Source organism: Monodon monoceros, unplaced genomic scaffold (assembly GCF_005190385.1).
Source record: "Monodon monoceros isolate NGI ecotype Baffin Bay Population unplaced genomic scaffold, NGI_Narwhal_1 Super_Scaffold_5, whole genome shotgun sequence".
In the NCBI taxonomy this organism is placed as follows: Eukaryota; Metazoa; Chordata; class Mammalia; order Artiodactyla; family Monodontidae; genus Monodon; species Monodon monoceros.
This window is the reverse complement of record NW_021703782.1, coordinates 43780614-43924792: the sequence shown is the minus strand read 5'-3', so window position 1 is coordinate 43924792 and position 144179 is coordinate 43780614. Positions and strand designations below refer to the sequence as shown.

Here is a 144179-nt window from a genome sequence, read left to right as displayed (position 1 = left end):
TTTGAGAAAATAATTGGGTAAGTACTTTTAAAGATGTATATCTCCTTGGCCTTGGAATTAAAATCCTAGGTCTTAATGTAACAAGGCTTTTTCTATTTCCAGCTTTTTAATAAAAGCAATAAAAATATTTGCAGTTCCCACATGCTTAACTTATGTGTGTACTTGGAGATCTTCCGGGGAAGGCATCACTGTAATGCACTGGGACCTATAGCTACTCCTTGCTCTTTATAGAATTTTGACCACTGGCTCTCTTGGACTCATGCCAGGGAGGTTTAGGTACCAAAGATTCCTCATTAAAACCTAGTTTCACATATCCCCTGACAGGTAGTCTACAGACAGCATTACCATGGGCTACTATAATTACTGTCTCCCTCATTTTCAATCACTCCTCAGCTATAGAAATAGGACATGGTTTCACAGCATTCCCAATATAATGAACTTTAGACAACTAGAAGCTGTCATATTAAAACTGGAAAAGGAAAAAAAAAGTAGTCATATTAGAAACCCTTGGTATTGCTAGTTTTGAAGGGCAGTGCTCTCACAAGGTCCTGGTAAAATAGCATGTGTATGTCAGGCTTTTGCTTTTTCACATAGGCTTTTAATTGTTATACCGTGGAGTACACGGTCTGGCCCACATATACTGAAGGCAGGTCGTAGTGAATCATCTTACACCCAGGTTCTTTGGAGCAACATGATTGTGTGTCTGGAAAAGTTGAGCCATCTATCCCAGTAAAAAACATTTCATGAAACAATTATGTGGAACTGGGAGGAAAAGAATCTGGGAAACTCCCGGGACTCAACAAGCATAAATGTCACTCCTTCATTGTTCCAGGTCAGCAGGCACATCTGGTTATTTGCACGTGTTGGTCACATAGAGGTCCCTGCCTTATGAAGTAAGAGACTAGCTGATATCAATGCTGATTGATGTATTTCCATAGTTCATATATCTGACTCAGGGTTCCCTGAAATAGCCCAGAGAATGGTGGTCTCATCCTAGAAGCCCAGTAGACTCCTTGCTGACACAGAGGAAGTCACTGGATTGCAGCTCATTGATGTGCCAAAGTGGAAAAGGGTTTTTTTAAACCACTTCAGTACAATTTTTGTCCTCTGTGGTTTTTCAGCCTCCTCTAGATTTACCACCGTTTTAGATTTGCTTGCATAGCCTAAGTGATGACTTCAAGGCCAGTCACTTAACCTAATAGAATTAGTTGCAACCACAGAGTATTGTTCTGAGATTAATGGCATAAACACTTCTGCTTTGTCTCTAGGTTGATATGGCAGCATGACATCATTGTCCTTCCTTCATTAGTCCCACCAGGTTCATTGGTTAATTTGATCATTTCCTGTCTCCACAGTTCCTACGGACTATAGCTATTTGCCTGAAAGCAGTTTTATTAGAGCATCCATTGGCTTCTTCATTACAGGAGGAAAAAAAGGCAAGTGAGCACATTTCTTGAACTCTATCATACTGTCTACATGTCAAGTTTGTGCGCCCTCAGCTTGCTTCTGTAGAATTAAACAATACAAATCTGAAGGGGTGAATAATTTCTCCTGCCAGATCATCTTTGCAGTAGAGATGACTAGGAGACCAACTACACTAAGTGGTACATAAGCATACACACTGTGTGTACTGTTGGAACTACCATATGTGATCTTGGGGGACATGTGAATATCTTAATCTTCCTTTTGGCCATTTCGAAAGTATAAGCGCACATTACTTTTCTTGTCAATTTCAAGTGAGTGTGACCTAAAAAGAGAAAACACACATGGGTGCTGTTTGTATTCCAGGATCAGACTTGGAGGTAAGTCTTCTCCCTGAACCTTGTGTGATCACTTTGTGTTGTTGGAATCACTGGCTCTAGTTCTTAATTTTAGTTTCTGTTCTTTTTCTCTGCACCAGTTGTCCCTTTGTGATTCTTTTTTGCTGCCACACACAACCTAAAGACAGAGATTGAGTGCCTTTTGTTTATAACTGGAGTCAAAATAATGCCACATAAATTATTAAATAAATGCTCTTTAATGATACACACCTACCATTTCGTGCTATGAGGAAAAAATGGATCCGAAATGAGCATGTCATGGCTCAGGAACCAGTTTTATGTAATATTCTTTCACTGATGTGTGCTAGTTTCATTCTTCGTTGGGTTGGCTGTGTCAGTCTGGGCAAAATCAGTGCCTGTATTACAACAAGACCATCCCAGTTTTAGGGGAAAAAAAGTTTTTAAACCAATTAAAATGAAGACATCTGGAGACGTCTGAAGTCATTGATTAATGAAGGTCATGGAAGGATAAAATCTCACCATTGGAAGGGACATTAAAAGTCATGTCCATTGTCTAAGTTTCCACTGGGTACAGAAATCCCTGGAGCTTCCAGATTGTAAACTACTTTCATAGGTTGGACATGAATTCCCTTAGTTTCTGCAGTTCTAGAAATTGTGCATAATATTATCCTCAGGTCGCGACTTAGCATAATTTGCTTTTACATATCCTCAGTAAAAATTGGTATAAGGTTATGTCATGGTTGTACAAGATATGTTTATATATGAACATGTCATATATATAATGTGGAGTTAATTGTTTATATTGCCATAAATTAAGTGTTTTTAAAGTACAGAGATGTCTCCATTAGGAGGAAATTGAATTCTTACTAAAGGAACATCTAAAATTTCCATGCCTAGAATAATTCTAGGAACATATATTTTTGCTCTATTTTTTGTTAGTTTGCTCACTGGTATCTTATAAAATTTTTAAATGATGATAGCGTGAGATATTTCCATGAAATATAAAACTCTTAAGACCAAATGAAAGACATACTCTTTTTCTTTTCTAGTGACTAAAATGTCATTTGGCTCCCTAGATTCATATTTCTTAACAGAAATGAATTTTCTCTGAATCTTGTGGAAAATTTTGTTAAATGTAATATTTTTATGATTATGCAGTCATGGTACAACAGGAAGTATTCTGTTCTAAAACTGAAAAATCAGGTGAAATTGACATCAGAAACATTATGTAAAATCTTACTATTAAAGCTATTTTAAGACAAATAAATGAAATATTTTAAAAATGCCATATTACCAGTCACATTTTTGGCATTCTCAGGTTGTGGGAGAGGGCTGCCTTCTTGTCAGGTTTACTGACTAGATTCAGAGGAAAATCCATTCAGCCTTACCCATTACTAATGATGACCCCAGAGGAGTGGAGGCCGTGGGAGGCTGACCTCCGCCTCGGAAGCCCATTTACAAAAACAAAACCAGACCCTGCTCTATGGGTCTAAATGGGATGGCCAAATGCGGAGGTGTGCATGCAAACAAGTGTTTTCTTCTTCAATATGCCCAGCTCATTTGAATTGTAATAACTCCCTTCTGAAGCAGCTTTTGAGTTTAAATGTCTGGGTGTCACTCATCAGAGCCCAGTGGCGCTGCTGATAACTTTGGTGAGCTCTTTAGAGGAAGAAATGGCTTGAGAGGATAAAAATCATGCTTGGCATAGGCAGAAGAGAGAAAACTTTAGGGATAGCATGGCTTCGTTGCCTCTGTATGCCATTTAGTAACTCACAAGAGGAAGAAAAATGTGATGAGTTATCCCTGATTCACACATATGCCAGGTCGAGATTGGATGTCATGATCTCAGTTTTAGCCAATCAGATTTGAGATAGTGAATATATTAATCTGCTTCAAATGTTTAGGGCTTTTCTCATTCTAGATACTCACTTTAGTACTCATACAACAGAACATACCATATGTTCATAGCATCTATTCCTTCATACAGGCCTACATTTTAAAACCATGCCAAACAGATAAAATTCCTTCCAATTTTAAGACTGCAGTTAATAGTTTTGAATATAACTGTTTTTTTGCTATACCCTATAACATTTTCTCTTCTTCCCTAATAGCCCCACCTTCTAGCAGATATAACATTCCTTAACCCTTGTCATCATCATAATCTATTCTATGGACATTTCTTGGCTGTGCTATGCTTAAAATTTGCTTATAATCTAATTCCGCCTATCATGGAATTATTTTTTATCTTAAGGGCCTCTAAATTTTGACTCTTATTTTTGCTTCTTTTCTGTACATTTATTCTTTTTCCTGATTTCTGATCTTTGTTTTTTCTCAACCTCATGGCATATTCAGATTTCATCAAGATTTTACCTACTTTTTAAACAAAACACTTAAAATGTATTAAAAGTACTTAATAAAAATAATCATTTGTTTTTGGTGATAACATTTAGGTATTTCTACCTAATCATTTAGGATTATTTTTCTTATCATTCTCTTGCTGGGGAATGTGACTTTCTAAGCTTTAATTTTTCTATTAGGCTTTAAAGTTTACAATAAGAAGTATTAATTCACAGAAAGTATATTTAAATCCTTGTAAGAAAGTCAGTATGAATGGCATTTCCTTCTCGATATGGATTCATTGGTCAGCGATTTGAGTGTATAAGTGTTGGGCTTGTACATATACTATCGATAGGTAGATTCTCAGTTGATCATTTTTGGATTACTAGCATGAGATATAATTGTTGATGAGTCTAGCCAAGAGAGCAGAATATAGAATAAATGATATGAGAAAGCTGTCCTATTTTTCTGATGAAATTATGGAGTTGGTTACCAGAAGTATGTTACTTTAAAGTATTTTAGTTTGGTAATAGTTTACCTATACAATTCTTTTTAAAAAGTTATTAGAAATGAATACATGTGTATAACACTAAGTTCAAAAATGGTATGAAGAAGAAGAAAGAATCCTCTTAATCTCACCACCTAGAGATAGCCTCAGTAGATATTCCAGTGTATGTCCTCTAGATGTGTGTGTGTTATATTATATTGAATCATAAAATGTATATTATTGTCTTTTTAAAAAATTTAACAAGTTTCCATGTAAATGGACATAATCACCACTCATCCCCTGAAAAGAAGGGTTGAGGAAGCATGAAAAGAATCCTTGCATCACTTTCTAGACAGGTTTTAATATGATATGTTTGGGGAGTATTTAATTTCTATTTTTTGTTGTAAACATCATAAAAATATTTGAAAGGAAAAAAGTCACCAATTATCCCATGACTTTCTAACAGCTATTATCATTTAAAAATTTTACTTTTTAATTTGTTCCTGTTATGCACACACAATGTTTACATATTTACCAGTATACATAAACTTTGTATTTTTTAACTTAATATTATATTGTAAACATTTCCCTGTTTTCCATATATCTCCAGAATTATCATTAAAAATGATTACCATTATCATTAATAATGATAATGACTGACTGTAGAATGTTCTGTCAAGTCGATGAATCATAACTGACCCATTTCCCTATAGATCATTTAAAATGTTTCCATTATAGAGAACATCCTTGTGCATATAGCTTTCCTTAGGATAAACTGTCAGCAATTTATTAGTGGCCAAGAGTCTGAGGATTTGATGACTACAGAGATGGCATGGCCTCACTGCTCTTCAAAAGGACTGTAGCAGATTTCAGTACCTTGGCCCTGTCTGAGTATCATGGTACAGCAGCATATCATAGAGGTTACAAGCGTGGGAGCCAGACTGCCTGGGTTCATACCCCACTTATACTGCCTGCTGGCTATGTCACTTCAGGCAAGCTACTTAAGTCTGTAATCCTCAATTGCTTCTGTAAAGTGGAGAAAATAATTGAATCTTCTTTCTAGAGTTTTTTGTAAGGATTATGAGTTTATGAGCCATCCTCAGGCTGACGAGCTCGTTGTGAAGACAGAATATAAAACATGGACCTTCAATCACAGTGAATGCAGCTCTGGGTGCCGGGATAGTCAAAGGTGTTGGCAAGGAGAGGAAAGGAAGGCACACTGGCACAACTTCCGATCAGGCAAGAACAGCAATGGAAGTGAAGGCACTTGAGGAAGCTCAGGTTGGGAATTCTCTGTGTCTTTCTGCCTGTGTCCTTTTTTTGCATCCCTGGTGGTGACTCTCTGGTGTCTGCCACAGGCAGGGGAAACCTTCAGTTCAGGAGGCAAGAAGTCAGAAGTCAAGGCGTTGGTAGGGTGGGTTCTTTCTGGGGGCTCTGAACGAGAATCTGTTCCACACTGTTCTCACAGCTTCACTTTATGTAACAGTGCTTAGGAAACAAATAAAGAATAAACCCTTTCTAGTTATCATATTACAAAGCAAACCATCAGATAGATAAAACAAATGACTACAATAAAAGCCAAGCAGGTTAAAATGATACTTTAAGACTACTTTAATTTGCATTCATTGTCAGAAGGAATGAACATTTTTGTATGTATTTACTATTTGAGATGTCGTTTCTTTTTTTTTTTTATTAAATGTTAGATGTGCTTTAAAATTTATTTTACTTTTTATTTTAAAATAATTTAAAACTTACCAAAAAGTGAAAACAGCCAGATCATTTCTATATTCCTTTCACCCAGAGACCCTCTTCAAGTTTCCCTGACAGCCCAAAAGCCAACAAGAATTTAATCCAGAATGTCACACTTGTCATCTCTTTGGTCCCCTTCAGTCTGGAACATTGCCTCGGTTGTTCTGTCTTTCATGACTTTAACATGTTTTAGGATTGGAAGCCAGTTGTTTTACAGAGCACTTTTCTGTTTGGGTTTGCCTGGTGTTCCTCACATGAGAGGTCAGTCACCTTTGGCAAGAACGTTACAGCCATGGAGGCCTGCTCTGCTCACTGCATCCCTTCGGGTGGTACACGATGTCTGTCTTCCTCCACCAAAGTGATGCTAACTTTGATCACTTGGATAAGGTGATCTCTTCCAGGTGTCTCCTCATTAAAGTTCCTCCTTTCCTTTTATCATCAAGAAATAGTTTATGTGGAGATATTTTGAGACTTTATGAATATCCCATTTTCATCCTACTTTCACCCATTAGTTTGGGTACCCATTAATGTTTTCTTGACTGAGTTATTACTCTGATGATTGCCAATAGGTGATTCTTAAAATTCCATTATCCCATTTACACTTTTTGGTAGGCTTTCTTCTGAAAGGAAAAGCTGCCTCCTTCCCTCCCTCCCTCTTCCATCCTTCCTTCTTTCCTTGCTTCCTTTCTTTTTCTTTCTTCCTTTCTTTCTTTCTTTCAATATGGACTGCTGAACTCCTATTATTCAATTATTTATTATTCATTTATTCATTATTTTGATCCTCAAATTGTTCCAGACTAGATCAGTAAGAGCCTCTTTAAGTTGACTCTTGTGTCCTTTTGAGATAACCTTATCATTCTTTGAGTACCTCCTTTTCTTTGTGGCACACAAAGATGTTCTAGGTTCATCTTGTGTTATCCTCAGCCTTGTAATAGCCAGGTAACTCAAGTTTCTTCTCGTGGAGAAAGATATTTAGAAGCCAAGATCTTGGGTACAAATTACTGCATTGCTACTGTGCTAATCACTGCTCCTAGGCCCTTTCAGTGGACAGTTAGGAAATTCTCTCTTTCTCTCCTTTCCCTCCCTCCCTCCCTCCCTCCCTCCCTCCCTCCCTCTCCTCTTTCTCTTTCACATATTGTCTATATTTATTCTTATATCTAGCAATATATATTGAAAAACTTGAGTTCACACCAATATCTCCAATTCAACATCACAGGCTTCCTTCTGCATTTCCTTCTTCTCATTTGTAACTTTCTTCTCTGACTTTAAGAAACCTGACTCCCGTTATTCTCAATGCATTTGCCACAGTCCTGCTAAAGCTGCCTTCCTCTCTCCCAGGTCCTGATTTCCACTGAGCAGCCACCCTGCTTGGCAGCCTTCCTGGTGCTAAGGGGCTCAGGGGTGTTTTTGTTTCTGATAACACTGGATGATATTGAAGTACTTGGTCCTAAGAAAGAACATCCTACCAACTCTTAGTATCTGACTGACATATTGGAATCATCAACTGTTTTCAACAGCTGTCTTGATTATAGAGTGGTTTCTGGCAAGGAGCTAAGCATCTGTTAATCTCTCAAAATATGTCATGCTGTCATTATGTCTACCTGTGTTTTCTAAGGACTTTGTCTAGAAAAATTCGACTCATCCTTTCCATCTTGTTTTAAACATCCTTTCGTCAGTGGAGGATAAGACAGGATTCCCTGATGTTCCCAGATTACTGTAGATTTCTTATGTGATACTTTATGTTTTTCATAGTACTTTACATATGTGAAATTATTTGCTTAATTATTTGTGATTCTTTGTTTAAAGTCTGTCTTTCCCATTAGACTGTAATTTCCTCAAAGGCAGGAAGAACATGTGGGTTTTATCCTAAATGCTTAGTACAGAGTACTTGGCATGTAATAGTTTTCAAGTATTTGTTGATCTACCACTTTAAACATATATATATATGTGTGTGTGTAATCATATAATATATATATTATATATGTGTATATACATATATTGCTTCTAAACAACGCTAATGATGGAGAAGGTAAAGACATATCCACACCGTACAAGCGACATGCTGGTGATGGGGAACAGACACACCAGTGGCTGTTAGCCTACTTTTTACCAGACTTTTCCTATAGGAATTACACATGTGCATTGTGGCATTGAGATCTGATCCTTTTTGTAGCCAGAGTATGTGTGATAATGGGTCCTGTTGTAATGCATTATGTTCGGATATGCCATTTATATCAGGGTTCTTTGAGGCTGTCAACTGGATGAGGGATTTAAAGCAACTTTGTACCGGATTTTAAGACATCTGGATCCTTTTAACAAGTACTGTTAGGTCTTCTCAGTTCCAAATCCATTGCCTATAAAGCATTCCAGTATTTCTTTTTGTCTAAGGCACTTGGGTGAAAGATAGAGCACTGTAATAAGGGAACTGATCATTCCCATAGCCTAGATTTGGATTCTTGTGTCCAGTGCTAAAGATCTCTGGGGAGGGAACCATGTGACTCTGTTCTCCCATTTTGGGACTCCCTCTCTCTCCATACCTCCCCGCAAACGCTTAGAACTACCAGGTATTTTCTCCATTCCTAACAGCTGCTATAATTTCTTTCATTCCAGTTAGTTTCAGAATTAGTTCCCTGCAAATATAGTGGAAAATTTTGTGTGATTCTAGCTATGCTAGTCCATACTGATTCTCTGCTTTTTTAAAAAGTGGGAAATGTATTGCATTATAGCACTTACTTGATTTTTGCCCCTGTGCTCCATTTTACAAGTTCTCCTTGTTTCTGACACTTGTTTGTATATTAATTAGGTCAGTTCTAAAGAGTATGGAAGCAACATGTAAAGTGTTTAGATAGTAAAGTGCAGTTACTGGTGAAAGTTCTGTTGTCCTGTCAAGAGAGAGCTTGTTGTCTAAGCAATAAAAGATCTAGAAAATGGCCATATTTTACGTTGGGTCCTGGTATTAGAGGACAGGTTGAATGTCTTTTCTGATTCTCTAGATCCTCTGGAAACTGCAAGTTTTCTGTAGTGAATTCTATAGAAGGACCTGGAATATAATTTTATATAGTTTTAAAAACGATCTGAGAAAAAAATTTAACAGAAATCTGCTTATGAATTAAAGATTTACAATATAGAATTGAATTTATGTCCTTAATAGGAGTGAAGAGTAATTTTTTTTTTTTTTTTAGAATAATAAGCTTTTCCTACCTGGTAATGGCATTTCTAGAATATAGAACATTATTTTTATAAATTTATTTATTTTATTTATTTATTTTTGGCTGTGTTGGGTCTTCACTGCAGTGTGAGGGCTTCTCATTGTAGGAGCTTCTCTTGTTGCGGAGCCCGAGCTCTAGGCACACAGGCTTCAGTAGTTGTGGCTCATGAGCTCTAGAGCGCAGGCTCAGTAGTTGTGGTGCACAGGCTTAGTTGCTCCGTTGCATGTGGGATCGTCCCGGACCAGGGTTCGAACCCGCGTCCCCTGCATTGGCAGGCGGATTCTTAACCACCGCACCACCAGGGAAGGCCAGTGAAGAGTAATTCTATGTCCAGATATTTACTATACTATCTGCCAGTTCATTAGGCTATTTTTATGAATCGTGAGCCAAAAGGCCCCCCAAGAGCAGCTTAAATTTTGTTGTCGTTGTTTTGTGAAATCAAAGACTCCAATTTGCAGCCAACTTTGTGTGTGGACAGCTGCCACATGTGGATAATCAGTATAGAGTTATGTGAATACCCAACCAGTTAATTCCTATCATAGCATTTTTATTTTTATCACACCTGATTTTTCCTTGTCTGTTTGTCCTGTCACTAGAGTACAAGCTCCTTGAGCATGGTGACCTCTTCTGCCTGTTCAACACTGTCTCCACTGTCTGGTAGCTAATAGATACTCAGTTGAATAAATGAATGTGTTTAAGAATATATTTACTTTTTTGGTCAGAGATTCTTCTACTTGTAATAGCAATGGTTAACTCCCTGATAATATTTCCTATAATCCTAGTACTACATCACAAGGTGGAATAGAAATAAAGCTTCAGTTACTGGTAACACAGCATAGAAGAGTGGCAGGTGTGTTGAGCTTTTAACATTTTCAAAAAGCAAAAAAGTGTTGGTTGGAGGGGAGAGAAACAGCACTGGAAGGCACACAACTAGTTTTATTATACTTTCCCAAGTTGGCAGAGGCAAAGGTACAGAGGTAGGTTTGTTGGTGGCTACCTAAGAAAATATGCTGATTCTGAGATAGCTGTAGAAACACCAGAGAAAGGCCTGCATTAGAAGTATGGGTTTACTAGTCATCAACACATAAGTAGTCTGTGAAATTATGAGTAAATGAGCTTAGGCAGTGATAGCAATTATGTTAGGGTGCTTTTTATTACAGAAAACAATGACTCGCTTCAAGTGACTCAGTATTTACTGCAAGGATTCATAGGTTTCCCAGAAATCTAAGGACAGAAACTATTCTCAACCCTCAGAGTATCAGGAGCAGAAAGATACCAGGCATCAAGACTTTATCTTGCTTTCTGTCTACCTGCCCAGGGCTGCACTGTATCGATCTCTTCCATGGATTCTGTTTTTCTCATCAAAGACTGCTTCATCCCTTTCTCTTCTTCTTGTGCTTGTGTGTGTGAGTGTGTGTGTGTCTGTGTGTGTGTGGTAAAATACACATAACATAAAATTTATCATTTTAACCATTTTAAAGTGTACAATTCAGTGGCGTTTAGTACATTCACAATATTAGGCCACTGTCTAGTTCCAGAACATTTTCATCACCCCAAACGGAAACCTTGTACTCCCTGAGCAGTTGCTTCCATTCCCCCATTTCCCCCAGCCCCTAACAGCCAAAATCTGCTTTCTGTCTCTGTGGATTTGCCTATTCTGCATATTTCATTTAAATGGCATCATATGCCATATGGCCTTTTGTGATGGGCTTGTTTCGCTTAGCATAATGTTGTCAGCGTTCATCCATGTTGTGGCAAGTATCAATATTTAGTTCCTTTTTTATGACTGAATAAGATTCCAGTGCATGGATATGCATTTTATTTATCCATTCGTCAGTTCATGGGCATTTGGGTTGTTTCTACCTTTTGGCCATTATGAGTGGTGCTGCTATGGAGATTTGTGTACAAGTTTTTGTTTGAATACCAGTTTTCAGTTCTTTTGGGTATGTATCTAGGGGTGGAATTGCTCGGTCATATAGTAATTCCATATAATTTTTTGAGGAACTGCCAAACTGTTTTTCCACAGTGGCTGCACCATTTTATATTCCCACTAGCCATGTATGAGGGTTCCAATTCCTCCACATCCTTGCCAACATTTGTTCTTTCTCCATTATTATTATTATCATCATCCTATTGAATGTGAAGTGATCACTTGGTTTTGATTTGTGTTTCCCTAATGACTAATGAGGTTAAGCGTCTTCAACTATTTGTTGGTATATCTTCTTCAGAGAATTATCTGTTCAAGTCCTTTGATCATTTTAAAAATTAGATTGTCTTTTTGTTGTCGAACTGTAAGAATTATTTGTGTATTCTGGATACTGGACCCTTATCATATATACAATTTGCAAATATTTTATTGCATTCTCTAGGTTGTCTTATCAATTTGTTGATAATATCCTTGGACACACAAGTTTTTAACACTGACAAAGTCCAATTCATCTTTTTTCCTTTTGTTGCTCATATTTTTGGTCATACCTAAGAATCCATTGCCAAATCAAAGGTCATGAAGACTTACCTCTATGTTTTCTTCTAAGAGTTTTACAGTTTAATTCTTATATTGTCATTGACCCATTTTAAGTTAAGTTTTGTATGTGGTGTTAGGTAGGGATCCAGCTTCATTATTTACACCTGGATACCTAGTTGTCCCAGCACCATTTGTTGAAGAGACCCTTCTTTCTCCTACTGAGTGGTCTTAGGACCCTTGTCAAAAATCAATTGGCCATAAATGTTTGGGTTTATTTCTGGCCTCCCAATTCTATTCCATTTGTTATATGTCTATCCTTATATTTGCCAGTACCACACTGTTTTGATTATTGTAGCTCTGTAGTAAGTTTTGAAATTGGTATGTGTGAGTCCTTTAAATTTTCCTTTTTCAAGATTGTTTTGACTATTTGGGCCCCCTTGCAATTTCATATAAATTTGAGAATCAACTTTTCCATTTCTTCAAAAAAGGTTGTTGAAATTTTGATAGATATTGTGTTGAATCTGTAGATAGCTTTGAGTAGTATCATCTTAACAATATTAAATATTCCAATCCATGAACTCAAGATGTCTTTCCATTTATTTAGATTTTCTTTTACTTCCTTCAGCAATGTTTTGTACTTGCAGTGTGTGTGTCTTTTACCCTGGTTAAATTTATTTCCTGATATTTTATTCTTTTGGGTACTATTGCATGTGGAATTGTTTCTTAATTTCCTTTTCAGATTATTCATTGCTGGGATATGGAAACACAACTAATTTTTGCTTGTTGATCTTATACCCTGTAACTTTACTAACTTCTCTTTTTCTGTGTATAGGATCATGTCATCTGCAAATAGAGATAGCTTTACTTTTTCCTTTCCAATCTGGATGCCTTTTATTTCTTTTTCTTGCCTAATGGCTCTGGCTAGAACATCCAATACAAAGTGGTGACAGTGAGCATCCTTGTCTTGTTCCTGATTGTAGAGAAAAAGATTACAGTCTTGCACCATTGAATATGATTTTCACTGTGGGTTTTTTCACAAGTGCGCTTTATCATATTAAGATAATTCCATTCTATTCCTAATTTTCTGAGTATTTTTTTGTCATGAAAGAATGTTGGATTTTATCAAAAGCTCTCTGTGTCAGTTGAGATGATCATATGTTTTTCCTCCCTTCATTATGTTAATGTGGTATATATTGCATTGATTGATTTTCTTATGTTGTATAAAACTTTTATTCCTGGGATAAATCCTGCGTGGTCATCATGTATAGTCCTTTTGATATGCCCTTGGATTCAGTTTACTAGTGTTTTGTTGAGAATTTACACATCTATATACGAAACAAGGAGTGGTTTGTAGTTTTCTTTTATTGTGTTGTCTTCATCTAGCTTTAGTATCAGGCTAATGCTGGTCCCATAGAATGAGCTAAGAAGTATTCCCTCCTCTTCTGTTTTTTGGAAGAAACTGAGAAGGATTGGTGTTAGTTCTTCTTTAAGTGTTTGGTAGAATTCACCAGGAAAACCGTCTGGTTCTGAACTTTTCTTTGTTGGGAGGTCTTTGATTACTGATTCAGTCTCTTTACTTGTTATAGGTCTGTTCATATTTTCTATTTGTTCCTGAGTCGGTTTTGGTAATTTGTGTGTTTTTAGGAATTTGTCCATTTCATCTAGATTATCCAATTTGTTACATACAACTTTTTCATAGTTTTCTCTTATAATCCTTTTTATTTCTGTAAGGTTGATAGAAATGTCATCACTTTCATTTCTAATCTTAGTTACTTGCATCTTCCTTCCCAATCAGTATATCTGTTATTTAATTTTCTTGTCTTATTGTGTAAGCTAGGTCTTCCAATATAATATTGAAATGCCATGGTGAGAAGAAACATCCTTGCCTTGTTCCTAATCCTAGTTTTTCATCAATAAGTATGATGTTAGCTGTTTTTTAAAACAGATATGCTTTATCTAGTTGATGAAGGTTATTTTTTTATAGATATGCTTTATCCAGTTGATGAAGTTCCCCTCTATTTCTAGTTTACTGAGAGTTTTTATCATGAATGGGTGCTGGATTTTGTCAAATGCTTTTTCTGCATTTATTGATATATATTCATATGATTTTTCTTCTTTAGTCTACTGATGTGATAGATTACATTAATTGATTTTCAAATGTTGAACCAGCCTTGCATACCTGGGATAAGTTCTACTTGGTTGTGGTGTATAATTCTTTTTATACATTGTTGGATTTAATTTGCTAATATTTTCTTAAAGATTTTTGCATCTATGTTCATAAGAAATATCTGTAGTTTTCTTATGTCTTAGTCTGGTTTTGCTATTAGGGTAATGCCATCCTCATGGAATGAGTTAGGTAGTATTCCCTCTGCTTTTATCTTCTGAAAGAGATTAAAGAGAATTGGTATAATTTCTTCTTTAAATGTTTGGTAGAGTTCACCAGTGAACCCATCTGGGCCTGTTGCTTTCTCTTTTGGAAGGTTATTAATTATTGATTCAGTTTTTAAATAGATGTAGTTCTGTTCAGATTGTCTGTATCTTCTTATATGAATTTTGGCAGATTGTGTCTTTCAAAGAATTGGTTCATTTCATCTAGGTTATCAAATTTGTGGGCATAGATCTGTCCACACAGAGCCTCCAGCATTGCATCAATTGTAGTTCAGATTTTCTTACCCCAGCACTGTTCCTGCAGCATCCACTCATGAGTCTCTGCTCTGATAAGCCATGACTCCCTGTATTCATCTGTCTGTCTCTCTAGTCTTGGAGGCAGCAGTTTGCCCTGTGTTCTTCCCTTTCTTAAGGATCCAAGAAGAGTTGTTGATTCTTCAGTCTGTTCAGCTTTTTACTTTTATACCAGAGTGGTAACTTCCAAGCTCCTTACATGCAGAACTGGAAACCAAAAGTCTCTCCTTTTTTTAAAACTGTTTTTAAATTATAAAAAACATATAACATAAAATTTACCATCATAACCATTTTTAAGTATACATTTATATAGTGTTAAGTATATTCACATCATTGTTAAACTAACCTCCAGAACTTTTTCATCTTGCAAAACTGAAACTTTGTACCCACTAAGCAATAATACCTACCCTTTTTCCCTTCCCTGACCCATGGTAACCACGATTCTACTTTCTATATCTATTAATTTGACTATTTTAGATGCCAGGTATAAGTGGAATCATATAGTATTTGTCTTTTTGTGACTGATTTATCTCACTTAGCATAGTGTCCTCAAGGTTGAGGACATGTAGCATATAACAGGATTTCTTTTCTTTTTAAAGTTGAATACTGTTCCATTCTGTGTATATATCACATTTTGTTTATCCATTTTTCCATCAATGGACATTTGGGTTGCTCTTGACTATTGTGAATAGTACTGCTACGGAGGAGCTGAACCAAGATGGCAGAGTAGAAGGACGTGCTCTCACTCCCTCTTGTGAGAACACCAGAATCACAACTAGCTGCTGGACAATCATTGACAGGAAGACACTGGAACTCACCAGAAAAGATACCCCACATCCAAAGACAAAGGAGAAGCCACAATGAGACAGTAGGAGGGGCTCAGTCACAGCAAAATCAAATCCCATAACTAATGGGTGGGTGACTTACAGACTGGCGAACACTTATACCACAGAAATCCACCCACTGGAGTGAAGGTTATGAGCCCCACGTCAGGCTTCCCAACGTGGGTGTCCGGCAATGGGAGGAGGAATTCCTAGAGAATCAGGCTTTGAAGTCTAGTGGGATTTGTTTGCAGGACTTCAACAAGACTGGGGGAAACAGAGACTCCACTCTTGGAGGGCACACACAAACTAGTGTGTGCATCGGGACCCAGGCGAAGGAGCAGTGAACCCAGGGGAGACTGAACCAGACCTCCCTGCTAGTGTTGGAGAGTCTCCTGCAGAGGCGGGGTGGAGGTGGGGGCTGTGGCTCACTGCGGGGACAAGAACAGTGGCAGCAGAAGTTCTGGGAAGTCCATGTCATCTAGATTATCCAGTTTGTCACTCCTTGGTGTGAACCCTCCCAGAGTCTGCCATTAGTTCCACCAAAGAGCCCAGGTAGGCTCCAGTGTTGGGTTGCCTCAGGCCAAACAACCAACAGGGAGGGAACCCAGCCCCGCCCATCAGCAGTCAAGCGGATTAAAGTTTTACCGAGCTGTGCCCACCAGAGCAACACCCAGCTCAACCCACCACCAGTCTCTCCCATCAGGAAACCTACACAAGCCTCTTAGATAGCCTCATCCACCAGAGGGCAGACAGCAGAAGCAAGAAGAACTACAGTCCTGCAGCCTGTGGAACAAAAAACACATTCACAGAAAGATAGACAAGATGAAAAGGCAGAGGGCTATGTACCAGATGAAGGAACAAGATAAAACCCCGAAAAACAACTAAATGAAGTGGAGATAGGCAACCTTCCAGAAAAAGAATTCAGAATAATGATAGTGAAGATGATCCAGGACCCCGGAAAAACAATGGAGGCAAAGATCGAGAAGATGCAAGAAATGTTTAACAAAGACCTAGAAAAATTAAAGAACAAGCAAACAGAGATGAACAATACAATAACGGAAATGAAAACTACACTAGAAGGAATCAATAGAGTAACTGAGGCAGAAGAATGGATGAGTGACTTGGAAGGCAGAATGGTGGAATTCACTGCTGCAGAACAGAATAAAGAAAAAAGAATGAAAAGAAACGAAGACAGCCTAAGAGACCTCAGGGACAACATTAAATGCAACAACATTCACATTATAGGGGTCCCAGAAGGAGAAGAGAGAGAGAAAGAACCTGAGAAAATATTTGAAGAAATTATAGTCGAAAACTTCCCTAACATGGGAAAGGAAATAGCCACCGAAATCCAGGAAGCCCAGAGAGTCCCGTACAGGATAAACCCAAGGAGAAACATGCCGAGATACATAGTAATCAAATTGGCAAAAATTAAAGACAAAGTAAAATTATTGAAAGCAGCAAGGGAAAAACAACAAATAACATACAAGGGAACTCCAATAAGATTAACAGCTGATTTCTCAGCAGAAACTCTACAAGCCAGAAGGGAGTGGCATGATATACTTACAGTGATGAAAGGGAAGAACCTACAACCAAGATTACTCTACCCTGCAAAGATCTCATTCAGATTCGATGGAGAAATCAAAAGTTTTACAGACAAGCAAAAGCTAAGAGAATTCAGCACCACCAAACCAGCTCTACAACAAATGCTAAAGGAACTTCTCTAAGTGGAAAACAGAAGAGAAAAAAAGGGCCTACAAAAACAAACCCAAAACAATTAAGAAAATGGTCATAGGAACATGCATATCGATAATTACTTTAAACGTGAACAGCTTAAATGCTCCAACCAAAAGACACAGGCTATGCTGTCTACAAGAGACCCACTTCAGACCTAGGGACACATACAGACTGAAAGTGAGGGGATGGAAAAAGATATTCCATGCAAATGGAAATCAAAAGAAAGCTGGAGTAGCAATACTCATTTCAGATAAAATAGACTTTAAAGTAAAGAATGTTACAGGAAGCAAGGAAAGACACTACATAATGATCAAGGGATCAATCCAAGAAGAAGATATAACAATTATAAATATATATGCACCCAACATAGGACCACCTCAATACATAGTGCAACTGCTAACAACTGTAAAAGAGGAAATCGACAGTAACACAATAATAGTGGGGTACTTTAACACGTCACTTACACCAATGGACACATCATCCAAAATGAAAATAAATAAGGAAACAGAAGCTTTAAATGACACAATAGACGATGGATTTAATTGATATTTATAGGCCATTCCATCCAAAACAGCAGATTACAGTTTCTTCTCAAGTTTGCATGGAACATTCTCCAGGATAGATCACATCTTGGGTCACAAATCAAGCCTCAGTAAATTTAAGAAAATAGAAATCATATCAAACATCTTTTCTGACCACAATGCTATGAGATTAGAAATGAATTACAGGGGAAAAACACAAACACGTGGACGCTAAACACTTTGTTACTAAATAACCAAGAGATCACTGAAGAAATCAAAGAGGAAATAAAAAAATACCGAGAGACAAATGACAGTGAACACATGACAATCCAAAACCTGTGGGATGCAGCAAAAGCAGTTCTAAGAGGGAAGTTTATAGCTATAGAAGCCTACCTCAGGAAACAAGAAAATTCTCAAATAAATCATCTAACCTTACACCTAAAGGAACTAGAGAAAGAAGAACAAACAAAACCCAAAGTTAGCAGAAGGAAAGAAATCATAAAAATCAGATCAGAAATAAATAGAAATAAAGAAAACAATAGCAAAGAACAATAAAACTAAAAGCTGGTTCTTTGAGAAGATAAACAAAATTGATAAACCATTAGCCAGACTCATCAAGAAAAAGAGGGAGAGGACTCAAATAAAAAAATTAGAAATGAAAAAGGAGAAGTTACAACAGACACCGCAGAAATACAAAGCATCCTAAGAGACTACTACAAGCAACTCTATGCCAATAAAATGGACAACCTGGAAGAAATGGACAAATTCTAAGAAAGGTATAACCTGCCAAGACTGAACCAGGAAGAAATAGAGAATATGAACAGACCAATTACAGGTAATGAAATTGAAACTGTGATTAAAAATCTTCCAACAAGCAAAAGTCCAGGACCCGATGGCTTCACAGGTGAATTCTATCAAACATTTAGAGAAGAGCTAACACCCTTCCTTCTCAAACTCTTCCAAAAAATTGCAGAGGAAGGAACACTCCCAAACTCATTCTGTGAGGCCACCATCACCCCGATACCAAAACCAGACAAAGATACTACAAAAAAAGAAAATTACAGACCAATATCACTGATGAATATAGATGCAAAAATACTCAACAAAATACTAGGAAACACAATGCAGCAGCACATTAAAAGGATCATACACCATGATCAAGTGGGATTTATCCCAGGGATGCAAGGATTCTTCAATATACGCAAATCAATCAATGTGATACACCATATTAACAAATGGAAGAATAAAAACCATATGATCATCTCAATAGATGCAGAAAAACTTCTGACAAAATTCAAAACCCATTTATGATAAAAACTCTCCAGAAAGTGGGCATAGAGGGAACCTACCTCAACATAATAAGGGCCATATATGACAAACCCACAGCAAACATCATTCTTAATGGTGAAAAACTGAAAGCATTTCCTCTAAGATCAGGAACAAGACAAGGATGTCCACTCTCACTGCTATAATTCAACATAGTTTTGGAAGTCCTAGCCTTGGCAATCAGAGAAGAAAAAGAAATAAAAGGAACACAGATTGGAAAAGAAGAAGTAAAACTGTCACTGTTTGCAGATGACATGATACTATACATAGAGAATCCTAAAGATGCCACCAGAAAACTACTAGAGCTAATCAGTGAATTTGGTAAAGTTGCAGGATACAAAATTAATGCACAGAAATCTCTGGCATTCCTATACACTAATGATGAAAAATCTGAAAGAGAAATTAAGGAAACACTCCCATTTACCACTGCAACAAAAAGAATAAAATACCTAGGAATAATCCTACCTAGGGAGACAAAAGACCTGTATGCAGAAAACTATGACACTGATGAAAGAAATTAAAGATGGTACCAACAGATGGAGAGATATACCATGTTCTTGGACGGGAAGAGTCAATATTGTGAAAACAACTATACTACCCAAAGCAATCTACAGATTCAATGCAATCCCTATCAAATTACCAGTGGCATTTTTTACGGAACTATAACAAAAAATCTTAAAATTTTTATGGAGACACAAAAGGCCCCGAATAGTCAAAGCAGTCTTGAGGGAAAAAAATGGAGCTGGAGGAATCAGACTCCCTGACTTCAGACTATCCTACAAAGCTACAGTAATCAAGACAATGTGGTACTGGCACAGAAACAGAAACATAGATTAATGGAACAGGATAGAAAGCCCAGAGGTAAACCCACGTACCTATGGTCAACTAATCTATGATAAAGGAGGCAAGGATATACAATGGAGAAAAGACAGTCTCTTCAATAAGTGGTGCTGGGAAAACTGGACAGCTACATGTAAAAGAATGAAATTAGAACACTCGCTAACACCATACACAAAATAAACTCAAAATGGATTCGAGACCTAAATGTAAGACCGGACACTATAAAACTCTTAGAGGAAAACATAGGAAGAACACTCTTTGACATAAATCACAGCAAGATCTTTTTTGTTTCACCTCCTAGAGTAATGGAAATAAAAACAAAAATAAACAAATGGGACCTAATGGAACTTAAAAGCTTCTGTACAGCAAAGGAAACCATAAACAAGACCAAAAGACAACCCTCAGAATGGGAGAAAATATTTGCAAACAAATCAATGGACAAAGGATTAATCTCCAAAATATATAAACAGCTCATGCTGCTCAATATTAAAAGAACAAACAACCCAGTCCAAAAAAGGGCAGAAGACCTAAATAGCCATTTCTCCAAAGAAGACATACAGATGGCCAAGAAGCACATGAAAAGCTGCTCAACATCTCTCATTATTAGAGAAATGCAAATCAAAACTACAATGAGGTATCACCTCACACCAGTTAGAATGGGCTTCATCAGAAAATCTACAAACAACAAATGCTGGAGAGGGTGTGGAGAAAAGGGAACCCTCTTACACCGTTGGTGGGAATGGAAACTGATAGCAGCCACTATGGAGAACAGTATGGAGGTTCCTTAAAAAACTAAAAATAGAATTACCATATGGCCCAGGAATCCCACTACTGGGCATATACCCAGAGAAAACCACAATTCAAAAAGACACATGCACCCCAATGTTCACTGCAGCACTGTTTACAATAGCCAGGTCATGGAAGCAACCTAAATGCCGATCGACAGATGAATGGATAAAGAAGTTGTGGTACATATATACAATGGAATATTACTCAGCCGTAAAAAGGAACAAAATTGGGTCATTTGTTGAGACATGGATGGATCTAGAGACTGTCATACGGAGTGAAGTAAGTCAGAAAGAGAAAAACAAATATCATATATTAACGCATATATGTGGAAATTAGAAAAATGGTACAGATGAACCAGTTTGCAGGGCAGAAATTGAAACATAGATGTAGAGAACAAATGTATGGACACCAAGGGGGGAAAGTGGTTGGGGGGTGGGGGGATGAATTAGGCGATTGGGATTGACATGTATACACTGATGTGTATTAAACTGATGACTAATAATAACCTGCTGTATATAAAAAAAAAGGTACTAATAGGGAAGGACTCTAAGACACATCAATAAGTGAGAAAAATAAGGTGTAGTAGAACGGAGAGTTATAATATGCTTTATTTGCCTAAAAAATAATGATTTTTCTGCTTTTTGAACTATGTGAATAAATTATTATATAATTTTGAAAACGAAACAAAAAAAGTAACTGTTTTGCTGTCAAAAAATAAAATAGTACTGCTACAAACTTGGGCATGCAAATATCTCATCGAAACTCTACTTTCAGTTCTTTTGGAAGTGGGATTGCTAGGTCATAAGGTAGGTCTATTTTTAATTTTTTGAGGAGCCATCATACTGTTTTCCATAACAGTTCTATTTTATAATCCCACCAGAAGTTCACAAGGGTTCCAATTTCTCTACATCCTCACCAACACATTTTTTTTTAAAATAGTAGCCATCCTAATGGCCATGAGGTGGTGTCTCATTGTGGTTTTGATTTGCATTTCTCTGATGATTAGTAATGTTGAACATCTTTTCATATCTTTGTTGCCATTTGTGTACCATCTTTGGGAAAATGTCTTCAGACTCTTTGCCCATTTTTATATGTTTCTCCTTTTCCCTTTCCCTATGCTTCTCCTTTCTTGACTGTTTGACCTTTTATTGACTCTGCTTCTGGTTCTGCTTCTCCCTGTTTTTCAACTTCTACTAATTGTTCTACTTTTCTTGCTGACTCTGCATGTGCTTCTCCTTTTTCCTATGCTCCTCCTTTTTGTAGCTGTTTTTCCTTTTGCTGACTCTGACCTCCCTCTGCTTCTCCCTTTTTCAGAGTCTGCTGATTCTGTTACTTTTTCTGCCTCTGCTTCTCCTTTCTGTGGCTGTTTTTCGTTTTGCAGACCCTGCCCCCGCTCCTGCTTCCCCACTTTTCAGGGTCTGCAGATTCTGCTGCTTTTTCTGCCTCTGCTTCTCCTCTTCCTGTGCTTCTCCTTTCTATAGCTGTTTTTCCTTTTGCTGACTCTCCACTTACTTCTCCTTCCCTGTTTTCAGCATCTGCTGATACTTCTACTTTTCTACTGCTTTTTCTGACTCTGCTTCTCCTTTCTCCTGTGCTTCTCCTTTTTCCATGCTTCTTATTTCTGCAGCTCTTTTTTCTTTTGCTGACTCTGCCCCTACTTCTGCTTCTGCACTTTTCAGGGTCTCCAGGTCAGCTGCTTTTTCTGCTTCTGCTTCTCCTTTTTTCCTGTGCTTCTCCTTTTTCCTGTGCTTCTCCTTCTCCCGTGCTTTTCCTTTCTGCAGCTGTTTTTCCTTTTGCTGACTCTGCCCCCATCTCTGCTTTCCCCTGTTTCGGTGTCTGCTGCTGCTGCTTTATCTGCTGATTCCACCCCTGCTTTTCCTTTTCCTGCTGATGCTTTTCCTTTTGCTGATTCTGCTTCTCTTTCTGCTAATGCTGATTTCCCTTCTGCTGCTTATGTTGATCCTGCTGCTGCAGTTACTTCTCCTTCTTGGTCTGCTACTTTTTCATACATCATTTCTGACCTCCTTGTAACTTCACTTCTATATGGCCCTCAATGGCTACTCCAACCCTGGCTTCACCTTATGGCTGCACTTAGAACTGCTAGAGTGTCTCATTTTTTTCAATTTCAAATTACCTCCCACCTGAAAAATAAAAAATAAAAAGAAAAGAACATGGTGCTATGTCACAGATAGCTGGTTAACCTATGGATTAGCTGTTATATCCGGTGCTCACCTGTGGAGCAGTCAGCCATGGCACAGGCTGAGGAGAAGAAGAAGCAGGGATCACATGGGACAGAATGTACCATTTAGAGCCACAGGGACTGAAGGTAAACAATTCTCCTGAGAAGGAGATGGACCTGAGTGGTAGTGATTGTCTCCTTTTCTAGAAGTGGATTAAGGAGTGAGTGAGCAATAAGGCAATAATGTAGAGTAAGTTACTCTTTGTAGGAAGCTCGATGAAAAGACATGAGAGAACATGGAAGAGAGTTAAGTAGCAATGTGGAATACTCCTATCCAGGCAGGAGGGAAAGACTGGAGACAAATAAGAGAGAGAAGAACAGAGGGAGCAAAGTTTCTAGCAAGTGAGAATTGAAAGGTTGAACACAATTGAAGCTGTGATACCAAATCCTTTGAAACTAGTAGAAAGGAGGGAAAGTTGGCATGTTCCGGTTTCATGATGCTGTTGAAGTATTTTATTATTTTTTCCCTTTCTGTTGCAGGTCCTGAATCTGTGCCTCCTTCCCTTCTCAAAGTTGTGATGAAACCCATAGCAACTGTTGGAGAAAGCTACCAGTATCCTCCTGTGAACTGGGCTGCACTCCTCTCTCCACTTATGAGGCTAAACTTTGGTAAATATCATGTTTTTAGGTCTTCAGGCTCTGCTTTTAGGATGTGACCTGAATAGAAAATTGTGTGTCACAATTGGTAGTGACTGGATGGATGTCTGGGTACTTGAGGTTTGTCTTCTTGGATGGGACAGCTGGGTTACTTTCATTGAGTCACTTTCTAAATAGCTGAGGGGGAGGGGAAGGAGGTTTGAAGACACAGACCAGATGCAGTCATCAAAACAATACTCGACTGAGATGGTGCATGTCGCTGGGCGTGTGGTGCAGGTCCCAGAAAGCCTGGTTTGATGGTTATCAGGCTGCATTTTCAGAACTCCAGGTTTCAAGGAAATGCCCTGTGGGATGCTGTATTAGTTTGCTATTACTGCTGTAACAAATTACCACAGACTTAGTGGCTTGAAACAACACAAATTTATTATCTTATAGTTCTGTAGGTCAGAAGTCCAACATGGTTCTCACTGGGCTAAGATCAAGATATCAGCAGAACAGCATTCCTTCCTAGTTGCCCAGGGGAGTGATGTGGCCTGAATGTTTGTGTTCCCTGAAAATTCATATGTTGAGAACCTAAACCTCAATGTGATGGTATTAGAGGGTGGGGCCTTTGAGGGTGATTAGGTAATGAGGGTGGAGCCCTCATGAATGGGATTAGTGCCCTTATAAAAGAGGCCCCACAGAGCTCCCCAGTCCCTTCCACAATGTGAGGACACAGCAAGAAATCAGCAGTCTGCAACCTAGAAAAGGGCTTTCACCGGAACCCAACCATGTTGGCACCCTGGTCTTGGACTTCCAGCCATCGGAACTGTGAGAAATAAATTCCTGTTGTTTATAAACTACCCAGTCTGTAGTGTTTTGTTATAACAGTCCAAACAGACTAAGACAGGGAGAATCCATTCCCCTTCCTTTTCCAGCTTCTAGAGGATGCCCATACTCCTTGGCTTGTGGCCTCCTTTCTCCATCTTCAAAGCAAACAACAGAGGGCTGAAGACCTCTCATGCTGTCATCTTTCTGGTTCTCTGAAGACAGGAAAGGTTTTCCATATTTAAGGATTCATGTGGTTAATGGGTCTATTTCAGTAATCGAGGATAATCTCCTTATCTCAAGGTCTTTAACCTTAATCACATCTGCAAAGTTCCTCTGCCATACAAGAGAACATATTCACAAGTTCCGGGGATTAGATATAGGCATCTTTGGGGGCCATTATTCTGTTTACCACAGGTACTTTGTGGTGAGAGGCAAAGGGAATGCACATCTCAGTTTGTCCACAGCAACCTCTAGTATGGAGTTAGAGTATTAGCATAGGCAAATTTAGATGCATGTATTTGGCCCCCCACCTCCAAAAAAAAAAAAAAGAGGGAGAACAACTTTAACAGTGCTATAAATTGTATATGTGTGTGTATTTGCCATGAGTGCTCTTTTACAGTAGGTGCTTACTTACATATGATATACAAAAAGATTTGTATACTATACTTTATGTACAGTTTAAGGGATAATCAAAGATTATTTTGACTGAACACAATTTTCATTTGAATGCTTTCATTTGAACCTAATCCTATATAAGATATGATCTCACCATACTGTGCTTCCAGATCTCACCATACTATGTTTCCAGAAAAATATGTTCCCCTGCCCCTCCCCTGCTTTTGTGTGCTATATTGAAGATGTTGGTGTTTTAGTAAAAATCCTTAGTAAAAAGAAGAAAAGGTCTGGTTGGGAAGATGCATCTGCCGACTGGGATCAGGCTTAAAAAGACTGGGTCACTAGAGAACGTGGATACATCTCTAAGTCCTTCCAGATTTGTCTATGTGCTAAATGTAAGATGGAGAGGAGAGAAAAACAGAAACAAGAGATTTTTAGCTAGAATTTTCTCAAATTTTTAATAGTATTTGAGTGTTTAGGTTTGTCTGGACATCACAAGAGAACTCTCCTGAGCTATTTCAAGATCCTTGCCAGTTCCAAAACTCAGGCCTCTGATACAATGGGTACATTCTTTTGCTTCGTAACTAAAAACGTCTCTTGAAATACCTTATGGTTTGCTGAAGTTCCATTACCTTTAGACATCACACACAAGTTCTTTTACATTTAGATGTCTGATTTGAGACATTGAAGACTGAAAATGAGTTAAGAGAAGCAGCTATATTAGAGATATTTTTTTCCTTTCTTCTCTTTCAGGTGAAGAGATTCAGCAACTGTGTCTTGAAATTATGGTGACCCAGGCTCAGTCATCCCAGAATGTCGCTGCACTGTTGGGAATATGGGTGATGCCACCACTGATCCATGGTCTGAGTGTATGTAGTAATTAAGGATGTTGAGCAACAGGAGGATATGGTTCTTTTGGGGGAGATCAACATTCATTTGTGTTGAGCTCTCAAAGTCAAGAGTGGACAAATGGGATTTCACAGTGAGGACTTGACAATAGCTGGACAGCAAATTGGAAAATTGTGGGACACAGAACTCTGCCATAGCCATCACCATTCATGCTTTCAGCTACCATTTATTACAAGAAGAAGGGACAGTGATGATCAGAGATATTAAAATTCCTTTCTCAAGACCATACAGGTAGAAAGTTGTACAGTTATTGGAACCTGAGTTTGTTTATATGATATGCAGTCGTTTCAGCAGGTATTAAAAGAAAGGCAAATCCACACACACTGGATAAATGATCCCTCCCTTTCACAGAAAGGCAGCAATTAAGGCGAGCCTTGAAGGCTTGGTAGGATTTCATTAGGCATCAAGTTAGAGACACAAGGGAATGTAAGTGGGAAGGTGTATGTGGAGAGAGTAGAACATCTCTGCCAATGGTGTTCAGCTTGAGTAAAGTGCTGAGGGAGAAGTGATCTAGCCTGGTATTTATGATAGAGGGGGCCAGCACCTTCCAGGGCACCTTCCTACCTTCTAAGGGTAGGTAGGAAGAATAAGGTGAGATTATTTAAAGATGTGAGATTATTTAAAGATGTATAATTTTGGGTACATTTCAAGGTAGGACCCCCCCCCAAAAAAACCACATTCCGTGATTCCTTAGAGGTTTACCAATTAATTACAAGCTAAATGATCTCCTCTTCGTTATTCTTCTATTCTAGGAAGCTTTAATTCTTTGAGGATAGTGCAAAACCCTCTTATTATTTCCTCAGTCTTTTGGCTTTAGTCTCTACTCTGTACGTCTTTTTTTTTTAAGCTTTCCTACATCTCCTGATTCTTTTTAATTGAAGGTCAGTGTTACTGAGGTCTGCGTCCTTTCCATCAGCTGTTATTACCTGTCTGCTCCAAACAGCTCCCATTTAGCTACCACTTAATGAGCACTGGTTATGTACCTGCTACTGGTAAGCACTCAGTGAGTACTTTCAGACATCAGATTTAATCTCTCTTCAACCCTGACAGGCCAATTTTTTTTTTTTTTACAGCTCTATTGAGTTATAATTTATATTCCATAAAATATGGCTATTTTAAGTGTATAATTTGATGAGTCTTAGTACATTTATATATTTTCATCCATCACCAATAATATTTCCATCACTCCAAAAAGTTCCATCGTGCCTACTTATAGTTAATCCCCACTCCCAATCTCAGACTCAGGCTACTACTGTTCTTTTTGTCTCTATAATTTTGCCTTCTTTAAAGAACTTTCATATAAATTTAAATTTCATATAAACTTTAGAAATTCTTTAGAATGGAATTGTACAGTATTATATCTTTTGTGTCTGGTTTATTTCACTTTTGAGAAGTAGATTTTATTCCCATTTTATAGGTTGATGAACTGAAGCAAATAGAGGTTAAGCAAAGTTTACATAGCAAATAAATGGAAGAGTCCGGCTGACTCAAAAGCCTGTGTCTTGAACACTGTTCTGTTAATGCTTCCTTCCTTTTGAATCATCTATAATTCTAACAGCCTGTTTTTTTGATCTCAGACATTTTTCTAGGTTTTAGTTATCCTTCCATTTCTCTTTTAGATCTGTCCTATTTCTTTTTTTTTGCATTTGTCCTTGATTGGGAACCTTTCTTATTATCTTTGTTAATTAACAAATTAAGTTTGTAAATTCATTTTTTAAATTATATACCTGCTCATTTAAAAAATGATCTGAAATGGCATGTTTTTTAACATGAAATCTTCTGTAACTCATGAAGCTACATTGATCTTTTTTTGAAATATACTGGTTTTTGTCAGATTTTATTTTTTAAAGCACTTCTTTTAGACTTGCTGCTCCTTTAGTATCATACTTAATGTTTCTAAGAATTTTTGAAGCCTGCTTTCTCAAAGTCTGTGGCTCACAGCTATCATTAACTATGCCCCTTCTTAGCACTCCTGAACTCTTAAGATGCTATGGTCAGTTCCACACGCTTGGCTGGTTCTTCTTTGCTCAGAAATGGCCCCAGAATGCCAGTTCCCCTCATTATTTCTTTATTCTTCCTCAGAAGAAGAAATGAATAATAATAGATATTCTGTTTAGTCGATTTCCAGCAGTTGAGCCTTCATCTTCAGGAGCTTTTCTTGCCAGAGAATGTGACCTTTTAAGACTGAATAGCAACTGTCATGTTCTTTTAGAAGTAGCATTTTATTCCCCTTGCTGAAGAGATCCAAGGTTTAAGCTGAGTAGTTCACAGATGGATTGGCAGATACCGTATATCCACACGAGTCACCCTGGATCAGAAGTCACCGCAGCCGCTAAAATTCCATGCATCGGTGGTCCATTAGACCATGAAGCTGTGGGGAAATGAGGGTCTAGGAAACAACCTGAACTTTTTATGTTTCACCTGAACCTTTTATCTTTCAAACACAGTGATGACCTAGAGGTTTTGAGCATTACAAACCCAGACTTGCCTGTTTACATCTGACCTCTTCTGTTTTGCTTTCAGCTGAATATCAAGAAATACCTCCTGCTATCTGTGCCTTCGTGGATAAAACACGTCTCTGATGAACAGATCGTGGGTTTTGTTGAAAGCTTGATGGTGACAGTTTTTAAAGCAGCTTCCCCACTCTCCAAACCTGAGTTATGCCCGAGTGCCTTACAGGGTCTGAGCCAGGCCATGAAACAGCCCAGCCCTGCCTACCACCTCTGGAGTCTGCTCAGCAAAGCTACTGGGAAAATTTTTGACCTTCTGCCAAATAAGATTCGGGTGAGGAACAAAAATATTTACATTCCTGACAATTTATGTTTGGGATTTTTTAAAGCCTTTTGGCAAAGCAGGGAGGTATATGTTTTAAGAATGTGGTGGGAAGGCTAGCAAGAAATAACCACATTCTTCACTAAGAATGTTTGCTTCCAAGATCTAAATTGAGGTTGAATATTTAGAACCAAAGTTTTGAGCACGCTCAGAAGCAGGTTAACCAGTGCGGCACCAGGAAGTTTGCTCTTAGGCCTTTTAGCAAATGCCCGTAGAAGATGAGCACGTTCAGAAATCCTTACACTTGGACTTCCCTGGTGGCACAGTGGTTAAGAATCCGCCTGCCAATGTAGGGAACATGGGTTCGAACCCTGGTCCAGGAAGCTCCCACATGCCATGGAGCAACTAAGCCCTTATGCCACAACCACTGAGCCTGCACTCTGGAGCCCATGAGCCACAACTACTGAAGCCCACACGCCTAGAGCCCGTGCTCCGCAACAAGAGAAGCCACTGCAACGAAGAGTAGCCCCTGCTCGCTGCAACTAGAGAAAGCCCTGGCACAGCAAGAAAGACCCAACGGAGGCATAAATAAATAAATTTTAAAAATAAAAAAAAAGAAACCCTTATACTTTACACCTGGGGAGTCCTTGGGCGTATTGTCTGACCCACTATTTACATCAAGTGACTTAATACTAGCCTTGCCTCTCCCCCAACAGACTTCTGAAATGTAGTTGTACAAAGAAGTTAAAAATCCATTCGGAATGATGGGTTCTGATAAGAAGAAAATAGTACAGTCAAACAAAATACACGCAATAACAGGAAAGATGTTTTTTATTTTTTTATTTATTTTATTTTATTTTTGTGGTACGTGAGCCTCTCACTGTTGTGGCCTCTCCTGTTGCGGAGCACAGGCTCCAGACGCGCAGGCTCAGCAGCCATGGCTCACGGGCCCTCTTCCCGGACCGGGGCACGAACCCGTGTCCCCTGCATCGGCAGGCGGACTCTCCACCACTGCATCACGAGGGAAGCCCGAAAGGTGTTTTTTAAATGATAAAAATCGGTCACAGGTTTTAGCTTGGTTAAAATTAAAATCTCAGCAGCTGCTGTTCGTGGAGATATAAGCAAATCTAATGATTTTGTCAGAACATTGAGAGCATACGTGTTATTTTACACTGTATTTTGACATGCTTTGGATTTTTCTTTACCAGAGAAATGATCTAGAGCTGTATATCAGTGTAGCAAGATGCCTCTCGGAAATGACAGACGATGAAGCCAATCGGGTTGCCCAGATTACTGAGGTAATAACATATCTATGTGTTTTTTTATTATTGAGGTGGAAATTACACTTGAGATGATTATAGTATCCTTTTGGCTGAAGCTAGCTTTGCTTCATATTTGTTTGTTACTGGCTAATTTCAGGAAACCATCTCTTTCACTGTGGGGTCTCATGTCCAGCCTAGTATGATTGGATACGTAGTAGTATATAAATGGATAGATGAATGAATAACTTTTTAACCTAATTAATCCCACTTTGTCAAGAACATTTTAGTGTTACTGATGAGCAAAAATAAGTACAGGACATCTTCAATACAAAATCCACAAGAATGGAAATATTCTGACCAAAGAACCTTCTGGTGCATGGTAGGCACATTTATTTTTCTTCACCTGATACTTATCCTTTTAAAATCAAGAAAGGTGGCTGATTGAAAAACAAACAAACACTATTATCACTGACAAGTACCTCTCAGACCCATACCGAATCAAAGGATGAATAAGCGAAAAGCAGCATAAGAGTAAAGTTGCCAGATTTAGAATATAATACAAGATACCTTGTTAAATTTGAATTGCAGATAAAAAATGAATAATTTTTTAAAGTACATCCCAATGGGACCTACTTATTCAAATGGCATCCCTGCATACCAGGTAATACCAAAGGTCTAGAGGACTGGGAGCCCTCACATCATGGGTGGTCATCTTATCATTTATTTCACTATATGGCAGATTGGCCTGTTAAGTTGAATCCTTGAATCCTCTGCATTGTACAGCTGTGATGCTCAAACTGTGGCCGACGGACCCGCAACATCAGCCTGGCAAGTGATGAGAAATGAAAATTCTGGAGTCTCACTCCAGACCTACTCGATCAGAAACCCTGGAGGGAGGCCTAGTGGTGTGTGTTTTAACAGTCCCTCCCGGTGATTGTGGTTCATCCTAAGGTTTGAGAAGCACTGTTAGAATATTTGGAATATCGGCCTTTTGGAGATAAGTTTGTTTTAGGCAAGGATAAGCGGTATAAGGAAATGCTTGAGAGAGTGGACTCTGGAGCCTCACTGCCCTGGTATGAAAGCCAGTCTCTCATTTACTAGCAACGTGACATTGGTGAAGTGTCATAACCTCTCTCTGCCTTGGTTTCCTGATCTATAAAAAGGAGATAATAGCGCCTACCTCTTAGGGTTGTTTTGAGAGTTAAATGGCTTAATCCATGTTAAGTCGTTGGGCAAGTGCCTGACCCAAGGCAAGTACTCAGTAATAACTTATTATCATAATTATTACGTTCATGTAATTTATTACAACTTGTTATATTCATGTTACATTGTTCGAAGTAATTAATATAATGTACTTTGGGGTACCTAGAGCTAAAAGTTGCTGTTATTCACTTGGGTTTCTAAAGTGCCATTCAGAAGATTGTCACTAGAACATTCTAAATCCTGTTCTGGTGTCCCCAAAAGAGTTAATGTGTTCCGCTGAGCCCTTGTTTTCTATTCATTTCTAGAAAGAACACAGGTAAGAAGAAGGTACAGGTGAAGAGCTCAGACTCCTTGGGTTTCAGCTCTTACTCTCTGTGGCAGTAAGCAAGTTGCCTAACTTCTGTGCTTCAGTCTCCTCATCTGTAAAGGAGGGATGATAATAGTAATCTATTGCTCAGTGTTAGAATTAAATGCGTAATTCAGTGGTCCTCAAACTTTTTGGTCTCGTGACTACGTTAGTGTCTTAAAAACTATTGAGGACTCCAAAGAGCTTTTATTTATGTGGATTATATCTGTCAATATTTACCATGTTAGAAATTAAAACTAGAAAAATTTTAAAATATTTACTTAAAAGTAATAATAATAAACCCATTGCATCTTAACATATGTAAGAAAAAACTATTTTCCAAAAAACAAATTAGAAAGTGGCATTGCTTTACATTTTTGTAAGTCTCTTTATTGTCTGGCTTAATAGAAGACAGCTGGATTCTCACAGCTGCTGCTTCATTCAATCTGTTGTGATGTTGTTTGGATGAAGTATGTGAAGAAAATCCAGCCTCACACAGATACGTAGGTGGAATGGGGAAGAGTGTGTTAACAGTCTTTTCTGATAATTGGGGATGTCTTTCTTTGATACCGTACCAAAGCTCAGCAAGTGTTGGTTTCTTATAGGTTAGTTGAAATGTGGAATCTGAAACCGTATCAGTGAACTTCACATACTCTGTTACATTAAAATCCATTGGTCCATTGCACTCTGGGTCTTTTACCAATGCATGATTTTGTAAGATATTATTGCAAGATTTGTAAGATATATTGGTCATTTGGAAAATACTGAGTCACTAAATTTTGAAAATCTTCCAAATGTTGGTACATTTCATTATAAAATATCAAAACATCACATTTGTCAGTATCACCAGCAACTTCATCAGAAAAGTCTTTTACGTATCTGCTACTAAAGTCATAGTTGCAGATACAGATTTTCCAAAAATCGAATTTTCACTTAAAAGCTCACATTTTATCATTGGCAATAAATACTGTCAAGTATTTCCCTTGAAGTGACAGTCTTGCTTCCTTCACTTTTAAAAAATAATCAAATACTCAGTTTTCATAACCGTAGTTTGTCCATCAATTATTCTTTTCAACTAAATGGCGTTCCATGAGTAGAGTGGCTATTTCAGCTCACAACTCACTCTCACAACTTTCTCCTTGAGATGACCATCACACTTGGGGATGCAGCACAAGTCTTTTATGCATACTTCCCATTTGGTCATACAGAATATTACAAAGATGTACTCAAGGGCAGAGGTTTAACAAAACTAGTAATTTTTATTGTTTAAAGGATATTTTAAATGAAACTAGCTTTTTAAAAAATTGCAAGTGTCAGTGAAAAATACAATGAACATTACTACAGTTTGGGGTCTTATTATGAATATAGTTTGACCTCACAGACCCTCTAAAAGGGTCTTGGGGTGCCCCATAGGTCTGTGTACCACCCTTTGTGAAGTGCCAAATTAACACAGGTTAAGTGCTTAGAATGGTGCCTGGCACATAATAAGTACTGTATTTGTTAGTTATCATTATTATTATTTGTGTATCTTTACTAAATATCCTCACCAATTAACCCCTGAAATCATTTATGGTTTTTATGAGAAAACAGGAGGTGACATTACAACCATCTGTCTGTAGGTACATTTTAATATAGCACGCAGGCAGGTAGGTCACACAGCGCAGGAAATGAACAGTTTTAGCATTTGGAATGGTAATCAACTTCAAACTCACCCTTTCTCTTTTGCCCTTGCCCCGAGGTCCTATAACAATTTCAGTTAATTTAATAGTAACTGAACAATTTGCTTTTTTGCAGAACAGCCTAGAAAAGGCTGCCTTTGTCAGACTATACTTGGTCTCTCAAGGACGATTCCCCTTGATGGGCTTGACTGATGTGCTCAGTGTTGCTATTCGGCACCATGAAAAAGACACACTGGCCTGGATGATACTGCACAGCTTATACCAGGCACGGATTGTGAGCCACGCCAACACCGGTAAGGCCAGCTGGAGGCGAACATCAGGAACAGAAAGATGTACCTACGATCTTTTAGGTTGTAACTGTTTCCTCAACTTAACTAGTTTAGTGCTTCTTGACACAGGCGAGGCCTTGTTACCCCCAATGAGTAGCACCTTGGATAGAAACCAGCAATTACAGCTCACAACACCAACTCTTTGGAGGTGGGAATGAATTCTACTGGTGACTTTTATCTTGTCTTTGGCCCTCCAGGCCCTCAGAGACATAAACAAGTTTATCAGGTTGATTCTGCCTGCTTCCTTTCTCAAGCAGATGGATGCTGATTGATTCTCCCTGATGTTTTCATGAAAACGGCTTTTGGGTGGTCATTTTACAAAGAGAAAAAGAAAGCAGCAACAACAAATTAGTTATTCTATAGAAGAACTTCTCAGGAGTGAGAAGAATAAAATCTGGACACCCTTACTACATCCTCAAGCCAGAAGCTGCAGGCATGAAGCTCTGCTAATGAATGGTGCAACTTTTAGACCATTTTAGACTTTATACTTTAATAATCATCTAAAGAGGGAGCTCCCTCATTTCTCCTCCATGCCTTTGGTCATATGCTTGTAATTTCTCAAGTCTACATTCAGGTCCTGAAGGCATCTGGCTTCAGCAGATCAAACGTGGCTGGGAAGCCCTTGTGACCCATCATCCCCATCTGTTGTATCTTGAAGGCTTTGAGAGAAAACTGACAAATACAATTGTAATACTGTTTACAAGACTGTGTAGGAAATTTTGATTCATCCTCCTCTTTGGCAACTGAGAGAGTTGTCTCATGTCCACAGTAGCACCAGCCCAGTGAAAAGTGAACCTGTGATGAGAAATGAGATTTTTTACTCTAACTCGAAAGTGTATTTATCAGGCAGAAAACTAGCAGGTACTCCCTATTAAGCATGAAGATACATGAAGGAAACAAATGTGATATTTGCCTTTGGTCCTAACTAGCTGGCGTTCAAATTTAGTTACCATTTTCCTCTCATGCACTAAATTTTAAGATGTTTCCAAGTAGTCTCTGCTGTGCTGAAAATCCTCATTTTTTTAAAGGAAAAATTAATATTTATGTTGATGTTTGTTCTCCAGTTAGCCTGTAGTAGCTGGGTTTTGTTTTTTGTTTGTTTTTAATGTCTTTAGGATAGGTATTCTCTATGATTTTTGCATAAATTGGGAATATTTAAGCAAGGGAGGACTATAAAAACAACTAGTTATCAAGGATTTAACACTACTAACTAGTTGGCATGCCCAGTTTCTCCTAGTGTGTTTCATGTTGAGCAACTCCAACAAATGCATTTTACCACTTTATCAGATTTGAATAAATTAGCTTTTAGAAATAAAGACCAAAATATGGTCATCTGATGTGAATAGTATCAAAAACTCTCTCATGGGTGAGCACAAGTCTCAGGTACCATAAACGGACTTGAAACTGTCACACAGAGTCCTCGGCGGGTGTTCTGCTTTAGTTATGACGGTAATCGCTGATCTGTTGTACATTGCAAAGGAAAACCGTGGTCTGGTAAGAAATATCCTTTTGTTCCAGGCGTGTTGAAGAGAATGGAGTGGCTCTTGGAACTGATGGGTTATATCAGAAGTGTTGCTTACCAGTCAGCATCTGTTCAGAACGTGGCTCTTAATGAGGTAAAATGTAGAGGAGTCATTTGTGGCTTCCTTAAAATATAGAGGATATTTACTCTCCCAAAAGAGGAACATGTTGCTGCTTGAAGCTTTCTTTCCTTCCTTCCTTTTATTTTTGGGAAACAAGGATGACAATTATCTGACGTCACAAGGAAACAGATGTTCTTACCAGGCTTTAGGAGATGCCCATGGCTGCCCTTTGAAAAATATTTTCAACAGAACACGTTCCTTGACAGGCAGTACACAAAAGATTCTAGCTGGAGGGGGAAACTGGGATCCTGTGTACTTGTGCTGGACCCCACAAAGACTGGGGTACAGGGCTCTGGCCTCCGCACTGGCCCAGAGCACGGCTTCAAACATCTGGTTTGGAGGGGTTCCTGAAGTGTATGCAAGTAATCTGTGTTTGTGCCAATACTTAACATGCATATATTGGAGGGAAATTTTCACCCCACCTGCAAAATGACCTATGACCCAAAAAAGGTTAACCACCACTAGTACTGGGTGAGTAAAACAAAAAAAGATTAAAAAATGAAGGACAGCACTTTCCTACTCTCCTCATTTTCTTGACTCAGCTGCCCGCATTTTTTTTTAGTATTTTTTCCATAGCCATGTTTCATGGGTCTCCTGTTTGCTGTGTGAGCAAAATATGCATAACCTGGGATGTTGTTTGATATTCTGCCCAGCTCTTCTGCAGAGTTGTGTGTCTTTTTGAAATTTTCATTAGTGAGATTAGGCATTTTAAGAGATTGAGGGGTACTTTAAAAAAATTTTTTTTTGAGTTAGCATAATATTTCCTCTCTTTATTCTGATTTCCAGTTTGTGTTAACCTTCTCTGCTTTCTTACAAAATCTTTTGAAACTTAGAAAATACAGATAAACAGAAAGAAGAATAATTTAAATCGCAGTAGTAGAGTAACTCAGAGGTAGCCCTTGTTACCACCATTTCTGCAAGTGTCTAGATTAGACTATAAAATCTAAATGCATGGATTCTACACAGATTTTTTTTAATGCATGTGGAGAGTCATTTGTTGTTTCTGTTTAAATACAGAATACACTATACATATTTTTGAAAATCAGTTTTGGCCACATAATAATAAACCTAAATATCCCTGTCTGTATCTCTCTTAATTAATTTTTAAATCTCTTTGAAAATACCAAAACAGAGGAGTGTTTGGATCTCAGTATGATTAGGTGTTAAATAAATTATGTTTCTCTTGAAATGTTAGAACGCTAATAATGAAACTATTGGGCCTTCTGTCCTCACAAAAGAGGATCCTTCAAACTTTCTGAAACCCCAAAATGTCTCTTCATTAAGCATGGAAATAGTTTGCTATTCGGTCCAGTCTCTCTTCTGGGGTAGGGGTGGGGCAGGCAGAAGGTTTGAGTGAAGGGGAAGATAACATCGCCTCATGATGGGGGGGCTGTGTATGTGAACATGTGTTACTTTGCACTGTTAAAGCATGTGACCTGACCTTGTTCCTATTTCTACTGTAGGCTTTGGATTTCTTGTTGCTGATATTTGCAGCAGCAGTGGTTGCATGGGCAGACCACGCTGCCCCTCTGCTCCTTGGCCTCAGTGCCAGTTGGTTGCCATGGCATCAAGAAAATGGTCCAGCTGGGCCAGCATCAAGGTTCCTTGGCAGGAGTCCCTTGCACAGGGTCACTGTGCAGGAGGCTGTCACTCTCCTTCCCAGTAGCATGCCTCTTTTGCTGCAGAAAGAGCCATGGAAGGAACAGACCCAGAAGGTGAGGTTGGCAGCTACCTGCTTGTCAGGGCAGGCGGCCATTTTCTCTTCAGCAGTTTCTGCTGTAGAATTGAGGTGGGAGTTAAGTGAAACCTGAGTCACACTACAGGCTTTCCTAGTCAGCCTCGAATCTCAGCCAGATGCAAAGCCTCAGCGATTGAGGCTAGCCCAGGCTCAGGGTAACTGCTGACTAAAAACAACAGTGACAACAGCAACAACTTGCTTACAGTTAGGGATGAAGTGGAAAGAAAAGCTTATACTTGCCTTCATTTATTGAAGACACATGTGTTCTTGATCCTGGGGATAAAAGGATGAATAAGTCTCTGAGAGCTCAGAATTTCAGAGTGAGGACAGACAAGAAAGCAAGTTCAAGGTTGCAGTATGGTATGATAAGGATACAGTGGTGATGAGCAAGGGAGGGGGGTGATCAGCAATGTCTGGGGAGGGGTCCAGGAAATCCTCCAGGGAGATGCGAATCTGGAGTATCCATCTTTTACCATATTTAAGGTTCCCCACAGCTCATTCCATGCGATAGGTGTGTTCCAGGTGCTTCTGGCCTGTGCGATACCGTGGGGAAATTTGTAAAGGCCTAATGTCATCACCTTTGCCCTCAGGAAAACCCAAAATATAGGAAGTACCTTTTGGTTTTTAATACTGAGTTTCCCCAGGCTACTAGCTATCGTGAAGAGCTAATACGGTACATCCTTTCTCATTATGTGGCTCTGACCTGTCTTGAATTGTTGACTGAAAGATATTTTTGAATCCCATTTAATCAAAACTGGATTTTTACGAGGTTGAAAGCTTAAAGCCAACTTTGTGTGGCTTAATCTTAAAATCTGAACATTAATCTTTAAAAATATTTCTGAGCTGTGGACCCACAGTTTAGCCATGAACTTCACTGAGCATCTCAATTAAAATGCCTTTGTTTTCTTAAACCTGATAAGCATTAGTATTATTATCCCAAATTTTGTGTTTTCTTTTTCATTTTAAATGAAAATAAATTTAAATGTGGTATCCTATCCCCTTATTTCTGGCCTGGGACACCCTGTTCATTTTGGACTACAGTATAGACATCCTGCATCTATTATGTATTTGTAGTACCTGATTTATTTACTTACCAGTAGGATATGATAAAACAAAACTGAGGAAAAGAAAATAAAGAAAAAAGTTTTAATTAAAGTAGGGAATTAGGAATATTTTCTTTTTTTAGTCCAAAGTTAAAAATCCTAGTACCTACAACTAGTGTATGTGTTTTTCAGTGAGTCGAGATTGGCAACATTCAGTCAATGAAATTATCCGCTATCTAATTCAAAAACAATTTTGGCTGCACCTGGGAGTTCAGTCAAACTCATGAGTACTATGAGTTTCTACCTCATCTGCAGGATTTATTTGCAGCTAATACGCTTGGGTCTACCTAGTAAATTGTTTTATGCCTTTTCTCTTGCATTTCAACTTTGCTTCATATCCATTTGGGCACAAATTGTTCTTAGCCACAGAAACATATTTTACATATGATGTGTTTCCCCATTTACCACCCCACCTAGGAGCCTAGGCCTGATACACACGGAACCAGGTGGCAGGCAGCATGATGTGAAGGAGGAGTGTGAGGCTTTGAAGCCAGGTGCACATGGGTTCAGATCTTGACTGTGCCATTCATTGGGAGTGGACTTGGGCAAGGTTCTTAGCCTCTCTGGGGCCTCTCAGAGTGATGAGACGGAACGTTCATGGCACACAGGAGGCCCTCTGGGCCCATGCCTATCCCACTCTTAAAAGCTACAGCAAGTCCCAGGGTAATCAGCAAAGGAAGGAGGTTTGACTTTGCTGGGTCATTTAACTAAATGAGAGCCATTTCCAACTTTCCCATCTCTTGTGCCTGGTCCTGTCTCCGCTCCACTCTCCCAGCCCAGGCAGGTATTGTCCAGGGACTACTGCCCTGATACTCATATGTGCAGGCCCAAGGGTTTGAATGATGTCTTACTGATAGATTGTTTTCACTGATAACCATTCTTCATTTTCACTCTAGTTCATTGACTGGCTATTCAGCATCATGGAAAGCCCTAAAGAACGCCTCTCAGCAAAGTCCAGGGATCTTTTAAAAGGTATCACTTCCGTGCTTTATGCCCATCCAGTGTTGTCTGTGCTGCAGAACAGCATCCTAGCGTATGTCGGCTCCTGAAAGGGCTTGTCTTGGTTCAGTTTAGAGAAGTAATATGAAGCTGTCACCAGTGTGGCATTCTTGAATTAGAAAGTGGTTAAAAAAGTTGCATTGCCTTTACATTTGTTATTTAAATGTTTTATTATAAAATATGACTTAAAATTTAGAAAATTCAGAAAAGTAAAAACAAGCAAAGAAGAATCCAGAATCCCACTGCTCAATGACAATTTTGATTGTTTTTCCTAAGTTTTTGCTCCCTCTGTGTATGAGTATTAACGTTTTTATAATCATAGCCAATTGAAAAATGTACATACACACTTTGAATACTGCCTTTTGTACTTTAAAATTATTTTAAAAGCATTTTTTTTTTTTTTTTTTTTTGCGATACGCGGGCCTCTCACTGTTGTGGCCTCTCCCGTTGCGGAGCACAGGCTCCGCACACGCAGGCTCAGCGGTCATGGCTCACGGGCCCAGCTGCTCCGCAGCATGTGGGATCTTCCCGGACCAGGGCACGAACCTGTCCCTGCATCGGCAGGCGGACTCTCAACCACTGCGCCACCAGGGAAGCCCTTAAAAGCATTTTAACCCATTCTTACACTGGCTTCATAAGTATTTTTAATGGCTGCATAGTATTTTGCCAAGGGAATTGGACATTTCCCATGCTTCCAGGCATTTAGATGATTTTCATGTTTTTATACATCTCTATTGACTGTTAAACTATGACTATGGGATCCACAAATATAGATGATCTTTCTGTGAAAATTATGTAGATGTTTTTACTCAAATCTGAAAAGTCTTCTGGGCATTGGCTCTGTGGTCCAAGACAGCTTGTACTGTCATCCACATCTTGAGACTTGGGGGTCTGGATCCTACCAGCGGCTGCTGTTGATGCCCCTGACATGCTGTAAGCTACTGCACTGAAAAGTCTCACCTTGGGAAAGTTGCCTGCTGGCTTACTCTTGTGATAATTGACCATATTTTGCTTTAAGTATGGTATAATCTATTGATTGCCTAACAAGCGAGAATTATCTAATGTGTTGGTTCTTGTCCTTCTCCCTACCTCCAAAGTAGGTGGGAGGGCCTGTGTAGGACGGTGATTCTGATCAACCACAGAACTTCACTGAGGATCAGGGCAGTGGTCTGACATATTTTCACTTGACCATTCCCTAGAGACTTGCTGCTAGAATTTCCTCCATTTATTTTCCTTGAGGAGTTTGGACTAATTTTTAATGGCCATGGGTCTATAATTCCATTGGTTGTTCCCAACATATACTGTCTTAGGTCATGAAGATACTAATTGATACTGATGAGGAAAATAGTTATTTGGGTCAAAGAAGTACATGTTCACTTGATCGTGTATTCAAGGGCTTACTAGAGTCACACACAATTATTATGTAGCTCTAGCTTACCCTCATTCCCTCACACTATTATATATTTTTTAAATCTCAATATATTTACATTAGTATTCTAAAATAAGATATGTAATTATTTACCTAGAGGGGTTACATGTAACTTCCCTACTTTAAATTGATCTCTGAGGGACCCATGACAGCTAAGGTGTGTGTTCAAATATAGTTTAGTACAGTCATACTTGCTCCATTGAGCCCATGAACCTAACTTCATTACAGAGTCAGGTTTTTTGTCTTTACCTTTTTTTTAAAAAAATAATTTATTTTTGGCTGCATTGGGTCTTCGTTGCTGTGCGCGGGTTTTCTTTACTTGCGGCGAGCGGGGGCTACTCTTTGTTGAGCTGTGCAGGCTTCTCACTGCGGTGGCTTTTCTTGTTGCGGAGGCACGGGAGCTCTAGGTGCGCGGGCTCAGGAGTTGTGGCGCACGGGCTTAGTTGCTCCGCGGCATGTGGAATCTTCCCGGACCAGGGCTTGAAGCCGTGTCCCCTGCATTGGCAGTGGGATTCTTAACCACTTCGCCACCAGGGAAGCCCTGTTTACCTTTCAATTAAACTTTTTTAGTGGAAAAGTGATATTCATGTAGAAAAGTGCACAAGTAGATTTTTACAAAGGGAACATACCTATGTAATCAGCACCCAGATGAAGAAAAAGAGCATTGTCAGCATCCCAGAAGTCAGTTTTTGTTTTAATTATGCAGAATTTCCCACTAACTGGTTTCAAAGTAACTTAAAAAAAAAAAAAAAACCTTTCCTCAACCTTTATTAATCATTTTCTTCCATTAAAATTCTAAGGCTTGATAGGAATTCTTAAAGATTAGCTAAGTGAGAACAAGCCAAGTTCTATTGACACCTTTTTAATCTAAATGACTTTTTCAAATGCAACTCCACCAAATGCAACAGTGCACTTTATTTTTTGTCCCCTTAGCCACCCTGCTGTCCTTGAGAGTTCTCCCAGAGTTTACGAAGAAAGCTGTATGGACCAGAGCGTATGGTTGGTAAACAGTTTTGCAGTAGCCAGCAGCATTCTCAGCTGGATGAGGAAAACCATACAGACAGAAGGAATTTTTCAGAATTCGTGTCTGGGCTTACTGAGACGATGCAGAGAGCTGAAGGTCATGAAAGGGTGGCCACACAACCGACAGCTTGAACCGTGCACGCCAGGACAGGGGCCACTGCTTCAGTACCCAGGCCATTTGAGACTGAAACAAGAACTTGGATTTTCTTTTATTTGGCTAGAGTTCAATGTAAAGATTTTTTGTGAAAATCTAATTATATCATCTCCTCCCCACTAAATTCTAGTAAAATAATCCTGTGAATTTTGTGCATGTGACTTTTGTTTTAAGGCATGGGGAAGGTTTTGCTAGCAAAACCAAACTGTAGTGGTGACAGTGGAATCTGATCTGTTTCCCAGGAAGTCTCCAGAGGATATTCATTGACTCAGTAAGTTAGACATGTTTTCTTATTCTTATTGCTAAAACACTCTCTTGGAACTGCTATACGCATTTAAATAATAAGCATAGTGTTAAACATTGCTAAATCAGACTTGTAAGTGGTGGCTATAATTTTTTTATGCTTGAGTCTCTTGAATGCAAGTGAAAGTTACCCAATTCAAAATAAGGAGGGGAAGGTGTTTTTGCTCATAGGTATGGTGGAAGCAACATGGGGTGGACTCTGATTCAGCTTGAGTCATGTTGAGTCCTTGGGTGGGGTGGGGAGGGTTCTACGTGACCAGGCCGGGGTCACATGTCCGTCCACCTGAACTGGGTTCCCCCAGAAGAAAGGTGATAGGATGCTAGGCAAGCAAAAAATGGCAAATATCTCCTCCAAACATCGATCTTTTTTTTATAAGTACAAACCTCTGTCTTAATCAGGGTGACTGGTGGCCTAATGCCAAGTAAATGAAGGAATGTGACAGCATCCTCAAGGGTTGCATTTTACTCAGGGGCTTAGAATCAGCCAGGAATTTAATTTGCTCTGATTGCTAATTATTGTTCCTTCATGCAGCCATTAATCAGGGCTGTCCTTAGCCAATCATACAAACATACTGATGTATACGTATATGGGATTACTGGGGAGAAAATGTGTGCCACTGGAATAATATACCTTCGTGCTTATCATGCCACAGCAGTGTCATGGAACTTTTAGTATTCCTGTGTGGCATGTACAATACCTTCATGTTGTCACCAAGCATACCTACCACTTAAGTTAAAAATAGCTCTACTAATTTTATTTTCCAAATATGTGGATTTATGATTCCAGGTTCCAAATATTTGTGGTTTACTGTGTAATTCACACTGTTTCCAGGTCACAGCTCTTTCTTTTGCTGAACTCCGTAGGGTGCTGAGATGCTTACAGAAAAGGAGGAAAGGAAGGCGAGCTCTCAGGTAGTACTTAACTACATCACCAAGTATTTCATCTCTATTACTTCTTTAGAGGCTGAGCTGGAGGGAAATGAGTTTGGAGGAAGCAGAAGTGTAGAAAATTTACGTGAGAAGCCAGCTTCTGTCTCCTTCCCACCCACCGTGGCTTTCTCATACTACCTGCCAATGAGATGTTGACATTCTTCTAACACTTATTCCACTAGTTGTCAGACTATATAAGTAACTAGAGTTTCACTTGTATTATCTTATTTAACCCTTGCAACAATACTGTGAAGAGGCATTATTTTCTATTTTTAAATGAAGAAAACACATCTAATAAGTGGCAGAGCTACTACACCTGGAACCAAGGTCCTAGAACCCCAGGTCCAATGCTCTTCCTACTGCATCAGGCTCATCAGCACCCACTTTCAGATGAAAACTCCTACCAAGTATTAAGCCTCATTCATGCTTAATATAGATTGCTGGAATCAGATAAAAGAAACACCCCTGCCTCATATTAATAAGCCTCTGGAATTGGGAAGTTGGGAGTTACAATGTAAAGGAGCAGGTCTTCATGGGTTGAAGGACATTACATTCCCGGGCCAACTAGCAGATGTGGATGGCAGTAAAGAATAGGGAAGAGGAAATGGGCACTGAAGAACTACTCTCACATTTCCCCCCAAATCAGTGGGCAGACCTGCTGATGCTCAAGGAGAGGGATAAAGAATCAGCCCAGCCTTCCAGACCCAGACTGCCTTTTTCAGTTTGGCCCAGTTCTTCTCAGTCAGACTTTGTCATTGCTCCTGCCTTGACAAGAAAACAGAATAGTACAAAAGGGAGGAAATAAGATCTACCTGTATCCTCTCTTCCCTAGCTCCCTCTTTTTGTTTTCAGCAGTCTTGTGTTTAAGCGTCATAGGATTTTCCTATTCATTCCTATTCATTTGGACTCCATAAAGAGTCCAAAATGTCAAAATCTAAATTTGAAGCTGTAAAGGTTCTAAACTCTATAATTATTCTAAGATGTAGGTCACTGGCATAATAAGACCCTTTCTCCTGGTTACCTGAGCTCCAGTAAGAATTAAGATATTCCCTTGGGATATTTCAGTTTGTTCTCCAGAAACCAGAAGTCTATGCTTTTTTGAGACCAGACGTTCCAAACTATATACAAAAGGAAAAGTTTCCTTATAAGTCATCTTCTGTTAGTTTTTGAAATCACAAGTTGCCAAGACAAATAGCATGCTAGGGTATACTAACAAATCAATGTGTGGGATTAAGGCTATGTTGTGTGTCTCAGATGTGTCCAAACACTGTGACTCTTCACCTGAAGAGTATACGTTTGGAACAGATGTTGAGATCCATGCAAGTGCCTAAAATCTTTGTGCTTTATTTGTAATGTAATGGCTCCATGGTAACCAAGAGGCAGTTAATCACCTTTTTTTTTTTTGAACTTAATTGGCACAAGTTAACTTCTCCAAAATGATTTTAACCAAAGATGATATTATAATAATATAAGGAGTAAAACTTTAAGGACTTAACTACTGTCTTGAAACATCTCAGTCACTTTGAAAGTAAGCAGTAGTTTTAGATTTTTGGTAAACATTTTAGCAAATTGCTGTTTTAGAAGAGAAATCTGACCATGTGGTTAAGAGGATGGGGCCTTCATTAAGGCCAGAGTTGTAAGCTGGGTCTTTAGGTCTCTGACCTCAACCAGCCTATTCATAGCTGCAGGCATTTCAAATGGAACCAGAGGACAGAATGTGGCTGGGACAGTTCACATCCTTCACCACTCTTATGGAAAGATACCTCACAGCAGCATCATCACGTATAAATGTATATCATCACTGCTCTGGTGCTGGATATATGCTTTTATATTTTCTGGAAGGAAACACTTTATTCTAATCCTAGTAACTTTAAAGTCTCATCTATTTAATGTATGGCACATAAAATATTTATGAAGTTGTGAAATAATGTCCAGCCAAACTATTAGAAATGGAACTGAATAAAAATGACATTGATGACTCCCTGACTTTGGTTTTATTTTTTGTATGAAAGAAATAACCTACCTAACAAAGTAGTTGTGAGAGTTTAAAGAATAAAGAAATATGCTGTATAAATTCTAAAATGTAAAAGAAATGCTTTCACTTTTGTATGTTTCACTAACAATAAATAGTAGCTATAATGCTTGAAACAGGCCTGACAACATGTATGTCAGGACTTGGGAAGATAATGGAAATTTCTTAAGTAAAAAATTATTACCTACATTCTAGAAGCAAGTAGCACATTAAGGAAAGCTATTTATGTAAGTTTTTTTAAAAAAACGTATATATGTGTCTTCTGAACATGAAGCACCCTTTGAGATAAATCCAAAGTAACTGAAACATCACCTAGTTAATCTGATATATTTCTTAAAGTATAGTTTTTTTTTTCTGGATGTAGTAGTAGTAATCCATAAAGTCACAGTTGCACAACGACTCTGAGTGTCTACTATGTACCACCATACAAGGTTCTGGGGTACAAAGTAAACAAGACATGACATTCTTGCCCTTGTGGAGCTTACATTCAGAAAATATAAATCAGTAAACCATCATGTAATAAAGAAAAGCATTCCTACTTCTGTATGGCCCTTTATAATTTACAGACGTTTACTTTACCATATTTCATTTGCTCTTCACAACAGCCTTGGGCAGTTAAGTAAACTGGGACTCAGAGAGTCATTCAGTTAGGAAATACTGGGGCTGGAGTTGAAATCAAAGCCAGCATTCTTGAGAGGACTGCACAGGATGGGGGAGTAGAAAGGCCCTGAGCTCTCCTCCTCTCACAGGCACACCAAAATTACAACTATGTGCAGAACACCCATTGATGAAAAAGACCAGAACCTACCAAAAAAGATCTTTTACAACTAAATGTATCAAGAAGGAACCATAATGAGATGAGTAGGGGTAGCAGAATTGTGATATAGCCAAATCTCATAACCCCAGGTGGATGATCCACAAACAGGAGAATAATAACAATTGCAGAGTTTCTCCCAAAGGAGTGAGCTCCCTAGCCCAGGAGTCCTGCACCGGGAAGACAAGCCCCCAGAGCATTTGGCTTCGAAGGTCAGCAGGGCTTACTTTCAGGAGTCCCAGAGGGCTGAGGGAAATAAAGACTTTACCCTTTAGGGGCTCACACAAAATCTGACACCCTCCTCGACCCAGGGCGGAGGCAGTAATTTGAGAGGAGCCTGGGTCAGACCTACCTACTAATCTTGGAGAGCCTTGCAGAAAGGCAGTAGGCAACTGCAGCTCACCCTGGGGACATAGACACTGTAGGAAACCATTTGTGGGAACTCCTTCTACCATGTGGACACTGGTGCTGACAGGCACCACTGTGGAATCCTCCCTCCAGCTTATTAGCCCCAGGACCCACCCCACCCTTGCCCAATAGTCTGTACACACCAGTGCTGAGACACCTCAGGCCAAGTAACTAACGAAAACATGATGGTCCAAAACCTGTTGGATGCATCAAAAGTAGTTCTAACAGGGAAGTCTACAAAAATACAATCTTACCTTACACCTAAAGCAACTAGAGAAAGGACAAACAAAACCCAAACTTAGTAGAAGGAAAGAAATCATAGAGATCAGAGTAGAAATAAATGAATTAGACATGAAGAAAACAATGGAAAAGATCAATGAAAATAAAAGCTGGTTCTTTGAGATGATCAACAAAATTGAAAAACCTTTAGCCAGACTCATCAAGAAAAAAAGGGAGAGGACACAAATCAATAAAATTAGAAACGAAAAAGAAGTAAAAACTGACACCACAGAAATACAAAGGATCATAAGATACTACTACAAACAACTATATGACAATAAAATGGACAACCTTGGCCTTCCCTGATGGCGCAGTGGTTGAGAGTCCGCCTGCCGATGCAGGGTACACAGGTTCGTGCCCCGGTCCGGGAAGATCCCACATGCCGCGGAGCGGCTGGGCCCGTGAGCCATGGCCGCTGAGCCTGCGCGTCCGGAGCCTGTGCTCCACAACGGGAGAGGCCACAACAATGAGAGGCCAGCATATCGCAAAACAAAAAGAACAACCTAGAAGTAATGGACAAATTCTTAGAAAGATACAACATTCCAAGACTGAACCAGGAAGAAGTAGAAAATATGAACAGACCAATCACAAGCACTGAAATTGAATCTGTGATTGAAAATCTTCCAAAAAACAAAAGCCCAGGACCAGGTGGCTTCACAGGCGAATTCTATCAAACATTTAGAGAAGAGCTAACACCTATCCTTCTCTAACTCTTCCAAAATATAGCAGAGGGAGGAAGACTCCCAAACTCATTCTACGAGGCCACCATCACCCTGATACCAAAACCAGACAAGGATGTCACAAAGAAAGAAAACTACAGGCCAATATCACTGATGAACATAGATGCAAAAATCCTCAACAAAATACTAGCAAACAGAATCCAACAGCACATTAAAAGGATCATACACCATGATCCAGTGGGGTTTATTCCAGGAATGCAAGGATTCTTCAATATATACAAATCAATCAATGTGATACACCAACATTAACAAACTGAAGAATAAACACCATATGATCATCTCAATAGATGCAGAAAAACTTCTGACAAAATTCAACACCCATTTATGATAAAAACTCTCCAGAAACTGGGGATAGAGGGAACCTACCTCAACATAATAAAGGCCATATATGACAAACCCACAGCAAACATCGTTCTCAATGGTGAAAAACAAAAAGCATTTCCTCTAAGATCAGGAACAAGGGTGTCCACTCTTGCCACTATTATTCAACATAGTATTGGACATCCTAGCCATGGTACTCAGAGAAGAAAAAGAAATAAAAGGAATACAAATTGGAAAAGAAGAAGTAAATCTGTCACTGTTTGCAGATGATATAATACTAAACACAGAAAATCCTACAGATGCCAGCAGAAAACAACTACTACAGCTAATCAGTGAGTTTGGTAAAGTTGCTGGATACAAAATTAATGTACAGAAATCTCTTGCATTCCTATACACTAACAATGAAAGATCAGAAAGAGAAATTAAGGAAACAATCCTATTTCCCATTGCAACAAAAACAATAAAATACCTAGCAATAAACCTACCTAAGGAGGCAAAAGACCTGTATGCAGAAAACTTTAAGATACTGATGAAAGAAATCAAAGACGACACAGACAGATGGAGAGATATACCATGTTCTTGGATTGGAAGAATCAACATTGTGAAAATGACTATACTACCAAAGCAATCTACAGACTCAATGCAATCCCTATTAAATTACCAATGGCATATTTCACAGAACTGGAACAAAAAATTTTTTAATTTGTATGGAAACACAAAAGACCCCGAATAGCCAAACAATCTTTTTTTTTTTTTTTTTTTGCGGTACGCAGGCCTCTCACTGTTGTGGCCTCTCACGTTGCGGACCACAGGCTCCGGATGCTCAGGCTCAGCGGCAATGGCTCACGGGCCCAGGCGCTCAGCGGCACATCGGACCTTCCCAGACTGGGGCACGAATCCGCGTCCCCTGCATCGGCAAGTGGACTCAACCACTGCACCAGCAGGTAAGCCCCCAAACAATCTTGAGAACGAAAAACAGAGCTGGAGGAATCAGGCTCCCTGACTTCAGACTATACTACAAATCTACAGTAATCAAGAGAGTATGGTACTGGCACAAAAATAGAAATATAGATCAATGGAACAAGACAGAAAGCCCAGGAAGATGGTGGAAGAGTAACACGCAGAGATCACCTCCCTCCCCACAGATACATCAGAAATACATCTACACGTGGAACAACTCCTACGGAACACCTACTGAACGCTGGCAGAAGACCTCAGACCTCCCAAAAGGCAAGAAACCCCACGTACCTGGATAGGGAAAAAAAAAAAAGAATAAACAGACAAAAGAAAAGGGATGGGACCTGCACCAGTGGGAGGGAGCTGTGAAGGAGGAAAGGTTTCCACACACTAGGAGCCCCTTCGCAGGCGGAGACTGCGGGTGGTGGAGGGGGTAAGCTTTGGAGCCGCAGAGGAGAGCACAGCAACAGGGGTGCGGAGGGCAAAGCGGAGAGATTCCCGCACAGAGGAACGGAGCCGACCGGCACTCACTAGCCCAAGAGGCTTGTCCGCTCACCCGCTAGGGCGGGCGGGGCTGCGAGCTGAGGCTCGGGCTTCGGTAGGAGCGCAGGGAGAGGGCTGGTGGCATGAACACAGCCGGAGCGCAGGGAGAGGACTGTCGGCATGAACACAGCCTGAAGGGGTTAGTGCACCACGCATAGCCGGGAGGGAGGGAGTCCGGGGAAAAGTCTGGACCTGCCGAAGAGGCAAGAGACTTTTTCTTCCCTCTTTTGTTGCCTGGTGTGCGAGGAGAGGGGATTAAGAGCGCTGCTTAAAGGAGCTCCAGAGATGGGCGCGAGCCACAGCTAACAGCGTGGACCCACTTCAGACCTAGAGACACATACAGACTAAAAGTGAGGGGATGGAAAAAGACATTCCATGCAAATGGAAACCAAAAGAAAGCTGGAGTAGCAATTCTCATATCAGACAAAATAGACTTTAAAATAAAGATTATTAGAAGAGACAAAGAAGGACACTACATAATGATCAAGGGATCAATCCAAGAAGAAGATATAACAATTGTAAATATTTATGCACCCAATATAGGAGCACCTCAATACATAAGGCAAATACTAACAGCCATAAAAGGGGAAATCAACAGTAACACATTCATAGTAGTGGACTTTAACACCCCACTTTCACCAATGGACAGATCATCCGAAATGAAAATAAATAAGGAAATACAAGCTTTAAATGATACATTAAACAAAATGGACTTAATTGATATATAATTATAGGACATTCCATCCAAAAACAACAGAATACACATTTTTCTCAAGTGCTCATGGAACATTCTCCAGAATAGATATCTTGGGTCACAAATCAAGCCTTGGTAAATTTAAGAAAATTGAAATTGTATCAAGTATCTTTTCCGACCACAATGCTAGGAGACTAGGTATCAATTACAGGAAAAGATCTGTAAAAAACACAAACACATGGAGGCTAAACAATACACTACTTAATAAGGAAGTGATCACTGAAGAAATCAAAGAGGAAATTAAAAAATACCTAGAAACAAATGACAATGGAGACACGACGACCCAAAACCTATGGGATGCAGCAAAAGCAGTTCTAAGAGGGAAGTTTATAACGATACAATCCTACCTTAAGAAACAGGAAACATCTCGAATAAACAACCTAACCTTGCACCTAAAGCAATTAGAGAAAGAAGAACAAACAAAACCCCAAAGTTAGCAGAAGGAAAGAAATCATAAAGATCAGATCAGAAATAAATGAAAAAGAAATGAAGGAAACGATAGCAAAGATCAATAAGACTAAAAGCTGGTTCTTTTGAGAAGATAAACAAAATTGATAAACCATTATCCAGACTCATCAAGAAAAAAAGGGAGAAGACTCAAATCAATAGAATTAGAAATGAAAAAGGAGAAGTAACAACTGACACTGCAGAAATACAAAAGATCATGAGAGATTACTACAAGCAACTCTATGACAATAAAATGGACAACCTGGAAGAAATGGACAAATTCTTAGAAATGCACAACCTGCCAAGACTGAATCAGGAAGAAATAGAAAATATGAACAGACCAATCACAAGCACTGAAATTGAAACTGTGATTAAAAATCATCCAACAAACAAAAGCCCAGGACCAGGTGGCTTCACAGGCGAATTCTATCAAACATTTAGAGAAGAGCTAACACCTACCCTTCTCTAACTCTTCCAAAATATAGCAGAGGGAGGAACACTCCCAAACGCTTTCTACGAGGCCACCATCACCCTGATACCAAAACCAGACAAGGATCTCACAAACAAAGAAAACTACAGGCCAATATCACTGATGAACATAGATGCAAAAATCCTCAACAAAATACTAGCAAACAGAATCCAACAGCACATTAAAAGGATCATACACCATGATCCAGTGGAGTTTATTCCAGGATTCTTCAATATACGCAAATCAATCAATGTGATACACCATATTAACAAATGGAAGAATAAAAACCATATGATCATCTCAATAGATGCACAGAAAGCTTTCGACAAAATTCAACACCCATTTATGATAAAAACCCTGCAGAAAGTAGGCATAGAGGGAACTTTCCTCAACATAATAAAGGCCATATATGACAAACCCACAGCCAACATCATCCTCAATGGTGAAAAACTGAAAACATTTCCACTAAGATCAGGAACAAGACAAGGTTGTCCACTCTCACCACTCTTATTCAACATAGTTTTGGGAGTTTTAGCCACAGCAATCAGAGAAGAAAAGGAAATAAAAGGAATCCAAATCGGAAGAGAAGAAGTAAAGCTGCAACTGTCTGCAGATTACATGATACTATACACAGAGAATCCTAAAGATGCTACCAGAAAACTATTAGAGCTAATCAATGAATTTGGTAAAGTAGCAGGATACAAAATTAAGGCACAGAGATCTCTGGCATTCCTATACACTAATGATGAAAAATCTGAAAGTGAAATCAAGAAAACACTCCCATTTACCATTGCAACAAAAAGAATAAAATACCTAGCAATAAACCTACCTAAGGAGGCAAAAGACCTGTATGCAGAAAACTTTAAGATACTGATGAAAGAAATCAAAGGCGACACAGACAGATGGAGAGATATACCATGTTCTTGGATTGGAAGAATCAACATCGTGAAAATGACTATACTACCAAAGCAATCTACAGATTCAATGCAATCCCTATCAAATTACCAATGGCATATTTCACAGAACTGGAACAAAAAATTTTTAAATTTGTATGGAAACACAAAAGACCCCGAATAGCCAAACAATCTTTTTTTTTTTTTTTTTTCTTCAGTACGCGGGCTTCTCACCATTGTGGCCTCTCCCGTTGCGGAGCACAGGCTCCAGCCCTGCAGGCTCAGCGGCCATGGCTCATGGGCCCAGCTGCTCAGCAGCACGTGGGACCTTCCCGGACCGGGGCACCATCCCGTGTCCCCTGCATCGGCAGGTGGACTCTCAACCACTGCGCCACCAGGGAAGCCCCCAAACAATCTTGAGAACGAAAAACAGAGCTGGAGGAATCAGGCTCCCTGACTTCAGACTATACTACAAATCTACAGTAATCAAGACAGTATGGTACTGGCACAAAAATAGAAATATAGATCAATGGAACAAGATAGAAAGCCCAGGAAGATGGAGGAAGAGTAACACGCAGAGATCACCTCCCTCCCCACAGATACATCAGAAATACATCTACACGTGGAACAACTCCTACGGAACAGCTACTGAACGCTGGCAGAAGACCTCAGACCTCCCAAAAGGCAAGAATCTCCCCACGTACCTGGGTAGGGCAAAAGAAAAAAGAATAAACAGAGAAAATAATAAGGACAGGACCTGCACCAGTGGGAGGGAGCTGTGAAGGAGGAAAGGTTTCCACACTCTAGGAGCCCCTTCACGGGCAGAGACTGCGGGTGGTGGAGGAGGGAAGCTTTGGAGCCGCAGAGGAGAGCACAGCAACAGGGGTGCGGAGGGCAAAGCAGAGAGATTCCCGCACAGAGGATCGGAGCCGACCGGCAGTCACTAGCCCGAGAGGCTTGTCCGATCACCTTCTGGGGCAGGCGAGGCTGGGAGCTGAGGCTCGGGCTTTGGTCGCAGTGCAGGGAGAGGACTGGTGGCATGAACACAGCCTGAAGGGGTTAGTGCACCACGCATAGCCGGGAGGGAGTCCGGGGAAAAGTCTGGACCTGCCAAAGAGGCAAGAGACGTTTTCTTCCCTCTTCTGGGAAGAAAGTACCACTGGCATTTTTCCCAGAAAACTACCACTGACATTTTTCACAGAACTAGAACAAAAATTTTCACAATTTGTATGGAAACACAAAAGACCCAGAATAGCCAAAGCAATCTTGAGAACGAAAAACGGAGCTGGAAGAATCGGGTTCCCTGCCTTCAGACTATACTACAAAGCTACAGTAATCAAGATAGTATGGTACTGGCACAAAAACAGAAAGATAGATCAATGGAACAGGAACAGAAAGCCCAGAGATAAACCCACGCACATATGGTCACCTTATCTTTGATAAAGGAGGCAGGAATGTACAGTGGAAAAAGGACAGCCTCTTCAATAAGTGGTGCTGGGAAAACTGGACAGGTAGGTGTAAAAGTATGAGATTAGATTACTCCCTAACACCATACACAAAAATAAGCTCAAAATGGATTAAAGACCTAAATGTAAGGCCAGAAACTATCAAACTCTTAGAGGAAAACACAGGCAGAACACTCTATGACATACTTCACAGCAAGATTCTTTTTGACCCACCTCCTAGAGAAATGGAAATAAAAACAAAAATAAACAAATGGGACCTAATGAACCTTCAAAGGTTTTGCACAGCAAAGGAAACCATAAACAAGACCAAAGGACAACCCTCAGAATGGGAGAAAACATTTGCAAATGAAGCAACTGACAAAGGATTAATGTCCAAAATTTTTAAGTAGCTCATGCAGCTAAATAACAAAAAAACAAACAACCCAATCCAAAAATGGGCAGAAGACCTAAATAGACATTTCTCCAAGAAGTTATACAGACTGCCAAGAAACATATGAAAGAATGCTCAACATCATTAATCATTAGGGAAATGAAAATCAAAACTACAATGAGATATCACCTCACACCAGTCAGAATGGCCATCATCAAAAAATCTAGGAACAATCAATGCTAGAGTGGGTGTGGAGAAAAGGGAACACTCCTGCACTGCTGGTGGAAATGTGAATTGGTACAACCACAATGGAGAACAGTATGGAGGTTACTTAAAAAACTACAAATAGAACCACCATATGACCCAGCAATCCCACTACTGGGCATATACCCTGAGAAAACCATAATTCAAAAAGAGTCATGTACCAAAATGTTCATTGCAGCTCTATTTACAATAGCCCGGAGATGGAAACAACCTAAGTGTCCATCATGGGATGAATGGATAAAGAAGATGTGGAACATATATACAATGGAATATTATTCAGCCATAAAAGGAAACGAAATTGAGCTATTTGTAATGAGGTGGATAGACCTAGAGTCTGTCATACAGAGTGAAGTAATTCTGAAAAAGAAAGTGAAATACCGTATGCTAACACATATATATGGAATTTAAGAAAAAAATGTCATGAAGAACCTAGGAGTAAGACAGGAATAAAGACACAGACCTACTAGAGAATGGACTTGAGGATATGGGAAGGGGGAAGGGTAAGCTGTGACAAAGCAGGAGAAAGGCATGGACATATATACACTGCCAAACGTAAGGTAGATAGCTAGTGGGAAGCAGCCGCATAGCACAGGGAGATCAGCTCGGTGCTTTGTGACCACCTGGAGGGGTGGGATAGGGAGGGTGGGAGGGAGGGAGGTGCAATAGGGAAGAGATATGGGAACATATGTATATGTATAACTGATTCACTTTGTTATAAAGCAGAAACTAACACACCATTGTAAAGGAATTATACTCCAATAAAGATGTTAAAAAAAAAAAAAACGAGAAAGACAAATATATGATATCATTTATATGTGGAATGTAATTTTAAAAAATGATTCAAATGAACTTATTTACAAAACAGAAACAGACTTTCAGATATAAAAAAAAAACTTATGGTTACCAAAGCAGAAACGTGAAGGGGGAGGGATAAATCAGGAGCTTGGGATTAACATACACACACTACTATATATATAAGACAGACAACCAACAAGGACCCACTGTCTAGCGCAGGAAACTCTACTCAATATTCTGTGATAACCTATATGAGAAAAGAATCTGAAAAGTAATGAATATATGTATACATATAACTTAATCACTCTGCTGTTCACCTGAAACTAACCCAACATTGTAACAAACTATAATCCAATAAACTTTTTAAAAAAGACACACTGTAACTAAAATGGCAAAAATTAAAGGTAAAAAGAGAATATTAAAAGAAGCAAGGGAAAAGGAACACACTACATACAAGGGAACCCCCATAACACTATCAGCTGATTTTTCCACATAAACTCTGTAGGCCAGAGGGTATTGGCACAATATATTTTAAAGTGATGAAAGGAAAAACCAAGAATACTCTACCAAGCAAAGCTTTCATTCATATTTGATGGAGAGATCAACAGTTTCACAGACAGGCAAAAGCTAAAAGAGTTCAGCACCACCAAACCACCTTTACAAGAAATGTTAAAGGAACTTCTCTAAGTAAAAAAGAAAAGGACACAACAAGAAACATGAAAACCACGAAAGGAAAAAGCTCACTGGTAAAGGCAAACATATAGTAAAGGTAGGAAATCATCCATGCAAAAAGCTAGTAGGAAAGTTAAAAGACAAAAGTAGTAAAATCATCTATATCTACAATAAGCAGTTAAGAGATATACAAAACAATTATATGTAAAATATGATATCAAAAAGAGTAATTTTGAGGGGAGGAGTACAAATCCAGGATTGTTAAAATGCATTTGAAATTAAGAGATCAGCAACTTACAACAATCACATGTATATATAGATTGCTATATATAAACCTCACGTTAGCCATAAACCAAAAATTGATAATAGATACACATACAAAAAAGGAATCTATACATAACACTGAAGATAATCATCCAATCACAAGAGAACAAAAGAAGAAAGGAATAAAAAAAAGACCTACAAAAACAACCCCAAAACAATTAAAAAATTGGCAATGAGAACATACATATCAATAATTATTTTAAATGTAAATGGACTAAATGTTCCAATCAAAAGACATGAAGTAGATGAATGGATACAAAAACAAGACCCGAATATATGCTATCTACAAGAGACTCACTTCAGATCTGAAAGTGAGGGGATGGAAAAAAGGCATTCCATGCAAGTGGAAATCAAAAGAAAGCTGGGGTAGCAATATTTATATCAGAAAAAAAATAGACTTTAAAATAAGGACTGTTAAAAGAGAGAAAGAAACACATTACACAACGATGAAGGGCTCAATCCAAGAAGAAGATATAACAACTGTAAATACATATGCACCCAACATAGGAGCACCTAAACATAAAACAAGTATTAACAGATATAATGGGAAAAATCGCCAGTAACACAGTAATAGTTGGGGACTTTAAAACGCTACTTAGGGCTTCCCTGGTGGTGCAGTGGTTGAGAATCTGCCTGCCAATGCAGGGGACACAGGTTCGAGCCCTGGTCTGGGAAGATCCCACATGCTGCAGAGCAACTAGGCCCATGAGCCACAACTACTGAGCCTGCGCGCCTGGAGCCTGTGCTCCGCAACGAGAGGCTGCGATAGTGAGAGGCCCGCACACCGCGATTAAGAGTGGCCCCCGCTTGCCGCAAGTAGAGAAAGCCCTTGCACAGAAACGAAGACCCAACACAGCCAAAAATTAATTAATTACTTAAAAAAAAAAACGCTACTGACATCAATGGACAGATTATCCAGCTAGAAAATCAATAAGGAAACACTGGCCTCAAATGACACATTAGATCAGATAGACTTAATCAATATACAGAGAGAGCATTCCATCCAAAAGCAGCAGAATACCTATTCTTTTCAAGTGCACATGGAACATTTTCCAGGATAGATCACATGCTAGGCCACAAGTCTCAGTAAACTTAAGAAAACTGAAATCATATCAAGCTTCTTTTCTGACCACAACACCCACACACAATGTGACTAGAAATTACAAGAAAAAAAAACTGCAAAAAACACAAACACGTGGAAGCTAAACAATATGCTGCTAAACAACTAATGGATCACAGAAGAAATCAAAGAGGAAATAAAAAAATATCAGGACACAAATGAAAACAAAAACACAACAATCCAAAATCTACGGGACACGGCAAAAGCAATTCTAAGAGGGAAGTTTATAGCAATACAAGCTTACCTCAGGAAACAAGAAAAATCTCAAATTAACAACATAACCTTACATCTAAAAGAGCTAGACAAAGAAGGACAAACAAAACTCAAAGGTAGTAGAAGGAAAGAAATCATAAAGATCAGAGCAAAAATAGAGACTAAAAAAACAATTGAAAAGATCAATGAAACTAAGAGCCAGTTCTTTGAAAAGATAAACAAAATTGATAAACCTTTAGCCAGACTCATCAAGAAAAAAAGAGGGTGCAAATCAATAAAATCAGAAATGAAAAAGGAGAAGTTACAACCAACACCACAGAAATACAAAAAATCATAAAAAAGTACTATGAAAAACTACATGCCAGTAAAATGGACAATCTGGAAGAAATGAAAAAAATCCTAGAAACATACAATCTCCTGCACTAAAAAGAAATAGAAAACAGGAACAGACCAATTACCAGTAATGGAACTGAATCAGTAATTTAAAAAGCTCCCAGCAAACGAAATGTCCAGGGCCAGGGAGCTTCACAGGTAAATTCTACCAAACATTTAGAGAAGAGTTAACAACCATCCTCCTCAAACTATTCCAAAAAATAGCAGAGGAAGGAATGCTTTTGAACTTATTCTATGAAGCCAGCAACAGCCTGACACCAAAACCAGATAAACACATCATAAAAAAAGGAAATTACAAGGTCAATATCACTGCAAAAATCCTCAACAAAATATTAGCAAACCCAATCCAGCAAAAGGATCATACACCATGACCAAGTGGGATTTAACCCAGGGATGCAAGGATTTTTCAATGACTGCAAATCAATCAATGTGACACACGACATTAACAAATTGAAGAATAAAAACCACATGATCATCTCAGTAGATGAAGAAAACGCATTTTAAAAATCCAGCATCTATTTATGATAAAAACTCTCCAGAAAGTTGGCACAAGGAGAACATATGTCAACATAATAAAGGCCATATACAACAAACCCACAGCTAACATCATACTCAACAGTGAAAAGCAGAAAGCATTTCCTCTAAGATCAGGAACAAGTCAAGGATGCCCACTCTCACTTTTACTCAACATAGTATTGGCAATTTAGCCACAGCAATCATACAAGAAAAAGAAATAAAAGGAATCCAACTTGGAAAAGAAGCAAAACTCACTATTTGCAGGCGACATGATGCTATACACAGAAAATCCTAAAGACACCATCAAAAAACTACTAGAGCTCATCAATGAATATGGTAAAGTTACAGGATACAAAATTAATATACAGAAATTGGTTGCTTTTCTCTACACTAACAATGAACTATCAGAAAGAGAAATTAAGGAAACAATCCCATTTATAATCCTATCAAAAGGAATAAAATACCTAGGAATAAATCTCCCTAAGGAAGTATCATAAAAGACCTTGGAAAACTATAAGACACTGATGAAGAGATTGAAGATGACACAAACAGATGGAAAGATATATTGTGTTCATGTTTTGGAAAAATTAATATTGTTAAAACGACCATACTACCACCCAAGGAAATCTACAGTTCAGTGCAATCCCTATCAAAATATCCATGACATTTTTCACAGAAATAGAACAAATAATTTTTAAATTTGTACGGAAACACAAAAGGCCCCAAATTGCCAAAACAGTCTTGATAAAGAAGAACAGGACTGGAGGAATCTCACACCCTAACTTCAGACTATAGTACAAAGCTACAGAAATCAAAACAGTATGGCATTGGCACAAAAACAGACACACAGATCAATGGAACAGAATACAGAGCCCAGAAAAAAATTAATGCACTTACGGTCAATTAATCTGTGACAAGGAAGGCAAGCATACACAATGAAGAAAAGACAGTCTGCTCAATAAGTGGTGCTGGGAAAACTGGACAGCAACATGTAAAACAATGAGATTAGAACATTTCCTCACACTATTACAAAAATGAGCTCACAATTCATTAAAGACCTAAACATAAGATTGGAAACCATAAACTCCTAGAAGAAAACATAGGCAGAACACTCTTTGAGATAAATTGTAGCAATTTTTTTTGGATCTGTCTCCTAAAGCAAAGAAAACAAAAGCAAAAATAAGTAAATGGGACATAATTAAACTTAAAAGCTTCTGCACAGCAAAGGAAACCACTGATAAAACGAAAAGACAACTGACGGAATGGGAGAAAATATTCGAAAATTATATGACCGAAAAGGGGTTAATATCCAAAATATATAAACAGCTTATACAACTCAACATCAAAAAAAAATATGATTAAAAATGGGCAGAAAACTTAAATAGACATTTTTCCAAAGAAGACATACATAGGGGCAACGGGTACATGAAAAGATGCTCGATATCATTAGTCATCAGGGAAATGCAAATTAAAACCACAATGAGATATCACTTCACATCTGTCAGAATGGCTATCATCAAAAAGAATACAAATAACAAATATTGGCAAGGATGTGGAGAAAAGGAACACCCTCATGCACTCTTTGTGAGAATGTAAATTGGTGCAGTCACTGTAGAAAACAGTATATCTAAAAATAGAACTGTCATATGACCCAGCAATTCCACTCTTGGGTATTTATCCCCCAAAAAACGAAAACACTAATTCAAAAAGATTCATGCATCCCAATGTTCAAAGCAGCATTATTTATGATTGCCAAAATATGGAAGCAACCTAAGTATCCAACAACAGATGAATGGATAAAGAAGATGCAGTATATATACATATATATACATCTACATACACACACACACACACACACAAAATGGAATTCTATACAGAGATAAGAAACAATGAAGAAACATTGAAAGAAACAATGAAATTTTGCCATTTGCAACAACATGGATGGACCTGGAGGGTTTTAGACTAAGTGAAATAAGTCAGAGGGACTTCCCTGGTGGTCCAGTGGTAAAGAATCTGCCTTCCAAAGCAGGGGACCCAGGTTTGATCCCCAGTTGGGGAACTAAGATCCCACATGCCACGGGGCAACTAAGCCCATGCACCACAACTACTGAGCTTGCGTGCTTCAATGAGAGAGCCCATGTGCCACAAAAACTACAGAGCCCCCGTGCCCTGGAGCATGTGCACCACAACTAAAGAGAAGCCCGCACACCACAATGAAGACCAACACAGCCAAAATAAATTAAATAAATATTTTTAAAAAATAAGTCAGAGAAAGAAATACTATATAATATCACTTATATATATAAAATCTAAAAAATAAAATAGTGAATATAACAAAAAAGAAACAGACTCACAGATAAACAAACTAGTGGTTACCAGTGGGGAGAGGGGAAGGGGGAGGGGCAAGATGGGGTAGGGAATTAAGAGGTACAAATTACTATGTATAAAATAAGTAAGCTATAAGGATATATTGTACAACACAGGCAATATAGTCAGTGTTTTATAACTGTAAGTGGAATACAACCTTTAAAAACTGTGAATCACTATATTGTTTACCTGATAGTGTACATTAACTGTACTTCAATAACAATAACAACGACAATAACAAAAGCGTGCTCTTACCTCCAAAACACATTATGTATCACAGGACCCAATGGTTCAGCTGAATACCACAAAGTAAGTACACAATGGATGCCTACATTTATCTGATGAATTAAAGCATATTTTTACTAGTTGATTTTCATATAGAATTGACTGGAACCTTTTTTAAGATGAGATTTAAAATTCCAGCTACACTTAGCAAAGATAGACTAATTTGTTAATTCCTATTTAGTAGGTTTAAAACTATATAAATATAAGAAAAAATGAATGCCATTATCTCAGTTCTACAAACAGAGAACTATATTGTATGGTGGCTTTTATATAAATAGTTCTTATTGGCAGTTTTCTGTCCAAAGCTGAAATACTTTATACTCAAAAGCAGTGGTTGTCAAACTGTAGTGAAAATGAGGCTCATTTGAGGAGCCTGTCAAAATGCAGGCTCCTGAGCTAATTACCAAAGCTTCTGAGTCAATAGATCTTTAGTGGAGCCCAGGAATCTGGATTCTAAATAGGCACTCTTGTTAATTCTGTGACTGTTGCTCCCTGGAATTACTTAGAAAAACTGCCCTGGAGAAAAGTGCCATATCAAAATTAGCTTATCACTTAGACCCAGAAGAAGAAAGTAAAAATTATCTGAACAAAGGAACACATGATGTTTTCAAAGCAAAAAATAAACCAATGAGAGGAAGTTGTTAGGGAAAGGGGAGATAGCTTTTAATTTTAAGTCACTTTAATACTTCAGCACAATAAAATAAAATGTGACTGTGTTTTCTCTGTACATAAATTTAAATAAATGTAAGATTCTTTCTCTGGAGAAACAGATATTATCTCCTTCAACTTTTGAAAGAAATGCAGATTCTTGTAAGTGATAATCTGCTCAAGATAGGCAGATGTAGTTGAAAAACAAACGAAAAAAGTTAACTTATCTTAGGGAGCTCAGTGAGACATGGTACACTTTTTGACAACAAACTTGTATATAAGAAGCCTGGTAAAGGTTCTATAATGTTGCTCTGTGCCTGACACACTGCAGGCACAAAATAAGTTTCTTCATAGGCATGTGTATACAGCCGACTAGGAACCAACTCATTCTACTAAGGTTAACCTTTTAATTAAATGAAAATCTAAGACGAAGATAAGAATGTTTCCCGAAAAGCATACTGGAGTAAAATAAAACACATCTATACCGAACAGATGTGTTTTGAAGTGCTAGTTATTGGTTTTCATTCAAGTACCTTCTTAAAGGAAAATCTCATTGACTCTGATGATATTACTTGTATGTTCTACTTGTATTTTTAGGTAGACTTTTGCTGAGTGATGAAATAAATTCTCCAAAGCAGTTTTGATTCAGTTCAGTTTTACTCTTTCTTTTTTCTCAGCACCAGAAGCACTGCTGATGTAATCAGTATTCCTTAGCTAGTGTAACTTGGAACTTCAGGCAATGCAACTTGGCATTTGAAACTCCAGAGACAGATAATTTAAAAAGTTATGTCTCATGCTTTCCAAATATCTAATGGTTCCTATTTCATCTATATTAATTAGATTTCAGAAAGTAAGCCTTTGATGACACTGAACAAAATGAAATGAAGAATTGGTGGACATGGTTAAAAAAGATAGCCAAAGACATCAGCTTTGCAATCTGGGTAACACCCGATTAACTAGATGTTTACTGTCTCAGCTTCTTAATCTGGAGAACACGAACTTGAGGAAGAAAAGGAATTGCATTCTTATTTTCACCAATCTCTATCAGAATGTATTTCTTTCAATAATGAATACAGTCAACCAGCCACAGTAATAATAACAATTGGGACTCTGACACCAAACGAAATCACAGATTTTTTAATGTTACAATTGTTGCACATATCTCAAATTATTGTGAATCATCATCTCTACTCCAAAATTACCATAATTATAAATTTACTGTTTATTTTGGTTTTCTACCTCGAGAAGCAGGAAGATTCTTAAGGTAACCTGGTTTAAAAAGTAAAGTTATTACTTAGTAATGAAATTTTAATTTCTTATAATGACCCCCATAAAGTTTAGTTTTTCTACTTCTTTCTCTTCATTTTAGTGAGATATATTTCATGTGTAATCGTATATTTCAGCAATGTAGGCAGCCATCTTTATTGGAAGGAAGCTAGACTAAGTCATCTAAAGTTTGCAAAGGGGTTCTGTTCTCTTTACTCTTTCTGTTCTCATTTTTTTAAAATTTAGGCATGAAATAAGCAACATTAAAAGTGAAATAGAGAAGGGGGACCAAGATGGTGGAGTAAGAGGATGTGGAGCTTACCTCCCTCCACTAAAACACATCAAAAATACCTCTATATGTAGAACAATTCTCATGCAAAACTAACTGGAAACTGGCAGAAAAACTCCTATACAATCAAGGCTGCAAGAAAGATACTTACATAATTGGGTAGAATGGGAAGAAAAACATTGGTTTGAGACCTGTGCCCCTGGGAGGGGACTAAGAGGAAAATGGAGATTACACAGGCAGACACTCACCTTTGGGAGTAAGATGGAAGAGCCACAACTGGGCATCCCAATCCTGGGGTCCTACATGGAGGATACAAGCCCACTTGGCTGCTTGGAGAAATGCTAGGACAGATAGAAAAGCTGGAGAAGCCTAGATTCCACTCGTGAGGAGTGCACAGGGGCTGGCTTGCCAACAGACAGAGCTAAGAGAGGTCTGCCTTAGTAGTTGCTATCTCACCACACTCCCCAGTCCAAGCTGAGTGGGGAGTGTGGTGAGGTAGCACCCACTCCATGACACAACTTGGCACTGGATCTAGGGCAGCCAGTTCCTGGGAAAAGACTCAACCTAGGGATGCAGAAGTGAAGTGGGGGGCATGGGATGAGGTCCAGGTGGTGCAGCAGCAGCCATTGTTGGTGCTGACTCAAACAGCACCCCAGAAGCCCAGACTTCTGACAGAAGTGCAGCTGCTAGAATTCCTGTGACCAAGACACCATGATTCCCAGTCCAGCTGAGCAAATGCTCTGACACTGCCCACACCATGCCACAACATAGCACTAGATCTGGGACTACCACAAGAGGGGAAAAGATGCAACCTTGGGCTGTGTCTGAGCAGAGCCAGAGACACATACACAGGTAGTGCATTGTACCTCTGTATGCACATAAGCCCAACTTATTTCAGCACTCCCCTCCTTTGGGGCAAAGGCCCCAGTGGAGGGAGAAGGAAAAACACAACATTTAAAGAGAACAGAACCAGCTCAGGCCCAACCCTTAGGGCTTCTGCTGTAGCAACTTGGGAGCAGAGCCTGCCCGTGACAGGCCAATGAGCAGAGAGGAAGTCCTGTCTCACACCCTGCACAGACTCTAGTTCCTTCAACACCAGCCACACATCCTACCAAGCTGATAGTGACAAGCACACCCTGAGGAAAGATGTGACTGGTGTCCACACCAAAGACACTGGGCACACACAGTCTATTTAGGGACACTCCCACATAAAAATGCCCCTTCGAGACCATAATATATAAATGTTCCACCAAAATTCATAGAGACAGAGATAGCTAAGTGAAATGGAAGAGGAACTACACTCAATTGAAAAAGCCCTGAAAAAATAATGAAACAGAGATAATCAGTCTACCACAATGAGTTGAAAACATTGGTAATAAAAATGATAACTGAATTAGGAAAGAGAATTGATCTAAGCACAGATCATTTTAACAAGGAACTAGAAACTATACAGAAGACCCAATCAAAAATAAATAATTCAATTACCTATTTTTGATAAAGCACTCTAGAAGCACTGAATCTCAGACTAAATGACACAAGAACACATAAGTGACCTGGAAGATAGAGTAATGGAAATCACCCAGTCAGAACAGCAGACAGAAAGACAAATGAAAAAAAACCAAAGCAACACACAAGATCTTTGGGATAACATAAAAAGTGCCAACATTCACATTACAGAGGTTCCAGAAAGAGAAGAGAGAGAGAAGGGGATCAAAAACATATTTAAAGAAATTATTGCTGAAAACTTCCCAAACCTAAAGAAGGAAACAGACATCCTTGTACAGGAATCACAAAGGGTCCCAAACAAGAAGAACCCCAACAGACTCACACCAAGGCATAATTAAAATGGCAAAAGTTAAAGGGAGAATTCTAAAGGCAGCAAGAGAAAAACAGAGTCATATACAAGGGAACCCCAATAAGGCTATCAGCTGATTTCTCTGCAGAAACTCTGTAGGCCAGAAGGGAGTGGCATGATACATTCAAAGCCCTGAAAGGGGAAAAACCTGCAACCTAGGATTCTCTACCCAGCAAGATTATCATTTAGAATAGGAGAGATGAAGAACTTCTCAGACAAGCAGAAATTAAAAGAATTCAGCAATACTAAACCCACCTTAAATGAAATATGAGGGGTCTACTCTAAATGGAAAAGAAGAAAGAATATATAGGAAAAGGAAAATCCCAATAAGAAAGGCAAATATATAATAAGGACTGAAGATCACTTAAATAAGTCAGTATGTAGATTAAAAACTAAAAATTTGTAAAGGCAATTATAACTACAATAAACAGTAAAGGGATAAGCATGAAGATGTAAAATATGGCTTCAAAAACACAAAATGAGGGAGAGGGGAGTATAATATGTAGATCTTTTAGAATGTGTTTGAACTTAAGTGACTATCAGTTTAAAGTAAGAAGATATAATTATGAGTCAACATAAATGAACCCAAAGTACCCACAAATCAAAAACCTACCAAAGATACACAAAAACCAAACAGAAAGGAACTTAAGCACACTACAAAAGAAAATTATCAAACCACAATGGGAGAAACAAAAGGAAATGAACAGAGAAGAACTACAAAAACAACTGGAAAAAAGTAATAAAATGTCCATAAGTAGATACCTATCAATAATTACTTTAAATGTCAATGGACTAAATGCTCTGATCAAAATACCCAGGGTGGCTGAATGAATAAAAAGTAAGACCTTTCTATATGCTGCCTACAAGAGACTCACTTCAGGGTGAAAGACACACACAAACTCAAAGTGAGGGAATGAAAAAAGATATTTCATGCAAACAGAAATGACAAGAAAGCAGGGGGAACAATACTCATACCAGACAAAATAGACTTTAAAACAAAGCTATAACAAAAGACGAAGAAGGGCATTATATAATGATAAAGGGATCAATACAGAAAGAGGATATTACATTCACTGACATATATGTACCCAATACAAGAGCACCTAAATATATAAAGTAAATACTAACAGACATAAAGGGAGAAATTAACAGTAGTAGGAGATTTTAATACCTCACTGACATCAATAAACAGATCATCCAGACAGAAAATCAATAAGGCAACAGAGGTCTTAAATGACACAATAGACTGTTGCACTTAACTGATATCTACAGGACATTACATCTGAAGAAAGTAGAACACATATTCTTTTCAAGTGCACATGGAACAGTCCCCAGGATGGATCACATACTACATCACAAAACAAGCTTTAACAAATTTGAGAGGATAAAAATTATATCAAGCATTTTTTCTAACCACAACAGTATGAAACTAAAAATTAACTACAGAAAGAAAAATGAGAAAAGAACAAAGATGTGGAGACTAAACAACATGCTACTAAAAAACCAATGAGTCAACAATGAAATCAAAGAGGAAATCAGAAAATACTTTGAGACAAACATAAATGAAAACACAACTTTACAAAATCTATGGGATGCAGCAAAAGCAGATCTCAGAGGGAAGTTCATAACAATACAGGCCTTCCTCGAGAACTAAGGAAAATCTCAAATAAACAACCTAACCTGCCACCTAAAAGAATTAGAAAAAGAAGAACAAAGCCTAAAGTCAACAGAAGGAAGGAAATAATAAAGATCAGAGAGGAAATAAATAAAATAGAAGTTAAAAAAAATAGAAAAGATCAATTAAACCAAGAGCTGGTTTTGTGAAAAGATAAACAAAATTAATAAACCTTTAAGCCAGGCTCACCAAGAAGAAAAGACGGAGGACCCAATAAACAAAATAAAAAATGAAAGAGGAGAAATAACAGCCCATATCACAGACATACAAAAAAAATCATAAGAGAATACTATGAACAGTTATATGCCAACAAATTGGACAACCTAGGAGAAATGGACAAATTTCTAAAAACATACAGCTTGCCAAGACTGAGGCAAGGATAAACAGACAATCTGACAGACCTATCACTAGAAGTGAAATCGGATATGTAGTAAAAAAAACCTCCCAGCAAACAAAGTACAGGACCAGACTGCTTCCCAGGGGAATTTTACCAAACACATAAAGAAGAACTAATACTGCTCTTTCTCAAACTATTCCAAAAAATTGAAGAGGAGGGAACACTCTCAAATTCATTCTATGAGTCCATCATTACCTTGATATCAAAACCAAGGACACTACAAAAAGAAAGAGAGAAAATTATAGGCCAATATATTTGATGAATATAGATGCAAAAATCCTCAACAAAGCAGCATTAGCAAATCAAACCCAAAAACACCTAGAAAGAATCATATACCATGATCAAGGTGGATTTTTCCAGGGTCACAAGGATGTTTCAACATACGCAAATCAATGTGACACACCATATTAAAAAAAAGAAAGATAAAAATCACATGATCATCTCAATAGACATAGAAAAAGCATTTGACAAAATTCAACAACCATTCACAATACACACTCTCACCAAAGTGGGTACAGAGGAAACATATCTCAGCATAGTAAAGGTTATTTACAAGAAACCCACAGCCATTGTAATACTCAATGGTGAAAAGCTGAAAGTATTCCTTTTAAACTCAGGAACAAGAAAAGGATGCCCACTCTCATTGCTTCTATTTAACATAGTATTGGAATTCCTAGCCACAGCAATCAGACAAGAAAAAGAAATAAAAAGCATCCAAGTTGTAAAGAAAGAAGTAAAACTGTCACTGTTTATAGATGACATGATACTATATACATAGAAAACCCTTAAGTCTCCACCAAAAAACTGTTAGAATAAGTGAATTCAGTAAAGTTGCAGGATACAAGATTAATTTACAAAAATCTGTTGCTTTTCTATACACCAATAATGAACCATGAGAAAGAGAGCAAAAAGAAAAATCATGTTTAAAATCGCATCAAAAAGAAAAACACCTAGGAATAAATTTAACCAAGGAGGTGAAAGACCTATACTCTGAAAACTATAAAATACTGATGAACGAAAATGAAGATGATACAAAGAAATACAAAGATATCCTGTACTCTCACATTAGAAGAATTAATATTGTTAAAATGGCCATACTACCCAAAGCAATCTACAGATTTAATGTAATCCCTATCAAAATACCCATAACATTTTTCACGCAACTAGAACAAATAATCCTAAAATTAATATGGAACGACAAAAGACCCCAAATTGCCAAAGCAATATTGAGGAAAAAAACAAAGCCGGAGGTATCACCCCACAGGACTTCGGACTATACTACAAAGCTCCAATAATCAAAACATCATGGGGGACGAGGGGAAGATGGTGGAAGAGTAAGACGCAGAGATCACCTTCCCCCCCACAGATACACCGGAAATACATCTACACTTGGAACTCCTACAGAACACCTACTGAACGCTGGAAGAAGACCTCAGACCTCCCAAAAGGCAAGAAAGTCCCCACGTACCTGGGTAGGGCAAAAGAAAGAAGAATAAACAGAGACAAAAGGGTAGGGACAGGACCTGCACCAGTGGGAGGGAGCTGTGAAGGAGGAAAGGTTTCCACACACTAGAAAGCCCCTTCGCAGGCAGAGACTGCAGGTGGCGGAGAGGGAAAGCTTCGGAGCCGTGGAGGAGAGCACAGCAACAGGGGTGCGGAAGGCAAAGCGGAGAGATTGCCGCACAGAGGATTGGTGCCAACCGGCACTCACCAGCCCGAGAGGCTTCTCTGCTCACCCTTCGGGGTGGGCAGGTCTGGGAGCTGAGGCTCGGGCTTCAGTCAGAGCACAGGGAGAGGACTGGGGTTGGCGGCGTGAACACAGCCTGCAGGGGGTTAGTGCACTACGGCTAGCCGGAAGGGAGTCCGGAGAAAAGTCTGGACCTGCCAAAGAGGCAAGAGACTTTTTCTTCCCTCTTTGTTTCCTGGTGTGCAAGGAGAGGGGATTAAGAGTGCTGCTTAAAGGAGCTCCAGAGACGGGCACAAGCTGCGGCTAAAAGTGCGGACCTCAGAGATGGGCACAGGACGCTAAGGCTGCTGCTGCAGCCACCAAGAAGCCTGTGTGCGAGCACAGGTCACTCTCCACACCTCCCTTCCGGGGAGCCTGTGCATCCTGCCACTGCCAGGGTCCCGGGATCCAGGGACAACTTCCCCGGGAGAACGCACGGCGCGCCTCAGGCTGGTGTAACGTCATGCTGGCCTCTGCCGCCGCAGGCTCACCCCGCACTCCGTACCTCTCCCTCCCCCGGCCTGAGTGAGCCAGAGTCCCCGAAGAAGCTCCTCCTTTAACCCCATCCTGTCTGAGCGAATAACAGACACCCTACAGCGACCTACATGCACAGGTGGGGCCAAATCCAAAGCTGAGCCCCAGGAGCTGTGAGAACAAAGAAGAGAAAGGGAAATCTCTCCCAGCAGCCTCAGAAGCAGCGGATTAAAGCTCCACAATCAACTTGATGTACCCTGCATCTGGGGAATACATGAATAGACAACGAGTCATCCCAAATTGAGGAGGTGGACTTTGAGAGCAAGATTTATGATTTTTTCCCCTTTTCCTCTTTTTGTGAGTGTGTATGTGTATGCTTCTGTGTGAGATTCTGTCTGTATAGCTTTGCTTCCACCATTTGTCCTAGGGTTCTATCCGTCCGTTTTTTTGTTTTTGTTTTTTTGGGTTTTTTTGTTTGGTTGTTTTTTCTTTAAAAAATTTTTTTTTCCTAATTCTTTTTTATTTTAATAACTTTTTTAATTTTATCTTCATTTTATCTTGTTACTTTTTCTTTCTTTCTTTCTTTCTGTCTTTCCTTCCCTCCGTCCTTCCTTCCTTCCTCCCTCCCTCCCTCTCTCCTTTCTTTCTCTTTCTCTCTCTTTTTCTTTCTTTCTTTCTTTCTACTTTTTCTCCCTTTTATTCTAAGCCATGTGGATGAAAGGCTCTTGCTGCTGCAGCCAGGTGTCAGTGCTGTGCCTCTGACGTGGGAGAGCCAACTTCAGGACACTGGTTCACAAGAGACCTCCCAGCTCCACATAATATCAAACGGCGAAAATCTCCCAGAGGTCTCCATCTCAACACCAGTACCCAGCTTCACTCAACGACCAGCAAGCTACAGTGCTGGACACCCTATGCCAAACAACTAGCAAGCCAGGAACACAACTCCACCCATTAGCAGAGAGGCTGCCTAAAATCATAATAAGTCCACAGACACCCTAAAACACACCACCAGACGTGGACCTGCCCACCAGAAAGACAATATCCAGCCTCATCCATTAGAAGACAAGCACTAGTCCCCTCCACCAGGAAGCGTACACAACCCACTGAACCAACTTTAGCCACTGGGGACAGACACCAAAAACAACAGGAACTGCGAACCTGGAGCCTGCAAAAAGGAGACCCCAAACACAGTAAGATAAGCAAAATGAGAAGACAGAAAAACACACAGCAGATGAAGGAGCAAGATAAAAACCCACCAGACATAACAAATGAAGAGAAAATAGGCAGTCTACCTGAAAAAGAATTCAGAATAATGATAGTAAAGATGATCCAAAATCTTGGAAATAGAATACAGAAAATGCAAGAAACATTTAACAAGGACATACAAGAACTAAAGATGAAACAAGTAATGATGAACAACACAATAAATGAAATTAAAAATACTCTAGATGGGATCAATAGCAGAATAACTGAGGCGGAAGAACAGATAAATGACCTGGAAGATAAAATAGTGGAAATAACTACTGCAGAGCAGAATAAAGAAAAAAGAATGAAAAGAACTGAGGACAGTCTCAGAGACCTCTGGGACAACATTAAACGCACCAACATTCGAATTATAAGGGTTCCAGAAGAAGAAGAGAAAACAAAGGGACTGAGAAAATATTTGAAGAGATTATAGTTGAAAACTTCCCTCATACGGGAAAGGAAATAGTTAATCAAGTCCAGGAAGCACAGAGAGTCCCATACAGGATAAATCCGAGGAGAAATACACCAAGACACATACTAATCAAACTCTCAAAAACTAAATACAAAGAAAACATATTAAAAGCACCAAGGGAAAAACAACAAATAACACTCAAGGGAATCCCCATAAGGTTAACAGCTGATCTTTCAGCAGAAACTCTGCAAGCCAGAAGGGACTGGCAGGACATATTTAAAGTGATGAAGGAGAAAAACCTGCAACCAAGATTACTCTACCCAGCAAGGACCTCATTCAGATTTGATGGAGAAATTAAAACCTTTACAGACAAGCAAAAGCTGACAGAGCTCAGCACCACCAAACCAGCTTTACAACAAATGCTAAAGGAACTTCTCAAGGCAAACAACACAAGACAAGGAAAAGACCTACAATAACGAACCCAAAACAATTAAGAAAATTGGAATAGGAACATACATATTGATAATTACCTTAAATGTAAATGGACTAAATGCTCCCACCAAAAGACACAGATTGGCTGAATGGATACAAAAACAAGACCCATATATATGCTGTCTACAAGAGACCCACTTCAGACCTAGAAACACATACAGACTGAAAGTGAGGGGATGGAAAAAGATATTTCATGCAAATGGAAACCAAAAGAAAGCTGGAGTAGCAATTCTCGTATCAGACAAAATAGACTTTAAAATAAAGAATATTAGAAGAGACAAAGAAGGACACTACATAATGATCAAGGGATCAATCCAAGAAGATATAACAATTGTAAATATTTATGCACCCAACACAGGAGCACCTCAATACATAAGGCAAATACTAACAGCCATAAAGGGGAAATCGACAGTAACACATTCATAGTAGGGGACTTTAACACCCCACTTTCACCAATGGACAGATCATCCAAAATGAAAATAAATAAGGAAACACAAGCTTTAAATGATACATTAAACAAGATGGACTTCATGGATATTTATAGGACATTCCATCCAAAAACAACAGAATACACATTTTTCTCAAGTGCTCATGGAACATTCTCCAGGATAGATCATATCATGGGTCACAAATCAAGCCTTGGTAAATTTAAGAAAACTGAAAGTGTATCAAGTATCTTTTCTGACCAAAATGCTATGAGACTAGATATCAATTACAGGAAAAAATCTGAAAAAATACAAACACATAGAGGCTAAACAATACACTACTTAATAACGAAGTGATCACTGAAGAAATCAAAGAGGAAATCAAAAAATACCTAGAAAGAAATGACAATGGAGACACGACGACCCAAAATCTATGGGATGCAGCAAAAGCAGTTCTAAGAGGGAAGTTTATAACGATACAATCCTACCTTAAGAAACAGGAAACATCTCGAATAAACAACCTAACCTTGCACCTAAAGCAATTAGAGAAAAGAAGAACAAAAAACCCCCAAAGTTAGCAGAAGGAAAGAAATCATAAAGATCAGATCAGAAATAAATGAAAAAGAAATGAAGGAAATGATAGCAAAGATCAATACAACTAAAAGCTGGTTCTTTTGAGAAGATAAACAAAATTGATAAACCATTATCCAGACTCATCAAGAAAAAAAGGGAGAAGACTCAAATCAATAGAATTAGAAATGAAAAAGGAGAAGTAACAACTGACACTGCAGAAATACAGAAGATCATGAGAGATTACTACAAGCAACTCTATGACAATAAAATGGACAACCTGGAAGAAATGGACAAATTCTTAGAAATGCACAACCTGCCAAGACTGAATCAGGAAGAAATAGAAAATATGAACAGACCAATCACAAGCACTGAAACTGAAACTGTGATTAAAAATCATCCAACAAACAAAAGCCCAGGACCAGGTGGCTTCACAGGCGAATTCTATCAAACATTTAGAGAAGAGCTAACACCTACCCTTCTCTAACTCTTCCAAAATATAGCAGAGGGAGGAACACTCCCAAACGCTTTCTACAAGCCCATCATCACCCTGATACCAAAACCAGACAAGGATCTCACAAAGAAAGAAAACTACAGGCCAATATCACTGATGAACATAGATGCAAAAATCCTCAACAAAATACTAGCAAACAGAATCCAACAGCACATTAAAAGGATCATACACCATGATCCAGTGGGGTTTATCCCAGGAATGCAAGGATTCTGCAATATACGCAAATCAATGGACCTGATATACCATATTAACAAATTGAAGGAGAAAAACCATATGATCATCTGAATAGATGCACAGAAAGCTTTCAACAAAAATCAACTCCCATTTATGATAAAAACCCTGCAAAATGTAGGCATAGAGGGAAATTTCCTCAACATAATAAAGGGCATATATGACAAAGCCACAGCCAACATCGTCCTCAATGGTGAAAAACTGAAAGCATTTCCACTAAGATCAGGAACAAGACAAGGTTGCCCACTCTCACCACTCTTATTCAACATAGTTTTGGAAGTTTTAGCCACAGCAATCAGAGAAGAAAAGGAAATAAAAGGAATCCAAATCAGAAGAGAAGAAGTAAAGCTGTCACTGTTTGCAGATTACATGATACTATACATAGAGAATCCAAAAGATGCTACCAGAAAACTACTAGAGCTAATCAATGAATTTGGTAAAGTAGCAGGATACAAAATTAATGCACAGAAATCTCTGGCATTCCTAGGCACTAATGATGAAAAATCTGAAAGTGAAATCAAGAAAACACTCCCATTTAGCACTGCAACAAAAAGAATAAAATATCTAGGAATAAACCTACCTAAGGAGACAAAAGACCTGTATGCAGAAAATTATAAGACACTGATGAAAGAAATTAAAGATGATACAAATAGATGGAGAGATATACCATTTTCGTGGATTGGAAGAATCAACATTGTGAAAATGACTCTACTACCCAAAGCAATCTACAGATTCAATGCAATCCCTATAAAACTACCACTGGCATTTTTCACAGAACTAGAACAAAAAATTTCACAATTTGTATGGAAACACAAAAGACCAAGAATAGCCAAAGCAATCTTGAGAACGAAAAATGGAGCTGGAGGATTCAGGCTCCCTGACTTCAGAGTATACTACAAAGCTACAGTAATCAAGACAGTATGGTACTGGCACAAAAACAGAAATAGAGATCAATGGAACAGGATAGAAAGCCCAGAGATAAACCGATGCATATATGGTCACCGTATCTTTGATAAAGGAGGCAGGAATGTACAGTGGAGAAAGGACAGCCTCTTCAATAAGTGGTGCTGGGATAACTGGACAGGTAGGTGTAAAAGTATAAGATTAGATCACTCCCTAACACCATACACAAAAATAAGCTCAAAATGGGATTACAGACCTAAATGTAAGGCCAGAAACTATCAAACTCTTAGAGGAAAACATAGGCAGAACACTCTATGACATAAATCACAGCAAGATCCTTTTTGACCCACCTCCTAGAGAAAGGGAAATAAAAACAAAAATAAACAAATGGGACCTAATGAAACTTAAAAGCTTTTGCACAGAAACGGAAATCATAAACAGGACCAAAAGACAACCCTCAGAATGGGAGAAAATATTTGCAAATGAAGCAACTGACAAAGGATTAATCTCCAAAATGTGTAAGTATGCTCAACATCATTAATCATTAATGCTCAACATCATTAATCATTAGAGAAATGCAAATCAAAACTACAATGAGATATCATCTTACACCAGTCAGAATGGCCATCATCAAAAACTCTAGAAACAATAAATGCTGGAGAGGGTGTGGAGAAAAGGGAACACTCTTGCACTGCTGATGGGAATGTGAATTGGTACAGCCACTATGGAGAACAGTATGGAGGTTCCTTAAAAAACTACAAATAGAACTACCATATGACCCAGCAATCCCACTACTGGACATATACCCTGAGAAAACCATAATTCAAAAAGAGTCATGTACCAAAATGTTCATTGCAGCTCTATTTACAATAGCCCGGAGATGGAAACAACCTAAGTGTCCATCATGGGATGAATGGATAAAGAAAATGTGGCACATATATACAATGGAATATTACTCAGCCATAAAAGGAAACGAAATTAAGCTATTTGTAATGAGGTGGTTGGACCTAGAGTCTGTCATACAGACTGAATTAAGTCAGAAAGAGAAAGATAAATACCGTATGCTAACACATATATATGGAATTTAAGAAGAAAAAAATGTCATGAAGAACACAGGGGTAAGACAGGGATAGACAGAGACCTACTAGAGAATGAACTTAAGGATATGGGGAGGGGGAAGGGTAACCTGTGACAGAGCAGGAGAGAGGCATGGACATACATATAGTACCAAACGTAAAATAGATAGCTAGTGGAAAGCAGCCGCATAGCACAGGGAGATCAGCTCGGTGCTTTGTGACCACCTAGAGGGGTGGGATACGGAGGGTGGGGGGGAGGGAGACGCAAGAGGGAAGAGATATGGGAACATATGTATATGTATAACTGATTCACTTTGTTATAAAGCAGAAACTAACACACCATTGTAAAGCAATTATACTCCAATAAAGATGTAAAAAAAAAAATTCATGGTACTGGCACAAAAAAGACACATAGATCAATGGACAGAACAGAGAGCCCAGATATAAACCTATGCAGTTATGGTCAATTAATCTATGACAAAGGAGGCAAGAATATACAGTGGAGAAAAGACACTCTTTAATAAGTGGTGCTGGAGAAAATGGACAGCTACATGTAAAACAATGAGATTAGAACATTTCCTCACACCATTACAAAAATAAGCTCAAAATGGATTAAAGACCTAAACGTAAGACTGGAAACCATAAAACTCCTAGAAGAAAACATAGGCGGAACACTCTTTGACATAAATCATAGCAATATTTTTTGCTTTCTCCTAAAGCAAAGAAAAAAGCAAAAATAAACAAATGGGACCTAATTAAACTTAAAGGCTTTTGCACAGGAAAGGAAACCATCAACAAAATGAAAAGACAACCTACTCAATGGGAGGAAATATTTGCAAATGATGTGACTGACAAGGGGTCAATATCCAAAATATACAAACAGCTCATACAACTCAACATCCCAAAAAACAATCCAATCAAAAAATTGGCAGGACTTGAATAGAGGTTTTTCTAAGAAGACATACAGATGACTAACAGGCACACGAAAAGATGCTCAACATCACTACTTATTAGAGAAATGCAAATCAAAACCGCAATGAGACATCACCTCACACCAGTCAGAATGGTCATCATCAAAAAGTCTACAAATAACAAATGTTGGCGAGGATGTGGAGAAAAGGGAACCCCTCGAACACTATTGGTAGGAATGCAAATTGGTGCAGCCACTATAGAAAAGAGTATGGAGGTTCCTTAGAAAAATTAAAAATAGAACTACCACATGACCCAGCAATTCCACTCTTGTGTATACATCCAGAAAAAACGAAAACACTAAATCGAAAAGATACATGCACCCCAATGTTCATAGCAGGCAGCACTATTTACAATAGCCAAGGCATGGAAGCAACCCAAATGCCCACCAACAGATGATTAAGAAGATGCACTATACATATAAAATGGACTATTACTTAACCATAAAAGAATGAAATTCTACCACTTACAGCAACGTGTATGGACCTGGAGAATATTACACTTACTGAAGTAAGTCAGACAGAGAAAGACAAACACTATGATATCACTTATATGTGGAATCTAACAAATGATACAAATGAATATATATGCAAAACAGAAATAGACTCACAGGCATAGGAAACAAACTTGTGGTTACCAGAGAGGAGAGGCATGGAAGAAGGGACAAATTAAGGGTATGGGATTAACAGATACAAACTACTATATATAAAATAGTTAAGCAACAAGGATATACTCTATAGCACAGGGAATTATACCCATTATCTTATAACAACCTATAATGGCGTATAATCTTCAAAAATACTGAATCACTATGCTGTACACTTGAACTAACATAATATTGTAAGTCAACTATACTTCAATAAAAACAAAAGCAAAATAAAATGTACAGCTTCTTAAAAGGATAATTTTAATACTTATTTTAAAGTTCCAAATATATTAACTTTATAAAGATATCAACTATCTTTATTAATACTCAATTGTTTCTTTTCATATGTTTTATTTAGTGGAAATAAGATTACCCATCTTTTATAATTACATTTCCATTACCTGGTTCTTATTGTCACAAAATATTTAGTACCCTTTTTATATACTTACTGGATAATGAGATTCTATAATTCTCTCAAGAAAAGTGAATGATATACTGAAGGTACAGAAATTATTCTATTAGTCAATTATTCACATATATTTTAGAACTCCAGAGGAAGGAGCATTTTTCAAAAGTAGAAGTGATGACTTATATATGATTTATAGCAATTAGCAATAATAATTCAGTAATAATCTGAAGCATCACTGGTTCTCAATTTTCTTGCCTTATTTAAATTATTTACTATATTTTTGTACCTTTTATCTCCTTTAAGGTATGTATATGGCTTGATTAGATTTTTTTAAAAAGGAATATGGGGCATTATTTGTGAAAACGAAGGTCTATTCTGTTTTCCTCAGGGCTCTCTTTTAAACCATCAAAGTCCAAATAACTTGTGTAGTATTAACAAATACTCTTTCAGGGTTTGGAAAAATGTTTAAATTTCTAAGTGTGTCTAATGTTTAAGGTGGGTCTGGGGAGAGGGACATCTGTCTATAAAATAGGTTATTCTAGAAAAATACAGAACATATTACACATCACTCCCCTCCCACAGATCAGCTGCTACTTGGGAACTCAGAAGTGAAAAGAAATATATGTAAATAGATGTAATTTAGGTTAACAACTTTGGTTTCTTAGCTTAACAGAATCTACTCCAGTTAAAATCCTATTTCTCATTAACCTTACAGGAAAATAATCAGGCTTCACACAATATAAACTTAACTTGTGTAAAATTCACAGCTTTGGTGAAACAGGTCATGAAGAGTATTCATACTAAGAACAACATGTGAGAAACACAGACTGCTGTATATGTCAAGAGTTTTGGGGAGAAGAGCAATTATTGCATGTCATGGATTTTTATGAAATACTAGGTATTCTTCCACCTGTGTTGTGTTTACTGCAGCTGAATCCACAGCCTCTCCTTTCTTATGTCACATCAGAGTGCCATGCTTCACATTTTCTTCTTTTTAATGAGAAAGACTCTGAGGATGTCTCTTCTTTCTGAGTAAAGATGACTATAGGTAAAATACATACCTGATGTGGAGAAAGAAATGGCAAAAATTAAGACTGATTAACCATCTCTGTGGAAAGAACCATGGTTTTGAAATACAGAGTGCTGCCTGGAGTCCAGGGAGAAGGCACTTGCAAAGGAAACTCAAAGAAGGAATACTTAAAGAGTGTCCAGATTTTCTGCAGAAGGAGAAGTAAAGCAAACTCCTCCACCTTACTGTTCTGTTTATTGCAAGGAAGGAACTTTTCTTTAGCTCTCTCCATTTCCCCTAAAATTTTACATTTGTCTTCTCTTTTATGTGTTGTTCTTACATACCTGATAGTTGTTATCTTCTAGAGGTAATAATTACCTTAAGGACTTGTGAAGGACTTGTGAAGGTTAGAGCTGGAGAAACTAAAATTTAACAACAGAAGTCTGTTTCCCAATTTTCTGGACAAATTAATTAATTGATTAGATTTTCTCAACTGTAAGTTTTTGTCCTATATATTTTTCTTGAGCCTTTAGCACCTACTCCCACCTGCCTGCTAGGAAATGCTAGCACATAAGGGCAAACAAACAGGAAACAAAACAGATATAAATGGGAAATCCAGAAATAGCCAAGTTCACTTAGTTTGACATCTAGATTTTCTTTGTAGATGCTTGTGTTTGTCGTGAAAACTTTTATATTTCATACACAAAGCAGTTACATTTTCTGCTAGTAAAACTGTTTTTGTTCATACACTGCAAACAGTGATATATTTGATCTCATGATGACCTGCAAAAAGCATTATAACTTCTAAATATTTTACTAACAAGGTCTAGTTCGTCATGTCAGCCTTCTTTTTCCATCTCTCCCATGTTTACAGACCTTTCTACTAAGGTAGATGGCAGCACAAACCAAAAAGCACAGAAAGAATGCAAAAACAAAACAAAACAGAAAAGCCACTTACCTATAAAGAGCATCATGAGATACATTTTCAGCACATATGGGAAATAGATGGATAAGTCAAAGGGCAGCTTTGTGGAGTAAGTGCCAAATGATTCAAAATAAGGCAGTGACTGATAGATGGCAAATGCTGTTTAAAGAAAAAAGGAATCATGAAGGTTTCCCTCCTTAACTTGCTACAGAGATGTGTATATATGTATGCATAGTTGAAGGATATTCTGAATTTGATAATGACCATTTTGTGATAATTGCTGAATCCTTTTGCCAAAGCTATAATTTGATATAGAAATCCGCTGATCAGATTGGCAAGGCCATTACAGCAGTGTGATTTGTTGAATTTTGTCCATTTTTTACTTTATTATGCCTACACAAAAATAGTTTACAGTGTTTCTTTTTTTACTGAGGTATAGTTGATGTACAATATAAGCTTCCAGTGTATAACAGAGTGATTCACAATTTTTAAAGGCTATACTCCATTTATAGTTAATATAAAATATCGGCTATATTCCCTGTGCTGTATAATATATCCTTGCAGCTTATTTATTTTATACATAGTAGTTCGTACCAAAAATTTTATCTCAAAATACCTGTCCTCTTAGCCACAAGTAGGGGTTAGAGACGAATGAATATGGAAAATGCTTCATATATTCTCCTCTTGGAGTTTCATAACACGCATTGGTATAGCAGAGATTCTATCAAGTTCTGCAATAAAGAAACTGGTTTCACCCATTTCCTCAGCTTAACTGGTCTTGGAATAGCTCTTTCTTCCTCCCCATCCCAGCAGTACTTAATAAAAATTCTGAGGAATCATGTGAGAAATGCTGGCCTAAATTATTTTGAGGGAGGAGGCTCATGTCAAATAAAAAGAGATGGACATTCTATGAAATTGTGTCCCATGTATAGACTTTGTATAACATTTCATGGAATAAAATGATAATGTACTATGGTTATATAAGATGTTCTCATCAGGGTAAGCTGAGCGAAGGTACATGGAAACAATGCACTGTTTTTGCAACTTATTGTGAGTCTAAAATTATTATTTTTTAATTTCTTTTTTTTAAAAAGACAGAGGAAAACTCAGGCACCCACAGCTGTTAGAACCAGACAGTGGAATCAGCACAGAGTCTGCAACTGACACTAAAGCATGCCATCTAAGATTTCCATGGGCAGCACCTAAGTCTCTGGCATTTTATTAGTATAGTTGATTTGATTATGAATATGAACTTGGTTTTTGTCTTATATTATCAGATGGGAAACTATAGTTATTAAAAGATATTAGAATTATCAAAAGTCAAGCAGGTTTTCTTAACTACATGTTTTTATACTTTGGGACATTTGAAATATATAGAAATATATAAAGATAAAATTACTACGCTCTACCACCCAGAATTAATCATTATTGATATTTTGTTATATGTGCTTTCAAAATTTTTCTGGATAGACTTTGTTTTTTAATTGCAAGAAGAAGTTTATGAAACTAATTTTAATAAAAGAATATGCATTTTATGGCAACTATATATAAACATGGCTTTCCTAAGAAAGGAGAATGCTTACAATTATGGAATAAAAAGAAAAGTTTCCTATATATTTATTCATCCCTATTTTTAGGAAAATATTAGTCATATTTCTACTTTATTCCTTTATATATTCTTTATAGTATTTTTCATATTATCTAACAAATGAATGTACTTAATAAATAAATGTTTCAATGAGTGATGGATTTTGTTCTCAAATAAATGGCCAATCCATTTTTTATGGTTTTCAAGAAGATTATTCCCTAGATTCTTTTGGCATAGTCTATTTGGAAACAAAACAGATTTTTAAATTATGTCTAACGTGATTTACTATAATATAAGCTCCTTTTCTCTGCTCACTGGTAGATAGACAACGTGTGGTTATATCATATATACTTTATAATTATTGCCAACATCACCATCATTTTATGTTAAATATTTCTGTATGTTTTCCCTTAGTTACTTAACATGTGCTCTCTTAATTTCTTTATGCCTTCGGTTTTCAAAAACTTTTATCATGTCTGTTTCAGAGTTCCCTACCAGTCTGCTAAATCCATTACAGAGGGAAGCATATATTCCCCAAATATCCTCAAGCTCTTTGCAAATTGATGCTTTTAATTATTTGATTTTAAGCTTTAGGTTTACATTTAGGCTAAGTAATTAGCCTACTTCACATTGTATTTAATAATTCATTGTTTATTGAGCATGTATATTGGGTGCATAAGACAAAGGAAGAAAGACAAAGACGACCCCAGATCCCCATGGAGCTTAGAGGCTAGACAAGGAAATAGACATTAATCAAAGAATCACACAAATGTCTAATTACAACTAAGATAGGTCTTACAAAAGAGATTCATTGGGGGAATTAATGTTGATGAGGAAATTGAGAAACGCTTCCCTGAGAAACCAATGACTCGTCTAAAGGTAGAGTTAACTGTCACTGGCAGAGAGTAGGCAGCATGGTAGACGGTAAGTGGGAAGGCTAGTCCAGCCAAGGGGGAACTGAATTTCTATGCATTACAAATAATCACTGAGTCACTAAATGTTAAATCCCCTTTGGATGAGTAAACAGACTTAGAGAGGTTAAATGATTTACCCAAACTCAGCAAGTTAATGAAGTTAAAGGCCCTCAGATGTCCTCATTCCTCATCCAATATTTTGTCTACTGTGCAGAGCTGTTTTCCCCTTAACTTGACATTTTAATGTTTTGCTTCTTTGCATCAAGGGAAGCATGCCAGGAAAGATAACACCTAGTCAGCTGAACAGTAGCAAAAATGGTAACTTAATCATCAAAAAGTTTTGTGAATCATCATAATAGGATTGCTTTTGCCAGTAAGCAATACAGAAAAGTCACTCTTTTCTTACCTTCAGCGAGAACACACAAAGGATAAATTGGCATCCATAGTGTTTGACTGAGCCATGTCAAGACAGCATAGGATATTCCAATGACTGATAACATGCTGTAAGTGTACCTGAAAGGAGACAAGTTTGCTCATAAACATCATTTGCTGCTGATGTCTGGGAAATAGGAGAATACCTTACTGTGTAATTGAATACACAGATAAAACTGGAGAGTACGCAAATTTCTTACTTTATTTCCTGTAATGTAAGCAGGAGAAGAGGTAAATAATGAAGAGAGAGGAACCGTGTCAGTCTGGCTTGTCTTATGGGGTGGATCACGGATAATTATAGAGGGAAGAGAGAAAAATGTAAATCTTATCCCCCAGCAAATTACAGTTACAAGTTTCCTCAAATAGTGACTTCAATTTCACTCAGAAGCCAAGCCCATTTTATGCACAGGCTAAGTTTTTAAGACAGACAGACTTGTAAATATCTAGGTAATGAATTTTAAAAATAAAAAAAATATGTGCCATCTTGTGTGAATAATTAAAGAACTGGCCTTAGGAGCTTGTTTTGGGTATAGGAGTTGGTTTTAAACCTGCCTTTATGATGTAATAGATGAAGTAGTCAAAATCTTTTCATTTCTCAAGCTTAAGCATACATCAGCATCACTCAGAGGGCTTGCTAAAGCACAAATTGTTAGGCCCTATCTCCAGAGTGTCTGATTCAGTGGACCTGAGAATCTGTATTACAAACAAGTTCCAGGTGACGCTGATGCCACTGGTCCAGGGACCATACTTAGAACTACTGGAATAGGCAATGCATACATATGGCAAAACAAAATTCAAAACCTTGAAAACATGAATGCAGAAAAGTAAATCTTTCTCTCATTCCAGGACCCTAATTCCACTCCTCAGAGGCAATGACCAATGCCAATTTCTCATATATTCTTTCCAAAATATTTTTGCATATACTTACCTATGTGTATATATACTATATATAATATACATCAGCAGTGCAAGCACTCACCAAACATAGCATGTTATCAAACTTTTTGTTCTTTACCAATATAAGGGAAAAATGGTATCTCACTGCTTTGATTTTTTTCTATTACAAGAGTAGGTAAAAATCTTTTCATATGTTTAAAAATCACTTCTGATGAAGTCCAATGTATCTCGTTTTGTTGTTGCTTGTGTTTTTGGTATTAAATCTAAAAATCCATTGTCAAACCCAAGATCAAAAACATTTACCCCTATGTTTTCTTCTAAGAGTTTTATAGTTCTATCTCTTCCATTTAGATTTTCGAACCATTGAGTTAATTTTTGTATGGTGCAAAGTAAAGGACCAAATTCATTCCTTTGCATGTGGATATCCAGCTGTCCCAGCACCATTTGACCAAAAGACTATTTTTCCCCATTGAACGACCTTGGCATCCTGTCGAAAATCAATTGACCATAAATTTGAGAGTTCATCTCTGGACCATCAATTCTATTCCACAATACATCCTTATGTCCGTTATCACACTCTTGATGTGTGCAACTTTGGTTGCTTTGTAGTAAGTTCTGAAATTGGGAAGTGTGAATCTTCCAACTATGTTCTTTTTTGAGATTGTTTTGGCTACTCTGGGTTCCTTGGGTCTCCATATGAGTTTTAGGATCGGCTTCTCAACTCCTGCAAAGAAGCCAGCTGGGATTCTGATAGGGATTGCATTGAATCTGTAGATCAACTTGAGGAGTGTTCCATCTTAAAAACATTGTCTTCAACCCATAAACACAGAATATCTTTCCACTTATTTAGATTTTCTTTAATTTCTCTGCACAGTATTTTATAGTTTTTAGTGTACAAGTTCTGCCCATCTTTTGTTAAATTTATGTCTAAGTACTTTATTTTTTGATGTTTTGTTTTCTTAATTTTATTTTAGGATAGGCCATTGCAAATGTGTAGAATACAATTAATTTTTGTACAGCTGACCCTTGAACAACACAGGTTTGAACTAAGTGGGTCCACTTATATGCAGATTTTTTTCAATAGTAAATACTACAGTACTACACTATCTGGGGTTGGCTGAATCCAGATGCAGAACCTAAGATACAGAGGAACCCTGTATACAAGGGGCCAACTATAAGTTATATGTGGATTTTCAACTCCGCGGAGGGTCAGCACCCCAACCCTTATGTTGTTCAAGGGTCAACTGTATATTAATTTTGTATTCTACAACTTTGCTGAACTAGCTTATTCTAATACTTTTCAGTGAATTCCTCATGATTTTTTATATACAAGATGTCATCTGCCAGTAGAGATAATTTTACTCCTTCCTTTCCAATGTGGATGCTTTTACATCATTTTCTTGCCTAACTGCCATGCCTAGAACTTCCAGTACAATGTTGAATAGAAGAGGCAAGAGTAGACATTGTTGTCTTATTCCTATCTTTGGAAGAAAGATCAGTCTTTCATCATTAACCATTATGTTACTGTGGAGTTTTCACAGATGCTTTTATCAGGTTGAGGAAGTTGCTTTTCAAAAAGTCATTCTATGGTAAATTGGGAAGATAATTCTGCCCCCATTTTACAGAGAAAAAAAATGAGTTTTAAAAAGGTTCAGTACTTAGGAATTTCACTCCTAAGTTAAGAGAAATGAAAACATATGTGCACACAAAAGCTTGTACATGGATGTTCACAGCAGCATTCCTGACCAAAAAGTAGAAACAACCCAAATGTCCATCAACTGATAAATGAATAAAAATTGGTATATCAATATAATGGAATATTATTCAGCCATAAAAAGAAAATACTGATACCTGTTAAAACATGGATGAACCTTGAAAACGTTATGCTAAGTGAAAGAACCCAGTCACAAAAGGCGCATATTATATGATTCCATTTATATGAAATGTCCAGAACAGGCAAATCCATACAGACAGTATGGTAGTGGTTGCCAGGACTGGAAGGAAAAGGGAATTGGGTGCGACTGCTAATGGATTTGGGGCTTCTTTTGGGGGTGATGAAAATGTTCTCAAATTAGATAGTGGTGATGTCTTTACACATGTCTTTGAATACACTAAAATCGACAAATTTTATACTTTAAAAGGGTAAATATCAAGGTCCATGAATTATCACATTGCTGTTATTTTTAAGGTTGTGTGATTTGCCCAAGATCACATAGCAGTGGAGGTGAGGTTCATACTGAGATCTTCCACTTCTATGTCCAAAATTCTTTCCATCACATCACGATACCACTCTCAATGCCAAAACCACTTTGTTCTCTAATGGGTCTACTGAGCTTATCTGAGACTGAATCGACACTGAAAGAGTTGGGCATACCAGAGAATGAAACATCAGAAGGCCACAGTCCCAAATGAGGCTCCATGTCTCATAAACAAAAAGTCATGGGCTACAAAACTCCCTGAAGTTTGCCCCAAGTCCACAAATCTTTCAGTTAAAAGTGAGAAATAACTAAGTTATATATAACAAAGAATTACAGTCACTTTAATTCAACAAAATATTTCATTACATTCATTCTACTTAGAATATCTTAACTCAGCCAAGTTATTGACAATATAATAAAGAATTTATATAACCTCAGCTAAAATGCTAGGTTCTTTTGTTACCCATCCACATCCAGATCTTTCAAGCAGGAGGGATGGTTCTCATTTGTGAGAGCTTGAAGTAGCAGTTAGAAGCCTCTCCAAAGTGAGCCACTGAGCAAAGGGCTCAGCAATTTTACACCATTGCTGGTAGAGATAACGCACAAAGTTTTAGAATTAGAAGGAAACATAACACCATCTGGAGCAAGGGTTCTTAACCTGAGGTCCAAGGATTCCCAGTGAGTCCATGAAAGAACTTCAGTTATTTGAACCCGCTGGAATTGTATACAAATGTTTGTGAAGGTGTGTTTTTTCCCCAGAGAGATAAGGCCCTATATTTATAATATTCTTGAATTCCAAGAAACCAACTTTTTAAATTGTGACTATGATAGAATAAAAGTCTTGCTTTGCTTATTAAAGTAACACATACCAGAGCAATTGCAAAGAACGCCTTTCATTAGCAACAGCTGCGAGGTTTATTCCAAATTGGTGTATGCCAAGTCTTCTGCTGGGAACCTGATGCAATGATTTGCTCTTGATACCATGGTAGGTTTCCATTATCTTTGATATGCCCATTATGGAAAGCACTAAAAATACATTTCCATATCAAGATAAAATAATATGAAAAGGGGTTATGTATTTCTCTCTCATTCAGAGTAACCAAATGTAAGCAGCTATTACTGGCTTCACTGTAGAAAGCAATTTGGCTTTAAGAGATTATTTTGCCTCCTTACCTAACCATATCCAATACATTCCAAAAGATGAATAAAACACACACCACATATTTCTCTTGGACTTCCTCTTGACTGGTGATCACCACAAAGAGGATGATTATTCTCTCAGTGAGCTAACAAAGAAAGAGAAAAGTCAAGAATTAGGATCATCTGTTAAGCGGGTAGGTAATTTTCTAATTTTAAAAACCAGAGTTCCTCTTAAAAGTATGCTTTAAGGGCTTCCCTGGTGGCGCAGTGGTTGAGCGTCCACCTGCTGATGCAAGGGACACAGGTTCGTGCCCCGGTCCGGGAAGGTCCCACATGCCGCGGAGCGGTTAGGCTCGTGAGCCGTGGCCGCTGAGCCTGCGCGTCCGGAGCCTGTGCTCCGCAACGGGAGACGCCACAACAGTGAGAGGCCCGTGTACCGCCAAAAAAAGAAAAAAAAAATAGTATGCTTTAGGGGCTTCCCTGGTGGCACAGTGGTTGAGAGTCCGCATGCCGATGCAGGGGACACGGGTTCATGCCCCAGTCCGGGAAGATCCCACATGCCGCGGAGCGGCTAGGCCCGTGAACCATGGCCGCTGAGCCTGCGCGTCCAGAGCCTGTGCTCCGCAACGGGAGAGGCCACAACAGTGAGAGGCCCGCGTACAAAAAAAAAAAAAGTATGCTTTAACTATAAATATATATACTACACAGTTAACATGATCTCTGAGGGAGCAGGGTTACAGATGAATTTCATTTCCTCCTTTTTGTTTTTCTGCATTCTCCAAATTATATGTAATGAATAAAAAGATAACATATTTCATCGGAATCAGGGCATGTCCCTTCTTGTGATACATGCACACATGGTTTTTACTCACTTTGACAAGCTTTTATTGAGTGTCCACTATGTATCAGATGCTAAGACTACATATATAATGAAAGCATGGTCCTTGCTACACAGGGTAGCAATGGCAGGAGAATGTGGGGCAGTAACTGTAACACAGTGTGAATAATGCTGTCATTTAAAGGGCTATATATGGGAGCACAGGGGAGGGAGATACCTGTCTGAGAAAAAGATGCGGAAAAGATTTATGGAGGCAGGCAACATTTCAGTTGGATCTTGAGGAATGGACAGGGGTTTGTCAGGTAGACTGGATAGGAGAATGGGCATCCTAGGCCAAGGGAGCAGCCTGAGCAAAGAGGCAGAGGTGTGAAAACACACGGTGTGCTGGGGAGTAAGGAGAACCCCTGGGGGCTAGAGAGGAGGTGCACAGAAGGGAATCCTAGGAGATAAAATTGAAAATGTGTTGGGGGCTGGGATGTGAAGAGTTTTGAATGACAGGCTGAGAAATTTCCATTTCATCCAACAGGGAAGCCCCTGTAGTTTTGGGGGTTTGCTTTGTTTTTAGGTTTTTTTGGTGGGGGTGGGTGGGAGGTGGGAGAAAGGGAGAAAGGGGATGCGAAATAATATAATCCTAACCCACATAAGCTAGTGGAAAATGAAAAGAATTCAACAAATTCATATTTTTCCAAGTCAGTAAGCATCTATAAATCATTAAGAATGCACACATTTATGGCTCAGCTCGTTACTGACCTCAAAATATACATTCCTCTTTCCAATCTAAATATAATGTGCCTTCTTATGCCATATTAATATACTTTGTACACTCTGCGTTTTTTGTTTGTTTTTAATAGAACATTTTACTTTCCTCACAATGGTCGAAGGAAAATATCCATGAGATTGAGGGAGCATATTAGTGATAAAGGAAAGATGAGGGCTGCTTTGTATTTTTCAATAGCTGTCTATATTTAAAGCGGATCAAGGACTAAAGACTGGGATAATCTATGACTTAGAATCATAGGTTGTTAGTCCTGGAAAATCACCTAGTGCAGAGAAATCCAGGATTTGCCAACATTGGGCCACATGATCAGAAATCCACATGTAGAAGCTGTATCAGCATGTTTATAACCACATTGGTGAGTCAAGAGGGCCCTTGCTTGGCTAAGGAAATTAGATATGATTCAAACCTTAGTCAATCAATGGAAGCTACCTACATGGCTGTTTTTCTTTTGTCAGTCTTTCTTTACAATGCCCTAGTTTCTTGATTTAACCATATTTATATAACGAATTAGACTTAACTGCAATGATAATTACCGAATGATCCAAGCTTGCTGCTATGACACCCGGCAGCCTTCGGATACAAGATCTTAGCAACAAACAAGTATTTAGGCACTGCCTAATCCTACATTTGATCGGTGCCTGCTAATTAGGAAAATTATCTAATTTTTGACAAAAATCTCAGGAGATACACACATGAATGCATATACACATATTTCTAATTACATGGCTGACTACTGAAAGAGAGAACATAAGCTACCTTTTGATAAGATGGCTCTCTAAGGGCCCTGCTAGATACTTGCCCAACCCCACCTTTTTACAAATAAGGAAACTGGGAACCAGAGAAATTAAGTGACTTGCCCATACTAGTGGCAGACCTGGAAACATATATATCCCAAGTCTCCTGGTTTCCAGAGTTGCAGGCAATCCCTGGTTTCAGGCTGCCCCTCAACTAATGAGTAGGGAGGGAAAACTCTCCTAAAAGAGAGAGACTGGAGCTGCACGAAGAAACTCACTCTGTTTAAAATCATCACGTGAGGGACTGTGGCATGTTAGTGATGGTAACCTGACTGCAGAGAAATGAGCAATCAGCATGCCCCCCAAAACACAACCACATACATACAGGAAGGTATGTAAAGGTCCTCCTCCCATACGATGTCAGTCTAATTAATAAATTATCTGATGGTTATTTAAATCTAACTTGACCATTCAATGGTAATACAATGGGAGAATTTAGGGGGCAATATTCTTAAATTGGTAAAAAGCCAATATTTATTAGTTACTTTGTGCCACGTTCCAAACACACGCCATCTCATTTAGTCTCCATAACGACCCTAAGAAGTGCTATTGTTATTATCTGCCTTTTACAAAGGACACTGCATTTTACAAAGTGAAAGTGACTTGCCTATAGATATGGAATCAAAGTCTAGACAATGTCATTCTAAATTCCTTGTTCTGAAACACTAAGACATTTTCGCCTTTGTTATTTTATAGGCTACACCCTCGCATAATGTCTATGTTATAGTCTATTCTAAAAAAAAAAAAAAAGGCTCTCCTGAAAAGTTAAACCTTAAAACAAGAACTTACTTGATTTTCTAAATCAACACCAAAATAATTTTCAAGAATAGACTTTTAAAATTTATTACTTTTCTTTACATATAATAGTTTGACCAGTTATTTAGAGCTTTACACTTGGGAAAACTTAGCACTTTGTCATTTTAAACAAATCCTATGAGAACATGACAATTACTAATGAATGGTCTTGTAATGTTTAGTGCAACTCAAACAGGCAGAATAAAAGCACAGTAAAAACACCGTAACTTAGGCCAAATTAAACATAGTGTTAATGTGGTTAACTCAAAAATTTGGTAACTACAAAATAAAAATATTTTTCATTTTTATGTTCTATTTGGGAATCCTGAACTCCAGATTAAGCAAAGACTAAAACTGTTACTTTATAAATGGCATCTAGCAAATTAGTTATAAACTACTGAAGGAGTAAAAAATCATACTTCAACTATAGAGAGAATTTCTACAATCTTAAAAATAAATTAGTTTTAGCCTCAAAGACTATTATATTACTAAAAGGATATCCCAAACTATTTTAAATCCTGTAAACTTTTGTTGAGAAGTTCAGAAACATACCCTTAAATGTTCAAATCACCACATTCTTCTGTAAGACAAAAGCATCTAAATACTATTTATATATTTTTACTTATTCATCAATCGATAGATATTTATTGAGTGCACTATTCTGAATCCCGAGGGGTATAACACCATGAACAAGACCAAGTCCCAACCCTCATGGTATTTATGTCCTAGTTTGTGAGATAGACACTGTAAACAAATGTAGCATAATAGTTGAGCATTCAGGAAAACTAGCCCAAATCCATATTTTTGCTCCACCATTTACAATTTATGTGAACGTGGATAAGTTATTTAACTTTTGTGTTAAGTAATTATACTGGAGATAAAAATAAGCATAATTTAATGTAGTGATTAGTATATTTACAGGAAAATACATTTTTCTATATAATAAGACTATCAGTGAATAAAAAAGTTAATCTCAGCATCTTTAAAATTATACTGTGAATATAGATTTATAACTATCACACTAAAGAACTCCACTGATCAAATGCGAAAAATACCAGAAAAATCGAAAATCTTACGTACAGAGTGAATTGTACGTAATAATTCATTATGTACAGAGTGAATCATTCTCAGGAAGCATCAAAGTTTTGGGAATCTCATAGCACAACACTATCCGCAGTAGTTTTATCTCTAACAATAGAAACCTGTTCCCAACTCAAAACTGGAGAGAAAATCTATACGACTTTATGGAAAAAAAATAATTAAATCTAGCAATGCAAAGAAGCACCTGTGTCACGGATTAAAAGAAATTAGGGTGAAACTTTGCTGTTTTCCTAAAAGGGTTTATTTTAAGACACTCTCCTTGAGTATATCCTTCATAATTGTTATGAATCTGGAACTGTGAAATCTTTGGAATGATTTTTGACAAGCAGACCCCTGCTTGTCCTTATCAGAAATAGGATGTGATATCAGTAAAAACAAAAATTGTTCTGGCAATTTGGGCTCACAAATGGAAGTCTGTAGGCACGATAATTTGGGGGTAATAACTCCCAGTGTTTTGATTTATAGATTTAAAAAATTGTGTAAAATGAAGACATGTGCAGCGATGTTTATTGGGATGCAAAGGTAAGGAGGCAGAATTTAGCCGTTATAATTCAGTTATGTATGAAGTCTTTGCATTTCTCAAAAGGTAAAGGAGTAAAGTGGATAACTCTGAGGGTTTCCTAAAGGCACATCAGCCTAATGTCATAATACAAAGGTTAGTTTTGTGGATATTTTCCCCTCTCCCTGAGTTGAAACATCCTAAAGCTATATCAATAAAAACCTCTTTCTCGGGCTTCTGCACAAGCGAAGTCAGAAGAAAGCCCTTCAAAATCAATATTTCAGGGTTGGTAGTACTTCTGCTCCATAAAAGCAAGTTGTTTTGATTAAATATACTAAAATAGTTTCCCAATTCAACTTTTTTTTAAAAATCAAGCTAATAAAATACGCAAGCTCATTTGGGAGCAAGGCGTTAGAGAGGAGAGATGCCGAGTTTTCACTTATCACTTTTAATTATAGTTATATTCTACTTTTGGACCTTTTTTACTTTCCCATTGTATAAAATTAAAAATACCAAAAGTTTACTTTATTTCCTGATATAATTTTAACTGGCATGTAATTGTTTCCAAAAATGGATGTATATAAACAACTATTTATGTTATCGTTTTGCCCTTTTCCTCTAAGTTGTACCTTTAAAAAATACATAAACTATACATCTCTGTGTTAACTTATAGTCTTATTGTCAATGGGTTCCCCCCACTTTCTTTTACCAATTGTAATATTAGAAAATCAAGTGGCTCTTCCCTGTCAAAATAAAGATGTGTATAAAACATTTAAAGGGCTTCCCTGGTGGCGCAGTGGTTGAGAGTCCGCCTGCCGATGCAGGGGACGTGGGTTCGTGCCCCGGTCCGCGAAGATCCCACATCCCACATGCCGCGGAGCGGCTGGGCCCGTGAGCCATGGCCACTGAGCCTGCGCGTCTGGAGCCTGTGCTCCGCAACGGGAGAGGCCACAACAGTGAGAGGCCCGCGTACCGCAAAAAAAAAAAAAACCATTTAAAAACGTACAGAAGAAAACACAGCAAACATACCCTCCTAAACACACACCACCGTCATTTCATACATGTGATTCTAATTGCTCAACTAGCTAAGAGTTCCTACCGCTTTGGGGAATTACTTATCTTGATATTTTGGAAGACCAGTTCCCAAAAAGAGAATTCCGTTGTGACTTAGCAATCTCACAAAGGTAATGTCAAAATAACACCACAAATGAGTGGACATGTTTTTCAACCTACTTGAAAGCAGCTAGATACCATGCATTTTTCCAGATACTACATGCAATCAGCTATGATTACTGTATGAGTAGCTTAGCCACATTCTTAACTAGTTTCTTCACTTAAAAGTGGGGAAACAGGAAAACCAAGAATAATTACACAACTTTAGACTTTTGTTTGGTTATTTTAAAGTTAGGGGCCTCAGAGTCATCTCATAATGAGGGAATTCTTCTAATTATCTGCAGAACTCTAATAAAAGAAGGGGGCAGAAAATGAAACTTTGGACCCGATACTGTGTTCTTGAAGCTTTTTACAATACTATGTCCATTCTGAAAACCATAGAAAAGATAGTAAATGAATAAAAGAAACAGAGGACAGGTAAAATCTCAAAGAGATAAAAAGAGGAAGCCAAACATCACAACAAAAATTAACAATAATCAGCCCAGAATGAGAATGTTTACTGTCTTCGCTACTATGATGACCCCTGATTGCTCCTGACAACAGAAACTTAAAAATCATTTGAGCCCCATCAACAGTAGACTTTGCCACCTCACCTTTAAATAAAAAGTGTCAGTATATACTTGCCATTATTTCTTAATTACCAAACCAGGATATATTCTGATTACAGTGATCATACTTCCATAAGCCACTACAGTTTCAATTAATAGTGATTAAAATCACACTTAAATATTCTGGAATTTCTAGGACTGCAAGAAATCAGGTTTCTAAGTTGTATAATACTTTCTATTTTTGGATAAGTCTACATACTTTTGGAAAGCATAAAATATATGCATATTTTCTAGACATATTCAAGATGCTCTTCTTTCTTACAAATTTAACTGTCCTGTTTCTCACTTGCATTTCCTTCTTTGGAAATAACTAAAATAACACTGCTCTTAACTTTGAAACTGCTGTTTTACCATAAAATTAATATTATCCAATTTAGCCTAATAAAGTACAAAATCCAAAAAAGTATGCCAAAAGAAAACATGACTTAGATTCAGATAAATTTGATCATACTCCAAGCAAAATAATTCCATATGACAGAATACAACTTTCATTTAACCTGGGTTGTTACTTCTGTTCTCTAAAATTAGCATTAGACGATGCTATATGCATCTTAGTTAACAAATAATAAATACCAATAAATCTTTTCCTAAATAATATGCTTCTTCTGGGACATATGTGTACCCCTTTTTATTTTGTAAGGAAATACATTTAAGGCATTTCCATCTAGGTTTTGGCTAGCTGACTACTCTGTTACTAGTTTGTACTCTAAATATTGCCCCAATTTTTATTTTACATTTGATATGTCAACACTGAAAATGTCTTCATCCTAATGAATACTATTTCTCTACTTTTACTGAATAAACAAAAATCTCCCATGAACTTGCAATGCTGAGTTCTTGATAGGCTCAAGTTTATACTCCGATTTCCATCTTTTAAACTTTCATGGTATTTTAAGCAAATTTTAATACAAGGATCTATGCCACTCCTTCAATCAACAAAATTTAAGGTGTATGTTTCTGTTATAAGCACTTTGCTAGGTGCTGGCAATACAATCAGATTCTGATATTTCAAATATTTTTACAATGCAAATTGGTCACATTTTGTTATCCATCTTTCCAATTTATTTTGCAAACAGTTAATATTATACTCATGTAAATACCTTTTCTGTAAATTTTAAACATATGCTCATATAGTCACTTAACCTTTATCTCTCCTTACGGAAAATACCACTTTTTTGTTTTTCTTGCCTTAATTCAGCAATGATTTAGTATACTAAATATCTACCAGTGACTTTCCCACCTTCCTTCAACCTGCCTTTAAAAGGAACAATGGTCATCTAGGGCTAGATACAAATGATACCTAAAATAACAGCAATAGCAACCAGGTATTGTATTTTTTTTTTCTTTTTTAACATCTTTATTGGAGTATAATTGCTTTACAATGGTGTGTTAGTTTCTGCTTTATAACAAAGTAAATCAGTTATACATATACTTATGTCCCCATATCTCTTCCCTCTTGTGTCTCCCTCTCTCCCACCCTCCCTATCCCACCCCTCTAGGTGGTCACAAAGCACCAGCTGATCTCCCTGTGCTATGCGGCTGCTTCCCACTAGCTATCGATTTTACGTTTGGTAGTGCATATATGTCCATGCCACTCTCTCACTTTGTCCCAGCTTACCCTTCCCCCTCCCCATAACCTCAAGTCCATAAAGTCTACGTCTTTATTCCCATCTTGCCCCTACGTTCTTCATTACCTTTTTTTTTTTTTAGATTCCATATATATGTGTTAGCATACAGTATTTGTTTTTCTCTCTCTGACTTACTTCACACTGTACGACAGACTCTAGGTCTATCCACCTCACTACAAACAACTCAATTTTGTTTCTTTTTGTGGCTGAGTAATATTCCATTGTATATATGTGCCACATCTTCTTTATTCATTCATCTGTTGATGGACACTTAGGTTGCTTCCATGTCCTGGCTATTGTAAATAGAGCTGCAATGAACATTTTGGTACATGACTCTTTTTGAATTATGGTATTCTCAGGGTATATGCCCAGTAGGGGGATTGCTGGGTCATACGGTAGCTCTATTTTTAGTTTTTTAAGGAACCTCTATACTGTTCTCCATGGTGGCTGTACCAATTTACACTCCCACCAACAGTGCAAGAGGGTTCCCTTTTCTCCACATCCTTTCCAGCATTTATTGTTTGTAGATTTTTTTTATTTGTTTGTTTGTAGATTTTTTTGATGATGGCCATTCTGACTGGTGTGAGGTGATACCTTATTGTAGTTTTGATTTGCATTTCTCTAATGATTAATGATGTTGAGCATTCTTTCATGTGTTTGTTGTCAATCTGTATATCTCCTTTGGAGAAATGTCTATTTAGGTCTTCTACCCATTTTTGGATTGGCTTGTTATTTTAATATTGAGCTGCATGAGCTGCTTGTAAATTTTGGAGATTAATCCTTTGTCAGTTGCTTCATTTGCAACTATTTTCTCCCATTCTAAGGGTTGTCTTTTCATCTTGTTTATGGTTTCCTTTGCTGTGCAAAAGCTTTTAAGTTTCATTAGGTCCCATGTGTTTATTTTTATTTCCATTTCTCTAAGAGGTGGGTCAAAAAGGATCTTGCTGTGATCTACGTCACAGAGTGTTCTGCCTATGTTTTCCTCTAAGAGTTTGACAGTGTCTGGCCTTACATTTATGTCTTTAATCCATTTTGAGTTTATCTTTGTGTATGGTGTTAGGGAGTGTTCTAATTTCATTCTTTTACATGTAGCTGTCCAGTTTTCCCAGGACCACTTATTGAAGAGGCTGTCTTTTCTCCACTGTATATTCTTGCCTCCTTTATCAAAGATAAGGTGACCATATGTGCATGTGTTTATCTCTGGGCTTTCTATCCTGTTCCATTGATCTATATTTCTGTTTTTTAAGTGTGCAGTGTTTTAGGATGAGGTAATTCTCCTTGTTAGTGATGTGGGTTGCAAATTAGCAAAGGTTGGCTTTTTCACTGCCATAAAGTCAACAGAGGCTATAAATAGAACAAAGTTAAGTATGCGACAAATTCTATAATACAAATAATGCTATTAAAACCTACCTGCAGAAACCTAGGCAGAAGATGGTCTGATTCAATGCCAACATATATGTGCAGCAACTCCAAGAGGGAAATAGATTGGCAAAGTCGCATGACAAGTCCAATTGCATAAAAAGTGTCAACCATTGAATCTGTGTCCAGTGAATTAAAAAGACAGACATGGTAAGTAAAACATAGATCACAACCCAAATCTATAAAGCACTTTGAAATACAGCTGAGACTCCTTACTTCCTTTTTCTTAGTACATGTGAGAAATTTCCTAAATAGATTACTAAATTACAAAGACTATGTAACCAAAGAAAGCACTTTATATCATTGTACATTTTAATTGCTCCTCTTCCAGAAAGGATTTAAAACTTGAAAAAGAAGGCTCCATGGCCAACGCTAAAGCATTTATTCCCCATTTATGAGATTCTAAAGCAATCCCAGCATAAAAGTAAACAGATAGACTCTAGACTACACCAGTGAAAACAGGCTGGAAGTGAGTTTATTAAAGAAGCTGTGGTGCCCACACCTTGTCCATTGACAAGAAAATGACAGAGATGAGAAAATACTATTTCAGAGAAGCTTTATGGAAATGAGATTAATGATGCCATGATATCAAATAACATCTTATGTGTATCTAGCATTTATGGCTCATACATATGTAGTTAGTGCTTTCTGGATTTCTGTGAGTTTTAAACACTGGAACTTGGGCCCACTGCAGAGGGCCCAAAACAAATACTGCATTTGGAGAGAGCTGAAATGGGAGGCAAACAAATGTTCATCTAAATAGGATAAATGTGTTGGTTTAAATTTTAAATTGAAATCCTGCCATGTTAAGAATCTTCTAGGGAAGTCTTTGTTGTTTTCACTCCCTAGTGATCATTCACATGATAATAATTTATCAACCACAAAGGGTGTCTCTTCTCAGCAGCTCTATGAGATAGACATTATTATCATCCCCATTTCACAGATGATTCCTGAGGCATAGACAGTCCATGCTCTTATCCATGGCCCTGCACTTGCTCTAAGAGAATTATCAGTCACACGGCTCCTTGAAGGAAGAAAGTAGCAGACGTTACTAGTCCAGGTGCTTGAGTGCTGTTGAGCTACTTAATTTATACATTGATTCAGGAACTGTACTGAACCCCACATAGTTCTTTTCAGCCTGCCTTCCATATGAATGGGTTGTGTTTCTTTAATAATACGTAGCTTTTATAATTATAACAGCAGGATAACAATTAAGAAATAAGTACACTGCTGACTAAGGCACTTTTCCTACTGGAAAGGCCAGGCAGCATAAGAAAGAGTTCATGCCTTGTTACTCATGTTGTGAATGACCTATAATATGCCCTCAAAGCCACAGCTAACTTCCAAGGTCTAGAAGTTATGTTTTTTCCTAAAAATATAAGGGAAGTTTTCCTAAGCCCTGTGTTTTCCTCTGCTTGAGGACTCCCAACACTCATAGTTGAAATTCAAGCCTCAGGCTGTATCTTTGGAGGTTCTTAACAAAGGCAAGAATTTATCTGTAGATTTGCAGTAATGAAAAAGCAACATTTATGGTGCCACAGAAGTAGATTAATTTTCTGAGGATACAGAAGTCTGAATTGATGAGCACAGCATGACTTTTCCCAGATATGTCCTAGATGTTTGTTTTTAGCTGAAACCAGCAGTTGCTCAAATTGTCAAGTCATGCAACAGTTGTAAACTGTGATGACACTTACCCGTGTGAGGATGGAACGTGAAAAGAATGTTATTTTGACAGTCAGAATGTTAAATGACAGTGATTCATTTCTTGGAAAACTGAAATGCATTTAAAATCTTTACTTTTTAGGAAAGTGGAGGAAACTTATGACTTAAACCATTAATGCTAACTCCCATATAGGTGATGAGTCATCTACAAAGTGTGTCATTTTATTATGGACACACTGCCCTTTAAAGGGATCAAATAGAAGCCTGGGGAATATAAAGTTTGTCTTTCATTTGTTAGTAGTTTGCAGTTATCTGAAACCTGGGGAATAAAAAACAGGAGAAGAATTGGTTAATTCCTGATTTCTCTGCAAAAAATGTTTTACTGGAATTTATGGATTTCCACAACACACACCAAATCTGCTAAGGTTTGGTGCAGAACCAAAAAGGAAGAGTGAAATGGCACCACCCCAATGCCATGTCTATGTTTTCAGGGCAAATGCCTACTCAGGGGGAAGCCACATACCTTTCCCTCATCTTACCTCCCCGCCTCCTCCAAAAAGGTTTTGGTTTTTGCAGTAAGAACAAAGTATGCTTACTGAAAAATATGGTCACTACACTTTAGAGAAGTGAAGGCTATTAGGTGCAGTTCATAGAAGTTAAAAAATTATTATAACCAGGACTAGGTGAAAACGAGGATTGAAAGTTAAAAATCCAAAACTGTTTTGGGCTTTTACCTTTTCCAAATGAAAAGAATCTGACTGTCATATTTGTGAATATCCATGAGTGGCCACAGAACTGGATTAAGTAGTAGATGAAAAGATAGGCATTCTTCCTATACCTACAATAAATACAGGAAAATACTTCATTTAAACATATTAAACACTTCCTTTATAATCACCCTTTCAGCATTATACTCATCTTTTCACTAACTTACTGGCCAATCTGAGCAAGCAAGAGACAACCATTCCATATCAGAGTCTTTTACTTGGTTACCCCTCTAAACCCCATCAGATTTTGAAAGCACACACTATCTGTTAAAGTAACCATCCTGAGTTTGTTTAAAGACAAATATGGTTCTATTTCAAAATCCACTTTCATCTTTGATAAACCTCTAACCTTGCTGCTCCCCAAGGAATAAAAGTAAGCATTGCAAAGTAGGCTTTGAATATTTTTGAAAAGAAAATATGGATGGAGAGGGGCTGATGTGGTCGATACGTGTCCCTGCTAAGTGCAGAACTTGAACTTGATAACTAGTTTATAGTTACAAGAGGGGAGTAGCAATGGTGGCATTCCCAGGTGGTGGATAATTCAATCATGGGACACACCTGACTTCTGAATGCATTATGTGATTGGGGACAGTGTCTCACCACTGCCTATTATATTTTGCAAGAGCAGATAGATAGCTTCCTTCACCAGACACACAGAGAAAGCAGTTTAGTCACTTGGGCCAGATATGGGGAGTCAAGTTGGCTTTTAAAATGGGTTGCTGGGGAGATGACTAAGAGAAGACTGACAGATACACGTTTGAGGGAGTTAGAGAAAGCACCGTTTGAAGCGTTGCCTCTGGTTCGGAAAAGCGGTGGGAGTGGCCCTGCCCAGGGTAGACAAGATTTTTCTCCTAGTTGGAGATGTGAAACCTCTGGGAAATAAGGCAAATACGTTGGGAAGCAGATACAGTGTAGCTTGATGATTTTACTTGGGCACCCCTACAGATGACTCAAGTACTACTAAATGAGTGGGGAAGAGGAATTCCTCCCTCAAACCTACAGCAGAATCACATGGTGCGTGGGTTAAACTTACACATCCCAGGCTCTACCCTCGTACCACTGGATCAGTTTTTCTGGAACTGGGCCCTGAAATCTACACGTGTGATTGGTGTTTCTGCAGCAAGTAGAGAAAGTCAAGGGAAGGGCTCCAGGTCGGCGGAGGGGGAAGAAAGAAAAAGACGGCAAGAGAGAGCACAAAAGGAAGGGTGGACACGCAGCCTGTCCTTCCATTTCCTCAGCTATAAAATGGGGGAAATAACAGTTACTCTTAGGGTTGTCGAGACAACTGAATTAGCTAATACCTGTCCAGAGCCCCACGGAGTGTGGGGCCTAAGTTTGCTCGGGCGCTGGTCGGTGCTCCCCCAGCTCATCAGTATCGACACCACCCACCGCCCCGTTCCCCACCCTCACCCCCGGCGGCCCCTCCTCCCCTACCCCCTCCTCTCCCTGCTCTGCCGAGCGTCCTACCTGGGCTGCAGCCAGGCGGGCAGCTCCACGGGCCCCATGGGCCGCCGTCTCCAGGCCCTCCACGCCGACCGTGAAGGAACACCCGCCAGGAGCGCCGGAGGGGAGGCCGGGCGGCCGGGCGCGGAAGGGCGGGGCCTCTCCTCACGCAGCAATTTACCAAAAAAAAAAAAAAAGTTCCTGAAGTTCCTGCGGCGGCGGGAGCCAGCTGCACCACCACTGGCACGCCGAGGCGCGGCAGGTGCCGAGGCTGGGCCGACCTGGCGGGGGCCCTAACACACCCCAGTCCCAAGTAAGGTGCACCACGCTCCTTACCCGGCTTCCTAATCTTTGTGTTGAGACTCCGTTGCCGCCTCGTAGAAATTAACGGACCCTAACCCCTGACCCCGGAAGCGCGCAGTCAAGCCATCCCAAAGCCTGCTGGGATGCATGAGCCCCAGGTGCCGCCTCTCATTACCCTCACCTGTGAGAGCGGTTAGGCTAGGACGATTGTGAGCAGGCCTTCCCTGACACTTTTTCAGCCAAGAGGCCTGATTCCTCAGTATCAGACATCCTTGCCCTCTCATTTCTCCTGGGTCCTCACTGATGCTTGCAAATCCTTTTATTCACGTTGTGTTCATCTCCCTATCCTTTGCCCAGCCCTCAGAAACCTCCTGATCACTCAGGCCTATGGCATCACTCTCTCCTTCATGCTCTGGTGACCCACTTGCTACTTTGCTGATAAGATCCAGACCATCTTCCAGCTTCTCTGCATTCTAAGGGAAATATCCCCAAATAAATTTAAAACAAAACAAACAAAAAGCCAAGAAAGCACTTGCAAGTAAGCAAGACCATATACCCGATTTGGGGAGTTGGAAGGTAGTATCCCCATTTTAGCTAAAGGGAGTTGAACCTTTAAAAAATATGTTAAGGCGCTTGCCACAGGTCACATGACTGATAAATGGCAGTATTAGAACCTCAAGGTTTTTTGTTTTTGTTTTTCCATTAGGCTAGCTATAGTTACCTTCCTCCGAGTCCATTCTGACCTGGTACCTCATCTCTCCATTTCTCTGCACCTTCCCTCACCCCCTGCCCTGGGTCGGAAGTTCATCCCTCTCCTGCATTCACCAGTCCCTTCTCAAAGTCATTCCATCAGTTATTACCCACACCTTCTTCTTGCATCTCCATCCTGTCCTTTCCACTGGCTTTCACCACAGTTCAGGAACATCTTCAAATCTCTCCCACCCTAGAATTACACATTTTATTCTTTCTGCTTCTGTCTGGACGTAGTTTTCTCTCTCCTTTTTCTCATAACTCCCTGCCCACTCTCATAATCAGACGCTTCTTTATTTCTTACCATCTTCCTGGTCCATAACACCTTACTATTTAACTTTCCTTCCCAACACTCTCCAGAATCTGTTCTCTCAGGGAGGCTGCCCTGATTTCTTCCCTGAGTCCCCATTCTGCACCCACTGTGTAGATGACCCCACACAGTTCTTGCTCTTGGGGAGAATTTGATGTAAAGAGGAAACTGATTTACAAGCAAACACTGGTGGCTAAGCAGTCATCAATGTCATCAGTGCCCAGGCCAAGCAGCGAGAGAGGAATAAGGTCCTGGATGGACTGGAATGGGGCGAGAGGAGAAGGCAGAAAGCAACCCTTTATCATAAAACACAGACCCTGCATCTACATCCTCCCCCCTCCTCCCCTTCCACAAGTCTACTGCATTTACCACCTTCACCTCTCTTCCCTGTGCCTCTGCAACTCTGAATGTTAGACTTTTCTCACCTTCTGTCCTTTCCCTCTCTCTAGACGCCTCCTCTTCTCCAGCTCTATTTCCTCTCAGGTCTGCCCTAGGCCATCTTTTCCCTTTGCCTCCATGTTATTCCTCAGCACAGACATCTCCCCACACGGCTTTATCTCCACGCAGATAATGGCTAACTCTATTATCTTCAGCCTCTGTTGTTTTTTTTTTAATGAACACTAGTTCTGGCCTTTCAGCGCCTTCTGGATATTTCTGCATGAAAATCCCATTGTAACTTCCAATTGAATCTATTTAAAATAAGCATACTGTCTTTCTTCCCATATCATTATCTAATTTCCTACAGGGAGACCACGGTTTTCCTAGTCATTCGGGTTTAAAATTTAGGAGTCATCATTAAGTCTCCCCATCCAATCTAATTCTATTGATAGAATTATTCTGTTGAGATCACTAGCATTCTACTTCTGTTCCTTATACCCAGAACCCGGGTAAAGGAGACCCAAAAAGAGCTCCTTTTTACTTGCCAAAGAACAAACTACAAACAAACAAAAAACCTTTCAAATCAAGAAGTTAGGGAATTCTACCTTGTTTTCCAAGGAATCAGTGCAGAGGAGCTTATGAGAGAACATTTTGAGTAGGAAGTGCATTTCTCCCTTTTCCTTGGCAGGGCCTTAGGGCAGGTCCTCTTCAGGTCCTGCCAGCATTACCAAGGCAGACTTCACCAGCCTCCCTGCCTCCTGTCTCTCCTCCTTCTACCCAGACTACCATACATCAGTTGAAGCCTGCTGGAAGTATTTCTTAAAACACAGTCCTGATCCAGCCATTTTTTTCTGGTCGAAATTCTTTGTGGTTCTCTGTTGCCTGTTACAGTCATATCTCATCTTGCCTCTAAGCCGGTCATACACTGACATCTCATACCACCCTATCCCCCACCAATTACAGCAACTCACCATTCCATGACCACACCAGGCATTTTCTGATCATCATGTGTACCTATGTGAAACTTTTCTCCTCCTTTGAATTTCTCTTCTACTTCTTCCCCTTCATCCCAATATTTACCTGTCAAAGTTCTACTCATTCTTTAGAGGCCTTCCCAGAGCTTCTTCTGGGACCTGCACTGGTCTAATGGATGTCTATGATGGCACTTACCTTAAGATATTTTTACTGGGGTTCCTGCCTACTCAACTAAATTGTGAATTCCCAGAGGGCTCTACCTCTTACTTACAGTAAGAATTTGACATACTTTAACTTCTATGAACAAAGTCTCTTTTGCCAAAACTACATGATTCTTGGGAGGATTGAATAGGAAAATGTATAGATGAAAATGTGTAAAAGTACCTAGTACGTTGCTTGGCATGATAGGTATCCAAAAATGTCAATTGTCTACTTGTACAGGAGAAGTCAGAGCTCGGGATAGTTCAAGTAACTCAAAGTTAACATGTTCTTGCCTTTAGAAGGAACTTTAACACTATTTGAATATGTCAGTGTTGTTTTCCTTGGGAAAATGTTTAAATTTGTTTTCATCCCTATGAGCACCATTTGGGAAACTAAAGCCTTGAAATACATTTCATGGCAGTAGCAGATTAGCTCAAGAATTTTTTAAACCATACATAAAATGTAATAAGCTACACTATTTCACAATGATCTTCAGAGAAATTAAATCCAGTGGTTGAATATCCTGAGTTTGGACATTTAACCATCCATCTATCCATCACCCTGTTCCTGCATTTTTTTCCCTCCCATTCCTTGGCAATTCCATTTTTGAATGTCAATACTTCATGTGATATTCACTGAGAGCAGAGATGCTGGAAAAGTGCCCCATTGCCCCCTTCTTCTTCCATTACCTACAAAGCGCACTGTAAGGATACAGTTATACTCTGATAACTTTCAATTCTAGATTTCCTTTTTATTTCAACCACCTGGAATTTTCAGGGATCACACTCCCAATGCCAATCCCATAGCACAGTTTGGAAATTTCACAAGCTGCTAGATCCATACATAACCCTAGAGATTATGTTGTCCAATCTTCTTGTTTCAAAGGCACCAAAACTCTAGTTAAAGCTAGGCTGAGATCTCTTTCCACAGCATTGTGCAAAATTTCAGCTGTATTTGCCCAGTTATCTTATCTCACTTGGGCATTAATCATAAATAGTCATCTATTGTAATCTTTGCCTGGACACGCTCTCAGCCTCTATTACCACTCTTTTTCAGCTGATCCAAAGCATTGCTTTTACTTCTCTGCTAGAACTTTAACTATTCATCCTTTAAATGTCTTCCCCCTTTGCGACTCCATTTAGAAGACCAAACCCTGGACTTCTTGGTCATCATTATCCCCCAATCTATCCTCTGTCTTATTCCAAGACAAATGTGTTCAAGTGTGTAATTGGTTCATTCAGCCATGCAGGCGCCGTTATAAAATCTCTTAGTTCACGTGATTATATTATTGATTATAAGCTATATGTGTTTTACAGTGCTTTCTATGAGTTATCTCACTTAATCTTCAGAGCAACCATATGAGGTGGGTGGGAACTGTTCATTTTTTTTTTTAAAGGAAGGAGATAGGGGATATATGTATACATTTAATGCAGATTAAAACCACAATGAGATAACATTACACACGTATGAGAATGGGCAAAATTAAAAAGACCCACAGTATCAAGGCTGAGAGGGAACTCAATCCATCCCTTTGCAGGCTTCCTACAACCAGCCCAAATCTCCTAAGGCAAAAGGATGCCTCTAGCAGGCTTGGAGGAAAGTAACATACAAAGAAATGCAAAAGAGAAAGTCACATTAGTACAATTCCAAACTGTTATTCTTGTTATATACAGTTAAGGTTTTATTTAAATTCACATATAATTTTCATTTCTATTTATTCTTGTTACATGCCATTGTCTATGATGACTGAAAACTGCTTTTCTTAGAATAATTCACTTTACAAACTACTTAGAGGAGTCACCAACAGAAAAACAACTTAATATGGTAATTTTTGAGATCAGATTTAGTTTTATAATGATGGAAACATTATTTGGGTCACAAATATAAATACTTTCAAGATCATTTTTATATTGATCTCTTTAGATAAAATTATTTTTGTTTCCATTATATCCAAATCACTTTAAAGGCAGGGTTGCTTTTTGATAGTCTAAGGTAAGAGATTTTAAAAATGAATTAGGCTTTAAAAATTTAAGACTTTTTGACTGTATGATATGTACACAGAGTCAAGAAACAAAATGGCAACATCTTTTGTAATCATTTTTTGGATTAAGAAATTATAAATCAAAAGAGATAAAGTCAAAATAAACAATCTAAACACTTATTAATTCATCTAAAAATTATTGAATTTTACTGGATGTTTAAATAGATAAACATAGCTCATACTGTGCATTTATGTAGCTTAATAATGGTAGGAAATGCTGATCCCAAAAGAAAACTGACCAGAAAGATTCCTTCCTTGAAAAATGAGTTTCAGAAAAACAAAGGTCTTGCTTCTCAGATTATTTTATTCCATATTGCCTTCTCAATGTTGGCTATTCTGTTAGTTGAGGGGGATTAGATAAGAAGATCATAGAGATCTCCATGATCTGGTTCTGATATTCTATAAACTCATAATTTATTCTGTATCTCAAATACATATTTTCTATAAATGCTCTCCATAGAAAAGCCATCAGCTATAAGTGATGTCAATGTTCGTACTTCTTTATTCATGCATTGGTTTGATACTTTCATTTTGCTGTTTGTGTATACTTTCCACAGAATTAGTGTTTGTTTATCAAAATATATTGTGCTTGACCTTGTGCTGTGTGAGCTCTTATTGGCTGTTTGGGAGACTGGATGAATTTAAAGACAAAAAGACACATTCTCCGTCCTCAAGGTGTTTCTAAACCTCAAGGTATTTTAAAAAAAAATTTTAATTGAAATATAGTTGATTTACAATGCTGTGTTAACTTCTGCTGTACAGCAAAGTGACTCAGATATACACATTCTTTTTTATATTCTTTTCCATTATGGTTTATCCCAACATATTGAATATAGTTCCCTGTGCTATACAATAGGACTTTGTTGTTTATCCATGTTACATGTAATAGTTTGCATCTGCTAATGCCAAACTCCCTCAAGGTGTTTTTAAATGGCTGGGGTTTTTTTGTTGTTGTTTCTTTTTTTTTTAACTATGCTCAGAAACAGAAAGAAACAGTTTCAGGGAGCAAGGAATTTTCAGTCAGAAGACCCGGGTTCAAGTCTAGATTTCACTTCTGTGTGATGTTGGACAAGTAATAATGCCTTTCTGAGTCTCAGTTCATTTATTTATTTATTTTTAATAAATTATTTATCTTTGGCTGCGTTGGGTCTTCGTTGCTGCACGCGGGCTTTCTCTAGTTGCGGCGAGCGGGGGCTACTCTTCGTTGCCGTGCGCAAGCCTCTCACTGCGGTGGCTTCTGTTGTTGCGGAGCACGAGCTCTAGGTGCACGGGCTTCAGTAGTTGTGGCACGTGGGCTCAGTAGTTGTGGCTTGCCGGCTCTAGAGCGCAGGCTCAGTAATTGTGGCACATGGGCTTAGTTGCTCTGCGGCATGTGGTATCTTCCTGGACCAGGCTCAAACCCATGTCCCCTGCATTGGCAGGCGAACTCCCAACCACTGTGCCCCTCCTTTATTTTTTAAAATGAAGATAATACAATTACAGACCCTAGCCTGCTTCCCCTATGAGGCTCAAATGTGATAACTGTCAAGCTTCAAACTCAAACGCAGACGAGGTCAAGGTCCCAAAAGCCCAGTGACAACCTGCTCCAGCAGTTAGAGGTGGAGCCCTGGATGTTGCCTGTCAAATAGGGCAGAAGCCTGGGGAAGAAGGAACAAGGGGACAGAGGAGGGAGGGTTGTGGTGGTTGGAGAGGGGTCAAACTACGGGAGACAAAGGAATTAAAAGGAATTATCATCCTAAATGAAATTCAAGAGTTAGATCTCCAGCAAGATCAAGAGTTAGATCTCCAGCAAGAAAATGTTCAGCATATGTTCTGGATTGGGAAGGAGTCATAGAAGAGGAGATAATAAGTGGATCAGTGGGGTGGGGGGGAGGATTGAGGGGAGGAGCAGAGGTCAACTCAGAAGTACAGAGTTCTGTTGTGAGTCAGGTCAAAAAGCCGAGCTAAACCCAGATATGAAGGCTTGGTTCTCTAAATGAGGACTGTCTAGACAGAAGCAGGGTGCTGTCGTAGGTCAGATGTACTTGCGTTTGCCTGTTGTTCAGACAGAAGTCTGATTTCCCTGTGTCTGGTTGAGGGTATTGGGAGTAGGTGGAGATTGTAGGGTGTAGATAGTAGGGAGATAGTAGGGTGTAGAAGTAGGGAGAAGACAAGATGGCTAAATTGCACCATTAGTACACTAGATACTGATGTCAAGGGAAGATAAAGGAAAGTTACCCTACTTAATATTGTTGTTGAAGGCTAACCCTGCATTGAGATTTAGTCTTTTAATTTATAAGGTTTATGAGTCTGATATAACCACATTTAAATGGCCATCCTTAGAGTTTGTAATGATTTCTTATCTGCTATTAGAAATAATCTTTACCGCATAGATAACTTTTAAGACCATTGTAGAGATGGTTAATTGTTTTATATTGCTGGTATAAAAGTCTTATTCCATATGGCTGGAGATCGCATGAGTGATATCTATCAGATTACCTGTGAGATAGGGTGAATCTGGTCTTGTGCTGGATCCCAGCCCCCAAGAAGGAGCATCCTCTCAGACTAGTCTGAGGGGCAAGAGTGGCACTGAATAGACGACAAGTAGAATGCAGTCAAGCAAGAACAGAAAAAACTACTTTACTTGTGCCCAAATCAGAGAATAGCCGGGTAAGGGAGCCACCAGGAGACAGAAATTTAGAACAAAATTTGGACTGATCTTGATTAATCCTAACTGATGATTTTGTTAGCTCAGGCTTGCCTTTACAGGGCTGGGTGATCTCCTCCCACATTTCCAAAAGTCCAGATATGAGCCTTAATTTTTAAAAAATTATAAATCCTTTCTCTATTAAAAAAAATAGAATTATAATTTCATTCACAATAGTAACAAAACTAAAGATACCTAGAAATAAAGAAGAAACATACAGATTCTTTAAGAAGGAAGTTATAAAATCTTATTGTCGAATATTAAAAAATGAAACAAATGGAAACATGCTCTTGAATGGAGTCCTTAATGTCCTCCAAATTTAAATTTTCTCCAATTAATCTATGAATGGAAGGAAATTACAATTAGAATCATAAGAAAAAATTTTTACTGAATAAAGTAATCTTAAAGTCCTTACAGAGAAAGAAATTTCTAAGACTAGCCAAAAAATTAATTAAAAGAGGAATAGTGAGGAGGATATGCATTACTAGGCAATAAAGTACAAGACATTGTATTGATATAGGAACAAACTGAACAATAGAAGACAATCAAGATCCCAGGAATGGATTTCAACATATATAGGAATTTAATGTTTGACAAACTGAAATTTCAATTCCGTGAGAAAAGGCTCACTTAGTTAATAAATGGCTGGTACACCTGTTTAATCCATCTGGAGGAAAATGTTGGAATGCTATCACACACCACATACAAAAGTAAATTCCCAGTGGATTAAAGAATTAAGTGTATAGAAAAAGTCGGTAAAAACAACTTATAAAATTTAGATGATTATTTGGACACCCTGGGTGTTAGGAAGAGCTGTTCACCAAAACAGGATTATAGAAAAGTGTTTTTGTATGGCAAAAGATATCAAAACAGTGCCAAAAGATTAAAATTATATTTGTATTACTGGGATGAACCTAACACTTAGTCATGATATATCATCCTTTTTATATGCTAGTGGATTTGTCTGCTAATATTTTGTTAAGCTTGAAGTCTGCTTTGATATTAATATAGTTACTCCAGATTTCTTATGATATGTGTCTGCATGGTGCATCTTTTTCCATCCTTTTACTTTTAGCCTATCTTTTTCTTTATATATGAAGTGTAAAAAATAAAAAATTAAAAAATTAAAAAAAATAAAGTATATCTTTTGTAGACAGTATATCATTGGGTCTTACTTTTATATCCAGTCTATAATCTCTGCCTTTTAATGAAAGTATTTAGTTTACACTTAATGCAGTTATTGCTGTGGTTGGGTTAATATCTCCCATCTTGCTATTTGTTTTCTAATTGCTTTTTCAATCTTTTTTCCTCCTTGCCTGGCATTTTTGGAATTATCAAGTACTTTGGGGAATTTCATTTCATGTCCTATATTGGCTTTTCAGCTATAGTTTTGTTTTATATTTTAGTGGTTGCTCTAGGAATTATCATATACATCCTTAACTTATTATAATCTACATTGAGTTAATATTATACCACATCACATATATTATAAAAAAAATTAAAGCAGAATTCTTCCATTTTTCCTTTCCATTAGTTCTGCTATTTCTGTATTCTGCCATATATTTTACTACTACATATACTATAAATCCCACAATAAATTTTCATTTTTTAGAAAGTTAATTATCTTTTAAATAAATTTTAAATAAGGAGGAAAGACCTTTACCTTTACTACATATTTACCATTTTCTGCAATTCTTCATTCCCTCACATAGATTCCTATTTTCTATCTATCATTTCTCTTTATGCTTAAGAACTTCTTTTAGTATTTCTTCTAATACAGGGCTTACAGCAATGAATTATCTGTTTCTGTCTCTATTTCACCTTATTTTGAATGATATTTTTACTCTATATAAAATTCTATGTTTCCACATTTCCTCCTTTTAATTTCTTTTACTGTTAGTATTTTTTGCTCTAATACAATTAGATTGCATCTAATTTTTGTGGACCTTGTGACCCAGGGCAGGTGTGATATAAGAAGAACTTGAGCCTAAACATGTATATATATTTTTATTACTTCATTTCTTAGGTATAAAATAATTTCAGACTGTCTTGCCATTGTGGTGCCCTTGGTGTAAAGGTCTGTTCATATTTAACAGACACTAACGTGTGTATGAAGAAAGGTTTGGGAGTTTTATTCTAATTCTGATGAGGTGTAGAGCTCAAAGCAAATTATTTACTCACGTGAAGCCATTTTGCTTCATTTGTAAAATGAAGTAAATAAACTGACTTATGTTTATAAGAACTGTGACCAAAATAAGACCAGATAATGATATTCATAATTATAATAATTACAATGATAGCTAAATACATCGAGGGCTGACTATTGCTAGTCTCTATTCTAAACACCTTATGTGATTTAACTGATTTGCTCCTCCAGCAAAGCTACGATGATGTAATATTAATTATTTCCATTTTACAGATGAGAAAACTAGAATACAGATAATTTTAGTAAATTATCCAGGATTTTAACACTGCCAGTAAGCAGTGAAGCTAAGATTTGAACTCAGGTGATTGAAAACTGCCTTTACACACATAACTGGTCTTCAAATGCTGAATTTAAAATTTTGCTTCAAAATCTTGGGAGGCAGAATTTACTAAACAAACAGTACATTGGCTGGTCTTTACACGAATCTAAAATCTGTCCTGGGTTCCAGAGGAGATGTTTTCCCCTCCAACTTAATTTAATTACATCTGAAGCTATTTCGACATCCATCCATCACCATCATATTTATCCAGACAGCTGTCACATTAAAGCAGTTGAATCTATCACCCTCAACTCATGGCAACTAATAGACCCTCCCTCTCCCTTGACTGTGCCTTTTGCTCCAGCTGTTGCCTTATCTGCCTCCTTCTATTTGCAGCCAAGCTGGCATGCTTTTCAGACCCTTTCTGCCTGGGTTTTCTCCTTCACTTGACGTTGTTAACCACTTCCTGCTTCTTTAAACCGTCTGTGGCCACTGCTGTCCTCTACTTCTGTCCTGTCTCTTTCTCCCTCTTTGGATCTTCGTTTCACGCTTTACATCTACGATAACCTATATAGTGATTGTTTGTATGTCTGCCTCCCCATCACACTTTGAGCTTTCTGAACATGGGAATCCATGCCTTCGCCACCCACCACCCCCATCCCACCATCTCAACCTGGCAGGACACCAAGTGAGGAGTAGCTACTCAGGAAATGGTGTTTAATGTTATTTGAAACAGCTACCATTGAGAATGTTGGCAGGTAATCCCATAACGACTCCTTGGGGATGGTAAAGAATCCTATTCCAGGAAAATCAAGGGAAGTTTTTCTCCACGTCTGGGAGATTGTGCATGTTTAAAGACCCAGGGGAAGAATGCTATGGAGCACAAGTGTTTAAACTTATTTAAGAAATGGAGACGGGAAACTCCCTGGAGCAGCATTGTAGGAAGGACTCCAGGGAATGCACAGGAGAGGGAAGCGACCTCACATTCTCAGCTCTACTCTTCCTGAACTAAAGTTCCCTCTATCTCAGAGAACAAATGTGATAAAAAATTTCCTTTAACGTCAGAAACATTTTAATAGGAACATTATTAGCTCTTTAAAAAACATACTGTGTTGAAGATCTTTGGTGATTAGGCTTTAACATTTTTGGCTTTGGAGATTTGAGAGCTACATCAAAATGGGATTATTTCACCTTCAAGATGTGTGTGACCTCAGTAAGGTGCAAACTTGAATTGGACCCACCTGCTGGGAGGCTAGAGTGCAGACAGAGCTGTGTGAGTTTAGCTCCCAAGGTGCATCAGCCTCAAAGGGGGCTTACCGTATTGTATGGACCTGCCATTTGTGTGTAGCTGGGAACAGATATACGATACTGGTGTTTGAGTTTTGCTGAAGGTCTTAAGGATACAGTCCTCACAAATGTCACAGTATATTTTATTTTATTTTATTTTTTATTTTTTTAAAAGTTATTTATTTTATTTATTTATTTTTGGCTGTGTTGGGTCTTCGTTGCTGCGTGTGGGCTTTCTCTAGTTGCAGTGAGCAGGGGCTACTCTTTGTTGAGGTGTGTGGGCTTCTCATTGTGGTGGCTTCTCTTGTTGTACAGCACGGCCTCTAGGTGCACGGGCTTCAGTAGTTGCAGCACACAGGCTCAGTAGATGTGGCTCACGGGCTCTAGAGCACAGGCTCAGTAGTTGTGGTGCACGGACTTAGTTGCTCCACAGCATGTGGGATCTTCCCAGACCAGGGAGAGTATATTTTAAAAGAAGATAATGTTGATGGGTAATGAACTGAACAGAAAAATCTTTAAAATGATAACTAAACTATAATGATGTATTGTCAAAATTTGTTAAATATCTTTTTTAAAATCATAGTAATATAAAATGGATAACCAACAAGGACCTCCTATATAGCACAGGGAACTAGATATTGATAAGATTACTCAATTTCTTATAATAATCTGTAAGGGAAAAGAATCTGAAAAGAATAGATATATACATGTATAACTGAATCACTTTGCTGTACACCTGAAATTAACACGACATTGTAAATCAACTATACTTCAACAAACACAAAACAAAACAAAAAAACAAACAAAAACTCATAGAAATACAAAGATCAGGTTGCAGTTAGTACTCAAGAGAACTTTTTGGTAAGGAACTCATCCCTTGAAGCTCTAGTTTCCTCATCTGTAAAGTTCTAACTTCACAGCACTGAGGTGGGAATAAATTAGATTTTGTTTGGTGTGTATTTGTGCATATAAACATAAACACTTAGCCCAGTGCCTGGCCCAATATTATAGATGAAATTCAACAAATTATTTATTAAAATATATACTTTACAAGTATGATACACCCACTTTGGTGACAAAATATTTCTGCGGCTAATCAATAGGAATTGACATGTTAACTCTTTCCTCATCTAACAGGTATTATCTTATCCTGACAGAAGTTATGGTGAGATAAACATCATCCTTCTTAAAATAAACTGGTCACTTGTTTTTTAAATGTTTTAGTTGATTAGGTTTTGTTATGCTTTTAAAAATCTAAGTGGCAAATAATGCAAAAATAGTTTCTTAAATTGGCTTGAAATGTAATTTTAATAGGATATTTCAGGTTCACATTGTATTTAATTTTTCACCAAGCATTTTTATATACTGTATATAAATCCATATGTGGAATATATTCTCTACTAAATTCACTGGCAAATAAACAAAAGCTTTCTGAGCCTTTAAAAAGTGCCAAGAGAGGGCTTCCCTGGTGGCGCAGTGGTTGAGAGTCCGCCTGCCGATGCAGGGGACACAGGCTCGTGCCCCGGTCCGGGAAGATCTCACATGCCACGAAGCGGCTGGGCCCGTGATCCATGGCCACTGAGCTTGCTCGTTTGGAGCCTGTGCTCCGCAACGGGAGAGGGAAAAAAAAAGTGCCAAGAGAGGCCACACAGCCGCCGCTGGAGCCCCCGGAGGCGGCAGCCGTGGAGGCCACGGCCGAGCCCTATGCTTCCGAGAAACTGGCGGAGGAGGCCACAGCCGAGTCAGGTCGGGTGACCGGTGGCAAAGAGCAGGGCACCGGCAAAGGGGAGGAAGATGAGCCAGAGGATCAGAGTGGAGACGAGACGCCAGGATCCGGGGCGCCGGGTGACAAGGCCGCAGAGGAACAGGTTCAAAGTCTCCACCACCCCCGGAAGAAGAGGCAAAAGATGAGGAAGGGGATCAGATTCTTGTGAACCTGGACACGTATACCTCGGATCTCCATTTTCAGGTGAGCAAAGACCGCTATGGAGGGCAGCCGCTTTTCTCAGAGAAGTTCCACACCCTTTGGTCTGGGGCAAGAAGTACTTATGGAGTGACAAAGGGGAAAGTCTGCTTTGAGGCCAAGGTAACCCAGAATCTCCCAATGAAAGAAGGCTGAACAGAGGTTTCTCTCCTTCGAGTTGGATGGTCTGTTGGTTTTTCCCATCCAGAGCTTGGTGAGGATGGATTCTCTTATGGTTTCAGTGGACGAGGACTCGAGGCAGAGAATGGGCAGTTTGAGGAATTTGGCCAGACTTTTGGGGAGAATGATGTCATTGGCTGCTTTGCCAATTTTGAGGTTGAAGAAGCAGAACTTTCCTTTTCCAAGAATGGAGAAGACCTTGGTGTGGCATTCTGTATCAACAAGGAATCCGTGGCTGACCAGGCCCTCCTACCCCATGTCCTCTGCAAAAATTGTGTTGTAGAATTATATTTTGGTCAGAAGGAGGAACCTTTCTTCCCACCGCCAGAAGAGTTTGTGTTCATCCATGCCGTGCCTGTGGAGGAGCGCGTGCTCACTGCAGTCCCTCCCAAGACCATAGAGGAGTGTGAGGTGATTCTGATGGTGGGACTGCCTGGATCTGGAAAGACCCAGTGGGCACTGAAATATGTAAAAGAAAACCCTGAGAAAAGATACAATGTCCTGGGAGCTGAGACTGTGCTCAATCAAATAAGGATGAAGGGGCTTGAGGAGCCACAGATGGACCCCAAAAGCTGAGACCTTTTAGTTCAGCAAGCCTCCCAGTGCCCTAGTAAGCTGGTCCAGATTGCTTCCCGGATAAAGAGGAACTTCATTCTTTTTTTTTTTTTTTTTTTTTCCGGTACACGGGCCTCTCACTGTTGTGGCCTCTCCCTTTGTGGAGCACAGGCTCTGGATGCGCAGGCTCAGCGGCCATGGCTCATGGGCCCAGCCGCTCCGCGGCATATGGGATCTTCCCGGACCGGAGCACGAACCCGCGTCCCCTGCAACGGCAGGCGGACTCTCAACCACTGCGCCACCAGGGAAGCCCGGAACTTCGTTCTTGATCAGTGTAACGTGTACAACTCTGGCCAATGGCGGAAGCTATTGCTGTTCAAGACTTTCTCTCAGAAAGTGTGGTGGTCGTCCCTAATGAGGAGGACTGGAAGAAGAGGCTGGAGCTGAGGAAGGAAGTGGAGGGAGATGATGTGCCTGAGTCTATAATGCTGGAGATGAAAGGTGGGCTAAACTCTACAAGTTAGGGGTCCTGTCCTTGGTCCATGCACGCCTCACTAGAGCCTCTTAGCACCTGGAGGATTTTCCACATGTAAAGTGTAAATCTGTGGAATAAATTAATGGGTGTGATCACTTGAAGATTAATGAATGAGCAGAGTGAATGGTTAAAAAAAAAAAAAGTGCCAAGAGATGTTTCTGAGGACACATACAGCTTTTTTTTTTTTTTTTTTTTCTTTGCGGTACGCGGGCCTCTCACCCTTGTGGCCTCTCCTGTTGCGGAGCACAGGCTCCAGACGCGCAGGCTCAGCGGCCATGGCTCATGGGCCCAGCCGCTCCGCGCCTGTGGCATCTTCCCGGACCGGGGCACGAACCCGTGTCCCCTGCATCGGCAGGCGGACTCTCAACCACTGCGCCACCAGGGAAGCCCACACATACAGCTTTTGATGTATACACAGGAGAGATGTGAACTCTTAATTTAGCAACAGAACTTTTGAAAGGTGGAAGCGCTAAGAGATCACAAAACCAAAAGACTACTCCCAGGGGTACCATTTCTGAGGAGTGAACTTTTCTGAGAAGCTCTTTTTCTCTTCACTCAACAGGGTCAGTAAGATGCATCGGCTCTCTTAGCGTAGTGAGAGAGATGAACAAAGAGAAATCTGATTGTGGGAATAGGGGAGACCACAGACTGTGGGAAAAGTTCACAATTGAAGGGAGGCCACCACTGGCCATGAGATGATCTGAGTCAGTGTGTGGTCACTGAGGCGTGAGAACCAAGGTGACTGTATTCCTTTCCAAGGGCCGTAACAAAGTACCACAGCCTAGGTGACTTAAAACAACAGAAATGTTTTGTCTCACAGTTCTGGGGGCTAGAAATCCAGAATCGAAGTGTTGGCAGGACCACGTTCTATCTGAAGACTGTAGAGAAGTCTCCTTCCTTGCCCCTTTCTAACTTCTGGTGGCTGCTGGCAATCCTTGCCTTGTAGGTACATCGCTCCACTCTCTGCATCCACCTTCACATGGCCTGCTTCTCTGTGTGTCTGTGTCCAAATCCCTGAATAAACTGTGATATTGATAATGTGGCCCCAAGCCTCACATAGACTTGAAGACAACACTGAATGAATACACATCAGTGATGCATTATTTATCATTGCTGGGCTTAGGTGGAGAGCAGGAAGTCTAAGAAGGGGGAGAACTTTCTGTACCTGTCAGTGTGTCAGGTCTGGTAGGAGTGCATCTCAGGAATTCCTGCCCCACCTTTCTCCCTTTCCCTCACTTCTCCTTATCTGCCATCATCTTTATCCCAATGCTTTCCTTGGTTCTCCTTCTCCTGTGAAATCACGTGTAATGTCCAGAATAGATGGAAGGCATGCTCAGGATTGGGATGATGGCTAGGGTGAAAGGTGTGTTCCTGTCCCAGCTTAAGTTTAGGACTTATTGAGAACAGAAATTGCCAATTTTGTCATCATGGTCACAATCTTCTTTTATCAGCTGATAGCCCTACTATCAGCTTCCTTCTGCATTGTGAGGTTATCATAAAGATTGTTTAAGATAACTATTTTCTCTGTCAAATGAAGCAGTTGGAAGATTACCCTTTGAAGAAAGTTATAAAAATACTAAATTTGGGGAGACCTTAAAGATGGTGGAGGAGTAAGGCGTGGAGATCACCTTCCTCCCCACAAATACATCAGAAATACATCTACATGTGGAACAACTCCTACAGAACACCTATTCCTAAAGAACTCTGGCAGAAGACCTCAGACTTCCCAAAAGGCAAGAAACTCCCCACGTACCTGGGTAGGGCAAAAGAAAAAGCAGAGGCAAAACAATAGGGACAGGACCTGCACCTCTGGGAGGGAGCTGTGAAGGAGGAAAGGTTTCCACACACTAGGAAGCCCCTTCACTGGCGGACACAGGGGGTGGCGGAGGGGGGAAGCTTCGGAGCCGTGGAGGAGAGCACAGCAACAGGGGTGCAGAGGGCAAAGCGGAGAGACTCCCGCACAGAGGAGCCGTGCCGACCAGCACTGACCAGCCCGAGAGACTTGTCGGCTCACCCGCCGGGTCGGGCGGGTACTGGGAGTTGAGGCTCGGACTTCGGTCGGATCCCAGGGAAAGGACTGGAGTTGGCTGCGTCAACACAGGCTGAAGGGGCTAGTGCGCCACAGCTAGCCGGGACGGTGTCCGGGAAAAAGTATGGACCTGCCTAAGAGGCAAGAGACCATTGTTTTGGGGTGCCCGAGGAGAAGGGATTCAGAGCACCGCCTAAATGAGCTCCAGAGACGGGCGCGAGCCATGGCTATCAGCACAGACCCCAGAGACGGGCATGAGACGCTAAGGCTGCTACTGCAGCCACCAAGAAGCCTGTGTGCAAGCACAGGTCACTATCCACACCTCCCCTCCCGGGAGCCTGTGCAGCCCGCCACTGCCAGGGTCCCGTGATCCAGGGACAACTTCCCCGGGCAGAACGCATGGCGCGCCTCAGGCTGGTGCCACATCATGCCAGCCTCTGCCGCTGCAGGCTTGCCCTGCATTCTGTACCCCTCCCTCCCCCTGGCCTGAGTGAGCCAGAACCCCCGAATCAGCTGCTCCTTTAAACCCGTCCTGTCTGGGTAAAGAACAGACTCCCTCAGGTGACCTACACATAGAGGCGGGGCCAAATCCAAAGCTGAACCCTGGGAGCTGTGCAAACAAAGAAGAGAAAAGGAAATTTCTCCCAGCAGCCTCAGGAGCAGTGGATTAAGTCCCCACAATCAACTTGATGTACCCTGAATCTGTGGAATACCTGAATAGACAACAAATCATTCCAAAATCGAGGCAGTGGACTTTGTGTGATTTTGTCTGTATAGCTTTTCTTTTACCATTTGTCCTAGGGTTCTGTCTGTCCTTTTTTTTTTTTTTCTTAGTATAGTTTTTAGCACTTCTTATCATTGGTGGATTTGTCTTTTGCTTTGGTTGCTCTCTTCTTTCTTTCTTTCTTTTCTTTTCTTTTTACTTTTTATTTTTAATACTTTTAAAAAATTTTTAATAACTTTCTTTCTTTCTTCCTTTCTTCTTTTCTCTCTTTTCTTCTGAGCCATGTAGTTGACAGGGTCTTGGTGCTCTGGCCGGGTGTCAGGCCTGTGCCTCTGAGGTGGGAGAGCCGAGTTCAGGACATTGGTCCACCAGAGACCTCCCAGCTCCACATAATATCAAACAGCGAAAGCTCTCCCAGAGATCTCAATCTCAATGCTAAGACCCAGCTCCTCTCAACGACCAGCAAGCCACAGTGCTGTACACCCTATGCCAAACAACTAACAAGACAGGAACACAACCCCACCAATCAGCAGAGAGGCTGCCTAAAATCATAATAAGGTCACAGACACCAAAAACACACTGCCAGACGTGGCCCTGCCCACCAGAAAGACAAGATCAGTCTCATCCACCATAAAACGAGCACCAGTCCCCTCCACCAGGAAGCCTACACAACCCACTGAACCAACCTTAGCCACTGGGGGCAGTCACCAAAAACAATGGGAACTATGAACATGCAGGCTATGAAAAGGAGACCCCAAACACAGTAAGTTAAGCAAAATGAGAAGACAGAGAAACACACGGCAGATGAAGGAACAAGGTAAAAACCCACCAGACTAAACAAATGAAGAGGAAATAGGCAGTCAACCTGAAAAAGAATTCAGAGTAATGATAGTAAAGATGATACAAAATCTTGGAAATAGAATGGAGAAAATACAAGAAACGTTTAACAAGGACCTAGAAGAACAAAAGAGCAAACAAACAATGATGAACAACACAATAAATGAAATTTAAAAGTCTCTAGAAAGAATAAATAGCAGAATAACTGAGGCAGAAGAACAGATAAGTGACCTGGAAGATAAAATAGTGGAAATAACTAACATAGAGCCGAATAAAGAAAAAAGAATGAAAAGAATTGAGGACAGTCTCAGAGACCTCTGGGACAACATTAAACACACCAACATTCGAATTACACGGGTCCCAGAAGAAGAAGAGAAACAGAAAGGGATGAGAAAATATTTGAAGAGATTATAGTTGAAAACTTCCCTAATATGGGAAAGAAAACACTCAGGCAAGTCCAGGAACCACAGAGAGTCCCATACAGGATAAATCCAAGGAGAAACACACCAAGACACATATTAATCAAACCATCAAAAATTAAAAACAAAGAAAATATATTAAAAGCAGCAAGGGAAAAACAACAAATAACGTACAAGGGAATCCCCATAAGGTTAACAGCCTATCTTTCAGCAGAAAATTGGCAAGCCAGAAGGGAGTGGCAGGACATATTTAAAGTGGTGAAAGGGAAAAATCTACAACAAAGATTACTCTACCCAGCAGGGATCTCATTCAGGTTTGATGGAGAAATTAAAACCTTTACAGACAAGCAAAAGCTAAAAGAATTTAGCACCACCAAACCAGCTTTACAACAAATGCTAAAGGAACTTCTCTAGGCAGGAAACACAAGAGAAGGAAAAGACCTACAATAACAAACCAAAAATGATTAAGAAAATGGTAATAGTAACACACATATCGATAACTACCTTAAATGTAAATGGATTAAATGCTCCAACCAAAATACATAGAGTGGCTGAATGGATACAAAAACAAGACCCATATATATGCTGTCTACAAGAGACCCACTCCAGACCTAAGGACACATACAGACTGAAAGTGAGGGGATGGAAAAAGATATACCATGCAAATGGAAATCAAAAGAAAGCTGGAGTAGTAATTCTCATATCAGACAAAATAGACTTTAAAATAAAGACTATTACAAGAGACAAAGAAGAACACTAGATAATGATCAAGGGATCAATCCAAGAAGAAGATATAACAACTGGAAATATTTATGCACCCAACATAGGAGCACCTCAATACATAAGGCAAATATTAACAGCCAGAAAAGGGGAAATCGACAGTAACACAATCATAGTAGGGGAGTTTTACACCTCACTTTCACCAATGGACAGATCATCCAAAATGAAAATAAATAGGGAAATACAAGCTTTAAATGATACATTAAACAAGATGGACTTAATTGATATTTATAGGACATTCCATCCAAAAACAACAGAATACACATTTTTCTCAAGTGCTCATGGAACATTCTCCAGGATAGATCATATCATGGGTCACAAATCAAGCCTTGGTAAATTTAAGCAAATTGAAATTGTATTAAGTATCATTTCCGACCACAACACCATGAGACTAGATATCAATTACAGGAAAAAAATCTGTAAAAACTACAAACACATGGAGGCTAAACAATACACTACTAAACAACCAAGAGATCACTGAAGAAATCAAAGGGGAAATCAAAAAATACATACAAACAGATGACAATGAAAACATGATGACCCAAAACATATGGGATGCAGCAAAAGCAGTTCAAAAGGGAAGTTTATAGCAATACAATCCTACCTCAGGAAACAAGAAACAGCTCAAATAAACAACCTAACCTTACACCTAAAACAATTAGAGAAAGAAGAACAAACAAAACCCAAAGTTAGTAGAAAGAAAGAAATCATAAAGATCAGATCAGAAATAAATGAAAAAGAAATGAAGGAAACAATAGCAAAGATCAATACAACTAAAAGCTGGTTCTTTGAGAAGATAAACAAAATTGATAAACCATTAGCCAGAGTCATCAAGAAAAAAAGGGAGAAGATTCAAATCAATAGAATTAGAAATGAAAAAGGAGAAGTAACAACTGACACTGCAGAAATAGAAAGGATCATGAGAGATTACTACAAGCAACTCTACGTCAATAAAATGGACAACCGGGAAGAAATGGACAAATTCTTAGAAAAGCACAAACTTCCGAGACTGAACCAGGAAGAAATAGAAAATATGAACAGACCAATCACAAGCACTGAAATTGAAACTGTGATTAAAAATCTTCCAACAAGCAAAAGCTCAGGACCAGGTGGCTTCACAGGCGACTTCTATCAAACATTTAGAGAAGAGTTAACACCTATCCTTCTCAAAGTCTTCCAAAATATAGCAGAGGGAGGAACACTCCCAAACTCATTCTATGAGGTCACCTTCACACTGATACCAAACAAAGACGTCACAAAGAAAGAAAACTACAGGCCAATATCACTGAGGAACATAGATTCAAAAATCCTCAACAAAATACTAGCAAACAGAATCCAGCAGCAAATTAAAAGGATCATACACCATGATCAAGTGGGGTTTATCCCAGAAATGCAAGGATTCTTCAATATATGCAAATCAATCAATGTGATACACCATATTAACAAATTGAAGAATAAAAAGCACATGAGATCATCTCAGTAAGGGCAGAAAAAGCTTTCGACAAAATTCAACACCCATTTATAATAAAAACCCTCCAGAAAGTAGGCATAGAGGGAACTTACCTCAACATAATAAAGGCCATAGATGACAAACCCACAGCCAACATCATCCTCAATGGTGAAAACCCGAAACCATTTCCTCTAAGATCAGGAACAAGACAAGAATGTCCACTCTCACCACTATTATTCAGCATAGTTTTGGAAGTGCTAACCATGGGAAACAGAGAAGAAAAAGAAATAAAAGGAATCCAAATCAGAAAAGAAGAGGTAAAACAGTTACTGTTTGCAGATGACATGATACTATACATAGAGAATCCTAAAGATGCCACCAGAAAACTACTAGAGCTAATCAATGAATTTGGTGAAGTAGCAGGATACAAAATTAATGCACAGAATTCTCTTGCTTTCCTATACACTAATGATGAAAAATCTGAAAGAGAAATTAAGGAAACACTCCCATTTACCACTGCAATAAAAAGAATAAAATACCTAGGAATAAGCCTACCTAAGGCAACAAAAGACCTGTATGCAGAAAACTATAAGAAACTGATGAAAGAAATTAAGGATGATACAAACAGTTAGAGAGATATACCATATTCTTGGATTGGAAGAATCAACATTGTGAAAATGACTATACTACCCAAAGCAATCTACAGATTCAGTGCAATCCCTATCAAACTACCAATGGCATTTTTCACAGAACTAGAACAAAAAATTTCACAATATGTATGGATACACAAAAGACCCTGAATAGCCAAAGCAATCGTGAGAAAGAAAAACGGAGCTGGAGGAATCAGGCTCCTTGACTTCAGACTATACTACAAAGCTACAGTAATCAAGGCAGTATGGTACTGGCACAAAAACAGAAATATATATCAATGGAACAGTATAGAAAGTCCAGATATAAACCCATGCACATATGGTCACCTTATTTTTGATAAAGGAGGCAAGAATATACAATGGAGAAAAGACAGCCTCTTCAGTAAGTGCTGCTGGGAAAACTGGACAGCTACATGTAAAAGAATGAAATTAGAACCCTCCGTAACACCGTACACAAAGATAAACTCAAAATGGATTAAAAACCTAAATTTAAGGCCAGACACTATAAAACTCTTAGAGGAAAGCACAGGCAGAACACTCTATGACATAAATCACAGCAAGATCCTTTTTGACCCACCTCCTAGAGAAATGGAAATAAAGACAGAAATAAACAAATGGGACCTAATGAAACTTAAAAGCTTTTGCACAGCAACGGAAACCGTAAACAAGACGAAAAGACAACCCTTAGAATGGGAGAAAATATTTGCAAATGAAGCAACTGACAAAGGATTAATCTCCAAAATTTACGAGCAGCTCATGCAGCTCAATATCAAAAAAACAAACAACCCAATCAAAAAAATGGGCAGAAGACCTAAATAGACATTTCTCCAAAGGAGATATACAGATTGCCAACAAACACATGAAAGCATGTTCAGCATCACTAATCATTAGAGAAATGCAAATCAAAACCACAATGAGGTATCACCTCTCACCAGTCAGAATAGCCATCATCAAAAAATCTAGAAACAGTAAATGCTGGAGAGGGTGTGGAGAAAAGGGAACCCTCTTGCACTGTTGGTGGGAATGTAAATTGATACAGCCACTATGGAAAACAGTATAGAGGTTCCTTAAAAAACTAAAAATAGAACTACCATACATCCCAGCAATCCCCCTACCGGGCATATACCCTGAGAAAACCACAATTCAAAAAGAGTCATGTACCACAATGTTCATTGCGGCTCTATTTCCAATAACCAGGAAATGGAAGCAACCTAGGTGTCCATCAACAGATGAATGGATTAAGAAAATGTGACACATATATACAATGGAATATTATTCAGCCATAAAAAGAAACGAAACTGAGTTATTTGTAGTGAGGTGAATGGACCTAGAGTCTGTCATACAGAGTGATGTCAGAAAGAGAAAAACAGATACCGCGTACTAACACATATATATGGAATCTAAAAAAAAAAATGGTTCTGAAGAATCTATGGGTAGGACAGGAATAAAGACGCAGACGTAGAGAATGCACTTGAGGACACTGGGAGGGGGAAGGGTAAGCTGGGACAAAGTGAGAGAGTGGCATTGTCATATATACACTACCAAACGTAACATAGATAGCTAGTGGGAAGCAGCCGCATAGCGCAGAGAGATCAGCTCGGTGCTTTGTGACCACCTAGAGGGGTGGGATAGGGAAGGTGGGAGGGAGATGTAAGAGGGAGGAGCTATGGGGATATATGTATATGTATAGCTGATTCACTTTGTTATAAAGCAGGAATTAACACACCATTGTAAAGCAATTATACTCCAATAAAGATGTTAAAAAAAAAGAATACTAAATTTGGGAGATATTGATTATAAAAGTGAACTAAAAGATAGTAGGCATTTAATTTTAAAGTAAAATTTTATACATAAATCAAGTATAATATTTATATTTCAAGGATAAGTAAATAATTTATTTTAGTAAAAATTCATTAATAAACTAATATTTGCAAATGATCAAAATAATCTTAATCCAGAAAACTGACTGAAAATATTACCCTAATTATTAAAAAATAAATAAAAGTTGCTCAGAAATATTACACTGATTTGAGGAGACATCTAAAATGATACTGGTAATCAACTCCAAATTAATTATGTTAAGTGACGTATTTCTTGGTCCTGAAATCTTCTTGTCAGCTGCTCAATGAACAGAGAATGCCTTTGGATTTCTACATGAATAACTTGCCATGCACAGCTGTTATACTTTTGGGCTTGCAAGTAGTTGTGGATTCATCAGAAGTAATCCTTTATTCCAAGTCTGATATCCTCCCTTTGTGAGAATGATTGGCCCTCCTGCCTGATTTTCTGCTCCAGACACACTCCTGCCTTCTCCATTTGCTGATAAAGTCCACTTCGGAGTCTCTCTAAACTGCTTTCATTTCAAGATTGGAAGACATTCAGGTTGAAAGTGTTGAAGATCTGCTACAGCATTTCTTTGATGGTAGTGAAAGCACTTTCCTTTGGAAACTGGTCAATTTTTGAAACCTGGAAGAATCCAAAGTTGCTCCTGTCCTTTAGACATCTCAGCGGAAATTTTCCTCCTAGGTTTTCTAAATGTTGTAAAATCTTCCAGTTGCTCCTCCTTCAAAAGTGACAGTCCAGAGAGCAGTCAGTAGGGGATAGAAGTAGCACCAAGGACAAATATGGCAAGCTCCACCTGGTCATCGTGGGCCCCTTTACTATGTACTCCTTCCTCGGAGAGAGCTTGGCTGTGGATCACTTTTGATTGCATAGATTCAACATCTCTGAATTTGTATATCTGTGGGAACTTTTGTTTTGCATGACATTTCAGGGTCCCCGTACTTTCCAATTTTTGTTTACTATTTTTCAATAATATACAAAACTCTGTAGCATCATTGGACAGTGATACACATGCTCTATTTTAGAATCATGATAAATATAAACTATCTGCTATGAAAGACCAACAATCAGTTAAGTGAAAACAAAACAATGTCTTTGCCTTAGTTTAATTATTCTGTGCATAGCCTATTGTGGCTTTCCTTCCTCCAGTTAACGCTGCTTGTGCTCGTTCCAATCAAGATGACTGTCTCTGGGTGAAATGCTTGTTTAGGTACAGTATTTGGTATGGTTTTCAAGACTTCGTTTTAGCTAATTGTGCTTTATCACAAACTTGCACTTTGAAGTTCTTCTAAGATGATTATGTACATTGAGATTTTGTTTAGTTTTTTCCTAGCAAAATCAGAATTGTGGAATGTGTGAAATTTGTCTTTGTTCTCCTATCTCCCCGTTTAGCTGTGCTCACGTCATTTCTACTCACAGTATTCCTCTTTGCCTCCCTCAGCAGTAAAGCAGAATGATGGAGAGTGCCAGTGCTGAAGCCAGGCTGCCTTGGTTTGGATCAGATGTGCCTCCTACAAACTTAAGCAGCTAATTAACTGCCTGGGCCTCAGGTCTTTGCTTACTCACAGGGCTTAGGACAGTGGCCAGCAACTGTCAGTATTCAGTAAAACTTAGCTGCTTGTGATTATTAAACTCTATCATACCGGCCTGCTCTCCACTGGTTGCCATGATTCCTTCTGTGCTGTGAACTAATGAAGACTCAAGATGCTAACAGTCCCCACTCTTCCTTCTAATTTTATTGAAGATTAACTGTGTGTAGGGCTCTGTTTTAAATACTAGGGATACAGACACAACAAAGAAAAGGAGCCAGGACCCCTGCCTTCAAGATGCTCACATCTTGACCAAGAAGTGGGCAAGGACCTCTAGTAACGTGATAAGAGCCATTAAATATAATATAGTGTGAAGAGTTATCTAGAAGGACTGAGTCATCCCTCTGGGAATGGGGAAGGTAGTGAAGAGCCAGGGCCATCCTCAGAGAGTAGTTGGTCTTGCAGGAGGTGAGTTGGAGAACGCTGTCCAGGTGGAGAGAACATTCTTGTCAAAGGCATGGAATGGCCCACATTGGAAAGGCATGGAGAGGTCCACAGGTTAAAGTGAGAGTGAACTGTGCTCAGTGACTGGATATAAGAGCAGAAATAATTACTTAAAGGCGGAAAACCCTTCTGGTGAATGACTAGTGAAACCAGTCAAGATATAGTTTTGAAATTCTTCTTTGAGACATTATGCTTTGAATTTATTTAACTGGGACAGATTATAGTGTGAAAACACTGTGAACACCAACAATTGATGAATGAGTAACATTACTAGGAGTGAGTCATAAAGGGACAGTGGGGTGGGGCAGGGCTAATGTTTATGGAGAACCAATTATGTGCAGGTCCTGTGCTAAATGGTGCACTACTGTGTGTAAGGCAGACCAGAATGTTTTTAAGGAGAAAGCCAATTATGATGGGAACAATTAAAGGGAGTAGAATAGGGCTTCCCTGGTGGCGCAGTGGTTGAGAGTCCGCCTGCCAATGCAGGGGACACGGGTTCGTTCCCCGGTCCAGGAAGATCCCACATGCCGCGGGGCAGCTAGGCCCATGAGCCATGGCCGCTGAGCCTGCGCGTCCGGAGCCTGTGCTCCACAACGGGAGAGGCCACAACAGTGAGAGGCCTGCGTAGGGAAAAAAAAAAAAAAAAAAGGAGTAGAATAAAACAAACTATTGTATATGTTTGCTTAGTATTTTCATATACATAATCTTATTACAGTCTCAGCGTGGGGTAATTATATGATCGTCATTTTATGGGTAAGAAAAGCAAATCTCAGGAAGATTAAATGTACCAAGGATCACTAACTAGTGGAGGCAATGTTATTGGGTGACGGAGATGCAAGATTAGGGGGACTGTGCTCTAAACTGGAGATGACAAAAAAATTTCATGCCAGATCGACTGGTCTTAGTCTTCTGGAGTTGGAAGGATCCTGAGGCTTCATTTGGGCTGAATGGTGAGAGTACCGTTATCAGCTAGCAATGGCTGCCATGAGATGGGGGGAAGGTGAGTTGCCATCCCTTGTAAATTTTATGATACCTTAGGTATGTGTCTTATTTGCTTGAGCATGAGTGAAGCAGGATTTAAGTCTGGGGTGGATGAAGGGAGATTAAACAAGAAAGGTGACCACAAGCTATAAAGGAGGCTGGAAAAATGATTTCTCTAAGTTAATACTGTTTTTATAACCTGACATTGTAAATATATTTTTGAAACAAAAACACCACTTTTTTCTTCTTCCTTCCTTCCTTCCTTTCTAGACATGGACAGATAAAATAATTTGTAAGGCTGAAAATTCAGGGGTAGTGATTTGCAATCAAACGTCTAATTGTGGTCTTGGGGACATACGAAGGTTCATCTTTAGGGAAGAGGAACCCAAGTGAGTGAGATGGCCATATCTTTCAAGTGGTTGTGAGAGACCACAAATGTAAACAGAAAACCTTTACCTCAAATATAAAATGACATCAGGATCCTAAACTAAGCAGCCCTAACTGCAGGGCAAGTCAGCACCTGCTTCACCATGAATGAAAGGGGAACTTCCAACTCTTTGTATTTTTACTGTCAACCCTCCACATTAATGTGATACGTGTGCCTGCCTTTGCTTAGCTAGCAGTGGAAAACCACTTCCCCTCTCTGTGGCCTTGAAAATGACGACCACATGTTGTTCCAGTCTTTTCTCTCAGTTTTATTTTTCAGGCCTTAACTCATGATTGCCTTCTGGGTTTCCGTGATGGTAAGGGAATGTTTTCAATTGAAACAAGAGTTCCTGCCAAAACGAAAGAACATGAAAACATGATTCTTCATCACATATTTGGTAAATCCCCTGCTCTCCATTTGAAAATCAGAATTTGGGGGTTAAATTACAAGAGCACTTTCAAGTACTGCTTTTTAAAAAAACTGTCTATGTAAAATCACAGGCAATCTTTGTATGAGCGTGAGTATTAAGACTGTTTAAATGCAATTTATTGAGGAAGACTTTTGAGCGGAACCATTTCTTTCTTCATTAAAGATTGTACTGAAACAAACACTGTAATTAAATCATCGTTAAACTACTATTATGAAATGAGCTGATTTCATTAGAGCATTCTAAGTTGTGGTTGCTGGTACACATTTTAAAACAAATTCTTTTTACTAATGATAAGAAAAGATGGCTCTCAAGTTCTTACGTGTTAAGAATTCCTTTGATGGTACCAGGAAATTCTAATCTTAGAATAACTTCTTTTTTCCATCAATTCCTTCATTCCTGCTTATCATCAACATGAAAGTCGGCTTGTATTTAACATAATGGAGACATGTGTGCTAATGAAAACTTTAGCTTTCCTCTTTTCAGTCTTATGTATTTTCTTTTTACTAAGGCTTAATCTGTGTTTGAGTAGAGATGAGTAGCCAATGTAGCCAATGGCAACAATAGCTAACATTTGTCTGGCACTTCCTATGTATGAGGAATTGTGCTAGGGATTTACATATAATATCTCATACCTTAAATCTTAGAGATAAATCATTTCATTAGCCCATTTTTAGTTTTTTTTTAAATTGAAGCATAGTTGATTTACAATGTTGTATTAATTTCTGGTGTACAGCAAAGTGATGCAGCTATACACATTTATATACATATTCCTTTTCATATTCTTTTCCATTATGGTTTATTACAGGATATTGAATATAGTTCCCTGTGCTATTCAGTAGGACCTTGTTGTTTATCTATCTTATATATAGTAGCTTGTATCTGCTAATCCCAAACTCCTAATTTATCCCTCTCTCTGCTTTCCCCTTTGGTAACCACAAGTTTGTTTTCTATGTCTGTGAGTCTGTTTCTGTTTCATAAAGAAGTTCATTTGTCTCATATTTTAGACTCCACATATAAGTGATATATCATTAGCCCATTTTTAAATTGATGAAGCTGAACCTCAGAGAGATTAAGAACTTTGTCCAAAGTCACATAATTTATGTGCTGACATAAATATAAGGATTCTTATATAGATATCCTTATATTTATTTTAATCCAGACCTTTTGCTTTAAACCTATTAAAAAACAGCACGAAAAGTTCTTTACATTCAATTATAATTTTAAAGAGAGGTGGAAACCAGATAAACTGGGAAATCTTTGAGTGATAGAACTAAAATTCATAGGCTCAAGCCACTTCTGTTTGCTTCACCAGATAGGGAACCTAGTCATGGCTGTCAAGAAGGACTCATCTCCATTCTCTGCACTTCAGCCACTCTCTCATAGCTCTGTGACTACAGTTATTATCTTGCCTTCTAGCTGTCTTCTCCAATGAGACTGAGCTCCCCAAGGGCAGGCACAGTGTCTTGAATGTCTTGCATATGACAAGCTGTCCAATTCACATGTGTAGAATGAATAGTGAATAAAGAAATGTGCAGGGAGTTGAGGATGTTCATTGTCCCTCATAGGAATGTGTACTAAATACAGTCCCCATCTCCCTGTTAAGAAATGAAGAATTACTAAATAACACCATTGTCTGAGCCTATTAAAGTTTTGCATATCTTTGAACCTTGCCTCTGCTACTTATTAACCACTTGACTTAGAGTAAACTATTGAAGTTTTTAGTACTCGGATCTCTAATCTGCTCTATGGCGAGCCTATTTTTTTGGAATTAAAATGCTGTATTGAGAAAGATGTGATATATGCAGAGGGTATTAAAACTAGATGGTTAGTTATTTTGGCCAGGAGGGAAATAATATTACAACTAGTTAAGGATCATTGTTTTGGAGCACCTGCAAACCTTGTTACTGCATGATCAGACCTGGGGAAAAATCTACGAAAATATATTTTCTCCTATTTTGGTCAGTTAATGGCGGGCAAGGTCACTGATAGGCCATCCCCTATTGGAGGCAAAATGTGTTTCACACACAACCAGGTAGTTTACCAGTTAGTATCACAGCCAGGTGCATTTGGACAATGGGTTCCACTGGGACAATGTTCTCCAAGTTGATCAATGACAGCAGTTTATTAAGATCAACAAATCAGAGTTGCAAATTGTTCTCCCACTGCTTCCCTCCACTACTATTTTCTCTGAGTTATTACCATTTATCACTTTCAGCAAATCAAAAGGAAAAAAAAAGGAAGAAGAAAAAATCAGGAGAGTTTTTAGACTTGTTGATGAAAAATGTGTTACCGATGAGTGAGATGATGTCTCCTTGGAAGTTATCACAGCGTAATAGTCCATCACACTTGCTCAGAACCTTCAAAAGTCTTTTTGGTACTGTCTCAGTGTCTCTCAGTCACTCACCTGTGGGCTGACTGTGTTTTTCTATTCCCAAGGGATGATCAGAGAGGGAAGGAAGATAGAAGAGGGAAGACAGGTTCATTAGGAACTGGTAACAGCTCTCTGACAAGACATCTAAAAATAGAATGCTGTCCCTGTCATCTTTTTCATTGTAGTGTTTATTTGCTTGAGCTACCAGGGAATGGGAAGTGAGAGTCAGCCTAAAAGTCCAGTGTGGGGCACCAAACCTAAAGTGATTTCCGGTGGGAGGCTGGGTTCAGGCAGCAATGTCTGTGAAACTGTATGATGAAAGACAGAAAGTTTATTGCACATGGAGTCAGAATATGACGTGTTCAGTCCACTTTTTTCTTTCTAAAAATACATTTGAGATAGCCATGGCTTCATGCTAAGTTCTGTCTTTTTGGCCAACCAACCATGCTGTTGTTTTTACAGACATAGAAGAGAGTAACTGCGCTATCTGGGATTTTGTGCAAATTTTATGAAATTCTACTTTGGCATAAAGATTGCAGTGCTTTGTAATAAAGACTCCCATATTTTAGCAAGGGAAGACAGATGGTAATTGTCTGTAAAGAGAAAAAAAACACCTTCCATACTTAAGCTCTTACTTGTGCCCAAAAAGTCCTACACGGATAGCAACGCAGAATGAAATTGTCCACAACCGCCCCTTCACACATGCCTCCCCAAGACAACTGACCCTGGGGTGAAACCAAAGGTTTAGGGTGAAGCAATTTAAAAATGGAAGCTTCTTTGTTGATCATCATAGAAAACATTATAATGAAGCCCAGAGAGGCTGAGCACGCTTGGCTTAATAAGTCCAATGTTATTAGGCCCTAAGAAGTAAGAACAAAGTTAAGTAAATAGAAAGAAAATGAATCTCTCATGCAGACCACATTTATCATTTCAGGGGTAGGGTGTACAGTAGAAAATTAATCCATGGGATTCAACTGTGTTGGATTTTAGGAGAGCTCAAGTTGCAGCCCAGGGGAAGAAGCTAATATTGAATATTATCTCCCTCCCCGAGTGTGGCCCCCCTTCCTCAACAGATGCTGAGATCCACACAGAGGCCAATTGGTCTGAGGCCCATTCCCCAAATATATTCTTGTCCTTTAAACTATAAAGTTTACAGCAAATATGATGGAAGGGATGATTTTAACAGACTATGAAGATCTTTATGGCATTTTTAGTTGACTGGTTTTCATCTTGGCTTCATAGCAGTATTTCAAGGAAAGTTGAAGCTGTCTGTGCCCCTGTCTACTGCAGCTGGGGGAAGCTGAGGTGGGAGAGGGGACCCTCTTTCATGGCAAAACCTGACAGAAAAGTTGATAAACTTCCACCCCACACAAAGAAGTACCTAGGGGAGAAGACAAGGAGATATTTCATCTTCCCCTGTATGATGTTATGAAATATGTCCCTCCCCAGCTGAAGTCTGAACCCCCAATACCTGAGAATGTGAACTTATTTGGAAATAGGGTTGTTGCAGATATAATTAGCTAAGTTGGAATGAAGTCATTTACTGGAATAGGGTAGGGCCCCTAATCCAATAAGATTAATTGTCCTTATAAAAAGTGAAAATTTGGATACAGACATGCACACAGATCTCTCAGCATGTAGAGATGAAGACCGAGATCAGGGTGATGCAGCAGAAGCCCAGGAATGCCAAAGATTCCTACAAACCACGAGAAGTTAGGAGAGAGGCACAGGGCAGATTCTCTTTCACAGCCCTCAGAAGGAACAGACCCTGCCAACACCTTGATTTCCAACCTCTAGCCTCCAGACTGAGAAAGTAAATTTCTGTTGTTCTAAGCCACCCAATTTGTGGTACTTTGTACAGCAGCTTTAGCAAATGAATACAACCTGCCACCAAAGTCTGAATTTCTCCAGGGTTAAGAGATAGTCATCTGCAGGTGAGAGAGGGGACATTGAATAGAACTGTCACAGCCTCGCTGGATGAGCCAGAGAGCAGGGTACATGCCCTACCCCATTAGTTGAAAGCTTGGCAATACCTGCCACTGAATGGGAAAGGCTTCTCGGTGCTCCTAGAAAAAGCAGTTGAAATGTAATCAGACAGGAACTATACTCTGTCTTGTATAGAAATAGATTTATACCTTGCATGTATATAGAGGATGTTAATCTCTTCAGATGACTTCTTATGCCCAATCTGTCATCCATAGTCCCTGCTTTAGAGACCACTCATTAGCTTTATGGTGAGCTGAAAAGAGGTTCTAGGGTTATAGGGGTGTTTTATTAATAACACCAACTGTTGTTTCTCAGTCTGATTAAGAATTATAATTTCATTCATTTCAAAAATTAATCCCTGTGATGATGAAGTTGTGAATATGAAGAGAAAAGAGCATATTAAGGCTGAGAGGATTATGCAGAACTGAATTCCCATCATATGTGTCTATAAACTGACCCCTTCTCAGTCTTAGTTCAGGCCAACATCCCCTCATGCTCAGACCCTCAGTAGCCTCTTGACCTCCATCCCCAACCTGCTCTAATCCACCCCTTCCAGCTGTGACAGAGTCTCCTGTCTTAAAGAGATCTGACCAGGCCACTCCTCTCCTTAAACACCCGACTCCCCAGGCCCTCAGCATCTATCCCAACTTAAATTCCAGCTTCATTTCCTTCTCACTCTTACCCAATACCTGTTACACTGTCCTTCATGACATCCCCTGAACAGGCCACATGTTTTCATGACTCTTCTTTTGTTCAGATGGCTCTTTTCTGAAATGTTCTCTCTCCCATTCTTTTCATTTTTAAATGCTACAATCTCTTCAAATCCAAGTTCAAATACTTTCTATGTGAAGGCTGCTCAAACCATCAGACAGACAAATCTGGGCTTCTATAGGAAACTGTTCATTATGTTAAAATGACATTTATCATCATGCTATCATTTTTACTCATAGACTTATCTGTTTCTTTCCTTGAAAATGAGCTTCTTGAGGATAACATTTGTACCGTGTTTGTCTATGTAAGCCCAGTGCTTAGCAGTGTCTGGTGTGGTGAGGTTGTAGGAGAGTTCATAAATCACTGACCTTGGTTAGTGTGTAAACAGCAGCTCACACAGGAAGAACAAGGAAAAAACCAGTCAGATAAGTACCTCTCCTCACGTCTAAGGATGGGCAGACCTACTTGCAGAACTTCACAAAAGTTAGCGTGAAGGAATGTGTACATGGGTTACTTTCAAAGGCAGGAGAGGTCAGTGAGGGAGTGGGTGGGTTTCTAGTTTATTTTCCAGTTCCCTATAACCCTATTTCAAGGCTCATATAACAAACACTTTAGAAGTTCACCTGGCTTCAGGCATGGCTGAAGCCATATATTCAGGAATGTGTCTTCATCTATCTTTCCCTTCTGCAGTCCTTTCTGGCTTTATTCCTCAGCATTTCTTCCAGTGTGGGACATGTCAGGCTCCCCAGAGAAGAGCACCATCTAAAGGTGTGCAGAACATAAGCTGTGCAGCCGGACGTGGCAGTCCTGGTTCCAAGCTTACACTGAACCAGGCACCTGCTACCAGAGACAGAGACTCCTTTTTCATCAGCGTTCCAGCCAGAGTTCTTCTTGTCACTCTCATGGCCTCTGCTTGTGTCACTCAGCTCCTCCTGACCAGTCACTGTGGCCATGGAGATACCAGTGCTCTCAGTGGCTCAGCTTGGGTCAGAGGCCCATTCGCAGAGTTGGGCATGGCCCCAATCCCACAGCTGTCAGTGGTGGTCCTAGATGCTAAGCAGACCACAACAACAGATGTCCAGTGTAACATATAAACAGCTGAGCACAGTTCAGGCCCATCACAGGAGATGAACAAAGACTGACTCTTCTTCCTATTCACCCTTTCCTACAATCTGTTTTACCCATCTTTTTTCTTGACATTTCAAAGATTTGCAAAACAATTGGTCTTGTTTCTTAAATAACCTTGCAGAGGCCACTTATAGAATGTTGAAGTTGGAATTTTAGAAGTGTCTAATTTACACTTTGTAATCAGAGATGCTGAATATCCTCTTCCAATATCTGTCAATATGACATTGGTAAAAATGACATTCATTTTTATCCCAAAGGACTTGCTTTTTGTATGAGATTTTGGGAAGGGTGCTCCTTAAGCTCGCTTAATTTTATGTAAGGAATTTCTACAATTTTTACTCACGTTTAATTAAGTTAAACATTGGGCATCTTCCACAGGCAAGGCCCTGTGCTAAACCAAGTCATACACTCTGGACATTAATTTCTCAAGAGTTTGAGGTATGATTATCTCCAGTTTGCATAACTTGCCCAAGATCATACAGCTAGAATGTGTCAGAACCCTCATTAGCTCTCAGGTTTATAAAACTCCATGTCCTGTGCTTTTTCCACTACAGAAAACTTTTTTTTTTTTGTAATATTTGGACTTTTAAATTCACAGCTTTCCACTTCTTGCATTTCTGGATTAGTAAGTCATTTTCTGCTTTGAAAACTATTTGTTTTACCTCTGGGTTTTCATAAAAAAGAAAAGGAGCCAAGAAATTAAAAAGTGAAAGGAAAGAGAAATTTGTTGGGTATTTCCATTAAACAACACAGGCCAAAGAGGGAAGAGATATGGGAACATATGTATATGTATAACTGATTCACTTTGTTATAAAGCAGAAACTAACACACCATTGTAAAGCAATTATACTCTAATAAAGATGTTAAAAAAAACAAACAAACAAAAAAACACAGGCCATTTTTTGTTCTTAAACATTCCTGTGAGATAACGAAAGCAGCTGGTGTAAGACTTGAAATGGAAACTGCATACAGAGCTTTCTTGCTGGTACAAGGATAAAAACATAGTGGTCGAGAGAAGGAAATGCAGCCTTGCCAGGGAAAACTATGACTCATGGTTCAGACAATTGCCTCCTAAAACCTGAAGAGAAAATAGTCTCTGTAGAGTCTGGCGAGGGAGCAGATGGGAATTTCCTACTAATCTCCATAGAGCAAGGGAGAGAAAGTCCTTTTATGAAAGGGTGGGGATGGAAGGGAGACAAACTTCCTGAGGGAAGAGAGCAGCCCCTTCTGCAGAAGGTCCTCATAGGCATTTGGAGCAAAGCCAGGAGCTAGAGCCACTTGGCCATAGAGCTCCTCGTGCTCTCTTTAAACCACAAGATCAGTGCTATGTTGTTGGATAAAAATAACAGTTTGGCCGGTAGTAGATGATTACAGGTAGTTGAGAGTATGGTGTCGGGTTCCAAATATGTCTCTGTACTTACCAACTGTGGACTTGGGCAAGTTACTTAAGCTTACTGAGCCTTGGTTTTCTTATGTGTAGAAAGAATACAGTAATACTTTCCTCCTAGGGAGGAATCCTCTCAGAAGGATTAAATAAGATGGTATATATTTATAACACATTTAGCAGAGTCCCTTGCAGAATGTACATCCTTAAGAAATGTAGCTATTATTGTTGTGTTTGCATTATGCTATTATAGCAGATGTTTGCATCTTAAAGAGACAACTTAAATATAGTTACCTTGATGATTCCTCAAAAATTAAATATGGAATTACCATTGATACAGCAATTCCACTTCTGGTTAAACTCATGTCTTTATGTAAATTACCCCCATGCCACTTTGCTCTTGAGGTCTAAAAGGTAACTAATGCAACAAATTCAGGTTACCATGCTCAATTAGAGATTTAGAAAAAAATACAAATACCTGGGAGTCAAACGGGTATTTGTACACCCAAGTTCAAAGCAGTACTAATCAAAATAACCAAAAGGTGGAAGCAACTCAGATGTCCATCAATGGAGGAATAGATAAACAAAATGTGGTATATACATACAATGGAATATTGTTCATCCATAAAAAGGAAGGAAAATTTGACACATGCTACAACATGGCTGAAACTTGAAGACAGTATACTAAGTGAAATAAGTCAGTCACAAATGAATAAATACTGTATGAGTCCACTTATATGAGGTACCTAGAGTAGTCAAATTCATAGAGACAGAAAATAGAATGGTGAAAAAAAAAGAAAGTAGAATGGTGATTACCAGGGGTAGGGGTAGGGGGAAATGGGGAACTAGTGTTTAATGGGTACAGAGTTTCAGTTGGAGAATATAACAAAGCTCTGGAGTTGAATGGTGGTGATGGTCATACAACTATGCGAATGTACTTACTGCTACAAAAATGTACAGTTAGAAATGGTTAAAATGGTAAATTTTATACTATTTATAAAGTGCTCTGGGCTTATTTTCAGAGTTTTAGCATGAGAGGATATTGACCAACTTCTTGGGCAACCTTTTAAAATATGAAAGACTATTGCAGTGTGACATAAAAGCCTCTTACAATCTAACTGCTGACAACGTTGAACTTAGACTATAAGATAATTTTTCCTTTCTGAGGGCCTATTGATTTAATCTTATCTTGGACTCTTATTAAGAGATCTTAAGCCATCAAACAAAGTATGCTGATTCTGACAAAGGGACACACGATGCCTTGGCTCCACTTTACTTTGTATTTGTTTTCTTATATATTTTTAAGAACTTTAATGAAGCGTAACTGACATCCAATAAACTGCATATTTAAAGTGAACACTTTGATTGGTTTTGACATATATGTACACTACTGAAACCATCGACAACAACACAGAGAACATATCCATTCCCCCCCCAAAAGTTTCCTCATGTCCCTTTGTAGTTTCTCCTTCCATCTCGTTCCTCACTCCCACCAGCCCCATCCTCAGGTAACCATTGATCTGCTTTCTGTCATTATAAACTAGTTTTCCCTTCTAGAATTTTGTATGAATGGGACAATGCAGAATGTACTCCTTTTTTCGGTCTGTCTTATTATACTCAGCATAATTTCGAGATTTATCCATGCCATTGTATTTATCAAGGATTCATCCCTTTTTATTGCTAAATAGTATTCATTATCTGGATATACTACAATCATTTTATAATCATTCATTTGTGATGGGCATTTGAGTTGCTTCTAATTTGGGGATATTACAAGTAAAGTTCCTACAAACATTCATATACAAGTCTATGCATAGAAACATGCTTTCCTTTCTCTTTGGTAAATAACCGAGTGGAATGGCTGGGTCGTATGGTAGGTGTATGTTTACCTTTTTTAGAAACTGCAGAATGATTTTCCAAAGAGACTGTACAGTGTTTTATTTCCACCAGCAGTGTATGAGAGTTCCAGTTGCTCTACATCTTTACCAATTATTGATAGGGTCAGTCTTTAGCCATTCTGGTAAGTATGCGGTGGTGTCTCATTGCGGCTTTAATTTGCATTTCCTGAATGCCTAATGATGTTGATCATCTTTTCCTGTCCTATTAGTCATCTGTGTATCTTCTTTGGTGAAATGTATTCAAGTCTTTTACTGGGTTGTTTTACCATTTTTGAGTTTTTAGAGTTCTTTATGCACAGATGTTAAGTCCTTTATCATATATGTGACTTACAAATATATTCTCCCAGTCTGTAACAGGTCTTTTAATTTTCTTAAGAAGGTCTTTTGAAGGGAACTCCATTTTTTTCTTATTCCTAGGCTAATTGTTGGGGGATATAATTTAAATAATGCATTTTGAGTTTCCTAAGAACACCCTACACAGAGAATTATATTGAAACAGAATGCCAACTGAGGCCAAAAATTTTGAAACTGAGGCCAAATTTACTGATTTGGTGATAATTGTTTGATGGGAACAAGTGTTTGGAGTACTATCCAACAAGTCAATTAACAAATTAAGTAATTAACGTGGTCCTGCTAAATTAAGAGTACACTTCTGTGCTGGCAATTCTAGTCCAGTCTCAGAGTTTGATTGTTTTAAACTATTCTAAGAGATTTTAGACAATTAAACTGATATTTATAAAGCAACAATTAACGTTGAGAAAAAAAAGGATACATTCATAAAACAATTTCTTTTTCAGGCTCAGTAAGCACTGGTACGGCAGATTTAGAGAAAATGTTTGCAATTAGCAAGACCTGGTTCTGGGTGCCCTTCACCTTCTACTCCACTACCAACTGTTGACTCTCTGTCTCATAACTAGACTAGTCGACACAGAAGTCCGTATCAGCGAGGGCCTTGCCTTCTCTGCTGGACAGACCTCAAGTGTGTCACATACAGAACTGGACCAGGATGGCTGCTGGACATTCCTCAGGAAGGGTAGTGGCTATGGTAGGTCCTCATGTAATCAAATGGGCTCCTGTGTAATTAAAAACCATTTCACATTCATTATCTGATCTAAACCACACACATACACACAAGCACACACACAAAAACCTATGAAGAAGGCTTGCGTGTTTCCATGTACTGATTTACTATTCATCTATCCCTTTGGTACAGTATTCATTCAAATATATCACCCACTTTTATTGGGTTATTTTCTTATTGTTGAGTTTTGAGAGTATTTTTAAATATATTCTAGACACAAGTCCTTTATCAGATATGTGATTTGTAAATAGTTTCTCCCAGACTGTGGCATGTTCTTTTCATTTTCTTCTGAGCATTTTATAAACAAGGTCCTGCATCAGATATATCTCAGGGCCTAAAAGTGCCTAATGACACCCAAAATTCCTAAATACCAGCTTTGTTAAGTGGGAAAAATACCATACAAATGTACACTGATATTACCCTGTATCTACATGTCCATATGGTTAGGCAATATTTACATAATATTTATGTTAACCAAGATGTTCACCAGGCCCTTCGAACTGCTTAAGGGTAGATAAAACTGCTCCACCCCCTAATCCATGTCCTCTCCACGATTTCCTTGGGAGGTAGATGGGTGGAGAGGGGAAGTGGCTCTGTTGTCATGGCTCTGCCTGCTGTCCCCACTGATTTGGTTCACGTATGGACATCTAGCCACCATCTGCTTGTTTCCCCATACCATTTCAACCCTGGACACTCTATGATTTCTACAAACACGGGGACTTTGTGTGGGTAGCCACCTCTACTGAAGGTTTGAAGAAGATGGAGGACAGGATTTCATCACATTAGTGCACATAATTTCAAGTTGCCTGTGAGACATCCTTGTTCTTAAAAGTCCTTTGTTTGCCCTCATCAGAAATTATTCACTGCTGCCTTATTCCAGGGAGCATCAGAGCTCCAAGACCATCAGCTGTGTTTCTCTCTCTTTCCTCCTTAAAAACAGACACACAAAAACATGCTATTGATGTTGTGCTGTCTTTTGTGTTGCCATGTCCACAACCTCAAGATCTCACCTTGTATCTCAAGGGGCCCATTCGGTATTTTCCTAAACAAGTGCTTTCCTAGGGAGGTATCCTGGTGCCAACTAAAATAATCACTTCACTCCTCATATGTAGCTATCTATGAAGATATGCTGCCTTATATGTGGCATAGTTGTTTAACATATGCAAATACTCAAACATGAGGTTTTAGGTTAACCTCCGTCATTCTTATTAGAATTAATATTAATTGTCATTTATCCTCTACTATGATGAACATACTTTTGATATTCTGGATGGACCAGAATGCTCAGCAGTGGCACAGTTATTCACAATTCTGCAGAAGAAGCCTCTCCTCTGTCCTCTAGTCCCCTGGACACACACAGAGAAGGCCTTTCCAGGGCTGCCCCAGCCTCTCACTTTCTTGGCCAATTTAGCTGTTCGGCCCGGGTGAACTTCTTTTTTAATTTTTAAATTTTTTTACTTTTTATTTTAAAAAAAATCTTTATTGGAGTATAATTGCTTTACAATGGTGTGTTAGTTTCTGCTGTATAACAAAGTGAATCAGCTATACATATACATATATCCCCATATCCCTTCCCTCTTGCGTCTCCCTCCCACCCTCCCTATCCCACCCCTCTACGTGGTCACAAAGCACTGAGCTGATCTCCCTGTGCAATGCAGCTGCTTCCCACTAGCTATTTTACATTTGGTAGTGTATATATGTCAATGCTACTCTCTCACTTCGTCCCAGCTTACCCTTCCCCCTCCCAGTGTCCTCAAGTCCATTCTCTATGTCTGTGTCTTTATTCCTGTCCTGCCCCTAGGTTCATTAGAATATATATTTTTTTAGATTCCATATATATGTGTTAGCTTACAGTATTTGTTTGTCTCCTTCTGACTTACTTCACTCTGTATGACAGACTCTAGGTCCATTTACCTTACTACAAATAACTCATTTTCGTTTCTTTTTATGGCTGAGTAATATTCCATTGTATATATGTGCCACATCTTCTTTATCCATTCATCTGTCGATGGACACTTAGGTTGCTTCCATGTCCTGGCTATTGTAAATAGAGCTGCCAAGAACATTGTGGTACATGACTCTTTGAATTATGTTGTTCTCAGGGTATATGCACAGTAGGGGGATTGCTGGGATGTATGGTAGTTCTATTTTCAGCTTTTTAAAGTAACCTCCATACTGTTCTCCATAGTGGCTGTATCAATTTACATTCCCACCAACAGTGCAAGAGGGTTCCCTTTTCTCCACACCCTCTCCAGCATTTATTGTTTGTAGATTTTTTGATGATGGCCATTCTGACTGGTGTGAGGTGATACCTCATTGTGGTTTTGATTTGCATTTCTCTAATGATTAGTGGTGTTGAGCATCCTTTCATGTGTTTGTTGGCAATCTGTATATCTTTGGAGAAATGTCTATTTAGGTCTTCAGCCCATTTTTGGATTGGGTTGTTTGTTTTTTTGATATTGAGCTGCATGAGCTGCTTGTATATTTTGGAGGTTAATCCTTTGTCAGTTGCTTCATTTGCAAATATTTTCTCCCATTCTGAGGGTTGTCTTTTGGTCTTGTTTATGGTTTCCTTTGCTATGCAAAAGCTTTTAAGTTTCATTAGGTCCCATTTGTTTATTTTTGTTTTTATTTCCCTTTCTCTAGGAGGTGGGTCAAAAGGATCGTACTGTGATTTATGTCATAGAGTGTTCTGCCTATGTTTTTTCCTCTAAGAGTTTTGTAGTGTCTGGCCTCACATTTAGGTCTTTACTTCACTTTGAGTTTATTTTTGTGTATGGTGTTAGGAATTTCATTCTTTTACATGTAGCTGTCCAGTTTTCCCAGCACCACTTATTGAAGAGGGTATCTTTTCTCCATTGTATATTCTTGCCTCCTTTATCAAAGATAAGGTGGGTTTATCTATGAGTTTTCTATCCTGTTGATAAGATAGAAAACCCAAATATATCCATTGATCTATATTTCTGTTTTTGTGTCAGTACTGTACTGTCTTGATTACTGTAAGTTTGCAGTATAGTCTGAAGTCAGGGAGCCTGATTCCTCCAGCTCCATTTTTCTTTCTCAAGATTGCTTTGGCTATTTGGGGTCTTTTGTGTTTCCATACAAATTGTGAAATTTTTTGTTCTAGTTCTGTGAAAAACGCCATTGGTAGTTTGATAGGGATTGCACTGAATCTGTAAATTGCTTTGAGTAGTATAGTCATTTTCACAATGGAGACCGGGCAAACTTCTTTAGCATCCTCTTGGCTGCTCTAAGCATGCCTTTCACTCTGCATTTTGATGTACGGATCTTGTTTTTGACTCCTAGGCAAAAGGAAGCACGGCTGTGGAAGGGCTTTTGGCAGAACTGGGGTGTGGAGTCTCAGACTGTGGGGAGTTGGGGGGAGAGGGAAAGTTATCATTTTACGGGACCTTGCCTGGCTTGGGAGGACAGCAACAGCAGCAGACCCACCAGGATGGCACTTCTCGGTCCCACAGCTGGTGTTTTACCCAACTTGAGTCACAAGGGGGAGCCCCGAGTTCATTGTCTGCACGATAGTGTCTGCTCTGAAACTTTTGACTAATATTTCTTCTCAAAGCTGAATCCCTTAAAGGGAACACAGACTTCTGTGCTGCTCTAGGAGAAAGCTCATAGATACAAATAACGTTGTATATGATTCTTACCTTTGTAATTCTTTTTTAACCTCCACTCACTAGCTATATGAGTGGGGGCAGTTACTAAACCCCTTGGAGACTTAGTTTTCTGTAAAAAGCAGTAACAGAATTATGCCTACCTGAGGGGTGCTTTTTTTTTTTTTTTTTTTTTTTGGTTTGCGGGCCTATTAACCGTTGAGGATTCTCCCGCTGCGCACAGGCTCCGAACGCTCACCCAGCCGCTCTGGGGCACGAACCCATGTCCCCTGCATTGGCAGGCAGACTCCCAACCACTGGGCCACCAGGGAAGCCTCCTAGGGGGCGGTGCTTTTGAAGAGGACTAAATCCAGTTACATAGGTAGGAGCTCAGCTCAGTGCCTGGATGGTAGCTGCTAATGACAGGAACAATCAAAAATTCAGATTCCCAAAGGGTTCACTACAAAGACAGAAACCCAGCCATACTGGCCAGGTTCCAAAGAGCTCCTAGGGAAACTTTATTTCCTCAGGGTAAGCCCTGGAATAAGTGAGTGCCCCCTGTCTCCCACCCGAATTTCCCTTTCTCCCATGCTCCCTGGTTTTTCACTTGGCCTAAAACAACTTAATCTGCTGCACCTGTCTTTGATTTGACTTTAGAGAGTATGTAGCTTCAGAGATGCAGAGCAGCAGAAAAAACAGATAGGATAGTCCTGAAATTCTGTATGAACAGGGAAGGGGGAACCAGGAGCAGACTCGCTTTTCTGAAAAAAAAAATGGGGAGAAAACCTAGCCAGGCAGCAGGGGTATCAGGCAGAGTTCTTTCTCCCTCTGGTGTCTGTACCCTGGAAGTCGACAGAGACCCCAGCTCTCCTAAGACACCCATACATCTTGGCTGTACCGTGAAGAGTAAAATAAAGGGACTGCTACTTAACAGTGTCACAGAAGTGCCTGGGACTTCTCACTCTTAGGCTTGGCCAGAGGAGGGGGATGGGTACATAAATATTTTAAAATCCTGTGGGGCATGGGGAGGGAAGCAGAGCACCCCACAGATAATAGGGATGAGTTTAGGACAAACACAAGAGCCGAAATATTCCCCTGGTTACCCTGACAGCCAGTCAAACTCTAACTTTAGGGCCAAAGAGCCTGGGGCACAGTGTAGAAGCAGTAGGCATCCCTGCTTCTAGTTCCACAGTCACTTACCTGGCTCTCCCATTTTAATTCTGTAGAGGTTCAGGCCACATTTCTTCTCCTAAAATCCCATCCCCTTATCATCTTTTACCTTGTATATTCCACACGGCTTCCTTGTATTTCAAATTCCTTGAAGGTAGGGCCCGGAAATTCTACTATTCTGCAGGCTTATTTTAAAAAGAACGTCTCCTAGGTGCTCTGCAATTTTTAATATGATGGTTACATAAATCAAATTGAAATGAAAACTGCCATGTTGACTTTTGTTTCATAAAAAGTTTATTTCCCATGGTAAAAGTTTAAATAAATAAATAATGTATAAATTAATTTAAAAAAAGCTTAAAGTCTTTAACTGTCCTTTCAAATCCAGTGCATTGCCTGTCAGTTACTTAAAGAACCTCCGCTGGTTGAAGAGCCTGACATCATTGGCAGCATTGTCCGTTCCCAGAGCCACAGGGGGGAGATCTTCAATTATGGAGGTAATCTGTAAGGCGGTTAAGGAAGGAAAAGTTCCTGAGGATTTCCACTCGCACTACTGTCCAGGCACAGTTGCTGTACTCCTTGGACTTCAGATACTGCACGATCTGCAAGTAGTATTTCTTCAGGTGAAGAATGGTCACTCCCCTGGTGAAGTTTTCCTTCTCCATTATTTCCTCCAGGATATTCTCCAGACGATCCATCTGCCCATAGACTTCCACAAGGAGGTTCTCAGTGATGGTCTTAGTCCAGCCGGTGCTAGAGAAATTTCTTCTGAGAATACCAAAGATCTGCTGGAGCATCTCATAGATGACCAATACGGCGTCTTCCTTCTGGAACTGCTGTAGTTGCTTAATCTCCTCAGGGACCTTGAAGTCCATCCTGTCCTCGAGGCAATGTTGAGGCATTCCAGGTAACTGCTGCAGGAGTTTCTGACACGCCAAATTGCTGCTCCTTTGTTGGAATTGAAGCAATCTGTAGCTCGTGGAAAGAGCTGTGGTGGAGAAGCACAACAGGAGAGCGATTTGGAGGATGCACCTGTGGGTCATGATGAAAACAGGAACAGCGTTATCGCGTCTACTACTAGATGCTGAAGCCAAGTCTTCAAGAGTTTGCAGTGTGAATGTCCTTTCTCCATGAGTGTGGTCTACTTATACAGGATGGCCCTCCACTCTTTCTGTTGGAGAGGAATTTCCCACTTTCAGTTCTCCCTTTCAGTTTTCCTATGTCATTTAACTTATTAGTTGTCTCTAAAATTCTTTTTCTTTAAGCTCCTTGTTATTTTCTTTTATCTATATTAGGGGGGGAAATATATACAGTGAGGATTTCTAATGTTTTGTAAAGTTTCAGTGAATTGCTAAACGCTAAAGAAAAAAATAAGCCAAATCATTTTGAACTTGACTATTACAAGGTTCTTTAATTTGGAAAGGATAGTTTTCTTTTTCTTTTTGCATATTTTGAGATTTGGGAAGTGGTCTTTGTAAGAGAGTTTTCTTTTTCCTAAGAACTAGATTTAATTCCCAATACACTATTACAAATCAATAAATACATGCAGTTTATTATTTTTAAAAAGACACCTATTTTTCTTCTAACTAAAATAGAATGATGTCAAACTAAGTTGATCTGAATTTTTTTGTAGCAACGAGACATCACATAACTTTTTCATCCTTAATTTATTGCTTTATCTGGTAATCTCAGCTATCCAGAATATAACTGAAAACTAGAAATTAAGTAATATCTCTAAGCAGGCAAAATGAATGTTACATGGGCCATGCATAAAAGTCCATGGTTCCTCTTTAGGGGGCCTTTGTGACCATTATTGAGGGCCAATGTATTTTTTGTACATACTTCTAACAATCTAAGTGTCTGATTTTCCATTTGCATGCAAATATATACCTCATATTAAAAGGAGGTCCAGAAGGAAAATGGAGGAAAACAATCAAGTAATCAGGGGATTTTACTATTGAGACAAGTTGTTCTAGCTCAATATTTCTGAGACCATTTTTGAATTCGAGTTTAGTAACTGATTTTGATAAGAGAGGACTCAGTAAAAAGAATCAAATTATGATTTTTTTTGTCCTGCTTATATAGACAGGTAGATGTAGAGTACATTTTTAAAGATTTCAAGACAAAAATAAGTTCTAATAATTATGATATTTAAAGTAATAACTTTCAGTTTTCAGGAAACCTTGCATTATCTTTCAGCCTGTATTTACTAAATCCACACTGTGGGCAGCTGTAGCATGAGCTGCTGCAGATTGTAATCCTCACTCTCATGGATCATACAGTTAAGCAGGGGACAAGAACATTTATCAAAGAAATACACAAAACTAAAAATGCAATGGTAACAAATGTTACAGAGGAGGGGTAAGTGATATTGTGGGTACCTATGATATAAGGGGACCTATGATATAAGGACATAATGTAGTAGAAGAAATCAGAGAAGACTGCCCTGAGGTAATGACACTGGAGCTAAAATCAGAAGGAAGATCAGATGGGACTGCATATGCAAAGGCCCTGTG

General features: G+C 38.8%; 4 protein-coding genes across 6 annotated transcripts in view; 2 read left to right on the top strand and 2 right to left on the bottom strand.

Annotated features, from left to right (window-relative positions):
- The window catches only part of FOCAD (focadhesin), a 311528-nt gene extending 269785 nt beyond the window's left edge, over positions 1 to 41743 (top strand). Inside the window, exons 35-44 of one of the 3 annotated variants that reach the window (XM_029202338.1) lie at positions 1356 to 1436; positions 23463 to 23591; positions 25758 to 25873; positions 28437 to 28697; positions 29894 to 29983; positions 33291 to 33468; positions 35023 to 35120; positions 36611 to 36862; positions 38885 to 38960; positions 41350 to 41743. In XM_029202338.1, the coding sequence (XP_029058171.1) occupies positions 1356 to 1436; positions 23463 to 23591; positions 25758 to 25873; positions 28437 to 28697; positions 29894 to 29983; positions 33291 to 33468; positions 35023 to 35120; positions 36611 to 36862; positions 38885 to 38960; positions 41350 to 41423 (1355 nt within the window). In that variant the 3' untranslated portion in view covers positions 41424 to 41743. Of the gene's footprint in view, positions 1 to 1355; positions 1437 to 23462; positions 23592 to 25757; positions 25874 to 26794; positions 27580 to 28436; positions 28698 to 29893; positions 29984 to 33290; positions 33469 to 35022; positions 35121 to 36610; positions 36863 to 38884; positions 40696 to 41349 lie in introns of those variants that run through there. The other 2 variants (XM_029202336.1, XM_029202339.1) reach the window with 2 other exon arrangements.
- Positions 41744 to 75698: 33955 nt separating this feature from the next.
- HACD4 (3-hydroxyacyl-CoA dehydratase 4) lies at positions 75699 to 99397 on the bottom strand. The gene is made up of 7 exons (XM_029201456.1): positions 99123 to 99397; positions 97623 to 97726; positions 95218 to 95345; positions 85627 to 85739; positions 81333 to 81439; positions 78458 to 78583; positions 75699 to 77551 (listed from the first exon to the last, which is right to left on the bottom strand). The coding sequence occupies exons 1-7, from the start codon at positions 99158 to 99160 to the stop codon at positions 77469 to 77471; spliced, it is 699 nt and encodes a 232-aa protein (XP_029057289.1). The 5' UTR covers positions 99161 to 99397; the 3' UTR covers positions 75699 to 77468.
- Positions 99159 to 140425, top strand: LOC114884442 (heterogeneous nuclear ribonucleoprotein U-like protein 2). The gene is given in 7 exon segments (XM_029203450.1): positions 99159 to 99360; positions 112115 to 112360; positions 112363 to 113289; positions 113515 to 113586; positions 113589 to 113693; positions 132088 to 132383; positions 140195 to 140425. Coding segments are annotated over 7 exon segments (2079 nt in total).
- Positions 140426 to 142148: 1723 nt separating this feature from the next.
- On the bottom strand, positions 142149 to 142706 carry IFNB1 (interferon beta 1). The gene has a single exon (XM_029203873.1). It carries the CDS (start codon positions 142704 to 142706, stop codon positions 142149 to 142151), a length of 558 nt encoding a protein of 185 aa, XP_029059706.1.
- Positions 142707 to 144179: the final 1473 nt, after the last annotated feature.

Excerpts from the sequence above, each read along its gene's own strand:
- HACD4 (XM_029201456.1), bottom strand. The coding sequence starts at position 99,160 with ATGGGGCCCGTGGAGCTGCCCGCCTGGCTGCAGCCCAG. Across the intron at positions 95,346-97,622 it reads ATTCTTTTCATTTGGAAAAG|ATTCAATGGTTGACACTTTT; the intron begins GTAAAAGCCCAA and ends CACTGGACACAG. Across the intron at positions 78,584-81,332 it reads TTTGTGTGTTCTCGCTGAAG|CATTTGCCATCTATCAGTCA; the intron begins GTAAGAAAAGAG and ends TTCTTTAAACAG.
- IFNB1 (XM_029203873.1), bottom strand. The coding sequence starts at position 142,706 with ATGACCCACAGGTGCATCCTCCAAATCGCTCTCCTGTTGTGCTTCTCC.